This window comes from Hibiscus syriacus, unplaced genomic scaffold, assembly GCF_006381635.1.
Source record: "Hibiscus syriacus cultivar Baekdansim isolate YM2019G1 unplaced genomic scaffold, ASM638163v2 tig00111427_pilon, whole genome shotgun sequence".
In the NCBI taxonomy this organism is placed as follows: Eukaryota; Viridiplantae; Streptophyta; class Magnoliopsida; order Malvales; family Malvaceae; genus Hibiscus; species Hibiscus syriacus.
The window spans coordinates 3,623,068-3,767,246 of NW_024063088.1; the positions used below are offsets into that span (position 1 = coordinate 3,623,068).

General features: G+C 34.5%; 3 protein-coding genes and 2 long non-coding RNA genes across 7 annotated transcripts; 2 read left to right on the plus strand and 3 right to left on the minus strand.

Annotated features, from left to right (window-relative positions):
• Nucleotides 1–4,312: 4,312 nt before the first annotated feature.
• LOC120162975 (baculoviral IAP repeat-containing protein 8-like) lies at nucleotides 4,313–5,314 on the plus strand. Its single transcript, XM_039173009.1, has 4 exons — nucleotides 4,313–4,432; nucleotides 4,663–4,743; nucleotides 4,892–4,971; nucleotides 5,072–5,314. The coding sequence occupies exons 1-4, from the start codon at nucleotides 4,406–4,408 to the stop codon at nucleotides 5,148–5,150; spliced, it is 267 nt and encodes an 88-aa protein (XP_039028940.1). The 5' UTR covers nucleotides 4,313–4,405; the 3' UTR covers nucleotides 5,151–5,314.
• Nucleotides 5,315–16,890: 11,576 nt separating this feature from the next.
• On the plus strand, nucleotides 16,891–19,101 carry LOC120163045. Its single transcript, XR_005519612.1, has 3 exons — nucleotides 16,891–17,038; nucleotides 17,503–17,567; nucleotides 19,006–19,101. It is a non-coding gene; the product is annotated as an uncharacterized LOC120163045 (long non-coding RNA).
• Nucleotides 19,102–31,040: 11,939 nt separating this feature from the next.
• Nucleotides 31,041–41,000, minus strand: LOC120163058 (protein CASP-like). Of its 3 annotated transcripts, XR_005519616.1 has the most exons (7): nucleotides 40,884–41,000; nucleotides 40,539–40,619; nucleotides 39,760–39,867; nucleotides 33,361–33,504; nucleotides 31,859–31,936; nucleotides 31,305–31,397; nucleotides 31,041–31,230 (listed from the first exon to the last, which is right to left on the minus strand). XR_005519616.1 is itself a non-coding variant. In XM_039173083.1 (4 exons), exons 1-4 carry the CDS (start codon nucleotides 32,605–32,607, stop codon nucleotides 31,170–31,172), a joined length of 273 nt encoding a protein of 90 aa, XP_039029014.1. In that variant the 5' UTR covers nucleotides 32,608–32,613; the 3' UTR covers nucleotides 31,041–31,169. The 3 variants fall into 3 exon arrangements, 2 of the variants coding, with proteins under 2 accessions (XP_039029014.1, XP_039029013.1); XM_039173083.1 differs by lacking the exons at nucleotides 33,361–33,504; nucleotides 39,760–39,867; nucleotides 40,539–40,619; nucleotides 40,884–41,000 and adding an exon at nucleotides 32,567–32,613; XM_039173082.1 differs by lacking the exons at nucleotides 31,859–31,936; nucleotides 33,361–33,504; nucleotides 39,760–39,867; nucleotides 40,539–40,619; nucleotides 40,884–41,000 and adding an exon at nucleotides 31,648–31,787.
• A 285-nt stretch (nucleotides 41,001–41,285) lies between these two features.
• LOC120163059 lies at nucleotides 41,286–68,125 on the minus strand. The gene is made up of 7 exons (XR_005519617.1): nucleotides 67,890–68,125; nucleotides 67,033–67,143; nucleotides 59,247–59,307; nucleotides 58,615–58,724; nucleotides 58,368–58,462; nucleotides 43,248–43,340; nucleotides 41,286–41,382 (listed from the first exon to the last, which is right to left on the minus strand). It is a non-coding gene; the product is annotated as an uncharacterized LOC120163059 (long non-coding RNA).
• Nucleotides 68,126–113,310: 45,185 nt separating this feature from the next.
• On the minus strand, nucleotides 113,311–114,992 carry LOC120162976 (zinc finger protein CONSTANS-LIKE 16-like). The gene is made up of 2 exons (XM_039173010.1): nucleotides 114,012–114,992; nucleotides 113,311–113,629 (listed from the first exon to the last, which is right to left on the minus strand). Exons 1-2 carry the CDS (start codon nucleotides 114,960–114,962, stop codon nucleotides 113,384–113,386), a joined length of 1,197 nt encoding a protein of 398 aa, XP_039028941.1. The 5' UTR covers nucleotides 114,963–114,992; the 3' UTR covers nucleotides 113,311–113,383.
• Nucleotides 114,993–144,179: the final 29,187 nt, after the last annotated feature.

The following is a 144,179-nucleotide window of genomic DNA, read 5'->3' on the forward strand; positions in this document are numbered from 1 at the left end:
TCAGGTTAGCTTCTCCTTTCCAAAGATCAGATCAGAAAAGTATTTGAATAATATGTATTTTGTTATATGGAATGTAGTTGGCATGTAACTAAAAGATTTGAATTGTATACGCTCTGATAAGTTTTGTAAACTCTTTAGTAGAAATTGTATAAATGATGCACTTTTATTTAATAAAAGATGCAATTTTCACAATTTTGTAAATGTAAATATTTTGAAAAGTTAATGTGACACATTAGATTCGTATCCGGGTCTGGTACGGGTTGGAGGTGGTACAGGGTAAGGCTTTAGTCAGGTGAAGGCTTTTTATCGATTCATATCCAAATTATTTGTGTCTACATAAAGGGTTTATCCATTTATAAGCTCATTTTAACAAAGGTGAAATAATATATGGGTTGGACTTTGGGTGTATTTATTTGGTTCAGTTAGAGATTTTGTACATACTGAAAAACTGAAAAGCATATAGAAAAGAGTAACAGATTAGATGTACTGAACTTCATTCAAATAATGGATTTGGGTCTTCTGTTTTTGTTTTGATAATTTTTGGGCAGTTCAGGTTCAGTGAGTTTTGCACCTTGATTGAGAACAACAACAACAACAACAACAAAACCCAATTCCCATATGTATGGGGTAAGGGGGAGGTAGGGTAGTAGGCTGCTCCCAACGCCAGGTTGAGAGTAGCTTCCGTGGAATGACCTCCGGCAGTCAGAAAATTAAAAATATAGATAAAATGCAGTGCATATATAAAAAATACATAGCTAAACAATATTCATATGCAGTCATTAAAATCATATGTGCGTCTGTAACGGGAATTAATCCCTGCATAATAATCCCTGCGAAAGAATCTCTGCATATAGACAGAAACATAAGACCCGGCTAAATTTAAAAGAGGAAACATTAAGAGAATGATACACAGAAGTCAACGATAGCAAGCGCAGTTCTAATCCTTCATAAATACCAATAACAGAAACATATAAAAAGTAGAAGTCATGGAAAATACTACAAAGACATTAAAAGAAGACAGAGATGATACACCCTATAGATGTGACCCACACTACTCGACTACCCTAGTCTTTAGCCTCCATAATTTCCTATCAGAGGTCATGTCTTCGGTAAGGGCTAAATCCCTCAAATCAGATCTCAAGCAGTCATCCCACTTCCGCCTTGGTCGTCATTTCCTTCTGGCACCGTCGACTGTAATCGATTCTACCCTCCTGACCGCATCCGACGGTAGTCGTCTAAGGACATGCCCAAACCACCGTAGTCTTCCCTCCCTCAATTTTTCGGAAACAGACACCACCCCCAAGGACATCCTAATAGCCGAGTTAGTCGTCATATCCCATAGAGTCCTACCACATGTCCATCGAAGCATCCTTATTTCTGCGGCCTCAATCCTCCTTACGTGATCCTTCTTGGTTGCCCAACATTCTGATCCATACAACAGTGCTGGTCTTATTGCCATTCTATAAAATTTTCCCTTAAGTTTTAGAGGCACCTTCTTGTCACACAGAACTCCAGTAGCGGCCCTCCACTTTAGCCATCTCGCCTTTATACGGTGTGTAACGTCATCATCTACACCCCCATCTTTATGTATCATAGACCCTAGATACTTGAAACAATCCTTTGAGGGGAGAACGTGTCCTTCTATGTATACTTCTACATCTTCATCGTTTTGGTTCCCATTGAAGTTTGAACATAAATACTCTGTCTTTTCAATATTGATCCTTAAACCTTTTTCTTCCAAAGCAGCCTTCCAGGTAGCCAGTCTACTATTCAACTCAGATTTTGTTTCAGCAACTAGGACAATGTCGTCAGCGAAAAGCATACACCAAGGTACACCGTCTGGTGTCGCACAGTAGATGTCGTCCATAATCAAGGTGAAGATGTAAGGGCTAAGAGCCGACCCCTGGTGGAGTCCGATTTCCACCGGGAATGCCTCGGAGTCACCAACTGTAGTCCTGACGTAAGTAGTAGATCTACAGTACATATCACGAATCGCCCGGATATAAGCAGTTGGGATCCGTCTCGTTTCTAAAGTCTTCCAGATCGTATCGCGGGGTACACTATCATAAGCCTTCTCAAGGTCAATGAACGCCATGTGAAGATCTCTAGACTTTTCCCTATATTTCTCCATAAGCCGTCGAAGTAGATGAATCGCCTCCGTGGTAGACCTTCCTGGCATAAAGCCAAATTGGTTTTCCGAAACCCTAGTAACTTGTCTCAACCTAGTCTCTATCACCCTTTCCCATAGCTTCATGGTATGACTGAGTAGTTTAATACTTCTGTAGTTACCACAACGTTGGGGATCTCCTTTATTTTTATAGATTGGTATCACCGTAGACTCTCTCCACTCCTCTGGCATCTTGGCAGTCTCTAAAATAATATTAAAGAGGTTGGTCAACCACTTAACTCCCTCTTCTCCTAGGGCCAACCACACAGTGATAGGAATTTGATCATGACCGACAGCTTTGTCCATTCCCATCTTTCTAAGGGCAATTTTGACTTCCTCAAACCCAATCCTACTTGTAGGGCAGTCATTGGTCGTAGTATGATAGTCGGCTAACCCATCAACGATACTATCTCTACATGGAGAGGCACCGTCATTAAATAAGCCAAAGAAGTAACTACCCCAAACCCTCTTAATATCGTGATCTTTCGCTAAAAGAACACCATTGTTGTCCTTAATAAACCTAATGTTACCTAGATCCTTTTTCCTAATCTCCCTAGATTTTGCAAGTCTGAAGATGCCATTTTGTCCTTCCTTGGTGTCTAATCTCTTGTACATTTCCTCGTATGCCTTATCCTTTGCTTTAGCTACCATTTTCCTGGCTTCCCGTTTTGCCTCCTGGTATCTTTGTTTAGCTCTCGACCTTTCTTCCTCATCATTGCATTGTAGAAACTCCTTGAAGCAAGTTTGTTTTGTCTTCACCTTAGTTTGGACTTCGTCGTTCCACCACCACGATTCTTTATGTTCCTTGGCCTTCCCCGTCGACAACCCAATGGTGTTTTTGCCAACCTCTCTGATGGAATTTGCCATATTTTTCCATAACATATCTGCATTATTTGAGTTTGTAGTTTTAAAACTTGTATTAGACAAAACCTTACTCCTAAAGTCATCAGATGTCGCTCCATGTAAGTTCTTCCAGAGGATCCTAGGTTTACCAAGTTTAGCCCTCCTATGAGTGCTCCGCCCGTGGGGTGCGTGGAACACCAGAACCAACAATTTGTTGTGGTGCACATGCCTCTTCAGGGAAGACCTTACAGTCAATGCAAGCCCATCGTTCCCGATTTCTAATCAAGATGTAGTCGATTTGGGTACAATGTCCCCCGCTATGAAACGTAATCGAGTTCGCATCTCTCTTATTAAAGAATGAGTTAGTGATCACCAAATCGTGAGCAGTAGCAAAATCAAGCAACGTACGCCCCTCATCGTTCCTGCTACCATAACCGAAACCCCCATGAACACCGTCATACTCGTCGGTTGCACTGCCTATATGGCCATTGAAGTCTCCCCCTATGAAAACTCTTTGGTCCTCCGGAATGCTCCTAAGTATATCATCTAACTGATCCCAAAAGCAACGTTTCTCCCCCTCCCCTAGGCCAACGTGTGGGGCGTACACTGAAAGTACATTCACTACTTCCTCTTCTATAATAACCTTAATCATCATGATCCTATCCCGGTATCTGCAAACTTCAACTACATTTTCCTTGAGCCTAGAGGATGCCAAGATACCCACCCCATTTCTAGCGTTATCTACGCCTGAATACCACAACTTGTACCCATTACACTCTTTGGCGCGGGACCCTTTCCACCTAGTCTCCTGGATACATGCAAAATCTATTTTTCTATTATTAAGTACGTCGGTCAGCTCCAGTAGCCTAGCATTTAATGTGCATTTGAGGGTTTTTTTTTGAAGGGGGGATGGGGTGTATGTTGGCTGCAAAACACTCTTATGGTTTAAAGAAACTGAAACGTAAGAGATGTTAATTCCTGTTGCGGGTTTGAGTAAGTTTTGTGCCTTGATTGGGGAATCAAATGTGATGCAAGGAACAGTTCATTGTGTTAAAAGTTTTGATAATTTATTTTCGGTGGTGGAGGTTGCAAAAAACACTTATGGTTTCGAAAATCTAAAACTCTAGAACATAGTGTAAGAGAAAAGTTTGGGTGAGTTAATTTTATGATGTAGCAAAATTTTCTATTACTGGTGTTCATGGATGTTATTTCCCTCTTCCCATTTTTAACTGATCATGTATTCTGGTTACTTCCTTGAGTTTACTCTTTTAGATAATCAGGCTGTTGGATTAGTCTTCACACTCTTGCCCTACCTTTTTTTCCTAACTTTTTAATTTGACTGCTTCATGCAGGTATAGCACCTTCTCCTGTTATCCACCTGAGATAGTTAAGAAAATGCCTAAAAAGGATCTAGCTGAGGAGGTGATTTTGGTCCTTTTAACATTCCTTCCTGTTTTTTTATTTGGTTACTGCATCTCTTTTCTTGTACTTTGTAGTTGTATCACTCTTTCTTACATGTTTTTTTCTCTTGCCTTCCATGTTATGGTTTTGCTTTTGGCATTGTCTCCGTGCGATATATTTGTGATTCTAAGAATTTTAATGACCCTGAGCCTCTGCATGTACACATAATTAAATGTTTTCTTTCATCTCAGGTTTGGAGGCTTCAGGCAGCTCTAGGCGAGCAATCAGAAATCACCAAATACAGTCAGCAGGAGTTTGAGAGACTTCAAAACGTAAGTTTTCAACTTTAACAATGTGTCTTTGTAGTGTGAAATAGTAGATTTTCAAACTCTGCATTAAGAGACTAAGGAAGCTGGAATGAGATACATTCTTGTGTGCACTCTGCTGACATGCACGTGTTCTTGACGTAATAATGTACAGGAGAAAGTGTTATGTAGGGTTTGCTTCGAGAGAGGGATTAGCGTGGTTTTTCTCCCTTGTAGGCATCGTATTCGTTGCAGGTACATTAGTCATTCTTTTGATTCGATTGCATCTCAGATGTATCCAAATGAAGTTCCATCCTCTTTGCTGTTATGCTCATCGGTTCCTTTCAATTTGCAGTATCTGCTGCGAGAAGTGTAGAAAATGCCCAATCTGTCGTGTTTCCATCGAGGAACGCTTACCTGTATACGATGTTTAATTTCTAACTTACAAGTTCGTAACATGAGAGTGCAAAGCAAACATCAAATAACTTGACAGGTCGGATGTTACTATAAAGTTCACATTAGAGAGTGTTGCTTCTTTGAATTGACACATGCTAGTATAAAGATATAGAGTACACATGCTATAATTACAAAAAAAAAAACTTATTTTATGTTTTGATAATCATAGGAAATGTAAATGTAGTTTCTTTATAGGAATGATTTTCTGACATGGGATTGTAAGGTTTTGATTGCTTGTTTACTCGATACAAGTAGTGCATCAGATATGTTTCAGTCCTTTTTTGTTTATTTTGTAAAATGTGTAATTAGTACCACTCCCCTTGGAATATAATGTAAGCTGTTTTCGTTGTACAAAGAAATGTTAAAGTCAAGGATGCACGCACCGAATATACATAATTTTAATGGGTTGGCACCGAATGTGCATAATTTCAATGGGTCGTCAATTGTTTATTAAAATAAAAATAGGGTTAATTACAATATTAGTCTCTAAGCTTCAACTATAAATACCCTAGCTCATTTAGTTTAAAATCATCCCAAAATCAATTTTCTTTCTTCCAATACTAGAGAGCTTTCTTGTGAGTAGTGAGCGTTTTGTAAACACCTGTAAATTTTCTCTCTTAATAAAAGATCTACAGCAGTCCGGAGACGTAAGCAAAATTGGTTGAACTCCGTTATCAATTTCGGGTATTATTTTTCCGTTTTTATTTCGCATTCTCACTAATCTGGTTATAGGGAAATTACTTGTACTCGGGCTTATTTCCCAACAACTGGTATCAGAGCTTTTGGTTGTAAATTTTGTCAATTTTTTGCGAGGTTACTATTCATTACTATTCACATAAATAGTGAATTTCGTGAATAGTGAAATTTTGTCGGCAATACAAATTTGTCGACGGAGGTGTTCTAATACATGGTGGTTCGCAAGAATTATTAGAAACGATCCAAACAAATCCAGATTCGAGTGGGAGCGATGGTTGCAGACGAAGGGAATGTGAAAATTGAAAAGTTCGATGGTGCGGACTTTGGCTTTTGGAAGATGCAAATTGAAGATTTTATGTACCAGAAAAATCTATATCAACCTCTATCAGGAAAGCAACCAGAGGGCATGAAGAATAAAGACTGGGCCCTTCTCGACAGACAAGCCCTCGGAGTTATCCGACTGACGTTGTCCCGAAATGTTGCTTTCAACATAGCAAAGGAAAAGACCACGACGGGTCTTATGGCGGCTCTCTCCAGTATGTATGAAAAGCCATCGACCTCAAACAAAGTTCATTTGATGAAGTAATTATTCAATTTGCGGATGACAGAAGGGGCATCAGTGGCTCAACACCTAAATGAGCTCAACACAATCACAACTCAGTTGAGTTCCGTGGAAATTGAATTTGATGATGAAGTTCGAGCTTTAATACTCTTATCATCTCTACCAGACAGTTGGAATGCTACTGTTACAGCAGTTAGCAGCTCATCGGGAAACAACAAATTAAAATTCGACGATGTTCGGGATCTGATACTGAGTGAAGAAATCGACGGAGAAAATCAGGTGAAGCATCAACCTCCTCAGCCTTGCACACGGAGTCTAGAAGGGGAAAATCAAGAACAGGAAAGAAAGATTATACCTGTTATAATTGCGGAAAGAAGGGTCACTTTAAAAGAGATTGTCGAGCACCGAAGAAAAATACCGACGCACAGGAATCTGCCAACGTGACAGAGGAGGCAGGTGATGCCATGATTCTAAGCATCAACAGTCCGATTGAATCATGAATCTTGGATTCAAGGGCATCTTTCCACTCCACCCCATGCCGAGAAATCATGGAGAACTATGTTAGTGGTGATTTTGGGAAGGTTCATCTAGCTGATGATGAAACCTTGAAGATCGTCGGAAAGGGAGACATTCGATTAAAGCTGCCAAACCAGACCACCTGGACGCTGAAAGGTGTGAGACATATTCCTGATCTTAAAAAAAATTTGATTTCTGTAGGACAGCTTGATGGAGAAGGATATAGTACAACCTTTTCAGGCTGTGAATGAAAGATTACCAAAGGAGCATTCGTCATTGCTCGTGATAAGAAGACTGGTACTCTCTATGTAACCTCAAATTTAGAAAATATCATTACAATAGCAGATGCTGATGGAAAATCAAACCTATGGCACCAAAGGCTTGGCCATATGAGCGAGAAAGGGATGAAGACACTTTTGTCAAAAGGGAAGTTGCCAGATCTAAAGAATGTAGATGTCGGACTATGCGAGGATTGCATCTTTGGTAAACAAAAGAAAGTCAGCTTTGCAAAGATTGGTAAGACACCCAAGGCTGAAAAGTTAGAGTTGGTTCATACTGATGTATGGGGACCATCTCCAATTCCATCTCTTGCAGGCTCATTATATTATGTCACATTCATCAATGATTCAACAATGAAAGTGTGGGTTTATTTTCTGAAGAAGAAATCAGAAGTCTTTGATATCTTCATAAAATGGAAGGTCATGCTGGAAAATGAGATTGGTTTGAAAGCCAAGCGGCTGAGGTTTGATAACGGAGGAGAGTACAAAAACAGAAGATTCAGAGATTTTTGCGCAAATAATGGGATCAAGATGGAGACAACAGTTCCCATGACACCACAGCAAAATGGCGTAGCAGAGCGCATGAACAGAACTTTGAATGAACGTGCCAAAAACATGAGGATACATGCCGGACTGCCCAAATTTCTATGGGCTGATGCTATCAACACTGCAGCTTACCTGATCAACTGTGGTCCCTCAGTTCCTTTGGATGGTAGAATACCAGAGGAAGTTTAGAGCAAGAAAGAAATAAACCTTTCACACTTAAGAGTGTTTGGTTGTATTTCTTATTTACACATAGATTCTGCTGAAAGAAGTAAACTTGATGCCAAGTCCAACAAATGCTTCTTTGTTGGTTATGGTGGTGATGAGTTCAGTTACCGGTTTTGGGACTACGAAAATCGAAAGATCATCAGAAGCAAAGATGTCATTTTTAATGAGAATGTGATGTACAAAGACAAATCAACTGTAGAATCAAGTAGCTCCAATACCGAAGCTGAAACAAAGGAATTTGCTGAGTTCGAGGAGATTTCTAGAAATAATGTTCAGATCAATCCTGAAACAGTTCAAGAAGAACCAGGCACACCAGAACTGAGACGCTCCTCCATAATTCCTAAACCAACCCAACGGTATTCTCTTTCTTTGCACTACTTGTTGCTGACCGATAATGGTGAATCAGAGTGCTATGATGAAGCAATGCAAATGGAGGATTCAGTCAAGTGGGAGTCTTCTATGAAAGATGAGATGAACTCGCTTATGTCAAATCAGACATGGGAATTAGTTGAATTACCACCAGGCAAGAAAACGCTCCACAACAAGTGAATTTACAGGATCAAGGAAGAGCACGATGGGAGCAAACGCTACAAAGCGAGATTGGTTGTCAAAGGTTTTAAGCAAAAAGAAGGTATTGACTACAATGAAATTTTCTCTTCAGTCGTGAAACTGTCTACAATCAGACTGGTGTTGAAAATTGTAGCTGTAGAAAATCTACATCTTGAGCAGTTAGATGTAAAGACATCTTTCATTCATGGTGATTTGAAGGAAGAAATATATATGAGGCAGCCAAAAGGCTTCATATAGGCAGACAAGAAAAACCTGGTATGCAGGTTGAAGAAGAGCTTGTATGGTTTAAAACAAGCTCCTAGACATTGGTACAAAAAGTTCGATAACTTCATGAGTAGCAGTGGTTTTACCAGATGCCAAGCAGATCATTGTTGCTACATCAAGAGGTTCGACAATAGCTTCATTATTTTATTGTTGTATGTTGATGACATGCTCGTTGCAGGCTCAGACATGCAAGAGATTATAAACTTGAAGCAAAAATTGTCGAAGCCGTTTTCTATAAAAGATCTGGGCGCTGCAAAGCAGATTCTTGGGATGAGGATCAAGAGAGACATAAAGTTGAGGACTTTGATGTTATCACATGCTGAGTACATCAACAAAGTACTCTCCAGGTTCAACATACAAGATGCTAAACCATTAAGTACACCTTTAGGTGTTCATTTTAGACTTTCCAAATAACAGTCACCAAAGACGGAGGAAGAACGTGCACACATGGTGAAGGTGTCGTATGCCTCAGCAATTGGAAGTCTGATGTATGCCGTGGTTTGTACCAGACCAGATATTGCTCATGCAGTGGGAGCTGTTAGAAGGTACATGAATAATCCGGGCAAGGTACACTGGGAACAGTCAAATGGATCCTCAGATATCTGTGAGGTACCACAAACAAAACACTTTGTTTCAAAGGTGGAGATACGTTACTGACAGGCTATGTAGATGCTGACTTAGCCGGAAATGTTGACATCAGAAGAAGCACTACAGGGTATATACTCTAGGAGGAACTGCAGTGAGTTGGGTTTCTCAACTATATAAGATAGTTGCTCTCTCCACAACTGAAGCAGAATATGTCGCTGTTACGGAAGCCAACAAGGAGATGGTTTGGCTCCAAAGTTTCTTGGAAGAGTTAGGCAAGAAACAAGAAAACAATGTCTTGTATTGCGACAGTCAAAGTGCTATTCATATGTCAAAGAATCCGTCTTTTCATTCCAGGACGAAGCACATACAATTGCGATATCATTTTATCCGGTCTCTTCTGGAAGATGGGATTTTGAAACTTGAAAAGATTAGTGGAGCTCAAAATCCGGCAGACATGTTAACAAAGACGGTGACTACAGACAAACTGAAGTTGTGTTCAGCTTCAGTTGGCATGCTAGAGTAACAAGACTAGAAAAGCTGCTGCATTGATCGAGGTGTGAAGACATATTAAAATCAGTCTTTAAGTGGGAGATTGTTAAAGTCAAGGATGCACGCACCGAATATGCATAATTTCAATGGGTTGGCACTGAATGTGCATAATTTCAATGGGTTGGCAATTGTTTATTAAAATAGAAATAGGGTTAATTACAATATTAGTCCCTAAGCTTCAACTATAAATACCCTAGCTCATTTAGTGTAAAATCATCCCAAAATCAATTTTTTTTCTTCCAATACTAGAGAGCTTTCTTGTGAGTAGTGAGTGTTTTGTAAACACCTGTAAATTTTCTCTCTTAGTAAAAGATCTGCAGCAGTTCGGAGACGTAAACAAAATTGGTTGAACTTCGTTATCAATTTCGGATATTATTTTTCTGTTTTTATTTCGCATTCTCACTAATCTGGTTATAGGGAAATTACTTGTACTCGGGTTTATTTCCCAACAAGAAAGAGAAAAATGGAGTAGTACTTGAATGACTTGTATCACAAATAAGTACCCAATATATATTAGCTTCTTCATTCAAGTATCTAAAGTATTTTTTGATCAATGTAAATACCTAAATTTATCATTTTAGTCAAAATAAATATCTAAAGTATTTTTTTGGTTAAATTAGGTACTTAAAGTATATGATCGTTTTCATTTAAATATCTAAAATATACTTTAATTAATGTCACATGTCAACTTTTTAGAATTTAGATGAATACATTGAATATTTTAGGTACCTATTTTGATTAAAAAGTACTTTAGGTGCTATTCTTATATAAGAACTTACTTATTTTGATCAAAAAATACTTTTAAGTATGTGATCAAAATGATAATTTTAGGTATTTATTTTGATTAAAAAATACTTTAGATACTTAAATAAAAAGAGGATATATTGTAAGTACTTATTTGTAATATAAGCCTATTTAAATTGATAAAATGAAATTTTAATGTCATTTACCTGAAGAACCAAAAGTTTGGGTGGTTAGGAAAAGACAGAGAAGAGGCAAAAGGTAACAAGTTTTTCCCGGTGAAATCATTGTTAATATGAGCTTAGGTTCTCATGTGAAGTGGCAGGATTTGACTTCTCTCTTTTAGTTAACTGGAGTCAACAGCCAAGGCCATCCTTTCTATTGAAACCTTAAAGCTGATATTGGCTCCCGTCTAGTGATTTGGCCCTACATATGATTTTAGTATTAAAAAGAGTCAGAGGCACCGAAGTGTAAAAGGTTTCTGGAACTTAGACGCAAAGCTAATGTATATACTTCTGATAGAAAAGACATACTTTTATGCTAAAAAATATATAAATAAATTTCATAGTATATTCACATCCTACTCATTCATTTCTAAAACATTTAATCTCCTCTTTATCCTTTTTTGATACTTTGATCTTTCATTATTGTTTGTCTCATCCTTAAACTCCAAGACTCATTTCTACAATTATATGATTGTGTGATTTTGATGGCCCTCGGACGAATAAAAAATTAGTCCCTTAATCAAGGATTTAAATTGCAGTTTAAATTTGTCTTCGGTCGCGTTGTGTTTATCACTATTACGAATATAACTGTTGATATTGCAGTCACTACAAGTATCGTGGTTGTGAATTTTTTAATAACACATGCTATTGTGGAAATAGCGATTTTAGATAATTTCGTTTTCACAACATAATGGTCGCTATTATTGTTACATACTGTTATTTAAGTAATTGTTCCTGATAATAAGTGCTGGAAAAAATTCTAAGGGTAATAACAAGTATTGAAAAAAATTGAGTCCCTAATAACAAATATTTAAAAAAAAAGTAAATCTTAAAGAGTATGCTCATAATAACAAATATTGAAAAAAAAATTAGACTTCTAATAAAGGTACTTAAAAAATTGGACTCGTAATAACAAATAAATATTAAAGAAGAAATTAAAATTTAAAAGTATGCCCTAATAAAAATATTGAAAAATTAGGGCCATGATAATAAAGTATTGAAAAATTTGGGTCCTTAATAACAAATGTCAAAAAAATATGGGCAAGAAATTATACACTTATAAAAATATTAGAAAAAAATAAATTATAAGAATATGTCTCTAATAATAAATATTATAAAAAAATAATTTCACAATAATAAATATTGAGAAAATATTAAACCTTAATAATTATTATTAAAAATAAATAATTAGACAATGTAATTAATTATAAACTATTTTTTATAAATATAATATATTATAAAAATTCCGGACCTTAGACAGGTGTCTCTCAGGCAGACCCTGTACGGCTTTGGTCACATGGAACAATAATTTCTCTGTATAATTTAAAAAAAGAAAAATAAAAAACAACGAGGGACACTTATCCCTTGATAAAAGTCGCATGACCTTAATGCCTCACTCTCTGTCCCATTCATTAACATCTATCACGTATTGATTTATATTTAATTAATTTAATATTTATAATTACTATTTTTATTTATTTTTATTGATAAAAATTATTTTTATAGTCAATTTAAAATTTTCACATAACTCTAAATTATTATAAAAAACTTTATATTCAATAAAATTTATTAAATAAATATTATTTAATTGAATGTTTTACTATGTTTTTAAAACTTGAAATTATCATTATTATTAAGAGAAAATAACCTCATTGACCAAAAATGTCTTATAATATACGATTTTAACCAATTTTTTTTGGATTTGCCAAAATGACCAACTAAATCGCAATGCGATCGATAATTCGCAACGCGATCTCCGGTATCGCAAATCAGTTTCCAGATTCGCAACGCGAACTTCGACTATCGCAATGCGAATATGTAAATAATATTACTATTTAAGGTTCAATCCCACATAGTATTGGGAACAAGTGTTGGTAATGCTCAATCCCACATAGTATTGGAAATACTATTGGGAATGGTATTTAAGGCTTGGCTTTCCTACTTCCTTGTTGAGTGATAGAGAACAAGGGGGACTCTCGCGCGCCGCCGTCCGTCTCGTCTCGGTTCTTGGTCGTGGTCGTAGTAATACGTGTCTTCGACACGTCCGCGCGAATACTATCTTTTTAGAGAAAATTCTTAAGAAACGAATTTGGAATAAATCGCAACGCGAACTTCGACTATCGCAATGCGAATATGTAAATCGCAATGCGATAGTCGACTATCGCAATGCGAACTTCGACTATCGCAACGCGAACTTCGAATATCGCATTGCGATTTACATATTCGCATTGTGATAGTCCAAGTTCACATTGCGATAGTCCAAGTTCGCATTGCGATAGTCGAAGTTCGCGTTGCGATAGTCGACTATCACATTGCGATTTACATATTCGCATTGCGATAGTCCAAGTTCGCATTGCGATAGTCGAAGTTCGAGTTGCGAATCTGGAAACTGATTTGCGATACCAGAGATCGCGTTGCGAATTATCGTTCGCATTACGATTTAGATGGTAATTTTGGCAAATCCAAAAAAAGTTGATTAAAATCGTATATTATAAGGCATTTTTAGTCAAAGAAATTATTTTCTCTATTATTAATTGAAAAGAAAATAAAAAAATGTTAGCTGGGCATCACTCCTAGGAATGGTTGTCTGGGACTTAAAAACAAATATGTAGTGCTTTTGAGAACTAAGCATATGATGACATCTGCCTTGTCCTAATTTGAAGTTAGATTTACATATTTAAATCTATAATCCGCATATAAATAATACATATTTCGATAATGGATATTGGAGTGTGTGTCTATATTCATTCTAATAATTTTAACATCTAAATCTATAATATTCAAATTCATAAAAATATATCTAATGTCCAAATTTGTAATTTGAACTATTTTCCCTAATTATATACACTATAAAGGCAAATATAAATATATTTCTAAATATACATTTATTGTCGCCAATTAGTGTTGACAAAGTAATTAAGATTCATGAATTTGAGTTTGTAATACAAAGTCTGAATTATACTACCGTTACTTTTTGTAGGCAATCTGTAATTTTCTATGTAAATCCCAATTGAATCTTAAGTATATCCTAGCCCTGGACTAGAAGAGCCACCCTTAACCTAAATTTTTCTTAATCAATATATATATATATATACACACGCACACACATTTATTGTCAATGTTTTTATGTAGTACTAAATGAGTGAAATAAAATATTATTTTAAAAGTTTGTCAAAGAATGAGTAAAGGCAAGTGATGAAAGGATTAATATATAAAATATGTTTGATATGGATTCGATCTTTAAATAAATAATTTTTTGGCAATATGATACACTTATGAGGATAAAGTACACTAAAGCATTATTATTTTTATTAATCTGGGACGATTATAAGATAGTATTTATCTGAAAAATTCTTAATTATTTAACAATGAATGCTTTAACACCCTGTAAAATTCGTATGAAACTAGGACCTCTAACGATAATGATCATCATTTTGATTACCGAGATTACTTGATTCTTACACCAAAATATTATTTTATTCAATTGTAAAATCATGTTCGTGTTATAGCATAACCTAAGAGATAAAGTAAATTATAAAGATCAAGCACGAACTAAACGATTTTAGTTTTTAAGGAATTGTTGTTATTTCTTAAAGTCTTGGGTTCGAACACCACATATGCAAGGGTGTATGAGCGTTCAATGTCAAATGATTAAGAGTTTATGAATAGATAGTAGACACTATCTTATATCATCATAGACTAATAAAAAAACTATAAACATCAAACAAATCTCATTTTTTTGAACGAATTTCTATATTTGTTTTTTTGTATATATAAATTTTTAAAATTATTAAATAAAATAATATATTTTTTAAAATTATTTATCGAAAGACATCTATTTGTGTCATGTAGGATATACTTATCAACTATACCTTTTGGATATGTAACTAATAAGGATTGTAACCATGAATGATAATGAAAACGCGTTGATCATTATATTTTGTTATATGTTAGAAGGATAATGAGGGCAAAAGTGTTTGAATAATGCAATGGAAAACAAAAATTCTTCACATAGTGCAATAGAACAATTATTTGCTTAAGTAGGGTGATTGCTACAGTAACCACCATAGGTCTCCAGGAGCACACGGCGACCTATGGAGCATTTGGCGACCTATGGAGTTGCAATAGCGAGGGAAAAGAGAAGAGTTGCTGCAACATAGAAGGCTTTGTCGCAAGGAGCACTTGGCGACCTATAGAGCACTTGGCGACCAATGAGATCACTGTAACAAACACCCCAGTTCAAAAAATAATTTGGGTAGAGTCCTATATGGGGAATTTTTTTTTCCAACGCCCTACATGGGCGAGAAAGCCGGATAATGAGAGTATAACTAATGTGAAATATGAATAATTTTATTAAAGTTTTATAATTTGTAAAATATTTTTTTTAAATTACAATTTTAAAAAATATTTCTAAATTTTTAAAATAAATTATGATATTTTATATTTTCAAAGATTTATAAAAATATTTTTTTTACTTTTTTAAATTATTATTAGAAATATTATAAAAATAAAATTTCAGTTATAATTAAAGGACAAAATAAGATATCATCCATTAATTTAATATATCATGTCATCCTTTATTAATAATTAATAATAACTAACAACACAATATTATATTATAATAATATAAAAATTTAATATCAATATTATAACTTTTTAAAATTCAAGTACTAAAAAATAATTTAAAGTATTTTAATGGTTTTTTTAACACACAAATATTATAGTGGAAAAATGCCTTATATAAGATGAAGTAGAAATTATCTTTGAACTAAGGATTTTGCTATAGTGGTTCGAAGTTGTCAAGATTACTTGGTAGAAGTCGTTAGGATTACATGGCGGCTTCTTACCATCTAAAACCATATTTCTCTTCGTCATGCAGTTCTGACGACCTTCCTAAGTCGTCGTAACGAATTTCAGATAGTTCTCCAACAAAGACCCTATTTCACAAAATAATTTTCACTACACCATATATAAACTATTTTTTTCTCGCTCCATTATTCAAACAATTTTACCTATTGATTTGCTGTTGTAGAGTTGTGAAAAAAAATATTTGTTGAAATAAGGTATAACTGAAATTATTTTTTGATCTAGTGTGAATGTTACAGTAAGTCGTCGGGAGGACTTGGCGACCTATGGAGGTTTCGACTAAAAGCCTAATTACCGATATAGGTAATCACTGTTACTTATGGGAAATAAAGGAAACCAATGCTTGAACATTTCGAGGACTTGGCGACCTATGGAGGTTTCGACTAAAATCCTAATTACCGATTTAGGTAATAACTGTTATTTATGAGAAATCTAGGAAACCAATGCTTGAACGTTTGGAGGACTTGGCAACCTATGGAGGTCGCCTAGAGTACCTGGTGACCTACCCTCGAACTGTAGCAAATACCCTAAATGAGCAAATAATTATTGGGTTGCATTATTTGAAGAATTTTTTTATTTCAACTCATTATCTGAAGAATTTTGCCTTTTTTTTCTAGATTGTCTTGTCGATATATTTTATATTTTAACTTAAATTTTAAGAAGATTTTCAGGGAAGACTTTCATGCTGTTGTTCTTTCCCTCGAGAAGCTTCAATATGATGGTAAACAGCTTGCAAAAGGGAGCTCTAATACGATGAACAAAGAATTGTTATAAATCCGACTCTTACAAATTGCATGGACGGGCTTGTACTTCTCCATGAAATGCATCTTAATTAATAGTTTCAAACTTCCAAAACTTGCACGAACCAAGTTATCTTAGTAGTTAAAGGAATTGTTGTTGTTTCTAGAAGTCATGAGTTCGAGCATCAGCGACAGTAAGAGTGATTGAGCGTTTATTGTCAAGATTGAGATTACTTAGAGCAAATATTACTTTGTAATCACCTTAGCTTAATAAAAAAAACTTTCAAAACTTTCCAGAATGACTTTGTTACTGCTTTATGTTTTCGATTTTTACGATATGCTACACTTTTCGCTATATGAGGTTCGAAGAACTTGCTTGATTCACTTTCTGTCAAAATCTGAGATAGCAAGATTCTAAATGACTAATTATTTTTTGTTTGCTAGGTACCTTCTTAAAGCATCGTTGGTTTCTGCACTTCCACCACTTGCCTTGAAACCAAAGTAAGGAAAAATCATTATCTTAATTCACTTTGTCAAAATATGAGGTATCAAGATTCTCAATGACTTTCTAATTGTTACGTGCTTTCTTGATTGGCATAATGCTAAAATTAGTCCCCAACATTTACTAAAATGATCATTTTAGTCCATGTCTTTTGGAGTATTTTGGCCCCCAACCGTTTCATTTTGGGGCAAAAAGCCCCCTCTATAGTCGGAAACCTTTTGTTAACACCCCATTAATGCTCCAAAATAGGAGGTTTTCTATCCTAAAATGAAACGTTTGGTGCCAAAATGCTCCAGAAAAAAGGTATAAGGGTTAAAGTGACTATTCTTTCAATTGTTAGGGTTTTCCCTCTAAAATGAAACGTTAGGGGCCGAAATACTCCAGAAAAACTAATAGGGGCCAAAACGACCATTTCAATAAACCTTGGGTACTAATTTTGACATTATTCCTTCTTGATTTGCAGTTCTAGTGATGTAGGTGCATTTCACCAACTTTTGGTTGATCAACCCAATTTACCAAACGAGGAAGGTACATTCTGAGAAAACTTAGCTAGATTTGTTGTGTGTGTGTGTGTTTTTAGCTTTAGATACCTTCTTGATCAACACAATATGATAAACAAGGAAGACAAAGTTAGCCATTTTTATTTTGCATAAGTTTAGCTTTTGTTACATTGATTTATTAGTGAGTAGTAAATGATTATCAGGTGGAGACTGCTTTTCTTACCTATGAGATGTCCTGGGTTTTCGAGTTAACTTCCTGTAAATGCATTAGTCGAGAATGAATTGTTATCAGGCATTTAACCCTGTGAAGCAAGCATTTTCACAAAAATACTTTTCATTTCGTATTAAAGTAACTTCTCTCAACTGAAATTCGTAAAGGTATGGTTAAAGTTATTAGACCGTGTCCCTACCAACTCAGTTATTTCCTTTGTATATAATGGTTGGTCTACTTTGGAGATATTACAGCAGTTTTCAATAAAAGTAAAAAGTACCGACTCTCGTTCTGCCATTCTTCATTCACCGACGCTGGTTCAAAGATTACGACACTTTAGAAAGACCGGAATCAACAAGAAATAGATCAAAGTGTATTTTCTTGCAAAGAATATGCTTTGAATTTGGTAGGAGCTACACCTTCTGTTTGCATCCCTCGTAGAATTCCTAATCTCCATTGCATTGAGAATCAGAGCCTGGTCAAGCTATCCTTCGTCCTGGTGTAACCGTGCTCATTGAGAGCAGCAATTAGTTCTTTCTATAAATATATAAGATAATGGATATTAATATACTCTATGCTTGAAATAGAAGATACCTTAATACATTCATGTTTTTGAATTGGATAAATTTCTGTTTAGCCTTGTATGGAAGTATATACAGAATGGTGTTACAGTAGCTTCAACTTATAAGATTATATTAGCGAATAGCAACGAATGTGACTCTTAGCAATGACTGTAATTTGTTTGCTATAGGATATTTGACCTTTTCTTTTCCTTTATTGAATTCTTTTACACCATAGTGATATTAATTATTGGCATAATGACAAAAATTGCCCCCAATGTTTTTTCAAATGGTCACTTTGACCCCTATTCTTTTTTTTATAGCATTTTAGCCTATAATGTTTAAATTTTTTTTTGTCAAAATAGCCCATGTTAGATGGAAATTGTTTGTTGACTATAGTCAATGCATGTTGCTTGCATGACATTTTACATATACTTAATTGGTGACGTGGCACATGCCACATCATCACTTTGGGTGATGAGGCACATGACGCACATGACGCATCATCATTTTGGATGATGTGAAAAGATCCGTCAGTAACATGTCTTAATTATTTTCAATTTGTTTGCTAGGAGTCATAACTTGATATTCTCCTTTGTCAATTTCTTTTTAATTTTTCTCTTATTGCAGTTAGATCATATTGTATTTGTGCATAATAGGTTCTAACTTCTGTTTGTCATACACTCCCTTTGCAGTACAGTACAACTTCGGCATCATATTAGCGGAAGAGATATGTTGATTTCTATAAACAAATTTTGCTTCCCTTTTTCTGTTGAATTAGTGCCAAAGACTGAAAATTTTTAGATCAGGAAGTTCTGAAGCATTCCATTGTCATATGAGGCGTGCAAATTGGAAGCTTTCCGATAAAGACGATAATCGTAACCCTTACTGCTTGATCATGGATCATCCTGTCTAGTTATTTTCTACTCGGAAACTATTTAATGCATTAGTTCGAACATCTTCACTTTTGATTGTATATAACTATTTAGCAACTCTTGCAAAAGAATTGCTTCTAAATTTCACCATTTTTTTTTATGTTTGATGTTTTGAGTTTTCTTATATTTTGCTTATCATAGTAGTGCATGCACATGTTTTGCTGTCTTCTCTTTCAATTTGGTCTCCATTTCTGAGAATTTATATAGGTTAACTGTAAATTTTGGTGGTACCTTCTCAGCTTATCTAATTTTATAACAAACTTTACATATTTTAATTGTAAATTTTTTAAACTCTTATAAGAATATAACATATTTAGTTATTATATACTTCAATTTTATGCTTGTTATTTTTATAGTATTGTATTTCTTGCCATAATTTCTATAGTAATACAGCATGTACTTTATTTAATCTTGTAGAAATAATAGAATATAAAAATTGAAGGTAATATTTCGCGATAGGTCATGTGATTTTTCTTTTAGGGTAATCTATGTCAAATACCACTCACCTTTAGGCTCGTGCTCGTTTATGCCAGCAATATTTCAATTTTACCAATTTTAACACTGACGTTTAAGTTTAACTGCAATTATGCCACTCTGCCGTTAATGGCGTAACGACACGATGACATGGCACCTCCGCGTCGTGACGTGGCTCACTGACCAAAACGACGTCGTTTTGGCATGACTGTGTTGGTGCTAAAAACCCTCAAAACGACGTAGTTTTGTTTGAGAAAAATTAGTAAATAATATATATGAAGGAATTTGAACCCGTAACCTTTTGAAATAAAAGTTAATTCTTAACCACTATGCCAATTTAGATTTTTTAATATAATTCTATAAACATAATATACATAACATGAGTCAGTATTCGAAAAGTTATTTTCTAAAAAACCCATGAAATTATTAAAATTCCCAAAAAAAAACCTTAAATTCCAGAAAATCTAAAAAACTCCTAAAATCCTAAAAATCCCAAAATATCATAAAGTTTACATAATAATCTGGAACTTTCAGTAAACTAATATAATTAAACTTAAAAATCATTCTGCAAATTTCCAAAATAAAAGGAGCAGAAATTATACGTCATTTTAAACAATTTCAGTTCATGGACTAAATTGAACATTTTGTAAAACTGGGCAGAAAACAAATTCCAAACAACACATATTACGGGTGAAAGTGCTTGTCAAGTTGTTCTATTATATGGTTTATATCAATTTGATCCCTTTATTATTAAATTCTACTTCATTTCTTATAGAGACAGATTTAAATTGTTCTCCCTATTATTAAATATATCAATTTAATCATTACATACGAAGATTTAATACCTATTTTGACTCTCGCAATGTAATGGAATTTTCATTTGACCCTTTTATCAATTTGCTCCCTGAGCATTCATTATGTTACCACGTTACCCCTTCAACATTTATATTTGGAAAAAATTGATGTGGTCTAATGACATTTCATTTAGGGATGATTATGGGGTGTGGTCTAATATTTTTAGGGTAAATTATGTATTTAGTACCTAAACTATCAATTTTGGTCCGTTTTAGTACCTAAACTTTCAATATTTTTAAAATCATACTCGACGTTTAGTTTTTGTTTCATTTTAATACCCATGTTAAAAATTTGAAAACTTAGATACTAAAACGGATCAAAACTGATAATTTAGGTACTAAACGTGTTAAATTTTTAATGACGAGTATTAAAATGAAACAAAAACTAAATTTTAGGTATGATTTTTAAAAAAAATTAATAGTTTATTTACTAAAACAAACCAAAACTGATAGTTTAAAAGTTACACTGTTTTTTTATTTATATTTAGAGAAAATAACCTCAGTGACAAAAAATGTTTTATAATATACGATTTTAACCAACTTTTTTTGGATTTGCCAAAATGACCAACTAAATCGCAATGCGATCGATAATTCGCAACGCGATCTCCGGTATCGCAAATCAGTTTCCAGATTCGCAACGCGATTCTGACTATCGCATTGCGATCTTCCAAATTCGCGTTGCGATTTTCCTAATTCGCAATGCGAATACGTAAATCGCAATGCGAATACGTAAATCGCAATACGAATACGTAAATTGTAATTCGAATCTGACTATTGCAACGAAATTCTGACTATCGCAACGAGATTCTGACTATCGCAACACGATTATGACTATTGCAATACTGAATTTTAAATTCGCAACTCGATTTTTGAATTCGCAACAGGTTTTAGTTTCGCAACAGAAATGTTTTGGGTATATAACTACGCAGCAGCAGCAACTCATAACCTAAATCCCTAAATCGCAACTCATTCCATCTCCATCTATCACTCTTTCCGGCGACATCCGTTCCTATATCCAATGACATCCTTCCCCATCCGGCAACAGGTTTTAGTTTCGCAGCTCGTTTGTTTAGTAAATTAATTTACAATAATGAAATCATATAATGTTGATCATGTTTGGATAGATTTGTGTTTTGGAGGGTCATGGGAGAATATTCATGGTGTTTTACAATATATGCCTTTACCCATGAATCTTCAACTAAAACTGTCATTAAAAAAGTTAACTTATGAAACTCTAATGTTACGTGTTGCAAATAAATTGAATTTAGAGCCCCTAAGTGGATTTAGGCTATCTTATCAGAGAAATGGTAAAGTTTATTTGTTAACCGACAATGAAGATGTTGAACGATTCATTGCTTATATTAGTGTTTCAAGTGATGATGTTACATTGTATGTTGTTGAACCTTGAAGTAGTGAAGTTGGGTCAGTAGCGGGTAGTAATCAACTAAGTTTTTCAACCCCAGTTTATGGTGCTCAAAATTTAATGGTTCCACCACAATTTCATCACCAAGCAAATATTGTTTCACCACATTTCCAAAACACAATCTCAAAACCCACAACCTTTCCCTAATCCAAATCCCAATCAACTTTCAGCACCAAATTCCGGTTTTCGTATTGACCAGTTAGACGATGATGAGCCAACAGAAAAAATTGTGAGTACTAGTCAGTATTCGAAATTTGATCTCGGTCAATACCCGAACTTTGATCTTGGTCAATACCCGAATTTTGATGATGAAACAGCCGTTGCCGAGGAAGATGTTGTTGATGATAATGAGGAGGAAGTTACGACTGTAAATGAACATGTTGAACATCCATTCTGTAATTCATATAACCCTGAAGAAGAAGAAGAAGAAGAAATCCCCAAAGAAAAGTCCCCGGAGAAAATGCCACGGGAGTATAACTGGAATATGCCAGAATTACTTCAGATATCGGAAGAAGAGTTGGTAAAGATAGCAGTTGATTGTTACACAAAAATTATTCGTATCAAGAAAGATGATTGTTTTGATACAAAGGAAGACTTGAAGATAGCTTTGTATACGAAATGTGTGGAAGATTGCTATCAACTAAAAGTTAACAAATCAAGCAAAGATCGTTTCGAAACAAGGTGTATGATTGACAAAAACTGTACGTGGCGTATGATTGCAAAGAGGATAAAAGATTGCGAAATGTTTCAAGTTAGGACTTTTATTGATAAACATACATGTTCAAGAACCCAAATTTTTCCTCACCATAGACAGACAAACAAAAAGGTGTTGGGTGGTTTTCTGGCTGAGTTGATGTTTTTGAATGGTAGGGTATATCGGGGACATGAAATTATGACTGACATGAATGCTCGGTTCAAGATTAGTATCTCATATTCTCAAGCTTGGAGAGCCAAATGTTATGCCTTGGAATTATTGAGGGGGTCGTCAGAAGCATCGTTTGCCCAACTGCCGGCTTATTGTCACAATTTAAAGCTGAAAAATCCTGGGTCGGTAACTCATATAAAAACATATAGAGATGGACGCTTTGAGTTGCCGTTTATCGCCATTGGTGCTGCGGTTAGTAAATCAATATAATTTTGTTGACTCATTTTGTTAGTTACATGCATTTCACATTTAAATGATTATATTTCTTGTGTATATGATTTTGTAGATTCGTTCGTTTATTACTTGCATGTGCCCAGTTATTATAGTTGACAGAGCACATTTAAAAGGTCGATACCATGAAGTAAACTTATTAGCAGTAGCCATGGATGCTAACAATGGGATACTACCAATAGCTTACGGGGTTGGAAAATCTGAAACCTCTGATTCATGGACATGGTTTATGGGGCATCTTAGGGATTGCATAGGTCCTATTAGCAATCTGACAATCATATCCGATAGGGCAAACTCAATTGACAACACTGTTATAAGGTGTTTCCCAGATACTTTTCATGGACTTTGTGGTGTTCATTTGTATAGAAATCTAAAATCAAGGTCTGCTGGTATAAAAAATCACAAATGGATATACTGGAAATCTGTAAAAGCTTATCGGGAAGTGGATTTTAATAAGCATATAAACTGTTTAAGACGTGTTTTGTCTAAGTGTGCTCAAACACTAGAAGATGTCGGGTTTGAAAGATGGTCAAGAGTACATCAACTTGGAGCAAGATATGGTTTCATGACGTCTAATAGTGCAGAATCAATCAACGCTCTAAGTCGTCATTCCCGTAAATTACCCATTACTATGTTAATGGAGTTTTTTCGAGCCTCTATTCAACAGTGGTACTACAAGAAAAGAAACCATGCATGTATTATTTCTTTAAATTCGTAACTTATCATTTATTTTACTAAGTATTATTTATTTAAATTTACAGGAACATTGGAACATCGTGTTACACCATGGACTGAAAAAAAGATAACGAAACGTGTTGTGAAGTCAACGTCATGGAGAGTTGAACCATGTTCAAACACTTTGTTTGAAGTACTGGATAATAACTTAAATGGGCTTGTCGATCTAAATGCAAAGACGTGTAGTTGTATGAAATGGCAAACATCTGGTTATCCGTGTGGCCATGTTATAAAAGTTGCTCTTCATCTAAACCAAGATGATTCAAGCGCATACGCTATGGATTGCTACACTACAGAAGTATATCGACAGAATTATGTCGAGATTGTCTACCCTATTCCACATCCTTCTGAGTGGGACATACCAGATGACTTACAAACAGTTTTGCCACCAGCCATGGACATAAGGCTACCTGGCTGACCAAAAAGTCACGATCGTATACCGTCTAAGGGTGAAGAGAAGAAGAGATCGACATGTAGTCGGTGCAAGGAAAGTGATCATACAAGGTTGATATGTGGATCACCAGTGCCATCACAATCATCTTTTGCTCTACCAAAATATGGATCCTCATCAAAATCCCAATCACAACCGGCTTCACCTTTTGGGACTGTTAACTTAGGTGATTTTTAAATGCAAACGTTGTATTATGTGTATATTATGTGTGCACTTTTAACATTTTCAGTTAGGCATGTATTAGTAACTTGAGTTTGAACATTGCTATGATATGTTCAGTTGTTATCACTTATTAGACATTCATTTGACTATCGCAACGCGAATATGACTATCGCAACACGGAAATGACTATCACAACGTGGAAATGACTATCGCAACGCGGAAATGACTATCGCAACGAGAGAATCGCAATGCAAAATGAAAATCGCAACGCGAAATTAGTTTCGCGTTGCGGTTTTCATTTTCGCATTGCGATTCTCTCGTTGCGATAGTCATTTCCGCGTTGCGATAGTCTGTTTTGCATTCAACATAATGCATATTGAAATCAACAAATCAACTATTACATTTCAATCAATTAAACAAGCACAAATAATAATTATGTACACATCAATTAAACAAATCAACATTTACAAATCAACATTTACAAATCATCTTTTACAAATCAATTAAACAATCAAAAAATAATAATAAGAATTATTTCCTCATCAATTATTGAATCAACTTTTGCACCCATACATCCATTTCACGCAGCTCACTTCAGGATTAACCTGCAGAAACCAAACATTGAATCAACAACACTTTCTACACATCTAAAACCTACAAACAACAAATTATTGAATTCTAGCTACTTAACCAAACATTTTCAAACCAAAAAGAGTATATATGTTTAACAACACTTACATTTGACTTACAAATTGTTTATGGACACTTTCATAACGCGGATGCAGGTAGGCAGCGTCTCGCATATATCGCTCTAGCCATAAAATACCGAAACCACAAGCCTACTGCACCTCTATCTCTATCGGTGGGAGGTAGAAACTATGTACTTCCTGTCGTCAAACGCTCCAAGCACATGCATACGAGAGGACCACAATCCTCTCTGGCTTCTTTCGTTTGTTGTGGCGCGGTCTCGTCTCTGATAACTGTAACATTGAACTTCTTTGGCTTCTTGTTTCCAGAATTAGTCCAATAATTAATTGCATCCAAGAATTTAGCCAAATGAGAGCTCCATCCCTTAATAATATCTCTCAAATCAGACAATGATATGTAATTTATCATGTTGTCATATACTATTGTCTTTAGGGATGGGAGCTGAAGCTCGACGAGAAGCCAATGAGTACGTTCCAAAACAGGGATAAACACCTGCATCGAAATGTAATAATTCAAATTGCGCACTTATTTATGAACACCTTTAAAATATTTAAACAAATAAATACTAACCTTATCGACCTCCCACCATGCAGGATAAAGTTTAGCTTGTCCATTAGCCAACACATATGATTCATGTCGTTGATTCTTCAAGTGAACTGCGTGAAAAGACGTCGGCATAATTGTATATCGTGTTTTTTTTATATTTTTCTTCAATTTCCTTACAATTAGAAGATGTGTCACCCATGCATCAATATGTTGTTTTACAAAAAAGACATATATTAGTGAATTACATAAATTTAAAAAAAAATTAATCAAACTAAAATATAAGAAGAAATATAAGACTTACCCCTCATCGAAATAGCCGTTGTCTTCAACCCCTAATAATACACTCCACCAAGACCGTTCAATCAACAAATGCATATCATCGTTGAGTTTGTATATGTCAGCGTAACACCCTTGGCTCCGCTCATGTAGATAAAAATCAACTGCGGTCTTAGCCCAAAGGGTATTATCCAGAATTGTTTCTGGTAGTTGTTTCCTCTCCACTTCATCTGCCGGAATGGTACTGGTCAGTAACTTATACGAAAGCCAACAATCATCCATCATGTCCGGCACGTGAGGGGGCTTCTCAATAATTCGATATATTACGCCGTATGAATCGGGCTATAAAATGTTGGGAGGGACCTCTTCAACGACGACAGTGGCCTCTTGAACGGTGGGAGGGGACTCTTGATGGATGATAGGGGCCTCTTGAACGATAGGGGAGGCCTCTTGAACGATGACAGGTGAGTCGGGCTTTTTTTTACGGATTCTTTGCACTATTGGGGTGAACGGAGACGTAATGGCACGTGCACGTCGTCTGATACGTGAACTTCGTCTTGCAAGAAAAACCCGACGTAGAGCATCCACCTTAGCGGGCCGCTAAAAATAAATTAATACATAAATCAGTAAATAAACAGACATGATATTAAACAATGAAAACAAAGACAAATATATTTCAAACTTGCACGGTATTCTCCCAAGTCATTATTATATCATTGTTCACAAAATGCATCAGATAACATTCCAGAAGTAAGCACTTATATAAACATTTAAAAGGATAACATATAGGTTTAGTGCAGGTTCAATGACAACATAAAGAGTAGTAGTTTATTCTTGAAACTTAAATTTTCAACACTGTGAAGTTAGTATTTGTCTTTTGGTTGAAGTAATGCAATTCATTCAAGTTTCAATTTGCAGAAGAAGAATAGAATCTGAAACTTAAAATCGCAACGCGAAAATGACTATCGCAACACGGAAATGACTATTGCAATGCGAATTTGACAATCGCAACGAGAGAATCGCAATGCGCGAAAATGACTATCGCAACGCGAAAATGACTATCGCAATGCGAATTTGACTATCGCAACGAGAGAATCGCAATGCGATTTTCATTTCGCATTACGATAGTCAAATTCGCATTGCGATAGTCATTTTCGCATTGCGATAGTCATTTTCGCGTTGCGATTTTGTTGTTGTGATTTTCTCGTTGCGATTTTCTCGTTGCGATAGTAAACTATTCTTCTTCTGCAAATTGAAACTTGAATGGATTGCATTAGTTCAACCAAAAGACAACCAAAAACAAATACTAACTTCACAGGGTTAAAGAATAAACAGTTAAACAGTATTGACAGCAACCGAATGAATTTACTAAGCAATCTAAGTGAAATTACGAGTAAATTTATCATCAAGTTAAATATGAAAAATATTAAACTTTTCTCGTTGCGTAGAGTATGAACCTCGTTCTACAACGATGCTACAATCTCACGTAGAGCTGCTACCTCACCACGTAAAGTAGACACCTCAACACGCCATGCACCATTGTCATCGCGTAAAGTACCGACCTCCTCACGCAAGGCACTGACCTCATTACGTAACTCCCCTAACTCATCCCGTGGAGGTGGAGGTAGAGAACAGGGAGATAAACGTCGTGGCATATTTGCCGGTCGCCTATCATGAGGTGATGGTGGAGAAGAGGCTCGATGATGTGACAGAATAGGTGATGACTCTCGTTGTGGAGGTGTATATTCGGGTCGATCAGGTGATGGCTCTGGGTGAGGTGATGGCTCTCGAAGTGGTGGCTGCTCATCATCCGTGCCATCAAAAAAATGCTTACTAGCTTGCCACCAATCAGTGGCAAGCTCAGCTTCTGTGGGTGTCAGCCTCTATAATAAAGTGTTGGCCTCCTAACAATATAAAAGCTCAAACAAAGTTAAACGTGTACTAGTAATAACTTGTTTATAAACATATGGTAGTATTTGTGTTAACTTACATTATTTATTGTAGTATACGGTAGTAAATCTTCCCATTACTGCAAGGACCGTTTCCTCTTCCAGGAAATAGCCCTAGGAATATCATTAGAAGTTTTTAATGCATATGTCTGCATAGCGAGAAAGGCCTCAAATATCCAAATCTACAAACAATATAATAACAAACATTAGTAATTGTTAAAGAATTAATTATAATTTTGGAAACATTATATAAAAATTATTACCTTAAAGGCCCAAATAAAGGCTGACAAAGTGTATTTGGAATCATCGCCACGCAAACTTTTTCGATCATCAAAGGCAGACGACAACTTATTCCATGTAGCTTTCCATAGATACGAACCCCACAGAAACAGGTTCCATGCATTTAGGTCCTCTACCAATTTAATTAGATCATTAGGAATAGGTTATCGGGCCTCTCTGCCTAAAAAGCCGGCTTGCAAAAGTATTAGAAGGCATACTCGGACAACATCGACGTCATCCATCCGAGTAAAACCATATTTCTTATTCTATAATCTCGTCAAGTCTTCCACGTGTAAATTCGACAGCTCAGGAAAAACCCGGGAAAACCATGATAGGCGGGTAATATGTCTAGTGTAACGATCTACATCATCGTGTCCGAAGCGTAGACCGGTGATTAAGCAAAACTCCTCCCGCCCAAAACACATATACGCCGGTGAAAAATCAAACCATATCTCTTCATCACGACGTTGTATAGTCTCTGGTAGATCGCTAGTCATGGTTTGAAGAAACAGATGGGTCAACATAGCATCTCCACCCAGATGTTGTACTTTCAGCCATGGCCCGAAGCAAGTATCCTCAAATATTTTTCTTTGTGCAGGTGAAAGCTTCGACGCAATTATTTTGGCCAGGCTTACTTTATTTCTTAAGGTCAATTGAGCCGAATAAAAGTTCTGGAAAAACAATAAACATACCAAGTTAGATATACCAAAAACTATACTATGAAGATATAACAAGAACAATAAACATAAAGAGTAGTAGTTTATTCTTCAAACTTAAATTTGCAACACTGTGAATTTAGTATTTGTCTTTGTTTTTTGGTTGAAGTAATGCAATTCATTCAAGTTTCAATTTGCAGAAGAAGAATAGTTTCTGAAACTTAAAATCGCAACACGAAAATGAAAATCGCAACACGAAAATGACTATCGCAACACGAAAATGACTATCGCAACGCGAATTTGACTATCGCAACGCAAGAATCGCAACGCGAAATGAAAATCGCAACACGAAAATGACTATCGCAACGCGAATTTGACTATTGCAACGCGAAATGAAAATCGCAACGACAGAATCGCATTGCGATAGTCATTCTCGGTTTCAAATTCTAAAATTGAAAGAAACTTGAATGGATTGCATTACTTCAACCAAAAGACAAATCAAAGACAAATACTAACTTCACAGGGTTAAAGACTAAACAGTTTAGCAGTATTGGCAACAATCGAATGAATTTAATAAGCAATCTAAGTGAAATGGTTAATCTATTATTGAAAACACCAGTAAACTTTTCATCAATTTCAATATGAAAAACCTAATAATAATGCAAAAATTTCAAAATAAAAATAATTAAAAAAACTAACCCTCGGTGGTTGATTTGGTTGATTTTCCATTTCTAACCGTGAATGATTTCGCCGGAGATGAAGCCTGATATCGTCGGAGATGGGGACTGATTTCGTCGGAGATGGGGACGGATGTCGCCTTAGAGAGTGAGAGATGGAGATGAGACTAAGTTGTGATTTAGGGTTTTAGGTTATGAGTTGCGATTACGGGATATACTGTGGACGGTTCAGTGTTCCGATATATTAATATATTCGTGTTTGGAATTTGAAAAAAAATACGCGTTGGATACGAATGGCGCTATGTAAATCGCATTGCGATAGTCAGATTCACATTGCGATTTACATATTTGCATTGCGATTTACGTATTCGCATTACGAATTAGGAAAATCGCAATGTGATAGTCAAAATCGCGTTGCGAATCTGGAAACTGATTTGCGATACCGGAGATCGCGTTGCGAATTATCGATCGCATTACGATTTAGCTGGTCATTTTGGCAAATCCAAAAAAATTTGGTTACAATCGTATATTATAAGACATTTTTGGTCACTGAGGTTATTTTCTCTTATATTTAATACATATAAAAAATTATTTTTAAAACCATTCTCAATGAGTGAAGTATTAAATATATAAAAAAAATTATTCTGTTCGATTTTACTAATACAAGGAAAAATAAATTCGTTTAATAGTGAAAGTACTAAATTGATCTGTTCAAATATATTATGTTATTGACTCCCTAAATTGTTTTTGAAATTTTTAGGAATTTAGGAGTTTTTTGAAATTTTATGAAATTTAAGGTGTTTTTTAGAATTTTAATAATTTCATGAGCTTTTTAGAAAATAACTTTTCAAATGATGACTTATGTATATTATGTTTATAGAATTATATAAAAAATTCTAAGTTGGCATAGTGGTCAAGTATTAACCTTTATTTCAAAAAGTTATGAGTTCAAATCCCTTCAAATGCATTATTTAATAATTTTTCTCAAACAAAACTACGTCATTTCGAGAATTTTTAGCACCAACACAATCATGCCAAAACGACGTCGTTTTGGTGAGAGAACCATGTCAACAACATCACGACACGAAAGTGCCATGTCATCGTGCCGTTACACCATTAACGACGGAGTGACATAATTACAGTTAAACTTAAATGTTAGTGTTAAAATTGACAAAATTAAAATATTACTGACATAAACGAGCCTGAGCCTAAAGATGAATGGTATTTGACATAGATTACCCTTTCTTTTAATATATAATGTATTTTATTTAATCTGGTAAAAGTAAAAAGCACAAAAGCTTATATAATATATGGAGACGAGTGGGATATTTTTTCGTTTCCGAGATCGATTCAGGTGTTAAAAATTTAAATGAAATAAAGTTTCAGATTGGAAGTACAAAAAAGGGATTTTGAAAACAAAGAAACAATGGAACCCTTCATTCTGGACGACGACTATCAACTATTTGATTTGGACCATAACACCATTCTGTTACATGTACAGTTTATTAAGTATGTCAATGCCGTATTCTTCTCACAATAACAAAAGTATAAATGCAGAAATGGCAACGGTTGACCACGCTAATGTCTGCGCGGGAGGTTCAGGTTTTTTTCGACAACGAGGGGTTCCTCAGAGCCATGGCTGCATTTGCCAAAAATGTCGATTCAGATAATTTCAAAGGTAAAGTTATCGTAAAGATTAGGGGACATCATCACCTGAGGTAACTTAGAGCCGACACTCGGTATAGGCAGGTAAAGACTAGTATATGCAAACCAATTGTGTAGAAAAATGCAAATGTTCGAGCATACCTGCAATTCAAAGGCGACATTTCATTAGCAAATCAACAAACTATCTAAGTAATTAAGTACGGATACATCCTCACGTGGAGAGGGAATCGCTTCGGACTCCCTTGTAGGATGGTGACCACATTAATGTCATATGGTACTACTATATCTTGTTTGATGTAACACACAAAATACATGTATATATATATCAACACATTCTTGTTTACTAAATTTAACCTGTACTAATCTTTCGAACAAAGCCAATGAACCTTACACAATCTTGCTGCCTGAAATGACCAATCCACTTAGAGTGACTATCATCAAACAAGCCTTGGTCAGAATGCAAGAAAGTTCAAATCTACCGGCCTGACGACCACCTTTACATATATGCATACACATGATAGAACATGCAAGAAAGGGAGCAAAAGATCATTCCAGTAAAGAATATGCTGTATAAGCAATTAGAAGATGAAACAAACCCATACTTGTTTCCCAGAAGAAAACGTCCGCTGCCGAGTGTGAATGTCTCTGAAGCCCAACTCCTTGTATCTTTGATCCCTCTCCTATATAATAAACAAAACCAATTATTACATAATATCCAACAAACAGCATAAATAGAAACATGACAAGAAATCAAAGATTCCATGGATGTACATGCTAACTGGGATTATTATGATATTCTCATGTGAGTTGGCATGGATGGTAGAGAACAGCGAGTATGCATTTCTTGGATGTTCAACTTTGTTCCCAATTAAAATAAGCTTTACAAATCTTATCAAAAAAAAAAAAAAAAGCTTTACAAGGACGATTCTACATTATATTTGCCTGATAAACATAATTCCCATAGCAATCTAGAAGGGTAAATATGAAATCTTATCTCGAATCTATCTTGAAATTTACATGGGGAAAGAAGACTTGAGCATTGTTCCAAAGACCCTAGAGCCATCTAATCATTCATGGCAGGTATGATGGAACACGTGGCAAGAACTTGAAGTTGAAGAAATGTGATCAAGAAAATTTAACCTCATCGAAATCATTTAAATGCAAACAAACTGTCTGTGTAACACCTACTGAATCTTCTCTACTAAAACATTTTAAATTTCTTATTTAAATAAGAAAAAGATTTTAAATCTTCTCTACTGAATCTGATATATGTGAATCTGACAGCTATATATTCATGAATGGGGTTCAACCTTTTCGGAGAAAGCTGCAAAGGGATTAATATCATCCTCATATATCTTCTTGAAGAAATGTTGATGGGGCAATGGCTAAGGGATGGGATAAAGGAGGAATAGGCGGATTGATTAGGGATGCCAGGGGATTGCAACTTGGTTCATTCTCTGAAAAAATTGGAGGTGGTCCTCCTATACTTGCAGAGCTATTGGCGATCAAAAGAGGTTTGACTCTTATTGAAGAAGTAGGATCGTTTCCAAGTCAGAGAATTATCTTGGAATCGGACTCTACCACGGCTCTGAAGTGGATTAAAAATCCAGATATATGTACCTCTTTATTTCAGTCCTTGGTAAGAGGTGTAGCTACTTTTGTGGAAGGAAAGGGTATTATTTCAAGACATATTTTGAGAGCTGCTAATTGGGAAGCGGATGAGTTAGCAAAAACTGGTATAGGTTGATTTAGAGGTTATGTGTTGTGGTTATTAAGATGTGTTTAGTCAGCTTTTTTAAGGCTTCTGGTTATAGTGATGCAGTATGTGTTATGCTGTTAAGTGTTATGGTGTTGTAAGCAGTCTGTGGTTAGGGATTGGCTGTATGTTATGATTCAGATTAATAAAAATCAGAGGCACTCTTTTCCTCCTTCTTATGTCCTTCATGTTACTAATAACATGTAGGATATGAAGGGGTTTTTTAATGAGGCCTATCTTCTATAAAAAAAAAGATCCTTGGTGTACTGAAAAATCAACAAGAACTCGGCTTCAAGATACTATAGGCACTTGGTGAGAATTATGGTATGTACTAAAAACAACATATACCTTCTTTGATCCTCTAGAAATTACTTTCTCATGGTTATAATCCTGAACATAGCGAATCTTTCCATAAAGTTTAACATTATCAGCTTTTGTTTTCTCCAGTTCTGTTGTTAGCTCCCCTATCTTCTCCTTTAAGTGCCATATTTCCTATAAGATATGGAACATTCAGAAACGTTATTTTTGCAGAAACCAAAAATAGCATATAATAAAATTCCATTGAATGGAAAATGAAAACAAATGCAAATGGTAGACAGCAGGTTGATCTGGAGAAACCGAGTAGTTTGAGAGATGGCAGATCATATAAGGCGGTTATGAATGTGGCTAACAGTAGGAGTTTGGACCAACAACGAAGGGTGAATAGGGGAGGTCAAAAGAAAGCAAATGGTGTAAGAAATGTATGGGATATGCACATCCCATCAGAAGATTTTTGCTGGGTGAAAAATTCTTTAACAGGGGTTTTTAAAGATACCTTTCAGCCTGATATGGTGATGCGAGCTTTGGCAAAGGAGGGTTTCCAGGTCAAGATAGTAAGGTGTGGATATGTTAGGAACGCTTGCATTATTATGTTCAATTCAAATGAAGAGTTTTTAAAGGCGTGGTCGAGTCTTAGAGAGAAACTTTACTGTTGGTTTGATTGGGTAGATCCATTGTGTGAAGATGGAGTTCCTTTGGCTTATTGTTTGGTCGAGTTGGTTGGTTTACCGCTTCTTAGCTGGAGTGTACCTTTTCTGGAGAAGCTTGGAAGTAAGTGGGGAAAGGTTGTTAGTATCCTGGAGGAAACAAGAAACAGAGATGATCTCTCTTCGACTAGAATGTTGTTAAGGGTGGCAAGCCCTTTTGATGTACAAGAATCTGTTTTAGTAGGATCTTATGGCAGATCGTTTAAGGTTAAAATTAATGTGGGATCCAGTTCTAATTCTATCTCTGAAGTCCATGGAGTCGCGAGGCAGCATTTGTCATGTGGCAGCTGCAGTGACGATGTGTCAAAGGGGGACGATGGTAGAAACAAAGAGAAGGAAGAAGACAGTAGGGTGAACTCAGCAGAGGGATTCTGGTCAAAGGTTAACACGTGGCTTCAGAACAGTCAAAATAGGGAGATGTCAGAAGAAGGTGGGGAACATTATTTGAAAAAGAAGTCCGACACTCTGCCCAATAATACTGGGGTGTCAGACAAGTTTGAATTTGAATTAAATCCCAGGGGGAATATGCGGGCCTTGGGCTGAGAGAGGTTGAGGACCAGAGTCCTTCAGCCCATTCGGATTCTAATTGGGAGTCTTATTCTCCTGTTACTAAAATTATACCAGTTGGCCCTGCTGTGAAGTTGAATCGGGCCAGGCCAGTGAATAAAAAAAGGGTGCAGAATCTGTCTGAATTAATTGAAGAAATAAGTGTATCAATAGAAGAAGGAAAAAAGGGGGGTCAGGAAGATGACATTATTGTTCTTGGTAAAATTAATCCAGCTATTCTAGTGGATACTGAGGTTAAAGGTCTTGCGGTTTGTTCGGTTAATCCTAAAGAGGGGCAGTTTCTTGCGTTACAATCTGTTGCACATGCTGGAAAAAGGATTTCGAGGGGAAGATCGCTCTTTTGAGCTAATTCTCCATCTACTTCAAAGAGTGTGTCGTTGGATAGGAGAAGATCTGCTTCTTATAATAGGGTGTATAAAAGATCTAGGGAGAGAAGACATTGGTTCGGGAATGAGCCTTTTGTTTTTTCTAGAGCAGAGGAGGCTCTAGATAGGATTAAGGGAAAGGAATTGGTTCATAATTCAGCTATTCCTGTCAGTGTTCCTGCAGAATTTAATTTGGATGGTGGTGTGGAGTCTTCTGTGGAGAGGCTTTCTGATGACATTGGTTTGGCTTACTTGGGTGAAGGGTGGCTTTCAGAAGGTGATGACTATGACTTCAATTCCGAGAAATTTTTTAACAGAGTCAAAAGAGTTTTGACAAGGGAGGCCTTGGATCAAGCTAGCATTGCTACTGTTTCTTCTCTAGCTTTTTTGATCCTTTTGGAGGAAGCTTTAGCTACTTGTAAAATTAGTAAGCTATTGGGGGTGTCCTTCAAGGTCGGGAAGTAAACCTTTTTGGAAAAAATTCTTAAGTTGGAGGAGGATTTGAGGAGGGCATAATTTTCTGTTTTCTTCGGTTGTTGGTTTTCTTATTATTATGATTAATATTTGTTTAGCTATTATTTCTTGGAACGTTAGGGGGTTGGGAAGAAAGGAAAAACACAGAGCAGTTCAAAAGTTAGTTTTAAGTAAACGCCCTATTTTTCTTTTGCTGCAAGAAACGAAAATGGAGAAGATTCATAGTCATTTTCTGAGAAGAAGTGGTTTGAATTCCTTACAAGGGTTTGCAGAATCTCCAGCAGTGGGTTCTTCTGGAGGTTTATTGAGTTGTTGGGATGAGTCTTTGTTTGAAATGGAAAATCAAGTTATAACAAAAGGTTCATTGCTATTTTTGGAACCTTTCGCCCTTCACAATTTAGGTGTGGTTTTATTAATGTTTATGGTCCTTCTATTGAAGAAGAAAAAGCTACTTTCTTTGAAGAGCTAGCTGTTTTTATTTGTGGTCTAAGTATCCCTCTATGTGTGGGAGGTGATTTTAATGTATACCTTTCTGAAGAAGAGAAGGTTGGGAGAGCCCAAAATTACAATTCTTTGAGGATTTTTAGTCACTTTCTTCATCAGACAGGTTTGATAGACTTACCTCTTCATGGGGGGAGGTTCACATGGTGTAACAATCAGGAAATTCCCACTTTTGTTAGACTTGACAGGTTCCTACTTGATGGATGATAAAGGGTTCAACAATTTAGTTGGTTCTGCTGTCCAGGACAGCAAGAATAAAAATAACAGAGTTGGTATTTTTTCAATTCTGAGGAAAACGAAAATGGCAATTAAGGAATGGGCGGGGATTAGACATCAATTTCCAGCTGTGGAAATTGCTGATTTGGAATCAAATATTCACTTAGCAGAGGTTAATTTACAGTTAATGCAGGATTCGAATGGTACTGTTATTCCAGCAGACTTGAAAGCTATGAGATTAGAATTATGGAGGCTTTACAAAATCGAAGAACAGATATGGCTTCAAAACTCGAGATCTAAGTGGGTGGTAGAAGGAGATCGTAATACAAGATATTTTCACGCTTGTGCTTCAGTTAGGAGGAAGCGGAATTTCATGAGTGCACTCAATGTTAATGGTGAGATTATTCAAAATCCGACTATTATCAAAGCTACTGTCAAGGACCACTTTTTTGGACTTTTTAACACTAGCTCGACATTGGAAGTTGAAGATTTGAAATTGAATTCTTCCAGAATTTCAATGGAACAAAGTATGTTTCTGGAAAAAGAATTTTCTGAGGAAGAAATTTGGGAGACCTTACAATCTTGTGATAGCAACAAAGCTCCCGGTCCCGATGGTTTAAATATGGGCTTCTTTAAGAGATTTTGGATTGTTCCTAAGGTCGATATTCTGAAAATTTTCCATAATTTTTATTCGGAGAAAGATTGGGAGCATGGAGTAAATCATACTTTCATTACTCTTATTCCCAAGGTGTCTAATATTGGTGGTTTGGATGACTTTAGACCAATAAGCCTTGTTGGAGGACTGTACAAGATCCTATCTAAATGTCTGTCGAGAAGGTTAAGGAATTGTATTTCTGATTTGATAAGTCCTACGCAATTTGCTTTCATTCCAGGACGTCAAATTCTGGATTGCTCTCTTATAGCTAATGAGGGAGTTGACTTTTGGAGGAAAAACGGACTTAAAGGCTGTGTGTTCAAAGTTGATTTTAGAAAGGCTTATGATACTGTGGATTGGTCTATTTTATTTATAGTTATGGAGAAAATGGGCTTCGGCAGAAAATGGAGGAACTGGATTAGACAGTGTGTTACAACAGCTTCAATTTCAATTTTGGTTAATGGGGTCCCTACTCAAGAATTTCCTATGGCAAGGCAAGAGGTCTCCGACAGGGCTGTTCTTTGTCTCCTCTTCTATTCAACATAGTTGGGGAACTCCTAAATTTACTGCTTCTTAAAGCAGTCTCTGAGGGTCTGTTTTGTGGACTGCAGATTGGGAGGGATGAGAATGTATTTAATTTATCTCATCTGCAATTTGCAGATGACCTAATTATTTTTTGTGGGGCTTCCGAAACTCAGATTTCTAAAGTCAAAAGGGTCCTAAGGGTGTTTGAAGTCATGGCCGGGTTGCAATTGAATCTTAAGAAAAGCAAGTTATTTGGTGTTAATACGGTTATGGAGGAAGTTGAGGAGTGGGCGTCGTCAATTGGTTGTGCAATGGGGAAATTTCCTTCTGAATATTTAGGATTACCTCTTGGTGCAACTCGGAATTCTATCTCTTTGGGATCCGGTAGTCTTAAATTTTAGAAAGAAACTTGCAGGTTGGAAAGCTACCACTCTTTCATTGGCAGGGAGGTTAGTCTTGATTAAATCGGTTCTATGTTCACTTCCAACTTACTTCTTGTCTCTTTTCAAAATTCCCGCCTCGGTTATTTCTAATCTCAACTCTATTATGTCGAACTTCTTATGGGGAGGTGGTACAGAGAAAAATAAGATTCATTGGGTTAGTTGGCCTAATGTGTGCAAATCTAAGGATGAGGGAGGTTTGGGTGTGATTAATTTTAGTTATATGAACAGAGCCCTTTTGGGGAAGTGGTCGTGGAGGTTTGCAAATGATAAGAATGCTGTTTGGAGGAGGTTGATATGCTCTAAATATAATCCGGATCCTTTTTCACTATTGTTTAATAGCAAAATTCCAACTCAAGCTTCTTGGATTTGGAGGTCAGTGGTGAATTCGCATTTTAAAGAAGATTCATTCGGCTCTAAGTTTCACAGCATGTGTAGATTTCACGTTGGGAATGGCCAGTTTATTCGGTTTTGGCAGGACAATTGGGCTTTGGACTGCCCGCTTAAGACCTCTTTTCCGAGGCTGTTTGCTATTTCTTCAAATAAGAGTGGCAAACTAATTTAATTTGGCGAATTTAGTTCATCGGGATGGATTTGGAATATCTAGTTGAGAAGGAGTTTGGCAGATTGGGAATTTGAACAGTGGGCTAATATGATGAATATTGTTTCTAATTTCTGTTTGTCCACATAATCTATTGATGGTCTGATTTGCAAAGGAGACGGGGGTGGTGTCTATACTGTTAATTCTTGTGTGAAGTTTTGTAGCTCGACTTCCCAAGAGAGTTCCTTTTGGAAGAAAAACTTGTGGAAAGGATTGGTGCCCCCAAGAGTTGAGTTTTTTATGTGGCAAGTAGTTCTACAAAAGCTGCCAGTGAGGACTGAACTGGTTAAAAGAGGGGTTACGGGTATTGCAGATTTGTCTTGTCCTCTTTGTCATTTGGTTGATGAATCTTCTTCTCATTTATTTTTCTCTTGTGCTGTGGTTTGGTCAGTTTGGAATAAATTTGTGCAATATTGGAGTCTTAGTTTGGTTCTTCATGAGAATGCGCAGAAATTCCTCCAAGCTTGGGAAGAACTAAATCCTAACTCTGCTATTTGGAAGCTAATTCCTGCTGTTGTTATTTGGACTGTTTGGAAAGCTAGAAATGATATTGTGTTCAAAAGAGGGATTTTTTACCAGACAAACCTATTCTTTATAGCAAGAGTTAGGCTTGCATCTTGGTTCTTAGCTAAGTTTGCTGACACGATTATTTCTATGGATTCTCTTATAAGTGACCCTTCCCTTGGGGACTCTTGTTTCCCACTCAACAAGTCGATTGTCACTTCCATCCCTTGGTTACTCCCTCCTAAGGGTTGTGTTAAATTGAATGTGGATGCAGCTACAAGTTCGGATTGGAAGAGTAGTGGAGTTGCGGGGATTCTAAGAGATGAGGAAGTTCTTCTTTTAGGCTCTTTTATGGAAGCTACTGGCCCGGGACCGCCTATTTTGATGGAGTTAAAGGCTGTTCAGAAGGGATTGCATTTCTTTGATGCAGTGAGACGAGGCATTAAGGGTCGGTTGATTATAGAAACTGATTGTAAATTGGCAGTGGAGTGGGTTAAAGATGGGACTTTGTGTCCCCAACTTTTTGTCTTTATTGTTAGGGATATACCAGTCAAGATTAAAGAAGTGGAGGGTGTTATTAGATGGGTTGCAAGGACAGCCAATATTGAGGCTGATGGGTTAGCTAAGTCTGCTATTGGTTAATTACAGTGTGTGTAGGGGTATTTTATTTTGGGTTTTAACGCTTGTTTGTAAAGGTCTTTTATTGTTGTTGTAATCTTATGTTTCTTATTAATGAAGTATAAGACACTCTTTTCCTCCTGATAAAAGAACTCATTTTGAGTTCCTTAAATCATGAAGGGAGTTTTTAATAAGGCCTTCAATTCCTATAAAAAAAAAACAAATGCAACTATGTGCAGAAAGGTAAACACCATACTTCCTCAGTTTCCCGCAACCGTGCCCTAAATCAATCACGCTGATTGCATATCACCTTCAGCATTGAGCTTTGCTCTTGATCTGAGGAAACTTGTTTGTGATCTGTGTTCTGTTCCACAATAAGATTTGAATTAACAAATCATAACTCACTGAAAATTGAATTATTTCACTTGCAAAACATATCCTGTATTTACATCCATAATATCAAGAATAACTTAACATCACTAGTGAGGATCATGATTGTTTCAACAGCATTACTTACATGTGTGTCCCTGCAGTCTCGAGACGTAAATCAATGCTGCACTGAATGAGTATGTGGGACATAGGACACTAACTTTTTTCCTAACATAACATTTAAGTGAAGAAACTCAGCAAATATTGCTGACAGATGCATCACACGCATCTAATTTTTCAGTTAAAAATTAGGTAATCTGACATCTTGACGGATGGCGATTCATCTCAGTAACTATCCCTTGTTCCCACACACGAATATATATATATAGGTAAAAGATAAAGACATGGAATAAGGAAGAAAAGGATTAAGAACAAGTTTGATAAAACCCCATAAACAACATACACTTTTGAGGAATCAAGTTCCCTCGTAATTATAAGTTAAGCTTAAATAGCAAATATGACTATAAGTACAATGCACATGTAGAAAATACAAAGACCAAATTGTTATGTTAATTCCTATTTTCTTCGATATAATTAAATTCTCTTTTAGAGGTTATACATTCTGGTAATTTATACACGTAGAGTGACAAACAAGAGCCAGTATACCTCAGAAATTTCATTCCCTCCACTCTTAGAAAGATCCCAATCATCAAAGAGAGTCCCTTTCCTTTCTTTGGAACTATACCCCTGCATTAAAGAAAGAAAGATCGAGATGAAAATGAATGGCTGCAGTATGCGGGACTTTCATCATCAAGGAATTGTTAAGTCCAACATCATTAAATGGAAGGAGAAACATAGATAAATTAATAGTTTCAATCTTTCAGTGTAAGATACTCCACATATATGCGGCAGCCAGTAAATCATCTAACTGATCTAAGGAAAATGCTGTAAGAAATAATGAAACTGGTCAAAACTGCCATTTTCAGAATCTCTGAAGAAACTAGTCCAAACCTTCAATATATCATCTTCTAATTTCTGTATCAGCTTTTGTTGTTCATGAACCTTTTTCATGAGTTCTACTATTTTTCCTTCAGCTGTTTCCAGCAAAGATGTTTTCTAAGAAAGTTTGACCTGAAAACCAGTGAAAGATACATGAACAAAGCTAGTACATGTTAATTAAAACACATCAAAAGCATTGAAATCTAACATCCAAAATTTTCTGCAAGTATGAATAAAGTATTATAACTGCAATTATCCGCAAGATATTGACTTCTGTATGGTTTCATCTGGACAAGATCTAAATACTATTCACATGTACTATTGTTGGAGAATATAGGGAAAAAGAAATATAGGAAGCAAAGCACCAAAAAACAGTTCATGCCTTCAGCTGTGTGAGTTCATGTTCCATTTTCCTATTTTTATCGAGAAGAAGAGACTCCATTTTACTCATCTCTTCTCCAGTGGTAGCTGCTTCCCAATCTTCATCCTCAATTGAATTATAACCCACTGCCTATACATGCAACTACGAGAGATATATTGGGAAGCTATCAAGCGTGAAGAAAAAAAAAATACTTGCATAAAATCAGTCGCAGAATAGCAACAATGTAAACTTCAACGACCAGGGAGCAACACAGACAAAATAATTCTTTTTTTTCCTTTTTGTTTTCCATGTAAACATTTAGAACATAATTAACAGACTTTGGCTTGAAATCAAAAGGCATAGAACATGAATTAAGCACCGACTAATCCTCCACATGCTTATTGATCCTTAATTTGCATTATATACCCTCTTTAACCACAGGATACAAAAAAGGGCTAGTCACCACAAAAAAGGTTGCTTAGATGAAACATTCACTATTCCCACATGCTAAAAACCATATACTCTTTAATGAGTCAATTGAATATGGTTCTGACAGAAGCCACTTCCTTCTTGCTTCCAGAAGTTTCTGTAAAGCAAAAGGGAGGAGTAAAAATGCAACACCATATTAACTTAAAAAGGAAAAAGTTAATGGCTACAAATTACAGAAGTTAATGTATATAAAAGTGGAACAGTACATTTTGTTATTAAGAAGATTTACTTCAACCTAACGACCACGCAGAGAGAGAGAAGCTCCTCCTTCTCTCTAAAAATCAGGTGTTTTAGATAAATTTTTCTGTTTTATTCCTTTTCATTTCTCTTGATGGCGAGTAAGGTGAGAGTTCCTGTTAGGAAAAATTGTGTCACAGTAATCATTTTCAACATTCCTGAGAGTTTTCATTACCAAGGTATTTGGTTATTTTTTGATAAATATGGCGAGGTGGTTGATTATTTCATTCCTAATAAAAGAAGCAAGGGAGGAAGTAGGTTTGGTTTTGTTTGTTTCACTAGACTGGAGGACGCGAGGAAGGCTATCAACTGTGTTGATAGTTCTTGGATTCAAGGTATCAACTATGGTGGGGGAAAGAGTAGAAGTTTCAGGTGATTTGCATCACGCTTATTGTTTTGGAGCTGGAAGTTCGGATGGTTCAAGTCCCACGGTGGGCAATTCATAAATTCTGACTGCCGGAGGTCTTTCACGGAAGCTGCTCTTAACCTGGCGTTGGGGGCAGCCTACTACCTTACCTCCCCCTCACCCCATTACATATAGGAATATAGTCAACTACTTTTTATCATGAGAAAGCTAAGTGGCTTTAGAGTTAGAAGTTGGCTTCTATGGTTTTAGTCAGTTGTTACCCTTGGCTTTTATTATGATTGTTTTGTTTTGTTTGAGTGCCTATCAGGCCAAATTTAGGCTTTGAGTTTGACTAGTATGTTTTTTAGGTTGTTGTTGTTGCTTTGTTGGATTAGGCTGGTTCTAGAAGAATTGTTTGAGGTTGTTTTTGGTGTTTTGTTTATATTGGGGGTGGCTCTCTGGTTGTATCGTGTATTTTCTATGGTTAATGAAATCTTAAGACACTCTTTTCCTCCTCCTGCTGATTAAGGAGTTTCTATATAAGTTCCTTTAATCATGAAAGAGGTTTTTAACAAGGCCTTCAATTCCTATAAAAAAAAAGATTTACTTCAACTTAATCTTCAAAAATCATAATGCTTTACGTCAAGAAATTAAAGCTAATCTTCCGAATTTTGTTTTAAAAACAAAAAGCGAGCTAGCAAAAGCAACAACCAAAGGAGTTTCTTCTAATTTTTATATCATTGGAAGTTACTATCATCAGTCACAGTACAATCATAACAAGCAAGAGAATTAGTTAGCTAACATAATTGGTAAGTTCCAAGTATGCAAGAATCATCTTTCAGAAAACTTGATCGCATTAAAGTCTTAAATTTGGCAGCTAACGAAAAGTAATTAGCCAATGGAGATCTATATAATAAAGAAACCCTTTAAAGGATGATTGTACCTGCAAAATTTTCACTTTCTTGCGCAAATCATCAACCATTTTTTCTGTGGGCCTTGTTTGTAGTTCTTTCTTCAACTCCTCAAGAGGATCTTCCTAATTTGCATATAAGAGGGAAAGGAAATATAAGGGGAAAATCCATTCTTACAAACAAAAATAAATGATTTCAACAAATATAAAACCAAAACAGAGACAAAAAGGAGTGACACAAGAATATCAATACAAAAATTCATTGAATAAAGCACCATGGAAGAGCTTTACAGGCTCATTGGAAGTTGATGTAATCAAACAATTATGGTTTGATTAAAGCATAATAATAAGTAACATGTTAAGTACGAAATCATAAAAATCATTTTTTTTATAAGAATTGAAGGCCTCGTTAAAAACCCCCTTCTTGATCAATGGAGCTTGTAAGTAAGCTCCTTAATCAGAAGGATGAAAAGAGTGCCTTAGGATTTCATTCAACATATGAAATAACATAAGATACATCCAGATAGAACACCCCCATCAAAAACAGAAAACCAAAAAACACCCGTAAACAACCATATACAACAAACTAACTTAGCCTAATCCAACTTAGCTAAGGCAACAACCTCTATTTGGTTGACCTGTTTACCACCCTAACAACACCATTACAAGCTTTAAGCTTATACAAAGCCCGAAGAAGAACACAAAACATTTAAACAATATGCCTGTAATAATCAGCCAATCCCCTCCTTAGCTAGCATGTCGGCCTCCATATTACAACTCCTAGGAATCAATCTAAGAAAGGTATCCTTATCAGAAATTGATGCCCCAATTTCCTCCACCAGAGCACTGAAGAATGTAGGGGCAGAGTGCGGCTTTGAAATCCATTCCACTGCATTTTTACAATCAGTCTCTATAATAAGTCTTTCCTTTTTAGCCCATACAGAGGAATAGAAAAGATCAATTCCTTCCTTAATAGCTTTCAATTCTGCCAAAGTAAGAGGACCATACCCTACAGCATTAGAGAAAGTGGCTAAAGTATAACAGTTTGAATCTTTTAAAATACCTCCAATTCCACCTTGCAACCCATCTCTTACTGCCCCATCAACATTGAATTTAAACACATCCGGTGGAGGTGGAATCCAACAATTAACCTTCTTTGTGAAAGAAGAATTATGAAACTTATCTGCCAGCGAAGGATCCTCTACTAGTAAATCTGTCTGAATACGAACAGTAGGGTATTTAGCTAAATATCATTTAGCCAGCCAAAATATGGCGATGAAGTATAGAGCATAACTGTCAAAATTCCCGTTCTCAAACACTACCAAATTCCTAGCCTTCCAAATTTACCAGAAAACAACAGCCGAGATAAAACTCCAAATAGGAGAATTCTGCCTTAGATACGACCAAGAACAAAGAAGGGAAATTGGGTCTTGAGGCAAAACAGTAGAAATATCCCATAACCTTAGAAATTTATTCAAAATCTCTCCTGCAACAGAACAAGAGAAGAACAGGTGTCCTATTGATTCTTCATGAATATGGCATAAAGGACAAAGCACATCATCCAAAGGAATCCCTCTTTTCTTCAACTCTCATCTAACTGCCAATTTACGATGACAAATCTGCCAAATAAATGTTTCAACTCTTGGAGGAGCCAATCCAGACCATACCCACTTATCCCACTCGAAACTTCCTTCAAAACCGCAAGATAACATCAATCTACAAGACTTGATCGAGAACAGTCCATCCCCCTTTCCCGACCAAGCAAGAAAGTCATCCACTGAATCAGACAGAACTATATTATCAATCAAGGGCATTAAGGCAATCCACTGATCCAATTCCCAGTCGCATAAATTTCTTTTTAACTGAATATTCCAAACCCATACATTATTTTCAAAACCACCAAACTCAACTACTTTCCCCCATTTATTAGTCGATAGAGCAAAAATTCTGGGGAATTGAGTTTTTAAGGTCAAATTATTAACCCAAACATCATTCCAGAATGCTATCGACCTACCATTCCCCAATTGGAACTTTGAATTAGCTCTCAAACAGTCTCCAATCTGATCCTTTTTCACATAATTGTTCAGAATACCTCTCCATATCCATGAATCTAGTGGTGAAACAACTTTGTTATTGAAAGAGACAAGTTGCTAACGTTATTTTTACAGCATATCTTTTTCCACTGACTGTTTTTTTCATTTGTGAATTTCCAAACCCATTTCCCAAACAAGACTCTATTCATCAAACTCAGGTCTAAGATTCCCAACCCACCCTCTTCAAATGGTTGACAAACTGATTTCCAATTCACCCAGTGAATTCGTTTCTTAGCTTGATCTTCTCCCCAAAGAAATTTAGCCATCAGATAATTCAACTTTTGAGTCACCTTGTATGGAATTTTGAAAATAGAGAGGTAAAACATCGGCAAGGAGGATAACACTCATTTAAGCAACACAAGTCTTCCAGCCATCGACAAAGAATTAGCTTTCCATCCTGCTAATCTTTTATTAAAATTCTGGATTACTGGTTCCTACATAACCTCTGAATTCTTCTTTGAACCAAGTGGTAAACCAAGATATGTCATAGGAAAAGACCCCACTCCACAGCCCTCTTCCTTTGCCCAATCTTTTAGCATGTCATCTTCCATATTAACACCATACAAAGTGCTCTTAGACATATTTAAATGCAGCCCTGACATTAAGCTGAAAACCCTCAAAACTCTTCTAATATTTAAGATATGCGTTGGAGAATCTCTGCAGAATAAGATTAGATGATATGCAAACTGTAAATGTGTCAAATGGAAGGTATTTTCAGACCTACCAATACTGAACCCTTGAAAAAGACCCAAATTAGCAGCCTTGATCAGCATTAAATTTAAAAGTTCTCCAACTATATTAAACAAAAGAGGGGACAGATTGCAGCCTTGTCTCAACCCTTTACTAATGTGGAATTCCCCTGTTGGAGATCCATTCACTAACATCGAAATTGAGGCTGAAGAAATACAACATTCAATCCATGAAATCCATTTATCACCAAAACCCATAACCTTCATTAATCTCAATAAAATTGGCCATTCAACCGAATCATAAGCCCTACGGAAATCAACTTTGAATACAACTTCATACCTCCCTTGTTTCCTCCAATAGTTTATGCCTTCATTTGCCAAAAAAACACAGTCAAGCAACTGTCGACCAGGAATACTATGCCTTTAATAACTGAAACAAGCCTTTTCGAAAGCACTTTGGAAATTATTTTGTATAGGCTGCCAACAAGGCTTATAGGTCTGAAGTCTTCAATGCCCTCCAGATTCAGTTTCTTGGGGATTAGAGTTATAAAGGAGTGATTAACCATTTCCTTCCTCTGTGAAAATCTCGAACAAAATTCATAATATGATCCTTCATTATAGGCCAGAATTTTTTAAAAAAACCCATAGTATATCCATCCGGACCAGGTGCCTTGACACTGTCCGAATAGAAAATTGATTCCCACACTTCCTGTTCAGAAAATTCGACCTCTAAACCATCCTATTGCTCATTTGTCAATTTAGCGAAATTCAGATTAATTTCGTCCACCTCCAATGTTGCTTTTACATTATAATTGACCTTGAAATAATCTGAGAAAACGGCTCTAATCTGAATCGGATTAGCAATTACTTCACCAGCCACTTTCAATGTCGAAATGGTGTTTACCATGTTTCTATTAAGAGTACATAAATGAAAGAATATGGTATTTCTGTCCCCATCCTTTATCCACTTCATTCTTGACTTCTGAAGCCATATACTTTCCTCCTTTCTATGCAATTTCCACAATTCATTCCTCAAAACCAGTAGCTGACCCCAATCTTGTGCAGAAATCCCCCCAGCTTGTGAGTTCAGTTCCCAATCATTTATCCTTGTTTCCAATTCTGAAATCTGTTCGGAAATCCCCATTCGGTTTCTATTTGGCCACTGTTTAATCACTATCTTTGTTCCTTGAAGTATGCTAAACAAAACCCTTCGACCATTATCCTTCTTCAAATTATAAACAGAATTCTGAACCACCCCAGCAAACCCATCTTCCTCTAACAAGTAGTTGAAAAATCGAAAAGGTTTAGGTCCCCAGTTTTTGAATTCTTCTTCTAGCAACACTGGATTATGATCGGATAGGGATTTTGGTAGCAATTTTTGATTTACTTTTGGAAAACAATGAAGGAAACTACCACTTATTAAAAACCGATCTAGTCTTATCCAAGTGGAAGACTCTCTATTATTGCACCAAGTAAATCTCCCTCCAACTAATGGTAGATTCATAAGATTTAGATTTTGGACAAAGTAGGAAAATAAGTCCATTGAATGTCAATTCTGAGCTACTCCAATTTTCTCCTCAGGATCTAGATAGGCGTTGAAATCCCCCCTAGGCATACTGGCAAGTCTAAACTTTGCACAAAACACATCAACTCTCTAAAAAGCTCCTTCTCAGCCTCTACAGACGGACCATACACATTAATAATAACACAGTCAAAATTTACCACCTTAAACTTCCCTAATATTGCAATGAATCTACTGTGTTTATATTCCCTACTGACTTCAAAAAAAAATTCATTCCACAAATAGATTAAGCCACTTGCAGATCCAACAGTTGGCTGAAAGCTTCTACCTTTCAATAAAATGCCCCCTAACTTCCTCAATATTCCATTTTGGCAATTATTCAATTTAGTTTCCTGTAAAAGCATAATGATCGGTTTTACTCTGCTAACTAGTCTTGCTACTACTCGAATTTTTTCTTTTTTCCCAAGCCTCTTAACATTCCAGGAAAACATTTTGAGTTGTGACATTTAAACTGAATATCAGAAAACCCTTATCAACCAGATAACACTCAGGTTCCCCTTAAAGTCCCATTCAACTCCATCTTCATAATCTCTTTTTCCAGTACATGTTCCCCCCTTTAAAAGAAATCATCAACATATCACAAACCTCCCTAGTAGCAGCAGCTTCATTTCTTGCCTTAACAGATGGGTGTGAATACTCAAAAGTTGCACTTTCTTAATCCAAAAATTCTTTGGCCAAACCTCTATCCACCCTTCTATAAATTCTATCGTGAAAACTAATAGATACTTCACCCTCCGAGCAAACATTACCAGAACGACTTGGAGCAATCCTTAATTTCCTGTGATTAACAAGACCTCTTGAGCAAGAAAGAAATTGTACCGAGTTTTTAAAACAAATCCCTTTTTTTCCCTCTGTTTTACGCTTTTAGTCCATTAGTAACATTGAACTGGTCCCACCTTGATTCACAATTGTATCTCTTTCACTCGAACTCAAAAAGTTGCTGGCATTAAGGTTCAACTAATGATCATCCTCTACCAGCTTCATCTTCTTTGAATCAGCCTTTAGTTCAGCAGTTCCTTTCCCCCTCTCTTGGATTCCAGTAATTTTTTAATTGAAAACATGATCCCCATCACCCATTCTCAACCCTACAGACTGCAACTGGTTCGTTTCATCATCCGGTTCAGATTGAATCTCATCATTCTGCCCCCTATACAATTTCCCAACCTAACTGCCTCACCTTCAGCAGTTTCCAATGGATTAGCTGGAATGTTGTTGGGTTGTGGAATAACTCTACCATTATAATTCTCGTCCCCAACCCGCTTTAGATTAACACCAGGCCCAGTAGGGATTATTTTCCTAAATGGAGAAAAGGCAACTCCATTGTCAACAGAATGTGCACTATCATTCGAGTAGTTTGTTTCCCTCAATCCCAAACCCACATGATTCCCATTTTTTTTACTTACTTTCACAGAAAACTGGTCGCCCACTTACTTATAACTTACCCATTTTAATATTTAACCCATTATCTTGGTCAACATTTTCATGCCCTAAGGTGACATCCCCCATGCTCAAACTCCTTTCTCTCCCATCAATAAAGACCCCCGACACTTTCTGCTGACCTGGAACTCTACAAAGTATTGTCTCCTCAGAACATAAATTAACAGTCCCAAATTTATTTAATACTACTTTCCCTTTCACACTCCCATTGACAAGCGTGCCTCCCCCATGTGGAATATCTCAGACCCATGCTTCTACCCTGATCTGAGAGTCTAACATCGCCTGGTTACCCTGCTGCCCATCTTGGCCTTTGGCATCAGCCCCTTGTACCCAGTCTGACAAGTTTTCCTCCCTCGGATCCACTGTTTCGTCCTCTTCAACCACATCTAACACCGGAAAAAATCTTCACTTCCTTCCACCTTAATCTTAATAATAAACGACCTTCCATACGTATTAATAGTGACATGGGAAGGTATATCAAACGGCCACCTCTGTAAATCCCCACTGTCCTGAGAAACTACCCTATACCCGCCTTAGCCAAGCTGTCAGCCCCCCAATTCACGGACCTTTTAACAAACCTTAAAATGACATTATGCTCAATAACATTGACAATATCCTTTACTAGTTGTGAAAAAACACTGAATGGCACAATTCTGGGTTCTTAATCCAATTAACTATTCACTGAATAGGACTCAACAATTAGCCTGCCCTTGCCACGCCACTCTGAAGCCTCAAACAAAGCTAAACCAGCTTGGATGGCCTTCAATTCAACTAAAACCAGGGGGCCTGAACCAGCTAAAGCCAAAAAGGAGCCCAAGACCTCGCCCTCTTCATCTCGTAGTAAACCCCCAATACCACTGCTTTCCCAATCTCTTTGAACTGCCCCATCCACATTAACTTTAATGAAACCCATGGGAAGGGACTCCACAAGACCGGTGATGGAGTAGTTTTCATGGACGGGTTAATCAAATCGACCAACTTTGGGTCGCTGACTAGGCAATCAAATAGAACTGGACAATTAGGATATTTTGTCGAAAATCACGCTGCCACTCTATATCTTGATAAAAAGAACAAATGATTAAAATCACAGATTCCCCTCTCAAAATCAATTGATTCCTGAACTTCCAAACAGACCATAAAAAGGCTCCCGGAATAAAATTCCAATTATAGACTTTGGAGAAAGATTTCCCAAGACGATAAAAAGACGTTGGGATGCTCTAGAAGGACCAAAGATAAATTCCACAATCTTAAGAAACACCCCCAAAGACCCCACGCAATTGAGCACAAAAAGAATAGAGATATCGTCTCTTGATGCACACCACATAACGGGCATAAAGTGTTCTCTATCCCACTAACACCACGCTTTATAAGTTCCGATTTGACAGCCACTTTTTGATGCACAACCTACCACATAAAACCCTCCACTCTTGGAGAAATAAAACATGTCCAAACCAGTTTCGACCATATCGGATCTTCAACAGACCCTTCTGTCAATAACCTAACACATGATTTAACCGAATAAACGCCTTCCCCATTTCCCGTCCAAACACATTGATCATCCGCATCAACCAGAATACTAGCATTACCTAGTAACGATATTAGTTCCATCCGCTAATCTACCTCCCAATCCAATAAATTTCTTCAAAACTCTATGTCCCAGCACCAAACTCGGATATTTTCCCTTTCTTATTCACGGATAGATAGAACAATCTCGGAAATTTCATTCTAAGCGATACATTGGAAATCCACCTACCATACCAAAATAAAAAATCATTCCCCTTTCCAACTCTTAAAAGAATATGATTTCTGAAACATTGGCCGAAAGCATCATTCTTCCCAGAATTATTAACCACTCCTCTCCAAATCCAAGATGACTTATAGGAGACCCTATTGTCCATCAAACTTATTTTGTTATCCAAATTATATTTACAACAAACCACTTTCTTCCACCAGGACTCTTTTTCCGTTTCAAACTTCCATGCCCATTTCCCCAAGAGAGCCCTATTCATAGAGTTTAGATCAATTATACCCATACCCCCTTGATCTTTGGATTTATACACAGTCTGCCAATTCACCCAATGGATCCTGTTCTTTTGAGATGAGCCACCCCATAAAAAGTTTGCCATAAAGGAATTTAGTTTCTTCAGGATCTTATTTGGCATTCTGAACAACTACATAAAATAAATTGATAGTGCTTACGACCGGCTTTACCAACACAGCCCTCCCTGCCAAAGAAAGAGTATTAGCTTTCCAACCTGTCAATTTCTTTTAACATCTCTGAATTATTGTTCCCACAACGAAATCGAGTTTTTCAGTGCACCTAGAGAAAGACCAAGGTACTCCGTTGGGAAGCTTCCAACCGAACACCCAATCGAATCTGCCCACACTTTGATACAAGAATCCTCCACATTAATACCAAAAATTCTGCTCTTTGACAAATTTAGTTGAAGCCTCGAACACAATTCAAATATAGTCAAAACTCTCTTCATCGGCTAAATGCAAATGAGACAGCATAAAGGCTATATCCGTGCTTTCTATCTAAACCCCACTGAAAAGACCCATCTTCATTGCCTTGGATAACATCAAACTTAGCATTTCACCCATAAGGTTAAACAACAAAGGTATTAATGAACACCCTTGCCTAAACCCCCTTGACATCTTAAATTTTTCAATCAGGGAGCCGTTAACCAAGACAAATATCGAAGATGAAAATAAACACTTATGGATCCAAGAACGCCACCGCTACCCAAATCCCAAGTATTCCATAACCCGCAGCAAGATCGACCAATCTGTTGAGTCATAAGCTCTCCTAAAGTCCACTTTAAAGGCTACACCTCTCGAACTTTTTCTTCTCCAAAAATAGATCCCTTCATTTTCTGCAAATGAATAGTCCAGAATCTGCCTCTCTGGTACAAATGCAAACTGAGTCGGGCCTATAAGAGAATCTATGCAAGACCTTAGTCTTCTCGAAAGGACCTTCGATAGAATTTTGTAGATACCACCTACTAAAAATAATGGGTCGATAGTTATCCAAACACTCCGGATTCAATTTTTTGGCCAAATGTCTGCATATGTAAACAAGACAAGAAAAAAAGAGACATCATATCTATGGCACATGCGGTTAGATCACGTTAGCTATTCCAAGCTTTGAGATGGTGAAGAAGTCGATGCTTAAAGGGCTTCCTCGACTAGGGATGGCAAAAAAACCCGAACCCGACGGGGAAAACCGAAAACCGAATTAAACGGGTCGGGTTCGGGGATGATAAACGGGGACGGGGACATGGACAGGGACGGTAATCCCCGCCTCGATACCGGTTAATTTAAATTAAAATATATATATGTAATATTTATATATTTAATTTAAATATATATACTCGGCCCGATACCCGTTTAAATGACTGTTTATGCTAAACAGGGATACCCGTTTCCCCGCGTTTTCCCCCGATTACCCGATGGGATCCTCGTGTTTTTTTAAGCAGGGACGAGTACGGATTTTTTAAACGGGGGCGGGGACGGGGGACCAATACCCGACCCGTTTCCATCCCTATCCTCAACTAGACATGAGAACAAACAGTCTGTGCAATATACACCATACAAATATTAAATTGAGAAATAATCCTAGCCATACATTATTACCGCATTCTACACAACTGGCAGCAGAAGATGCCAATGACAACTTGCGAAAGTGGAAAATTAAAACAGACAAAGTGATGTTTGCTTTAAAGACCATAATTGAAGAAAATATGCTGGAGCACATTCGGGATGCTAAAAATACCGAAAAAACATGGGACACTTTTGTTACACTCTTTTCAAAGAAGAATGATACAAGATTGTAACTTCTCGAGAACGAGCTATTACCCATGGCGCAACGCGACATTACGATTGCACAATACTTTCATAAGGTGAAATCGATATGCCGCGAAATTTAAAGTTAGATCCGACAACTCCTATTGGGGAAACCAGGATAAAGAGAATAATCATCCATGATTTGAGACCCGATTATCGAGGGTTCGTTGCCGCTGTACAAGAATGGCCGACACAACTATCGGTTGTTGAGTTCGAAAATTTCCTTGCATATCAAGAGGCCATGGCCAAGCAAATGGGAGGAGTCTCACTAAAGGGTGAAGAGGAAGCGCTCTACATCAGCTAAAGCAGAGGCACTTTCAAGCAGTATACTGATAGTGGATCTAAAAAGGATGGTGATAAGATGAAAAGTTATCAAGGAAATGGAAACTCTCGTTCAGGGGGAGCTTCCAAGAATCGCGATAATAGTAGGAAATTCGATAGCGAGTGTTATAACTACGGGAAGATTGACGACATGGCAAAAGACTGTTGGACCAAGAAAAAGTCTATTAAAAGTAATACTGCTACTTTCAGCTCGAAGGAGAATAGTGAAGATGGTTGGGATGCTGAAGTGTTATTCACTACGGAGGAAGAAGAATTAGCTCTCACGGTAACAACACCAGAACAGATTGACTACAAAAATGATTGGATCATAGATTCGGGCTATTCAAATCATATAACGGGTTACAAACAAAAGTTGCAAAGCCTGTATGAGTACAAGGGAGGTCGTGTGATGGTAACAGCTGACAACTGAAGGTTACCAAGATCATCCTGAATATGTGTAAGCTGCAAAAAACATTATACGAATTGAAATAAGAACTTAAGGCGTGATATGGTAAGATTGTTGAATTTCTAAAGTAAAGTAGTTATTCAGTAACACCTGCCGATTCAAACTTGTTTGTCAAAGCCAATGAAAGTAAGCTAGCTATCGTGCTAGTGTACGTGGATACTTAATCATAACCGGTGATGATGAGGCAGAAATTCTTCGGACGAAGGAGAATTTATCAGTTTGTTTCCAGTTGTTGATCTCCTGATGTCATGATCTCCCGCATAGTCGGCATCACAATAACCAACTAACTTGTAGTCTTCACCTTTATTGTACAAAAGATCATAGTCAATTGTACTCTTCACATATCTCAGTATTCGTCGAATTGCTTCCAAATGAGGCTTCTTTGAATTTTGCATATATCGAATCATCACACCAACTGCATAAGAAATGTCAGGTCAAGTCAAGGTTAAGTAGATCAGACTACCTGTCAATTGTCGATAAATTGTCGCATCTTCCAAATCTTTTCATTCATGTGCACACATTTTGGTATTCGGTTCCATTGGCGTCGAAATCGATTTACATTCGAGCATTTCAAACCTTTTCAACAAACCTTTGGCATATTTATGTTGAAACATAAATATTCCTTCTTGTGTGCGATCAATCTCTAGACCAAGGAAGTGCTTGAGTTGTCCAAGTTCCTTCATATGGAAACGAACTGATAAATTCTCCTTCGTCCGAAGAATGTTTGCCCTATCATCATCGGTTATGATTAAGTTATCTACGTACATTAGCATGATAGCTAGCTTACCTTCATTGGCTTTGACAAACAAGTTAGAATCTGCAGGTATTACTGAATAACCACTTTGCGTTAGAAATTCAGTACACTTACCATACCACGCCTTAAGTGTTTGTTTCAATCCATAGAGTGCTTTTCGCAGCTTACACACATATTTAAGATGATCTTGGCTCTGAAAAACCATTGGTTGAATCATGTAGATCTTCCGATCTAGCTCTCCATGAAAAAAAACATTCTTCACATCCATCTGCCACAAATTCCAGTCTTTGTTGGCTGTAAGTGCAAGTAGGACTCGTACGGTTATAAGTTTCGCCACTGGATTAAAAGTTTCGTCATAGTTTATTACATATTATTGAGATAAACCACGAGCTACCAATCGTGCCTTGTACCTCTTGATTGACCCATCTGGACGGCGTTTTATCTTGTAAACTCATTTACAATTTACAAGATATGAGTTTCACATCTTTTGTCTTTGACACAAGATCTCAAGTTTGATTTTGCTTAAGTACATCGATCTCTTCTTTCATAGTTGTCATCCACTTAGAACTCTGCGATGCTTCTTCGAACGTTTCAGGCTCTATTGCTTCTTCAATTATGGTTGCATTGGCATATTTGATATTTGACCTTCGTATTCTTATTGATCTTCGGAGTTGAGATTGTGGAATTGATTCTTCTGTTTCACTAGGCCCACCTTTGTTTGGTTGTTAATACACGCCAGTTTGCCAAGGATTCTGAGTTACTCTTTATTCGACATTATCGCCATTTGGATCTCCTGATTCATCTGAACTTGTTAAGAGTTAAACAAAATGCTCCCCCATCTTTTGTTGCAGCTTGTCTCCAAATTCTCTCGAGTCTAGCAATATCTCTTCTCTGAGGACCACCAAGAAGATGTTTCATCAAATACCACATCTCGTGACGTGTAGCATCTTCCACTCATTGGATCCCAACATTTCCACCCCTTTCTCTAGCTATCGTATCCCACAAAGATACATCTAACAGTTTTCTTGTCGAACTTGTTCCGTAAATGGTCAGGAACAAACACTTAACATACACAGTCAAATACTCGAACGTAGCTAACTGTAGGTTTCATGTTCCATAGTTTCTCAAAGGGTAAAACAAATCCTAACCTTGGTTGAGGAAGTTTGTTGATCACAAAGGTTGCAGTCCTCATTGCTTCAGCCCAAAACTTTCCCGGTATGTTCTTTGCATGTAGCATACTTCGACAAATTTCTAAAAGATGCCGATTTTTTCTTTCCGCTACATCATTCTGTTGTGGAGTGTTGGCACAAGTGTACTGTGACGTATTCGACATTCCCTTAGGTATTGAGAGAACTCGTTTGAGCTATATTCTCCTCTGTTGTCTGTGCACAAGCAACATACCTTCTTTCCCACTTCTCCTTCAGCTGACTCTCTGAACTCTTTAAACTTTGAAAATGTGTCAAATTTTTCTTTCATAAAGAAAAACCACACATACTTGGAGAAGTCATCAATTAATGTTACCATGTACTGCATACCGCTAATTGATTGTTACTTAACCAGTCCGAACACATCAGACTGAACTAACTGTAACGGTTCTTTTGCTTTAAACTTTAACTCATCGTATGGTAATTGGTGTGCTTTACCATACTGGCATCCCGCACAGACCGTGTCTATTCTCACGTCTAGTTGAGGAAACCCTTTAAGCATCGACTTTTTCACCATCACACTTAGCTCAGAATAGTTAACGTGACCTAACCGCATGTGTCATAGATCTGATGTCTCATTTTTTCTTGTTCTATTTACATATACAGACCCTGCGGACATCACGTAAACTGACTCCAAACGTCGCCCCTCCATTGTCGGTGTTTCTGAGATTTTGAGGTCACGATAAACCTTCACATCTTGGGGACCAAATAAGACATAATGGTCTGATGATGTCAATTGAGCCACATATAGCAAATTTTTCTTCATTCCTAAGACATGTTAAACATCTTGAAAAGGCACCTGGTTAGAATTATATCGAAGCGTAACTATCGCCTTATCGATGTGAGTTATCGGTAACCTTGAGTTATCAACTGTCACCACCACACGACCTCCCTTGTACTTAGACAGGTTTTGCAACTTCTGTTTGTCACCCGTCATATGATTTGAGCAGTCTGAATCTACGATCCAATCATTCCTGTAGTCAATCCGTTATGGTGTTGTTACCGTGAGAGTTAATACTTCCTCCGTAGCGAATAACACTTCAGCATCCCAATCATCTTCACTATTCTCCTTCGAACTGGAAGTAGCGGTATTACTTTCAACATGCTTTTCTTGGTCCAACAGTCTTTTGCCATATGGCCTATCTTCCCACAGTTGTAGCACTCGCCATCGAACTTTCTATTATTACTGCGATTCTTGGAAGCTCCCCCAGAACGAGAGCCTTCCTTTCCTTGGTAACTTTTCTCCTTGTCACCATCCTTTTTAGATCAACTATCAGTTTGCCGCTTGAAAGTGCCTCTGCTTTTGCTAGTGTAGAGCGCTTCTTATTCACCCTTCAGCGATACTCCTCCAATTTGCTTGGCCATGCCCTCTTGATCTGCAAGCAAATTTTTGAACTCAACAAGCGATGGTTGTGTCGGCCATCCCTGTACAGCGGCAATGAACCCTCGATATTCGGGTCTCAAACCATGGATAATCACTCTTTATCCTGGTTACCCCAATAGGAGCTGTCAGATCTAACTCTGAAATTTCAAGACATATCGACTTCACCTTGTGAAAGTATTAAGCAATCGTCGTGTCGCGTTGTGCCATCGATAGTAGCTCGTTATCGAGAAGTTGCAATCTTGTATCATTTTTCTTTGAAAAGAGTGTAACAAAAGTGTCTCATGCTTCATTCGGTGTTTTAGCATCCCAGATGTGCTCCAACATTTCTTCTTCAATTGTGGTCTTTAAAGCAAATATCGCTTTGCCTGCTTTAATTTTCCACTTTCGCAAAATGCCATTGGCATCTTTTGCCGTTGGTTGTGTAACTTCACCACCACTGACAACCTCCCAAAGGTCCTGATCTTGTAAGTAGAACTCCATACATGTTGCCCACGTGTTGTAGTTTTTGTTGTTGAGCTTCTTGATTCCTCCAACTCTTGTTAGACCCAAACAAGTAAACAAATTACTTGTATTATATCCACAAAAAAAACACTACAACAATTTCCAAAGACCACTCACAATTTGAAGAAAAATAAACATTCAATAGAAAGCTCACAACTTATACTCAAGACACTACACTCAAATTTTTGGAGTATACCTATCCCAAATGCAAGGGAGGGTATTTATAGTCCTCACCATGCAATCTACACCCTACAAATATTAAATTGAAAAATAATCCTAGCCATACATTATTACCACATTCTATACACTTCTCCCAAAAAATCTACTTTCTATTTCATTCTACAATTTTCTCTTAAAAATATCTTCCTTCTACATTTGTTGAGAAGCTTCCATTGTCTTGCCTTTAGATAAAATGGATTGGGCTTTTATTTACCTTGAGCTTCAAATAGGTTGGGCTTTGTAATGGGATGGAGTTGATTTTCAACATCCAAACCATGGAAAAAAAGTCAACTTACCCTACTTTCCTTTCCTCTCCCTTACTTCCCCTCAACCCAAACATAGAACTAATATGCTGCAATTACTATGTCAACAGAATTAGCTACAGTGAATACCAGAATAATAACTGCAAGCATGATCTGGTTGACATATTTATAAGTAGCACAAAGCAGAAATTGAAGCATTTAGTTGAGTAATAATTAAAGAGATTGATTGACAGCCACAGCTCCAAGTTGGAGAAAGGCATTTACAACTAAGTCAGTGTTGATAGGTCTATATAACTACGCTCCCCTCGGCTCTCATATAGGCAAATCAAGATCTTAAAAAGATGACATGTTCATTGCATCAAAAAAAGCTAAATTATCATATTTTCAATTTACCTTCTCCCTCTCTAGAGTGAAAAGCCGCGTTTGGGTTCGCTCTACTTCATCCATCAAAAGGTTGACCTTAGACTGTTTTGCTTCCCTATCTTCCTCTGTGTTGTCAAAGACAAATGTATGACAGAAGAAAAGGCGGATGGATAAGGGAAAACATAACCAAAAAAGGAGAAAAATATTCTTTGATAATTAATTGAGTCAGATAACAGAATTGACATTGTAGAACAAAACAGTCAGGTCAGCCTATCACCTGACTGAGCACAAAGTTCAAACAACTGACTTTATGCAAGTTCATGCAGTTTTTGCATATTTGATACGCTTTCCATAGCCTTCCGTAATTGATCTTGCAAAGATTGCTCCCTGCATGAAGTAGATAAATTATACATCAGGGAACATAATAGCAGAAGTCAAAAAACAAGTTCATTAAGAGAGTTTTTTCTTTGGTACTCGTACTTACCGGCACCGTGTGTTTCGGTGTATCGTTTTGGTTTTATCGTTATCTTCTAAATAATTTCCATATACAATATATATAATGTAAATATACCTTAATTACAAACATAAAAATATATTTATATTAAAAGTTAAAATCTTAAAATTATTAAGTGAGTTCAATAAGTTAATGATTATATTTTAAAAATGTCATTATGCAAAAAATAAAAATTGGTTTAATATATAAAAATTAGATTTTAAGTAACATGTTATCAGAATGCATACTTTCATTTTAGAAATATAAAATTCTTCACAGTTAAATTTTTTTTTAAATATCTCAAAATCAGATAAAATGTTGTTTTTTAGTGTCATGCTCCTAACATTTTTCTCATTTAATTCAGCTTGAGTTTTTGTAGGCCAATTGCTAGAAGCTGAGCCCGGCAAGGTTTTTACCTAAATTAAACTCAATCTCAAAAGACAACAGTTGAGTTCATAAGAAGCAGAATACCTGTTGCTGCAGCATAAACATGAGAAATGGAAACCATAAACACTGTTGTTAGATGTAACACAAGTGAAATGGCTACTGACTCATGCATATCAAGGCTAACATTTTTTTTTTGATAAGAATGGAAGGCCTCGTTAAAAACCCCCTTCTTAATTAATGGAGCTTTAGATCAAGCTCCTTAATCAGCGGAAGGAGGAAAAGAGTGCCTTAGAACTTTTATTAATAATGAAAAATTACATAAGATTTAACAATTACACTAAATTTCAGTACATAAAACTTAAACACTCCTACAACCATAAAAACCTTCTCACTGGACCAGAAAAACCACAGTTGAACCCTTACAGTCAACCTATCCCTTTCTTTGCTAAACTGTCTGCCTCTCCATTGCACGCCCTTGGAATGAACCTCACTGAATGAACCTTTCCCGTGATAAGAGTAGAAATCTGATAAACTAGAGGCGATAAAAAAATTGGAGCCAAAACCGAGGATTGAATCCATTCCACTGCAGACGAACAATCATTCTCAACGATCAACCTACCAATAGATTCCCAACGTGATGAGAAAAAAATTTCAATGCCTCTTTTTATAGCTTTTAATTCAGCAAGTGGAGGAGTTCCTTGACCAACATTCTCTGAAAAAGTCAAAAGGGTATAACAATTCCAATCTCTTAATATACCTCCAATTCCTCCACCCGAACCATCAAGCCTAACAGCTCCATCGACATTCATCTTTAGAATTGTTTACCATTAAAATTAAGGAGGAAGGGAGTGATGATTTTTTTCCGGTCTTGGAGGATATGGTAGAAGAAGACGGAACAGTGGATCCTTGGGAGGAGAATTCATCGGACTAGAGCCAGCGGGATATTCAGGAAGGACAGGAAGAGCAGTTGGGGCAGCAGTCCTTGTCAGATTCACAGGACAGGCTTGAAGCATGGGTTCGGGGGCTCAACAAGGAGATGATACGCTTATCGATGGAAATTTGAAAGGAAAAGTAGGCGCTAATAAAATGTTGGTTGTTGACTTTTGTTCTGAGGAGACAGCAGTAGGTGGTGTTCCCAGTCAACAGGGAGTGTCAGAGGATTTTAATGAAGGGAGAGAAAAGGAGAGGAACATTGGAGATATCATATTGGGCCAGGACACGGTTGCACTAGAAAATGGGCTTAGTAACAGCATGGATAGGAGTCTAACAAACGGGCCTGTTCAAGAGAATTTAAGATCAAATATTGCTGCCATTAATTCTGTAGAAGTTACTAATGTTGAAGGAGATGTATTAAAGTTGCAGAATGGGCATGTCTCACCGGTGATGAGTCGTCATTATGGGAAATGTGCGTCAGTAAGTAAAATTGAGAGAGGTTTTTATAAGAATGTATATTCCAGGAGGTGGGAAGTTAAGAGTTGTAATGGTAAGGAGCTTGAATCCTTTGCAGTGAATGAGAGAGAGGGGGCGGCAGAGGCTTTGGAATGTTGGAATGTTTCAAAGTTATTGGGTGTGAAGTTCAAAGGAGGACAGAAAGCTTTTATGGACAAAATGGTTCCTATGGTTAATGAAAGGAACTCAAAAGAGGGAAGGTAGTTGTTATTGGGAAGCAAGGTTATTGTATGTTATTGATGGTTGAGTGGTCGATGTTGTCTTGGAATGTTAGAGGGTTAGGTAGAAGGGTGAAAGCTCGAGCAATTAGGAGATTTGTTGATGAGAAGAAACCTACAATTGTATTTTTGCAAGAGTTAAAATTGGAGGTTGTTAGTCATATGTTGGTGAGGAAAATGGGGGTAAAATACTTATTGGTTCGGCAATATCTCCTGCTGTAGGCTCTGCTGGTGGTCTAATAACCTTGTGGAATCAGAAGGAGTTTGTGGTGAAGGATGTAGTCATTAATAGTAGATTTGTAGTAACTAAAGGGATTTTGGAAGGATTACCAGGAAGTTGTTTTATTAATGTGTATGGCCCTAGTGTGGATGCAGATAAAGAGATGTTTTTCAGAGAATTATTATCATTTTTGGATAATGTTGACTGTCCATTATGCTTAGGAGGTGATTTCAATGCAGTGTTGTCACAGGAAGAGAAAAGAGGGGCTGTGAATTCGGTAACAATGAATATGTTTAGAGATTTTGTGAGTAAGGCCAATTTGTTTGATTTGCCTTTGTCTGGAGGTCGTTTTACATGGTGCAATAATAGGAAAGCTCTCACTTTTGAGAGGTTGGATCGGTTTTTGGTTGATCAGAGATTACTAGCTTGTTTTCCAAAGATAAGCCAGTCATTGCAGCCAAAGTCTGTTTCAGACCACAAAATTATTTAGTTAGAGAACAAAGTATGTAATTGGGGGCAGAAACCGTTCAGACTGTTTAATTATGTAATGGAGGAGGATGGGTTTAGTCAGATGATGGAGAAGGAGCTAGTTAAATTTTGTAAAGAGGAAAAAGGGAAACCCATGTCTAAGGTGCTGAAGAGGGTGAAGGGTGTGGTAAAGAATTGGTCTGGGAGGGGTTATTTAGAGTTACCGGGAAAAATCAGATTATTGGAGAAAGAAATTCAGGATTTGAAATTGGAAATGCAACAAGGTCTTCCTTCGGTGTCAATGAAATCAATAATTGAAGCAAAAAAAGAACTATGGGAGCTACAAAAGAAAGAAGAATCGATATGGTTGCAAAAATCAAGACTGAAATGGAGAATGGATGGTGATAAGAACACTAGATTTTTTCATCATAGTGCTGCAGTTAGAGGAAGGAAAAATGGCATTAAGTCCCTCAAGGTGGGTAATGAAGTAGTAGAAGATCCTATCCTAATTAGAGCTTCAGTGGTGGAGTTTTTTAATGGTCTGTTTAGTCAAAATAATTCTTTGGAGGCTGAGGAATTAGATCTGGATTTTCTAAAATTATCGATAGGACAGAGTTTAGCACTTGAGAAGCCATTTTCAGAGGAGGAAGTTTGGGAAGCAATTGTCAACTCGGACAGTAATAAAGCTCCCCGGTTGGATGGTCTGAATTTAGGTTTTTTTAAGAAATTCTGGTCTTCTTTGAAGGAGGATATTATGCTGTTTTTTAAGGAATTTTATGTGGGGGAAGGAATGGGACTTGGAGGTGAATCATTCATTTATTTCCCTTATACCTAAGAAGGATAATCCGGAGGGGATGAAGGACTTTAGGCCTATTAGCCTTGTGGGAGGTTTATATAAAATCTTGTCAAAGGTCCTAGCTAGAAGATTCAGTTTGTGCATTAATGAGATAATTAGTCCATCTCAATTTGCGTTTATTCAAGGGAGGAATATTTTGGACTGTTCGTTTATAGCAAATGAAGGAATTGATTATTGGAGGAAGAGAGGGTTGGAGGGGGTAGTCTTTAAGGTGGATTTCAAGAGAGCCTATGATTCGGTAGATTGGTTGGTTTTCTTGAAAACAATGGGTAAAATGGGGTTTGGTGAAAAATGGTGCTCTTGGATGTATCAGTGTATGTCAACTGCTTCTATTTCAGTTTTACTAAATGGTACTCCTACAGACAGAATTCGCACTGAAAAAGGACTTAGACAGGGTTGCTCGTTATCCCCCTTGTTATTCAATTTGGGTGGTGAATTGCTTCATTTGTTGTTAACTAAAGCAGTGGATATGGGATTGTTTTCGGGCTTTGAGTTAGGGGTTCAAGAAAGTTCTTTCAAGCTATCGCATTTGCAGTTTGCGGATGACCTTATTATTTTTTCCAAAGCTTCAATCCGGGATTTGAAGAATATTAGAAGGGTTTTACTGATCTATGAGTTATTGGTGGGACTGGAGATTAATTTAGTAAAGAGCATAATTTTTGGAATAAATGTCGAGGAGGTGCTAGCTGGTTGGTCTAATGAAATTGGCTGTTCAGTGGGTAATTTTCCAGCAGAGTATCTAGGATTTCCTTTGGGGTCCAAGAGAAACTCTGTTGCAATGTGGGAGCCAATAGTACAAAGGTTTCATAATAAGTTGACTGGTTGGAAGGTAAACTCTTTAGCATTAGCAGGTAGGGTGGTGTTTTTTTTTTATAAGATTTGAAATGCCTCATTAAAAACCACCTTCTTGATTAATGGAGTTAATGTGTAAACTCCTTAATCATCTGAAGATGGAAAAGAGTGCCTTATAACTTTATTGAATAAAGTAGGAATTACAGCCTATAGGGAGAAAACCCTAACCCTTACAAATAATCACTCGAGAACAAAATACATAAAATTCAGCCTATACCAGCTTTTGCTAAGGCATCAGCCTCCATGTTAGCTGTTCTTGTAACCCATCTAACAAATCCCCCACAAAACCTAAGTTTAACGACTATATCTTTAACAATATAAGCATACACAGCTGGACAAGAATCAGCTTTAATAATCCAGTCCACAGCTACCCTGCTGTCACTCTCAACAATCAAACGGAATTTTTCCCTCCCTTGGATAGATGAGACGAAAACAAGTCCCCTTTGAATAGCTTTAAGTTCCTTCAAAGTTGGAGGACCCGGACCTTCTGACTCCTGAAAAGATCCTAATATTGCACCAAGATGATCCCTTAAAATGCCTCCCAACCCACTTTTCTTCCAATCACTACTAGTGGCAGCATCCACATTCAGTTTAATGAAGCCTATAGGAGGAGGACACCAGGGAACATTAGAAGACTTCAGGAACTTGTAGGACGAATGGGAATCCCCTATTGAAGGGTCCGAAATCAACGAGTCTTTAGGAATAGAGATATCCTTATACTTAGTTAGGAACCAAGATGCCAGCCTGACTCTTTATAAAATGTTGTGCTCCCTTCCCACTTATTTCCTTTCTATTTTTAGAATTCCAAAAGCTGTGTTGCAGAAATTAAATTCAATCATGGCTGCATTTTTATGGGGGGTTCGACAAATAGAAGAAACATACATTGGGTGAACTGGAAATTGGTCAGTAAACCGAGAAGGTTGGGGGGTCTAGGGATTCCGAATTTAGCTATTCTGACAGAGCACTGATGGAAGTGGGTTTGGAAGTTTGTCTCTCTGAAAAGGATTCTTGGTGGAAGAGGGTGGTTTGGTGTGTGAACAATTTGGACCTGAATTCCAAAATGTTGGGGAATACTTCGATAGCTCGAGCCTCTTGGATTTGGAGAGGTGTGATTAATAACTTCTTTTCTGGTGATGAGTTTGGAGATTGCATTAGGAGAAACTTGCGTTTGAAAGCTAGAAATGGGCATTCTGTGGAGTTTTGGCATGATATTTGGTTGGGAGAAGTCCCTCTTAAAGACTTGTTCCCTAGATTGTATGCACTTTCGAATAATAAAATGGGTAAAGTGGTGGAGTTTAGGGTGAACAATGCAGCAGGCTAGGTGTGGGACATTCAAATGAGAAGAAATCTAGTGGATTGGGAGATTGAACAATGGTTGCAGCTAATTTCTATATTGAATAACATCTCACTTTCTCTTGAGGAGGACGATTACTGGATTTGGTTAGGGAATGGAGAGGGTTGTTTTTCAACTAAGTCTTATATTAATCATTTTTTTTTACGCGGCTGGTAATCAGGGGATTCAGGCTAAGTGGGATAAACATATTTGGGTCGGGATAGCTCCTCCTCGGGTTGAAACTTTCATATGGCAAGTTGTTCATCAAAGAGTGGGTTAAAGAGGAATTGTTGAAGCGAGGAGTGGTTGGGATTGAAGAACCTTTATGTTCGTTGTGTGGCAGGTTGGTGGAATCTGTTTCTCATCTTTTTCTGCACTGTGAGGTAGTTTGGGGTTTGTGGGCTAGATTTACAAATTTGTGGAATGTTTCTTTGGTGATCCCTAATAACATCTTAGACTTTATTATTATGTGGGATGAGCTACAACAGTATTCCAGTATTTGGAAATTTATCTTAAGGGCAGTGTTGTGGACTATATGGAAATGTAGGAATGAGGTTATCTTTATGAAAGGAAAGCTGGATGTGGTGAGGATGTTCTTTATTGCTCGATTTCGAACAGTATCTTGGTTTGCTGCTAGTTTTGACGCTGTGCGAATTCCTTTTGACTCCCTAGTGGGTGACTTAACTCTTGCTGATTCGATTGGTAGACAGGAAAAAAGGGGATCCAAACCTACTTGTTGGGTTCCTCCTCCAGACGGGTTCATAAAGATTAATGTTGATGGGGCGATGGAGAGTGGTTGGACTCATAAGGGACAGCAGAGGTGTGTTGATTCACTGGTTTTCTAATAAGGTTGGGGGGGACCTCCGATTATGGCAGAATTGTTGGCGATAAAGAGGGGGTTGTACATGTTGTTTGATTCAGGAGTTGGTCTGAATAAGAGGATTATTTTAGAATCGGATTCAAGTAATGCTTTGAAGTGGATCAAGAACCCGGAACTAAGCTCCCCTATGTTTCTATCCTTGGTGAAAGAGATTGTTTCTATAATGGAAGGGAAGGATATTATGTTAAGGCAAATCTTGAGAGTTGCTAACTGGGAAGCGGACAGACTTGCTAAGGATGGTATAGGATGATCATTAGGCTATGTTTTGGTGTGTTAGGGTGTTAGATTCCCTTACATCGCTGCAGGGATTTTGTTTTCTGTCTTATGTAATTAGTGTTAAAGTTTCTGCAGGAAGAAGTTTTTAAGTCTTATGTAATTAGGATTAAGGCTTTTAAAGTTTGATGTAAGGGATGGCAGTGTATTATTCTCCTGCTTAATAAAAGTATTAGGCACTCTTTTCCCTCTTCGTTTGTTCTTCATATTACTATTGTAATATGGAGTGCAACTAGAGGGTTTTTAATGAGGCCTAATTTTCTATAAAAAAAAAAGGCTAACATTAGATACACTAATTTAAGATTTTGCATCAGGAAAAAGTCATTACAGTAACTCATTTAAAAAATTCTACTCTTCCCCTCTAATGAAACAATATTTTTTATGTAAAAAACCACATGTCATTTGAGACCATTTGCTTACAGTTGCATAATTAATATCACCAAAAAATACTCCAATATTACTTTATTTGAATCATTAGTCAACGTCAAAGAAGTCTAATAAATTTAAAACAGAATTCAGGCAGGCATACAACTAGTAGAACGCAAAATTTAGTGGAATCTCATTCTCAAAAGTACGACGTATCAGAGCTAATAATTACAGAAATCGAAGGAAGAGCAGGATAAGGATCAGGAGCCTCATAAAGCTTTTGGTAGATGTTCAGAAAAGCATTCTCACCAAATTTTGCTCTCTTAGTAAGATTAACAACTTCTTGATAACCCTTAAGTAACGAATTAAATAAACATAATTTTTCCTCAGGTGAAGCTTTCTTGAAATCTGTTAAAGATGAGAAACGATGACTTTGACTGAGGCATTTCTCTAGACAGAGTAAACTGTTAAATAAAAGGAAATATAAGAGCGCATACTTTTCAACTAGTCTAATTCTCATAGTTATACACAACCAAAATTAGGTTTTTCTGGTTTTTTCCCTACAGATTATTAGATAGCATTATTCCCTCAACCTTCCATTCTTACTTTGCTCCTCAGAAGGTGAACCAAAAATATGGGAAAATATTAGCAGTTTTGCCTTTGATAGGGATTTCTTCAATAAAAGAAAAAAACAAGATTAAACACTTGAGGTTCTGCCACTCATGTCTAGTTTTGACTATATATACCTAGAAAATAGGATGTCAACAGCCAACTCATATGGTATTTGATATTGGAAAACATAGCATCATGAGGCTACCCTACATCCTTGTAAAGAAAACTGCACAGAGTGTTTATGATTACTGTACACAAATGCCGTACAAGTATGAGAGAAAAAAATACCTCTTGTACTCTCAGCAAGCTTCCATCTGTTTTTCTTGCTGTTTTCCTGACTTTCAGCTATTTTGAGTTCTTGTTCATCAAGCACACTTTTCTCCTTTTCCAAATCAAATTCTGCCAAAGAGATAAAAACAGAAGGGAAATTGATACACATCCCAGGAATAATTAGTTTCCTGCTTGATTATACTAGCACAATGTCATGCATATTGCACATGAATTAGTGTTATTACTAATATATTTGTTAGATTACACTCTTTAATTTATAAATGATTTAATAGAACAATAAAAAAAAGTAAAGTGAAACTAAAAAATACCATAAATTATAGAATTCACTAATAATTCAAATCTCATAAATCACTAATTAGATATTTTTCTATTTATATTTATTAAAATTATTGCGCAAGGGAAATTAGTAATATAAAACAATCCAAACCAATCAAAATTATTTTCATAAACATCTTCTTTGGAGTCACCCCTATCATGAAAATTTTGCATTACATCACTACCATCTTCCACACTTTCTCCCTTCCAAAACCATCCAAGTTTCGGGAAGATTGGTTCTGTGTGTAAGTGTGTGTGTGAATAGGGAAAGAAATGGCAACCTCTCCTAATTTCTTTTATCTCATTTCTTCTCTCTCAGCAAATGAGAAACATATTAAACTAAAACCAGCAAATATTTTCAGCAAAAGATGCTGTCCTTGTTCCTTATCATCTAAATATCAGTCCAACGGAACTTATTGAACTGAAAAATTGATCTAAAGCGAGTTCATAAACCAAAAACTAGCTCGAGAGAACAAATTAACACTTGAGAAAAAGAAATTAAAAACCAAAGGTTTCAGTGAAAACAAAATTGATGATACCTTTCCAAAAATTGGAGACGACGGAGACAGGAGAAGATGAAGGACTGGATTTGTCGCCGTCGGATCCACCTTGCGAGCATCCATTATGCGGAATTCGGATCTCGCCGAATGCTAGGGTTTTAGTAGATTGGAAATGTATTCTTAGGATTTGAATTAGTTTCTATATTCCCAGAAGCGATTAGGATAGTAATAAGATCAAGAATTTTGGATGATCTGCGAAAACCATGAACTGAAATACTGAACCGAATCCTTAAAGTTTCTTCCAAAATTAAAATAAAATAAATAAAACAATTATCTTTCTCATTTGGCTTCAAGCTCGCTAGATTTGGGTAAAGCCTTGGTCAAGCCTAGTCTGTTTTTTTTTCTGTCCATTGATAAACTCCACGAAGGAGCACAAAAGCAAAACAAGAAGGCATCAACCCAAAAAGATCGATACGCAGGCTAGCCCACATGCATCAGCCACAAAAGGGCCCCAAGAAACGAAGAAACAAAAACTATAAAATAAAAGAAAAGGCAACATCGTAAGCGAAAAATTAACCAGAACGGTTTTAACGCAAAACAAGATAGACGTAAAGGACAAAATTTAACGCGTTTTAATTTTACATATTTTCATGGAGGAGAAGAAAAATAATTTAATATAAATATAAATATATAAATATATCATATCTTATGTATCTTAAAATATGAAATATATATAAAAATTTAAAATATCTCAAATCACTCTTCTAATATTTTTGAGAACTTTTTTTTTGTAACATAAACTCGAAAGTTACATAAAATACAAAATAATTAATCTATACAAAATAATTTTCTCTTAAAACTTTAAAAGTTAAGACATACTTCATATTTATCGAGTCAAATGCTAGATCATCAAGAAACTTAATTCAATAAGATTTTTTTATCTAAAATAAGTATTTACTTATTAAATAAAATTAATTATCAAATAATCTTCAACCACTGTAATTATAATTAGTAATTATTTGAGTCAATATCTAACTATCTCCTCATTGATACAAGTTTTATCAGTGCATTGTTCTTCAAGCCTTCCACAACTTCAGTTTTTATGCAAGCTATAAAATTTGTTGAAACACTACCGTCAAGTCTTTAATAATTTCAATTCTTATGTAATATCTTTGAAGCATCATTAGATCAAATGATACTTACTCCCCCATATAGTGGAATTGTTTTTGGTAAACTATTCAGATGGTCTTTTATGTTCTCAGTCTGACTGATTTTGGTCAACGGTTCAAAAAGAAAGAGTGATTTTGGTCCCTTATGTTATCAGTCCATTAGATTTTAGTCTCCTCAATCACTAACTCTTAATAACCCCTTAACGGAAGTATTACGCAACAATTAAAATATTAAAAATTGTATCTTATTCTTCTTCTTTTTCTTTCTTTTCTTTTTCTTTTTCTTCTATGTAAATATAAGATGTCATCATCATCCAAAAATAAAGTTTCTTATTTGAATAGAATTTCCCAGGATTTAGAAACCCTAATCATCCAAATCCCCAATAAAAGTTCAATCTTATTTTCAGTGAACTGTTTCAGTCTTAATAGAAAAAAGGTTCCACTGGTTTATTGGCTACCATGAACAACTACTTGCGAAGAGAGTGGTGCTCGGTTGGTTCCATTGACAAGCAGCATTTTCATTTAAAAAGAGTTAGAATAAGAAAATGTTTGATATTTGGTGGTGATTTTTCAGGAGTGCTTTACTGGTTGCTTGAACAGAATTTTGGTTAAGAATGCATTTCTCCTATAAACCCATAGTTATCCCTCGTCAACTTCGGCATAGCTTCTTTTCTGTAAATTCGATGCAACCTGATATAAGTGCACCAGGAGTGGATATCTTGGTTGCATTTTCACCAGTTGCTCCACCTTCATCAACTGCAACAGATGAAAGGCGTGTTAGTATACTATCAGAAACCTCTATCTTGCCCTCAAGTTAATATTGTGGCTGCATATGTTAAAACATTTCACTCTGATTGATCTCCCTCAGCCATCAAATCTGATCTCATTACTACCGGTAAGGTTGTAACCTTTGGTCCAACAAGTGTCAACTTTTATTAGCTTCTTTTGATCTTACCATTGCTTGTTTTCGATAGCATCCCGATGGATCCGACAAGAAATTCTGACGGGTCCGGACATGTCAACCCCGTACAAGCCATAAATCTTGGACTTGCATAAGAAAATGTTGAAGGCGACAACATAAGGTTCTTGTTTAGTATCAGATACAATGAAGATTATATCAGAAAGATATCAGGAACCGACACCACTTGCCCTAAAAACTCTACTAAAACACTGTCGAAAAACTTCAATTGTCCTACACTTGCTGCTCAAGTTAAACCAGGTGGTTCATTTATAGTCAATTTCAAAAAGAACAGTCACAAATGTTGGCGTGGCAATATCTACTTACAATGCAACAATCATTTTCAACTCCAAACTCGACATCAAAGTGATTTCTCAAGTTTTATCTTTCAAGTCTTTGAAGGAAGAGAAGTCATTCAATGTGACTGTTAAGAGAAAAGCTCGGTTTAATCGTCAATGGTGTCTACATCGTTGACATGGTCAGATGACATTCATAAGGTTAGAAGTCCAATTTTTATTCATACATATAAGAGTTTGTGTTAGCTTTATCGATCAACCGAAATACGCCAAGAGAGGATGAATTGGCTTTTCAAAGAATTTGGTGGAAGCAATCGAAAAATGAAATTTTTGTACAGCGATTTAAAGTGGTTCGACTTATCAACCAAGTCTACCTCCACTACCTTAGTTTCCACACTAAGGATTTCTCAAACCCACTAGATTTGCTTACCTTTAAGGACAAGGTGTAGCCTTACAAACACTTCAAGGTTTATACACCAAAACCTTGAATACACACTCTCCCAAAGAGTAATTACAAATTTAGCAAACAAAAAAAACCTCACAAGGAAAATGTGTTTGTAAATAATAAGCTATCACTAAAATCACACTTGAGCAAATTAAACAATAAAGCTCATTAAATAGTTCAATGATTTATTGCAAATATATAATGAAGGTTATTTAGTAATTATGGAATGAATTAAAGGGTAAAATGGTCAATTGACAAGTAAGATTTTTATTCTTCCTTTATAAGAAAAGGGAACCACGTGGAAAGAGAGAGATTTCTCCAGAGTTCTCTTCTTCTCCTTTCTTCTTCTTCACGTGGAAGCCAAGAGCAAAGGTAAGTTTGATTTCGCTGTTGATTTCTTGAATTTTTAAGTTGGATTTGAGTCTTTGGGGGTTATATAAGCTTAAGGAAAGCTTATATAAGTTTAAAACACCAAGAAGAGAGAATTAGAAAGGAATTTTGTTAAGAGTTTATAAATGAACTTTTATGATAAAAAGGTTTTTTTAAAGTTCTAATGATGAATTTGACTTGTTAAGGGTCTAATTAAGAAGTTAGAAGCAATAGAATTGAATTTGGAACATGATGAAAATTTAGTGTAATTCTTGAATTACATATGGAGAATAGGATTTTGATGTTAAAGAGGTGATTAATGAATAGAAATGAGTTTGAATATGAGTATGTAAGTTAAGAATAAGAAAAGGGATGATATATGAAGTTATTAAGCTGAAAAGAGTGGATTTTCGGGTATAAAAATGAATTATGGGCTATGTGCATCGATGCACATTCAATGTGTACCGATGCATCAAGGGTATTTCCAGAAATTATTCAGTGTGTATCGATGCACAGGAAGTGCATCGATGCACCCATTAAAAATGGAAACATCGAATGCAATTAGTGCATCGATGCATAAGGAGTGCATCGATGCACCCCCTTAAAATGAAAACATCGAAGGTGATTTGTGTATTGATGCATGGGTAGTGCATCGATGCACATGTTAAAGAATGCATTGATGCACTGTAGAATGTATCGATGCACTTCAAGGGGAAATAGAAATAGACATTTCTTTTGATTTAAGAAATGATAAATTAGAGTATATCAATGGGATACTGATATTTTATATATGATGTTTAATGGGAAATAAGACTTGCGACAAGTCTATTTTCTATAGTATTGTGCATGAAGAATGAACATGAACATGTGTTTGTTATGATTGTCTGAGTTATATGTTATGGTATGTGTGGACATGTTATTGTATATGTATTTCATGGTTGATGTGAATATATGCTATGTTATGATGATATAAACTATATGATATGATAAGAAATTATATGAATATAAAAGAGAAGTTATGTGATAAGATCTTTGAGATATATAGAAATGGAATATAAGACTACGTGAATACATGATATGGGATACATTAGGTAATAATATGAGAATATGGTAAAAAACGAGTTTAGAAGAAATAATATGAATGAAGTAATCAAATGTAAAGTTATATAAACAATAAGAATGTGAGTTGGGAAAGTACATAGTAGTATGATCATTTATGTGAAATAGTAAAATAGAATTATATCATTGAATGAGAATTGAAACAAGATAGATAATATTGACCTATATGATGATATGAGAATATTATATCAAATAGGAGACTTGAACATAAGTGATAATAGGAACATATAAGATTAGCTAAATGGGAAATATACATATACTTAAATAAAATTATGATATATGGGTTGTATGATAGAAATCTACGGAGTCATATTAAAAAGTTATAGGTACTATATGAATTGAATTAGGTAAATAGATTAGATTAGTATATTAATGAAATAATAGAAGTGATATATGTTTATAAGTATGACAGAGGTGATATGATCTAGGTGAATATCATAGAAGGAGGTATAAGCTATATGATATGATATAAGTTATTTTATACATTTATGATATAAGTTATTAATCAGGACATATGAGATTATAAGAAGGAGAATATAAATGATGTGAATACAAGTATAGGAAAGATGATATATATATATATATAGGAAGATGAATTATATGAATATACATTTAGGTGATGAAATGATGGATTATATGAACATGTGAATATCTATATATGTATGTATATATATATATGATAAGACATAAAAATAAGATATAAACAATGTGACAAGAAATGTGAAATAGCATGAAAAGTTGATATGAGCTACGTGATATGTGAAAGTGATCTACGTGATTATACGTATATGTGATTCAACTTATGTGACATAATCTACGTGCTATGTGAAAGTGAACTACGTGTTTATGTGAAAATGTGAAATGACATAAATGATAACGCCCATGTTATGTGTCATGAGAGCTAGGGTATAGTTGGCATGCCAAGAGTCGAGGGTCTACGCGGTCCTTCGAGACATATATGTATTCTTTGGAACATGTGTGAGGTCTTTTGAGACACATACTTAATCATTGGCATATGTATATGATTCTTAAGGATTTTTCTACGTGGTCCTTAGGGACAACCTTATATGGCACTTTGGTGCATTTCTACGCGGCACTACGGTGTAATTCTACGTTGCACTTCGGTGCATTTATACGAGCTGTGGTGACAACATTACTGCACAACCTCTATAGACTCACATATCTATAGTTCTCACATGTGTACATGGGCTAATAAAGAAATAACAACAAACATATAATACATGTGACTTGTATGCTTTTGTGCTATGAATGATATTATATGATTTATATGATGATATATGGATTGTATGATTAAATGAGTCAAATGTTGGTTAAAAGGCTAGGTATAAGAGGATATGTATTAAGTGATATAAACGATAATAATATTGATAACGAAATAAGGCTAACGATAGAAATGATGGGTGATGAGTATATGTTCTTACATGTAATGATATATTGCATAGATGTTATAGGGATTTGTTATATGAATAAGGGTATGAGTGATAGCAGTAATTGTTCATGCATGATTACAAGCTATAGTTTATATTATATGCTTATTTGCCTCACTAAGTCATAGACTTAGCGTGTGATTGTTTCACACGTAGGTTACATAAGTGAGAAGAGTAAAGAGCAAAGTGGAGCAAGACAGGTCAGTTACTTCTTACCGAAGATCAGATCAGAAAAGATGTTTTGAATTAGATGTATTATGTACATTGAAAATAGTTGACATGTAATTAATGTTTTGAATTGTATATGCTCTGATCGGTTTTGCAAAAACATTTAAGCTCTGAATAGTTCTGGAAATCTTTTGAATAAGTTACATGTATAAAAATTTTAAATTACTCATTATTTTATACAAGTAAATGTTTTGAAAAGTCAATGTGACACCTCGGACTCGAATCTGGGTCGGGTACGGGTTGGGGGTGTTACAATTATAGTCATTACCTACAACAAAAAATAACATTTAATGTACAAGGAATCAATCCTTTTTCAAATAATTCGACTGTTGCAAGAAATGGATTGATCATTTTCATCGAGGGATCGATCCTTTTCCTCAAGGGATCGATCCTTGTCATCGAGGGATCGATCCTTTTGTGAAATGATTGACCCCAAACTTTCTAAAATCCAAGGGATCAATCCTTTTACCAAGTGATCGATCCTTTAAACCAAAAAAACTTGAAAACACAACTTTAAAGCACGAAAATGATCGAGTATATTTTTGAGAAGGTTCGATTAAGTTGGAAAACATTTAAAACATATTTTTCAAGTTAATTTGGACTTTGAATTATTTTTGATAATTTTTTAAAAAATTCAATTAAGTCCGAAATCAATCTTACAATTTAATGTTATATCAAAATACATATTCAATAGTTTCCCTAAGGGAAAATCTCATGACTGAACCTGCATCTTATGTTAATTGCACTATAGCAAACCAAGTTTTTAGCGGCATTTTTTCAATCATATAGCGGCGTTTTTAAGCTCCACTAAAAATCTTTGTGGCGCAAAAACAAACGCCGCTAAAGGTAGCGGCGTTTGTTTGCTAAAGATTATGTTTTTAGAGGCTTTTTTTTATAAACGCCGCTAAAGGTAATTATATTTAGCGGCATTTTTTCCAAACACCTCTATTTATCTTTTCTTTTGTGGTGTTTTGTCCCAAAAATGTCGCTAAATTTTCTAACATATAGTGGTGTTTGTTCCAAAAACGCCGCTAAATGTTATGTCATATAGTGGCGTTTGTGAATGTAAAATGCCGTTATTTACTACGTATATAATGGCATTTTCTGTAGAAACGCCGCAAAAGATCTAGAACTTTAGTGGCATTTTTCAAAAACACATGTATTGACTATGTATTTAGTGTTTTTTTATATAAACGCCGCGAATTAAAATTAATTTTGCAAATGCTGCTTTCTGGAATCCAAACTTTCTAGAATCCAAGGGATCGATCTTTTGAACCAAAAAAGCTTGAGAACACAACTTTAAAGCGTAAAACCGGTCGAGTATATTTTTGAAAAGGTTCGATTAAGTTGGAAAACATTTAAAACATATTTTTCAAGTTAATTTGAACTTTGAATTATTTTTGATAAATTTTTGACAAATTCAATTAAATCCAAAATCAATTTTACAATTTAATGTTATATCAAAATACATATTCAACAGTTTGCCTAAGGGAAAATCTCATGACTGAACCTACAACTTATGTTAGTTTCTTTCACTTTATGTTATATATCTTTAGCCAATTTCTAAGTCAATTTAATAATTGTTACGTAACACTTCCATTAAAGTGTTAACGAGAATTAATGATTGAAGGATTAAAATTGAATGGAGTGATAACATAAAAGACCAAAACCACTCTTTTTTTATCGGTGACCAAAATCGATCAAATAAGGGACATCCCGTATAGTTTACCCTTTAATTTATTATAGGAAATTAAGAAAATTTAAATTTTGGAATCAAACCTCAAAATTTAAAATGTCTAATAAACTTATGTATATCAATGTACATGGTTAAAATTAGACCTGGCAAATTTGATTCGTACCTGATTACTCAAATTGATTTACCCGATCCGAGACTCAAATATTATGACTCAAAATTGCTCCGAAACCCAAAATAAATCTAATCAAACTAAAACTAACCTGAATTTTAATTGAATCAGAAGCAACCCAAACCGAAAGCAACTCGAACCAAAAGCAACCTGGATCGAAATAATTTGAATCGAAAGTAACCCAAACCGAAATCAAACCAAACCGAAAGCAACCCGAACAAAACAACAGGAACCAAAATCAACCCGAATTTATTTAACCCATTTCTGATCTGAACCGAACTTCGACCCGATTTTAACCTAATAATTGAGTCTAAGTAAATGAATAATTTATTATTATCATCATCATCATCATCTATTTATAATAATTTGATAAATATTAAAATGATGTATATTTTATTCCCATTTTGTATTATACTACTAGTTAACCATCAATCTATCATATTTAGTAATAGTTCAATGGTTCAATATAACATTTCCTCATTTAAAAGATCTTCTCTGCATCTGATCCAATAACTTTTAAATTATTTAAAAATTATTTATATCAATATTCATTCAAATATAACTATTATATTTTTTTTAAAATTCAATAAATATTATATTTATAATTAGACATCAAACATCTAATTAAAAGTTTAATTGAGAATAAAATTTATAATTTAAAATTTAATTATTCACCAAATAGATTGACACCACAAACTTTTCAGATTAGATCAATATGAAATTCGAGTCACAAAATCTAATATGTCTTATATGTTCTGGTCATATTGTCGTCCATAAATGATAGTGTAATTTGAAACATTGACTGTTTGAAAGTTGAACTTGAACCTTGTAATCACCATTTTTCAAATCTACCCCTATATTATTATTATTATATTTTTATTATAAATATTTTTATTAAACAAACTACCCAATAAATATATTATAAACCCAAAAAAAAAGAAAAAACGGGCCTATTTACAAAATAAAACAAAAACACCCAAACAGAACCCGACCCGAGACCCAAACCAAACCCAACCCGAACCAAAATTGGAGCCTAACCTGAACCTAGACCTAACCCTACTGTAGCCTCCCCTAATCCCCTATCAAATACTGTCGGTATCTGCACCAACCAAAGGAGGGCCACACCAAGCTCCACTCCACGCCATTGCATCAGAAACAACAAGCAAGCACAAAATTGTAATGATTCTGATTTTCCCATGTAATGGGTATAAAACCCGAACAAAAATCACAATGTAACTCTCTCGGTTCTTGATAGACACAAAAGCAATAAACAAAGCAAAAAAAATTATTTTTCCCTTTTTTATTTCGAGCAGTAAATTCCTTTTTGTTTTTTTGGTTAAGTTTTGAATATCAGTTGAGAAGAATGTTTTTTAGTTTTCGAATAATAATAAAAAAGAACCTTTTTAGTCTTTGAAAAACACAAAAACGCACCAAAATTCTTATTTAGTTTCGAAACAAGTAAAATCTTTCCTTTTTTTCGAGTAACATTAAACAAAAAAAATATTTTTTAGTTTTTGAAACAATAACAACAACCAAAGTCATTCTACAGTAAAAAAAAACAAAATATAATAAAGGAGTAATGGATCTGCGCTTACATGGGTCATCGGAGGCGTCGCCAGAGTCCGGGGAAGCTGAAGGGTTTTGGTCGATTTCGGGTAGTTTAGAGGGGTTTTCGGTGTTTTTACCCCTAAAAGGATCCTAGGTGGGTAGATCTAAGATTTTGGATATTTTTTGGGTCATTTTGGATTTTTCGATTGCCGTGTGCGGCGGTCGGACGGTAGCTGGAGGGGGTTCGAGACGGTCAACCATAGGCCAATCGAGAAGATAAGGGAGAGTGTTGAACTATGTTTTGATATAACAATTTAAGGCAAAATGGTTTTTGGACTTGAATTGAATTTACAAAATGGTTTTTGGACTTAATTAAATTTATTCAAAGTTTTAAAAGGTTTCAAAAAGAATTCAAAGTCCATTAAATTCGGATTTGAGCCAAAATGCTAAAGGGTGTCAAAGTGCATCCATACACCCCTGCAGTGCTTCCATGCACCCCTACAGTGCATCCATGCACCTGCACTAGTGCATCGATGCATCATGCAGTGTATCCATACACTCAAACACCGAAAGCAATTAGTGCATCGATGCATCCTTCTGTGCATCGATGCATCAAGGCTGTGCATCGATGCATCCTGTTGTGCATCTATGCACGAAGGCTGCAACGGTTAGTAACGGCTAGTTTATTTGAATTTAATGAAGGGATATCGATGCACCATGATAGTGCACCGATGCGCCATGTTATGGGCAGCCTTTTTGAGTAGAAAAATCATCCCCAGATAGCTCCAAAACATCTCCAAAGACTATATACAACATCAAACACATTCCAAGCTATAAATACAAGCTAAGGACACTTGAAGAAGTAAGAGAACAACTATCCAAGCAATCAAACACAAGAGAAGAGTTTTTCATTCTTATTTCAACTTTCTCTTGTAAATATTTTATTCTTGTGAGCTCAATCTTGTAAACACCTACCTTAGAGAGGTTTTCTTGTTTACTTATTTTATCCTTTTGTAAATGGGAAAGGTTCTAGCTTATCCCGTGTAAAATCTAGGGAAAGGTTCTAGTTTAGCCCAGAAAAACTAGGGAGTTGTAAGGTTATCTCTTTGTCCTCAAAAGAAAGAACAAATTAGTGAATTTGTTGGAAAATGCTTGGTGAGGAGCTAAGGTAGTGGACGTAGACTTTGGTTTAGAAAGTCGAACCACTCTAAATCACTATGCAATTTTCTATCTTTCAATCTCCTTACTCCCTAAACTCAAAAACCGTTCCGACCCCTCTTTGCATACCATTCGGTTATCGAAACGAGCTTTCGAAAATCCCAACAATTGGCATCAGAGCCTAACTCGTTAAGAAGGTTTAACCACCTTGAGACGATCCTCGAAGAAGCTCTACCAATTTCTGACGCAACCAACAAAGAAATGACTTTTTCCTCCGGTGCATATTATCTTGAAGAATATCCTATTATGGATTCACAACTGGTCAACAAGCCACCCTTCTTCAATGGAGGAAATTATGCACATTGGAAGAATAAGATGATGTACTTTATTCAATCCTACAATCTAGAAGCTTGGAACTCAATCATGGACGGTTACTCCTCTCCACCCTGCAAGTACAACGATTGGAGTAGAGAAGAGAAGAAAAAATTTTAACTTAATTCTAAGGCTATACATATTCTATTATGTGCTTTAGGCCCAAATGAATATGGAAGAATCTCATCTTGTTCTAGTGCCAAAGAGATTTGGGATAAGCTCCAAGTCACTCATGAAGGAACTGATGAAGTAAGGGAATCAAAGAAAAGTCTTCTCAACCATAGCTACGAGAACTTCAAGATGAAACCCGATGAAGACATCAAAACTATGACAGATAGATTTTCCGTGATTGTCAACGGTCTCAAGGGATATGGAGAAGTAATCTCAAATGATAAGCTTGTGAGAAAGATGATATACTCTCTTCCAAAGGAGTGGCAATCAAAGAAGATGGCCATTATCGAAGTAAGAAACCTAAAGTATCTCACTCTTGACGAGCTATTTGGTTCCCTTATCACTCATGAGATGATGGTGAAGGAAGATGAAGAAAGGTAAGAGAAGAAAAACAAGAAAAAGAAAAAGAAGGAGGTAGGCATTGCCTTCAAATCCACCAATGAAAGCTATCAAGATTCAAGTGATGAGGTGGATGAAGATGATGATGAACAAGTATAAGAGATGGTCAAGCTCTTGAAGGAACTCAAGAGATTCATGATTTTCAAAGAATTGAAACATGAATCAACTAAGAAGAAGAGTCCCCTGATATGTTTCAATTGTCAAAGAAAGGGGCATGTCAAGTATGAATGTCCTCTTCTAAAAAAAAGGGGAAAAAGGCATTTGTTGCATCTTGGAGTGATGAAGATGATTCCAATGATGAAGATGAAGTAGTCAACCTATGCCTCATGGCCACTCAAGAAGAATTTGAGGTATCTTTTAACTCAAATGAATTTAATTCATTTACTTTTGATGAGTTACAAGATGCTTATAATAGGTTGTATTTGGGATTTGAGACCATGAATTCAAAATATACAAAATTAATTTCAAAACTCAAAAATAAAGATAATTTGATTTTGAAAGCAAAAGTTGATTTTGAAAATCAAAATAAAATTTTTAAAAATGATTTAGAGCTTTCAAAAATAAAAAAAAATGATTTAGAAAAGAAAAATTTTGAGTTAGAAGTTAGCTTGAAGGCTTAACAAAAGAAAAAGAATTAATTTCTAAAAATAACCTATTATGTTTAAAAATGGCAAAATGCTCACATTGTCATTTTTATGGTCATTTGGAACATACTTGTCCTTTAAAGAAAGGAAAACATTTTAAAATTAGACAAGTATGGGTTCCTAAGGGAACAAGGGGCATTGAAACTAACGTCCAAGGATCCAAAGCAATTTGGATACCAAAAATGAAATGAATGTCTCTTGTAGGTGTGTGGGAGCAATGGTGATGAAGATGATGATATTCAAGATGCTCTAGCCACACATGAAAAAGGAATGGGTAACCTCTAAGCTTAATGATTTTAATTTTGGTTATTTGGTTGCTCATTTAATTTTAAGCATGCATGAGTTTTGATTTTAAATAATTATGTATTATTTTTAATCTCATGTATGTTAAAAGGAAATTATGATGAACATTTTAATGTCTTAATAATTTTTCAGAATTTTTAGTTCATCATAATGAATTTTGGTCAAAATTGGTTTTAAATGCAAATGATATCTCTTTAACAATTGATATTAACTTTTCAAATGTTTTGAATTTACAAATTTTAAATTTTTGACCTAAATTTAAATGATTATGCATATGGTTTAAATGAAAATGATATCTCTCTAACAATTGATATCAAAATTTTCAAAATGCATAACATTTTTGGGAACTTTATGCAAATGCACTTAATTTTAAAAAATTGGTATTAATATCAAATTTCAACAATTGGTATTGCATAAAGTATGTTAGACTTGGATATATTGAATTTCATGTACTACTAACATGTTTGTTATTCTTTGTTGAAATTCAATTTTTTAAGTGTCAAGTTCTTAAGCTAAATTTTGATTAGAATGCATTTATTGAGGGGGAGCTTTGATTTTTCAAATGATTTTTAAATGTCAAATTTACCACTTACTCTCCAAAGTTATTTTGAACTTCAAATATCGAATTATTTTTGATATAACAAAAAGGGGGAGAAGTTTGGTTTGAAAAATTCAATTTCTTAATGAAAAAGGGGAGCTTAACATTTTCATATATTTTCCAACAATTGTTAACAATTAATATCTTTTTCATTAAACAATTTATTAAGGGGGAGTTTTGCCAAAAACAATTTTTCAAATGTTTTGTTATATCAAAAAGGGGGAGATTGTTGAACTATGTTTTGATATAACAATTTAAGGCAAAATGGTTTTTGGACTTGAATTGAATTTACAAAATGGTTTTTGGACTTAATTGAATTTATTCAAAGTTTTAAAAGGTTTCAAAAATAACTCAAAGTCCATTAAATTCGGATTTGAGCCAAAATGCTAAAGGGTGTCAAAGTGCATCCATGCACCCCTGCAGTGTATCCATGCATCCATGCAGTGCATCCATGCATCCATGCAGTGCATCCATGCACCTGTAATAGTGAATCGATGCATCATGCAGTGCATCCATGCACTCAAACACCAAATGCAATAAGCGCATCGATGCATCTTGCTGTGCATCCATGCACGAAGGCTGCAACGGCTAGTAACGGCTAGTTTATTTGAATTTAATGAAGGGGTATCGATGCACCATGATAGTGCACCGATGCACCATGTTATGGGCAGCCTTTTTGAGTAGAAAAATCATCCCCAAACAGCTCCAAAACATCTCCAATGGCTATATACAACATCAAACACATTCCAAGCTATAAATACAAGCTAAGGACACTTGAAGAAGTAAGAGAACAACTATCCAAGCAATCAAACACAAGAGAAGAGTTTTTCATTCTTATTTCAACTTTCTCTTGTAAATATTTTGTTCTTGTGAGCTCAATCTTGTAAACACCTACCTTAGAGAGGTTTTCTTGTTTACTTATTTTATCCTTTTGTAAAGGGGAAATGTTCTAGCTTATCCCGTGTAAAAGCTAGGGAAATGTTATAGTTTAGCCCAAAAAAAATTAGGGAGTTGTAAAGTTATCTCTTTGTCCTCAAAAGAAAGAACAAATTAGTGAATTTGTTGGAAAATCCTTGGTGAGGAGCTAAGATAGTGGACGTAGACTTTGGTTTAGAAAGTCGAACCACTCTAAATCGTTGTGCAATTTTCTATCTTTCAATCTCCTTACTCCCTAAACTCAAAAACCGTTCTGACCCCTCTTTGCAAACCGTTCCGGTTGTCAAATCAAGCTTCTGAAAATCCCAACAGAGAGCATTATACCTTTTTTTTGTGTTTGGTCGAAAATGAATTAATAAAAAAATGTTGTTATTTATAGAAATAATTTGGGAGGAAATCACGTTGAGGTCCCCCCACTTTTAGCGTGTTTTTGCAGTTTGGTCACCTGTAGGAGTCAAAACTGTTATTTTTCCTTTTCTGTGTGTGCTTTAATTTGTTTGGGTTATTCACATTTTAATCCCTATAACTTTAGCGTGTTTTTACGTTTTAGTCACCTGTAGGGTTTAAAATTCTAATTTTCCCTTTTCCCTGCATGTTATATATTTTTTGGTAAAATTAATTTTTGGTCCCTGTAAGTTAGGCGTGTTTTTACACTTTAGTCATGTGTAGTGACCTTTTAATTTTATTTTAATTCGTGTGGACTGCTTTTTTATTTTTTATTTTTAGTTTAACAGGTTATTTTAAGCTTAAAATAATGCGGATAATTAGTGTTTAGGCATCCTAACTTTTATTTTCTTGCAACGTTATATTTTTAATTCCTTTTTGTTTCATTATTTAATTTTCTGTAATTTTATATGTGTGCATCTTACTTTATGTTTTATTTTATTTTAGTTCAGAATTTCAACACTTTACTTTTTTTGTATTTATTATTCTAGCCTTTTAATTTCTTACCTTTTAATTTTTAATCTATATTTTTGTTTACTTATTTAATATAATTATGATCATTTTTTTTTAGTAATTTAGTCAATGTTACTATTTTGTTCCTATATTCAGATTTTGTGTATTTAAGTTCTACATTCATTTTAGTTTCCTTTATTTACATGTAATTACCAAATAAGCTTACTTTCCATCCATTTTAGAATCATGTTAGCATTTATATTCATTTCCTTTAATATTAGCCCATTAAAATTTATTCTCCATATTTACGTTGGCATTTACTTCATGGTAATAGGTAAACATTAATTATGTATATATATATATATATATATATATATATATATATATATATATATATATATATATATATATATATATATATATATATATGTATATGTATATTATTTGCATAGGATTAAAAGTTATTCCCTCATATTCACGTGTATATATATATATTTAAAATTTTCTTTTAGTTTTGTAATATATATCATTAAATGTGGTGATTATGTATAGATGTTACTACTATATTCACATTATATTTTATATTTATTAAATATATCATATATTATTTACTTGTACTATGTATATATTACATGTTTTTATTTATGAATATATCGAACACATTTTATTAGTTTATAATAATATCTTACATTGAGAGTATATGATAATATAATTACTTTTTTTTAGACTTTACCTTAACATTAATTTTAATTTAGTCCCTCAACTCCTTAATTATTCGATTCGTAATTAATTTTTAAATTTAGGTGAATTCTTAATTTGGTTCTCGCTTTTTATCGAGGTTCTGAATTAATTATTCGAATCACACAAATAATTAAAATTGAATAGGTTAATATTTTAGAGCCTTTATTGCAAACTTAGTCCTTTAATTTGGGAATTAATCTGAGTTGGCCCTCACATAAATGCTCAAGGGACCATCTCGATTATTAGATTCAATAATTGATTTAAAATCAAATAAGGTTAATATTAGAACCTACATTTTAGGCTTGAGCTTCTAGGTTCCCTAATTTTCATAATTTGACATTTTAAGCTAGAAAAAGCCTTAATTCACCCTTAATTAGGATGAATAAAAATTTGCTTGATTGCATTTTATTTTTAAACCTAAGGCAATATTCACTTATTTAGGCGAATTCTTAATTTGGTTCTCACTTTTGACCGAGGTTCCGAATTAATTATTCAAATCACACAAATAATTAAAATTGAATATGTTAATATTTTAGAGCCTTTATTTCAAGCTTAATTTCAAACTTAGTCCTTTAATTTGTGAATTAATCTGAGTTGGCCCTCACATAAATGCTCAAGGGACCATCTCGATTATTCGATTCAATAATTGATTTAAAATCAAATAAGGTTAATATTAGAACCTACATTTTAGGCTTGAGCTTCTAGGTTCCCTAATTTTCATAATTTGACATTTTAAGCTAGAAAAAGCCTTAATTCACCCTTAATTAGGATGAATAAAAATTTGCTTGATTGCATTTTATTTTTAAACCTAAGGCAATGTTCACTTATTTAGGCAAATTCTTAATTTGGTTCTCGCTTTTGGTCGAAGTTCCGAATTAATTATTCGAATCACACAAATAATTAAAATTGAATAGGTTCATATTTTAGAGCCTTTATTTCAAGCTTAATTTCAAACTTAGTCCTTTAATTTGGGAATTAATCTGAGTTGGCCCTCACATAAATGCTCAAATGATCATCTCGATTATTAGATTCAATAATTGATTTAAAATCAAATAAGGTTAATATTAGAACCTACATTTTAGGCTTGAGCTTCTAGGTTCCCTAATTTTCATAATTTGACATTTTAAGCTAGAAAAAGCCTTAATTCACCCTTAATTAGGATGAATAAAACTTTGCTTGATTGCATTTTATTTTTAAACCTAAGGCAATGTTCACTTATTAAGGAATTAATGGTGTATCTCCCGCAAGTATGCTCAAGGGGTGACTACTGGTGATTTCCGAAATAGGTCGACATCCTCTTCAAAGACCATATCATGATTTCTAAAATCGAGGCAATATTCGGTTATCGAGCACAATAGTTGATCTCTAACGTTTATGCTAGGGGGTGAATGATATCGACTTTAATAAACGAATACCCTTTTCAACTTTGCATCCGTAATGATTTTCAAATTAAATAAAAACCGAACTCGAAATTTCTGATTTTAAATATAGGGTAATCAACTAGGTACCAATTTTTAGGCGCTTGTAGGGGTGCTAATCCCCCACGCGTAACTGACTCCCGAACCTGATTTCTGAACATTTTATTTGATAAAAATAAAACATTTTATTAAAATCGCCCGGTTTTTATGGTGTTCCAATCGCACCTTAAATGATTGGTGGCGACTCCTCACATTTCAAATTCCTTTCCAAAGAAAAACCCCCAAGTCGGTACTGGTTTTTTTCCCGCCCAGGCAAAAAACGGTGTCGACAAACCTAAATGATAAGAGTGACAAACAAAAATTTATTTTTTATAATAATATATCAATAATTATATATATATATATATGATTGGACTCATACTTAACTCAACCTGAATTGGCCCAAAAATCTAAGGATTGACCCATACCGAAATTGATCAATCTGATATTGACCTGACCTAAAAATCGATCGATCTGGCATTGACCCAACTCGACTTACCATTAACCCGAATTAAAATCAAACCTGAAATGACCCAATCCGTATCAAACCGACATGAATCAAGTCTCAACCCAAAATGACCCAACCCGAACTCCATTCAAATGACCCGTTTGCTACCTCTAATTAAAATGTAATACAATTAATTAGCATACCCCTACCATGCACAATTGCACATATTAGTTATATGTATAATTAAAAATTAATATATAAAAATATAAGTTTAATGTAAAAATAAATACTCAAATTATATTATAAGTTAACTTTAAGTGTCTAAAGAATTTTTCGTTAAAAATAGTTTCCCAATGTTTTCTCCGTTATACTTTTAGGTGCCTAACGTTTTTTACGTTACACTTTTAGGTGTCTAACGTTTTTTACGTTACACTTTTAGGTGTCTAACGTTTTTTACATTACACTTTTAGGTGTCTATACAGTAACAACCATTAAAATAAAAGTTAAGTAACACGTGTTATGTTTATATTTTGGCTTAATGCAAAAATTAGTGTCCAAATTATACCCTAAGTTAACTTTAGGTGTCTAAAGATTTTTTCGCTAAGAATAAATGTCTAACATTTTCAACATTATACTTTTAGACGCCTAGGTTGTAACGAACGTTAAATCCGATCGTTATCCGACACGTATCACATTTATATATTTTAAAAAAAATTATTATAATTTTTTTTTAAAAAAATTAAGTAAAGAATCCCCTCCCGCCTGAACAACCCTTTTGTCCGCGCAAAAGATTTTTCCCCTCCCCAGTTGCATTCAAAATCCCTCCATCATCTCCATAAATCCCTAAAATTAATTTAGAGTGAGAATGATAAATTTAGGATTATGGTTAGAATTTGGGTATTAAGTTTAGGAATTTAAGTTTGGATTTATGGACTTAAGGAGATTGAGATGACAAGAGGTCGATGATGTGTGAGTGGTTGTTCGACGATAGTGAAGACGAGCGGTGGTGGCCGAAGACAGTTAGTAATAAGGTTGAAAGGAGAGGTTTTAGGGTAGTAGGATTTTTTTTATAATTTTAGAAAAAATAGTTTTTAAAATAATATTATTATTAAATTAAAAAAATTTAAAAATATATAAGCATAACACATGTTAATTAATGGTTCTTTTAATAATCGTTACAACCTATGCACCTAAAAGTGTAAATGCCAGAAACGTTAGACACCTATTCTTAGCGAAAAATTCGTTAGGCACTTAAAGTTAATTAGGGTATAGTTCGGGCACTTTTTTTTACATTAAGCCAAAATATAAACATGACATGTATCACTTAACGGTTTTTAATGGTCGTTATTGCGTAGATACCTAAAAGTGTATCAGAGAAAATGTTAGACACTTATTTTTAACGAAAACTTCTTTAGGCATCTAAAGTTAATACAAGGCATAGTTTGAACACTTATTTTTGTACTAAGCCAAAAATAAATAATAAATAATATTAATTGCAAATGATTTATGTATAAAATTCCAAAATAGTATCATGAATATTATTTATTAAATCTAATGCTAAAATTAAGATAAATGTTTTACTTTTATATGTATGAAGATAAAATCAAAGAGATAATTGCCAACGATTGACAGTTGAGAGTTGAAACTTTGTACACCATAAATAAGTTTTATAAACCAAAATGAGTAGGACCCTTCTATTTACAAGTTGATAGAAAATTCAATATAAATCATTATCCATAAATATCTTATCTCATCTTTTGTTTTCATATAAACATATGCAATCAATAAATTCGATATTAAAAAATCTGTTGATTTAAGAGGTAAAATGAGTTTTTGAGAATAATTCATGAATATTCATAATGATTCAATCGAAATTCAAATGGTTAAAAAGATCTAAGGTATGTTTTGAATAAATTATATATATATATATATTAGGCAAAACGTTAATCCGAGAAATAGAACAGTTAAATAATGACAATAAATTGATATTATTATTGTATCGAACGAAGTAAAATAAATTAAAAATTAAAAATAGAAGGACGGAATTGTTTACTCGTATGTGAATTTAGAATCAAATGAGTAGAGTCGAATAAACAGAAGAACAATTTTGTTGAGGCATGTATAAACAATTTCCTTAAGATAGATTTGTCATCTCCTCAATGCTTTGAGTAATATTGGAGGTAGATCTCTCAGGATATAACAACAAACGATCACAACAGTAAGCACAACAATAGTGATCAAACAAACATAATCTTATCTTTCTCTATCACCGAAAAGAATGAATTTGGAAGAATTTTCTAAGTGTTTTTCCTATTCCAAAATTCTAAATTATAACATATGTCTAATTCTATCTAAACTAACCTATTTATAGCATAGAGGAAAAGAATTGAAAGGTTAAGAACTTTTGATGAAGAGTTAAGACCATTTGATGAAGGTATTTGTTGAAAAATAAGTATAATTGGATGTATGCAACTTTGAACCAAAAAATATGTCTATACATCAAGTGACATGACTTATTATTAATAAGTTTATTCATCAAGTAACATGACTTATTATAAATAACATCAATTTTATTCGATCAATATATTATTTTCCAACAATAAATTCTTTTATATTTTTCTTATTTGTAAGATGAGATTACAAAATTTTGATTAATTATTTAATTTATTAATTTAATTATTTGTGTTTATGATTGAATAATGTAAATAACTAGTGATTGAATAAGCATGCTATGTGTGTTTGATAATATGTCACTTGAACTATGGAATGATGCCTATATGTATTCATACATGGGTACATAATTTCTTTTATTGTATGAAAGAGAAAGAAAGACTAAAGCATAATAAGTTTAAAAATATTCATTTATTCATAACATCTAAAGATAAGGACAAGAAAAGAAAAGAAAAAATAAAATGAAGTTGCTAAGGGTCTAACTCCAAAGAAACAATAATGTGTTACATAGAGTTGTTTCTTTTGTAAGAAGTAAGGGCACATCACAATAAATTAGACTATAAAATAATAAGCATATACTTTGTCGTAACTGGTTTTCGCCCGGGCACAAAATTTTTAACTTGGCAGGAAAAATAACACGAATAAATAAATGATTTTGTTTTAAAAAATATTTTGGGAGTTGCCATTGACCTTTTGGGTCAGGTAGGTCAAATACTTAAAAACAATCTTTTAAAATAGTTTTGAATAAAACATAAATTAAAAGATAAAACTGATCTGCATATAACCAAAAAAATTTAATAAAAAAGGATTTGTGGTCGATTACGTTTAGGGAAGGATTAACACCCCTATAACGCCCAAATTTTGGTACTCATTAATTATAATTTGTCTCTATTATTATAAATTTAAATATTCAAAAATATTTAATCTATAATTATGCCATTTCAAATTTACTGGTATAATTATAAGAAAATTTATCAATTTTTATATAAATAAGATATTTATTTATTTAGAAATATCAGAAAAGAACTTCTAGGTGCTTTAAGACAACTCTTTTCTTCGATATATAAATAAATATAAATATTTCTTAAAAATAATATATATTTTATAGGGTAAAAATATCAGAAAATGAACTTCTAGGTGCTTTAAGACAATCATTTTCTTTAATATTATTAAAATAGGATTATTATTATTATTTTATATAAAAAATAATTCATATAAAGAGTTTAATAAAAAGAAAAATAAAATAAATAATTATTTATTATATATATATGTAATAATAACTAATAATAATAATAATATATTACAAATAAACATATAAAATTAAATCAACAACTAAAATAAATGAATTAAAACTATATAAAAATGATTAATAATTTAAAACTAATGACAAAATTAGAATATATTAAAATTTAATAACCTAATTTGTAATTAATTATTTAATATTACAGGGTCTAAACATGCTATTTTACTTTTTTATTAATTTAGTAACTAAATTAAAATTATATCAAATTTGAAAATCAAATTAAAATAAATTAAAACATGTTGTTCATGATTAAAATATAAATTACTAAAATTATAATACCTAAATAAGTTATTTTACCTATAATTAAATTAGTGATCAAATTATAAAGAAATTAAAATTCATGTGTCGAATTAAAGGGATTTAAAATTTGATTTAGTGACCAAAATATAAAGTTACAAAGTTATAATGGCTGCGGAAAGGGTTTTACCCTTATCAAATTACACACAGGCCCTCCCTTAAACGACGCCGTTTAAGAGAGGGTATAAATACCCTATTATGGTTGGCTCGAAGGGCCATCTTCTCATTTCTCTCTTTTCTCTTCTCTCTCTAACTAAGAGAGATTAGAAACTCTCTGCCCTCTTTCTAGGATTCCCTCGCCGGAGGGAATCTGGTCGTCGGCCGACCACCCTATACCACCGTCAAACTCGTCGCCGGCCACCGTTATCGGTGGTCAGAAAATTCTAAAATCTCTCAAAACATAGATCGGGACGATCTAAAACCGAATCCGACTTTCCCACAAAGCATTTCCTATTTACATAGATCTACAAAAAAACCTTCGGTATTTTGCTTCTACTACGGCCTATGAGCTCCGGTGACGTCGCAGCTTATTCGGTAAGGCTTCTCTCAATTTTTGTTTCAATCTTTTGATGGTTTGGTTGATGTGTTCTCTGGCTTGCTTCGTATATCCTCTTTGTAGGGGACTCGGTCGATGGTTTTATAACCATCACCGGAGCTTATCTTGGACCGTGTAAAAGAGTGGTAGTTTGGTGAGTCACCAGACTTGTGGTGACTCACTGAGGAATGGCGACGCGTGTACAGCTAGAGTAGCTCTTCTGGAAGCTTTCGACGGGACGTGGCAGTGGTGGAGCGACGTGGATATTGTGGAAGCAACAGCGACGACCGCGTGTTCCCTAGGGTATCATAACCCTAGGGTTTCTTGCTGGAGCGTCTAGGGACCGTTGGATCTTGCCAGATCCAACGGTTGATGATGCGGCAGCTAGGGCACAGGAATGATAGAAAACCTTAAATGGATTTAGGGTTTGTTATTGTTAGATCGATCTGGTTGGTCTCTTGTAACTGGGTCGATCCAGTTTTGGGTTTGTAATAATAACTTAATTAATAATAATAAATAATAATAATAATATAATAGTAAAATAAAATAATATTAATAATAATATAATAATATTATTATTTATAATAAAAAACAAATGTATATAAAAAAATTAGTATCTTCAGCTGCCCCTCTTTGTTCATTCTTATTTTAACAAGAATAAAGCAAAGATGAAAAGATAATAAATTATTTTTTATATACATTTGACTTCACTTGATTATGATGGAAATGTTGAACAATTTCTTCTTATTATGAACTCTTCTATTTTTCCACTGGGGATGATAATCTGTGATGTAATTCAGCAAAAGGTTGAATAAGTTCTTCTCCTTTTTTAGATGAGTTCTTCTCATTATGAACATCTCTGGAAATGTTGATGTTGATCTACCTCCTTCATCTATATCTTTCTGTGGTAGAATCAATCAAAAGGTTGAACAATCTCTTCTCATTATGAACTTCTTTTTCCTCTTCAGATAAGTTCTTCTCATTATGAACTTTCTCTGGAAAAATTGATGTTGATCTATCTCCTTTTATGATAGAGTCATGCAAAGGTTGAACAAGCTCTTCTCATTATGAACTTCTTCTTCCTCTTCAGATAAGTTCTTCTCATTATGAATTTTCTCTGGAAAAGTTGATGTTGATCTATCTCCTTCTGTGATAGAGTAATGCAAAAGGTTGAACAAGCTCTTCTCATTATGAACTTCTTCTTCCTTCTTCAGATGAGTTCTTCTCATTATGAACTTTTCTGGAAAAGTTGATCCATCGAATGATGAATTCAAATAAAAGGTTTGAACAAATTCTTCTCATTATGAATTTTCTTCTTCCTTCTTCATATGAGTTCTTCTCATTATGAACTCTCTGGAAATGCTGATCCATCAAGTGATGAATTTGAGCAAAAAGGTTGAACAAGTTCTTCTCATTATGAACTTCTTCTTCCTTCTTCAGATAAATTCTTCTCATTATGAACTTTCTCTGGCAATGGTAATCCATTGGGTGATGGATTCAAATCTTTGCTAAAATCTTTGAAGTTCCTGTCAAATATTCAACATGGATAAAATGAATGAAAATGCCCCTATTTACAAATGTCTAGATATGATGCATGAATGTTAAGTTCATTTCAAAGTGGTGAACTGAGTATTTCTTCAATTGTGTAGAAATTCCATAAAGCTTTCTCATTTGAAAAGAGAATCTATCATCTTTGGAGAATGTAGATGTAGATATGCCTGAATGATGTTACAAAACCACTTAGAGAACCAAAACTCAATGGTATAGGCTCTTGAAAAGTCTGCACTCATGTAGCATGTTGATTCTGATAACTGCTCATCTGATTATGAAGCGATATTTCAGGGTGATTTCACATATATTGATGGTTCTTCTTATACCGAGGAAATCCTGAATTCTGATTTTGACGAGGAGAGTAAACTGTTATACTTGACAAAAATGGGATACTCAGATACTAAGTCTTCAATAGTCGTAGAGATGTGGTCCTGATTCATCAATTGCAGAATTGACAGATTTTATATGTGTTGTTCAAATGGCTAAGGATGCTAACGCACTTCTTCCAGTAAAAGATAAGAAGCCATTATGCAATGATCCCAATTACAAGAAAAGGCGAAACTTGGGCTATGATTTTCTTAGAAAAAGAAGAAGTAGCTTGAAAAGAAGCTTCTTAATGAAGACGATCATGCAGTTCATCTTCCTAATCCAATGATTGGTTTTGGAATTCCTACTGAACCATATCAGATAACTCAAAGAACACTTGCAGAAGATGCTATTGGGCCTCCTTATTTATACTACGAGAATGTAGCATTTACTCCAATTGTATTTGGGCTGAAATGTCACGGTACTTATATGATGTAGAGCCAGAATTTGTTGATTCGAAGCATTTTTGTACTGCGGTATGAAAAAGGGCTATATTCATAATCTGCCAATTGAGAACAGATTTCTTCTTGTTCTGCTTCCAAATGACTCTATGATGGACATAACTTGTTTGCTTTTCAACAGTGATTGCAAACGTTGATAAAACTTACTTTGTATTCCATGCACTTAAAAGTATTAACATAAAGTGATATTCAGAAATCTTTAGCTTATTTCAAAATTATATTAATCCATTTACAAAATAAAAGAATAAATTGAATTTCAAAAATAAATTAAATCTCAAAAAATAAATTGAATTTAGAGAAAATAAACTTAGAATTTATTAATAAATAGATAGAATTATATTCAAAGTTATGGCAAGCATATGAATGATAAAAATTCAAATAACTCAACAAATTATTAACATAAGTATTTCTAAATTAATCAAATTGATATAATTTAGAGCACTGATGTAAGCTAATATCTGGAAGATCTCAAACGTTGCCAGAATGCTTGTAGATGTAAAGTTCCTCCCAAAATATCAAACTCTTAAGAGGGTTCAATTGCCAGATGCCTAATATCAACATGCATTTGAGCCGCCCTTTTAGGTTTTCAACTCAAATCCTTCATTTGGTTGCAAGACGCCCTTTGTGGGTTTTCATCTTGACCCTTCTTTTTATTTTCTTCTTTTTTTCTTTTTCTCCTTTTTTTCTTTTTTTCTTTTTTTTCTTTTTTTCTTTTTTTTCTATTTCATTTTTTTCTTCAAGCATAATATTTCTTGACAGAATCTGAGTTTATTGGGTTTCTCATAACTTTTCCATCTATTTCTTTCAAGATCAACGCTCCTCCGGAAGAGGCCTTTTTTACAACATATGGCCCTTCCCAATTAGGCATCCATTTCCCACGGAAATCTTTATGTATAGGCAAGATCTTTTTCAACACTAGATCACCCTCTTGGAATTCTCTTGGATGTACTTTCTTGTCATGAGACTTCATCATCCGTTTCTGATACATCTATCCATGTCAAATAGCTTTCAATCTTTTCTCCTCAATAAGGTTCAATTGATCAAATCGAGCTTGGATCCATTCAGACTCATCCAATTTTACCTCTGTCATGATTCGTAATGATGGAATCTCAACTTCAATTGGTAAGACTGCTTCCATCCCATAGACTAAAAAAAAGGCGTTGTACCAGTAGATGTTCGCACAGTAGTTTGGTATGCATAAAAAGCAAAATGTAACTTCTCGTGCCAATCTTTGTAAGTTTCAATAGTCTTTGTAATGATTCTCTTGATGTTCTTATTTGTCGCTTCAACTGCCCCATTCATCTTTGGACGATATGCCACTGAGTTTGTATGTTTGATCTTAAACTGTGCACAAAGTTCGGTCATCATTTTGTTGTTCAGGTTCAGAGCATTATCTGTAATGATCCTTTTTGGTAGCCCATACCGGCAAATTATTTCTTTCTTTATGAATTTATAGACTGTAGACCTCTTAATATTGGCATATGAAGCAGCTTCAACCCACTTGGTAAAATAGTCAATTGCCACAAGGATGAAACAATGTCCATCCGATGCTTTTGGTGTGATTGCCTCAATGACGTCTATTCCCCACATAGAAAATGGCCAGGGTGCTGTCATTACATGTAAAGGAGATGGGGGTACATGAATCTTATCTGCATATACCTGGCATTTATGACATTTTCTTGCATAATCAATGCAATCTGTGTGCATGGTAGCCCAATAATATCCATATCTCATTATTTTTCTAGCCATGAAAAGACCATTTGCATGTGTTCCACAAATCCCACTATGGACTTCCTCAATGATGCTTCTGGCTTCGCTGGTATTTAAACATCTCAATAGCATTTGATCATTGCTTTTTCTATACAAAGTCTCGCCATCAAGAAAGTATCCAGCAACCATTCTTCTCAAGGTTCTTTTATCAATTTCATATGCATTTTGTGGATAGCTTTGATATTTGATATATTACAGGATATCATAATACCATGGTTTGCCATCTGCCTCTTCTTCCACACTGTAACAATGTGCAGGAATTTCATATACTTGCATTTTGATTGGCATCATATCAACTTTCTTAGTTGCCTGAAACATGGCAGCTAATGTAGCCAAAGCATCTGCCAGTTGATTTTCCTCTAAAGGGAGATAATTGAAGGTGACTCTCTCAAATTCTTTCACTAATTCGAGGGTAAAAATTTGGTATTCCAACAATTTGGGATCTTTTGTTTCCCATTCACCTCGTAATTGATACACCACTAACGATGAATCTCCATATATCTTGAGACATTTAATTTTTCTTTCTATGGCTGCTTTTAATCCCATGACACAAGCTTCATATTCCGCCATGTTATTGGTGCAAAAGAACTCCAGTCTGCTTGTTAAAGGACAATAAATATTTTCTAGAGAAATTAACACTGCCCCAATTCCTCGTCCCAAGGCGTTGGATGCTCCATCAAAGTAAAGCTTCCAAGATTCATCATTTATTCTGACTTCTTCATTCATGGATATGCACAACAAATCTTCATCTGGAAAATTAAAACTTAAAGGCTGATAATGATCTGATACACGACTGGCCAGAAAATCAGCTATGACACTTCCTTTTATCACTTTTTGGTTGACATATACAATATCAAACTCGGATAATAACATCTGCCATCTAGTCATTCTGCCTGTCAAAGCTGGTGATTCCATTAAGAATTTCAAAGGATCAAGTTTGGATATCAACCAAGTAGTATGATATAACATGTATTGTTTGAGTCTTCGAGTAGCCCACACCAAGGCACAATATAATTTTTGTATTGGTGGGTATCGAATTTCACAATCAGTAAATTTCTTGCTCAGATAATAAATGGCTTTTTCCTTTCTTCCAGATTCATCATGTTGTCCCAGTACACATCCCATAGAATTTTCAAAGACTGTCAAGTATATAATTAACGGTCTATCAAGCATTGGTGATACTAAAATGGGGGCATTGGATAAATATTTCTTAATAATATCCAAAGTTTTTTTATATTCATCATTCCAGACTTCAGGATTGTTCTTTCAGAGTAATTTGAATACTGGATCATATTTGTCAGTTAATTGAGAAATGAACCGAGATATATAATTTAATCTTCCCAAAAAGCCTCGAACTTCTTTTTTTGTATTGGGTGGTGGATGATCTTGAATTGCTTTTACTTTATCTGGATCAATCTCTATTCCTTTTTTGCTGACTACAAATCCCAAAAGCTTCCCGGAAATTACCCCAAAAGTGCATTTAGCGGGGTTGAGCTTTAATTGATACTTCCTCAATCTCTGGAAAAGCATTCTCAAATTTTGAATATGTTCTTTTTCGGTTCGGGATTTGGCAATCATTTCATCCACATATACTTTAATCTCTTTGTGCATCATGTCATGAAACAGAGTTACCATGGCTCTTTGATACGTTGCCCCTGCATTTTTCAATCCAAATGACATTACTTTATAGCAGAATGTGCCCCACATGGTTACAAATATTTTTTTACATGTCTTCAGGATTCATTTTTATCTGATTATATCCTGAAAAGCCATCCATGAATGAAAACCATGCATGTCCTGCAGTATTGTCCACCAAGGTGTCTATGTGGGGTAATGGAAAGCTATCTTTCGGACTAGCTTTGTTGAGATCTCTGTAATCCACACACATTCGAACTTTCCCATTTTTCTTTGGTATTGGAACAATGTTGGCTACCCATTCTGGGAATTTGGCTGCCTATAGGAAACCTGCATTAATCTGCTTCATCACTTCCTCTTTGATCTGTAACAACATTTCTGGCCTCATTCGCCTGAGCTTTTATTGAACCGGTTTATATTCTGGACTGATTGGAAGTTTGTGCATCACTATATCTGTACTCAAACCAGGCATATCTTGATAAGACCAGGCGAAGATATCTTTGAACTCTTGAAGGAGATTTATCAATTCTTGTTTTATCTGGATTGTCAGAGTAGTACCAATTTTCACCTCTTTCATTTCTTCATCTGTTCCCAGATTTACAGTCTCAATCTCTTCTTTGTGAGGTAAAATTTGTTTATCTTCTTTTTCTACTAGTCTTAATAATTCAGTAGGAACATCACATTCTAGTTCATCCTCACACTCATTGATTTCCTCCAGACATATGGGTTGCTCTAAATTTATCTCTCGATTAAATTTAGGAATAAGCATGCTATTAACATTGTGACACCTGCAAATTTAAGTCGGACATATTTTCGAAAGGATATAGTAAATTTATGAAATAAATGAAAAATAATGAATGTAAAAAAATGTAAAGAATGATTTCCATTTGAAAATTTTAAAGAAAATTTCTTATATTTGATATTAGGTGAACTTAACATAATTTCCTTTACAAGATAACAAAAAGTTTTCATATTCTTGGGCTAAACATAAAGATTAGTTCTGAATATTACTCTGTGTTAATATTAAAAACTACAAGGAGGTCTTCAGCAGTCCAATTGTTGAGTGTTTCTCCAGGAAAACAAGGGCAAATCTTAGCCAAGTATTTGCCAGTCTTGTTGTCATTCATGATCATGTTGATAAATAATCCTTCCATAGCTTCTTCAATTATGCTTTGATCTTTTGTCAATTTTTCTTCTTTAAAGACCTCAACAAGCTGTTGTTCTACATTAACCGTTCCTCCTGATCTGAATGTGGTCTTTAACTGCGGGAAAAACATGTGTTTCTCCTTTCAACCTTGCCTTTCTATCTTCGCATCTTCTTTTCATCTCTTTGTTCTTTTGCTGAAAATTGGGCTTAAATCCAAGCCTAAAACGATCTTTCTTTATCTTAATACTTACAAGAACTGAACTCCCTTGAAGATTCTTTCCCAAACCTTTCCTAGTTTTAGCTCCGATGCCTAAAGTCTGTCGTACAGTCATCTTGGTGCAATCAGACAATCTGGGATGTGGAATTTTGCTTCCCTCTACAATAAAGGTTGCATTGACAAATTCAAAAGCTCGGAAAAAGCATTCGAGAGCATCATCATTGGTTTCAATATACTGAACATCACTTGTTATAGACGCAATTATTTCTTTCTCAGCTCATACGCATATTAGTTGTCCATCAACAACGAATTTCAATTTCTGATGTAATGAAGAAGGAACAACTCCTGCAGAATGAATCCATGGCCTCCCTAATAAACAATTATATGTAGGGTGGATATACATCACCATAAATTCAATATTCTACACAACTGGTCCGATCAACAACGGTATTTCCATTTTCCCAAGCACCTCTTTTTGAGTGCCATCAAAAGCTCGCACTACATTCTGGTAACTTTTCATGTGCGATTTATCCACCGGTATTCTTTGAAGTGTGACCAGAGGCATCAAGTTAAGAGCGGATCCATTGTCAATCAATACTCCTGGCAAAACATGACCATGACAATGTGTGGTAATATTCAAAGCTTTTACTGACCCCATTCCGCCTTCAGTTATTTCATCATCCGTGAACGTTATGTAATTGTCAGCGGCTATATGTCCCACAATTCTGTCAAGCTTGTTGAGGGATATATCTTCAGGGATAAAGGTTTGATTAAGCATTTTCATCAAGGCATTTATGTGTGCTTCTGAATTCATTAATAGATCAAGAATAGAAATCCGCGCTTGCTGTTTATGTAGCTGTTCAACCACACTATATTCACTATGTTTCAGGAATTTCAAAAATTCTTGCGCTTATTTTTCTGTTACAGGCTCATTGAATGTTGGAGGGGATTCATCATCAAATACCTTTTGGGGTATTACCATGGCTTTTCCTTTAGCTTTCACCTGTTCTGATGCATTTGATGTTTCGGGAGAGTAACATCTCCCACTTCTTGTAAAGAATCCGACTTCACTCACTGCTTCAGACATAGAATCCACACTCTGTATTTTCTCTTTTGTTTTTTCTAGAGAAACAGATCCTCCTACCATTGAAACATTGGTAGTATAATTCCAAGGTACCCTGCGGGTGTCTTTATATGGAAATGGCAAAGGAGTTATGATAACTACTTTCGGCTTTGTTGGTGTAGGATTCACTGTAGATGATTTTACATTAATAATCATGGGATCACTTGTTCTCTGATTAGGTTTAGAATCTTCTGATGAGCAAACGTCATCTTCTCTTTTCTCTGGTTCTTCTTCAAAGAATTCTATCTCTTTGTTATTCATCAATTTTTGCACCAAATCCCTAAATTCAGGACATAGTTGAATTTCGTGTCCCTTCTCTTGATGATATTCACAATAATTATTGCCTTCATTATGCTTTGGCCTGAATTCTTGTGGAATCATACCGGATAAGGAAATTTGTTGAAATATCCAACCAAAAGGAGATTTAATCTCAAAAACGTCAGTTTTTGCTTTCTTTCTATTCTCTTCCTGAATTGCGTTCACGTTTTTATCTCCATGATTTGGCAGCGGATGATTTGATGTAGCTGGTGAATTGAATTCCAACTTTCCAGTGTTGATCAAATTTTGAACCACCCTTTTGAATGCCAAACTATTTTCAATAGAATGACCCGTAATTCCTTCATGGTAAACACAGTGCGCTTTTACATCATACCATGGAGGGAATGGTGGTTTCATGAGAACCAACGGATAGGGCCGTATGATATCTGCTTTTAACAGCGAATCATAGATCTCAACATAGGGTACTGGTAAAGGTGTAAAAGACAACCTTTCACTTTCCCTTCGAGATCCTCTGGACTCTACTCGATTAGTGTTTGTTTCTTCTTTCTTAACCCTTGGCTGGGTTATTGTAACACTTTTCGAAGTATCCTTGTTGTAAGAGTTTGCATTATTGACTTCGTTCTCTTTTTTCCGGTACATAGTTCTTTTGGAACTAGTCCCCTCGTTTGATTCAATTTTGCCACTTTTCAAGACATTTTGAATGAGTTCTCCAGAAATGACCAAATCTGCAAAATTTCTGGTTGCATTCCCCATTAGATGACTTAAATAAAGAGCCTTTAAAGTATAAACAAACATTACTGTGGCCTCTTTTTCTGATAGAGGTGGCTGAACTTGGGCTGATGTGTCACGCCATCTCTGAGCATACTGTCTGAATGTTTCGTTATTCTTTTTCTCCAAATTTTGAAGAGTCCATCTATCAGGGACCATATCTGTCACGTGGCGGTACTGCTCTAGGAATGCCTTTGCCAAATCCTTCCAGGATCTAATGTTGGCTTTTAAGGCTGGTCCTGTCAAACTATCTTGAAAGCAGTGAATTAACAATTTCTCGTCTTTCACATGTCCTGCCATTCTGCGACAAAACATAGTAATGTGGGATGAAGGGCATGTAGTACCATCATATCTCTTAAATTCAGGAACTTTGAATTTGATTGGGAGGATTAGGTCTGGAACCAAACTTAACTCACTAGCGTCAAACCCATAGAATGACTCAGTTATTTCTACGGATTTCATTCGTTCTTCTAAGCTCCTGATCTGCCTGGTCAATTCTTTATTTACTTTTTCTTTCTCATTCAGCTCATTCAAATCTGGGATTAGATGCTCAGCATTAAAATCCCCTATTTTCACATCTGATATTAGTGGATTTTTGCTTGAAGATGCAGGATCCACTTGTTGATTTTCATGTGGTTTGGCTTCTTGAAGTGCTGATGTGCGGGCATGGATTTGTATAGGTGTAGTACCAGAGTGATAAATTTGTTCCGGTAGGAAACCTAGAGGATACATAGGTTCTTGGTCAAAAGATACAGGATTTTCATGAATTTTCCCAATGGTAGCCTGCTTTTTAAACATGTCTTCTATTTTCTGCATCATGCTGTCTTGTGAGTTTTCAATATTGGCTTCAATTTTCTCTAGCTTCATTCTCATCTCTACTTGTTCTTTGTTATGATGTTCCTCAATACGTTGTATTTTATCCTCCATAATTTTCTTAGTAGCTTGTCTAGTACCGTAGTGATGTTGTATTTCTCGTTTGGCCAGAATAACTGCGATTGAAAATTCTTTTGATATTATTTTTTCAAATTTTAATTAATGAATGTTATCTTAATAAAAATTATACATAAAGAAAATAATGCAATGAATAATGAATGTATGCATGTATGCAAAAGGTATTGATCCCAAAAAGTTAACTGTCATAGAACAACTTCTATCGGCATACAAAAGTTTCTTTATAATAGTTCATAATTACAGATACGACGTAGCTTTCCTATTAAGCTCTATAATTTCTTTTATCAACCAGGTCATCTTCTTTCCATACTTGGAAACTGGATCAACGTGATGCTCAATTATTTTTGCTTCAACAGCTAGCTCCCCAACATATCTGGCAACTTCGCTCATTTGTACCATGGCCTCGAATACCGTATTGCTTCTTTCTTCACTTCTTTCTACATAGAAATCAGTCGATTTTTGCCATTATTCATTAGTTCCCTCGAGAATTTGCTCTAACTCAGTGATTCTGACTTGACAATTGTGCAGAGTTTTTTCAAGATCTCTAATGCGTCTTCGCAGTGAAGCACTCTCCTCATTACTTTCTTTAAGATCACTAGGTCCTAGACGAACCTTTTCTTGAAATAATGACTCTTCAAGTTGCAAAATGTAAGCATTAAACTCTGAGTTTTTGTTTCTAGACTGATCCAGATCTTCTTCAAGTTTTGTTTGTGCTTCTTGCATCCTTTGACTAAGCTTCTGGATTTGAACATTCTTGTTTCTGTATCTTTGCATCCAATTGCTAGCTACTTCTTGCTCTACCTCAAGTCTGGTGTTGAAATTCCTCATTTCCAGCTCCCATTTTTCTTTTTCAACATCGAACTCTTCAATCCTTTGGCCCCTGACTTCAAGTTCGGCAATCAGATTGTTCATTTCAGATTCAAATCCCTTGAACATGGTATTTTTCTCACCTTCAAATTTCTCAAGCATGTCGTTCTTTATCTCTTCTAAATCTTTGGCTCTATCCCTTTCTATCTGCATTTCATTCATGATCTCGCGACGTTCAACTTTGTGCTTTATAATTCGCTCCCTTCTGTCAACCTCAAAATCTTCCATTTTCTACTTTCCTTTCTCAAGGCTTTTAAGCAAACGGCTATTCTTTTCTTTCAAATCTTCAACTCAGACTTTCTCAATATTCAATTCTTTGGTCATCTGTGCTGTTGCTTTGCTTGATCCTGATGCTCTCCGGGATTTGTATAGCTCATGGTAATTTTTCTTTAACGTTCTGAACTCACCATCAACTTTTTCTTTGTTTTCTCTCAGTATTACACATTGTGCTGAATGAAAGTCAACGTCAACACCCAACATAGGTTTATCTCGTCTCATTTGCTCTAATTCTTTCGACAAACCTTCTCTTTCTGCTTCAAACTCAACTCTTAGGATTTCAATCTCTGATGGAACCACCTTAATGCGATCTTCCATAGAGATATCCTCATTTTGGTCTGGTAGAGGAATATTTTCATTTTTCCTGATAGATCTCCATTCCTCATAATCGGGAGTTAACATTTCTTTTACTGCTTTAGCTCGGATACAAAAAGTTATTTTCCAAGCTGTAAAGGCCTCCATGATATTTCTTTTATAATTTTTGCTGTGGAATGCAAACTCAGACGAATGTAATCCAGCAGTGACAGGAACAAATTGACGACCTTCATACTGCCTCATGACCAGAAGTGGTGCATATCCGATTCCTCCCCACAATCCGAGCAACATCACCCAGTTGTAATCACCACGTTTGTAAAAGAATTCCCTTTGGATTTGCCACGGGGTTCGCCAAACAATGTCATCGCTTTGCAGATTTCGAAAGGCATTAATACACATATCTTTCGTAATTTCTTTCGGCCATTCTTGCTCCAAAAATTCTTTCAATGGTGAGTAGTCTGTATTAAAGCGCCGGTATGAAACCTTTTTTGTCCTCTAAAAATGGCTACGGATCCAAACATATAACAATTGGGCACATCCTGAGAATCGTCCACCTCCTACCTTTCTACAAGCGTTTAACGATCTAAAAGTCTCTGCTAAAATTACAGAAGTAGGATTAACCCTTTTTGGTAGCTGCTCAAACAAATCTACTACTGCAGCTTCAATATATCCCAATACTTTCGAGAAGATGACCATACCATACATACCCAGAGCAAAGAGATCGAATCGTACTTTATCATCTGGATGACTCTGAATAAGTTCTTTAATGTTGGTCCAAGCAATGCCTTCGCTTTCGCCCTTTTGTTTTGTACGGGATACCACCCATTCCTCTCGTACTCCGACAATCTTTGCTAATTTAACTCGAAAAGGTTGAGTTTTAATTGACCTTGAATAAATTCGATTCTCCAAAGCCCCTTCTATATGTAGCAAAGTTGTGTACTCTTCAATAGTAGGAACCAAGTCCTCCTTATTGATAGTGAAGCAATTATACCCTGGATTCCAGAATTGAATTAGGGCTCGAAGTAAGTCATCATCAACTTCTACATAGAGCAAATATGGGATGTCCCCGTAAGTCTGATAAAACTGCAACTTTTTGTTTGAGTCCCAACTCTCCCAAATGCCTCGCAAATCTTGCAGATCATTTCTTTTTAGCGAAACTGGAGCATAACTGACTAACTCAGATACATAGTCATCTTGCAGACTGTCTCCCCCTTGTCTTTGTAAGTCCTCAGCCCACTGTCTTATTTCTGAGTTTGGAACTATTTGATTTGAACACTTTTTATCCATAGATGAAGGTTTTCCAATAAGACGATTAACATGAAGATCAATATATTTAATCATGTATGATGCTATGCAAACAGAAGAAATAAAGAACACACAAAAAGAAATGAATTAGTTCACATAATAAAGGAAAAAAATTAATTTAATAATAATGTTTACCTAAATATCTTTATTTAAACATGCTTTCTTCATACTTTAAATAATTTAAATTCACATGTAATTTTTTCAGTAAGAAAATAAATAAATAAATAAATCAAAAAGGAAAAAATAGAATTCATTTCTCCTGTGTGTACATCTATTTTGGATAAAATTTCGGCATGGCTTCAGATCGGAAGAGTTTCTAGGGTTTATTATATGCAGGGTTTCAGATCTAAGAATAAAAGGTACCCGAATTGTCCTTGTTAGTGCCCCCTTGGGCTGTTAACCCTCAATCCTAGTCCATCACAGACTAAAGTGGATCGAGTTCAATTCGAGGGGATACACTTCTCTATGCCTGACACGGAGAATAAATTCCCACGAAGACATAGAGCATATGAACCCCGAAAGCTACTTGCTAGGTCTGACACGGAGAATAAATTCTCACGAAGACATCGCTTTCACTCCCACTTAAAAGGGACAAGCTTGATTAAAAAGCTTATGTTATGCAATGCATGTGTTTGTGTGTGAGGAGAAATGTTCAAACCTCTGACAGACAATAAATAATAAATTTAATACTTGAAAAATAAAATAAAACATTAATAAAATAATATAAATTTTATGAAAATAATAAAATATATATAAAAAATTTAAATAAAAAATTAAATATATGAATTTTTAATTTCTAATTAATAGAGACAATTTATAATTGATTTTAAAAGCTTGACCAGTCCCCAGTGGAGTCGCCAAGCTGTCGTAACCGATTTTCGCCCGGGCACGAAATTTTTAACTTGGCGGGAAAAATAACACGAATAAATAAATGATTTTGTTTTAAAAAATATTTTGGGAGTCGCCATTGACCTTTTGGGTCAGGTAGGTCAAATACCTAAAACAATCTTTTAAAATAGAACATAATTTAAAAGATAAAACTGATCTGCATATAACCAAAAAATTTTAATAAAAAAGGATTCGTGGTCGATTACGTTTAGGGAAGGATTAGCACCCCTATAACGCCCAAAATTTGGTGCTCATTAATTATAATTTGTCTCTATTATTATAAATTTAAATATTCAAAAATATATTTAATCTATAATTATGTCATTTCAAATTTACTGGTATAATTATAAGAAAATTTATCAATTTTTATATAAATAAGATATTTATTTATTTAGAAATATCAGAAAAGAACTTCTAGGTGCTTTAAGACAGCTCTTTTCTTCGATATATAAATAAATATAAATATTTCTTAAAAATAATATATATTTTATAGGGTAAAAATATCAGAAAACGAACTTCTAGGTGCTTTAAGATAGTCATTTTCTTTAATATTATTAAAATAGGATTATTATTATTATTTTATATAAAAAATAATTCATATAAAGATTTTAATAAAAAGAAAAATAAAATAAATAATTATTTATTATATATATACATGTAAATAATAATACTAATAATAATAATAATATATTACAAATAAACATATAAAATTAAATCAACAACTAAAATAAATGAAATTAAAACTATATAAAAATGATTAATAATTTAAAACTAATGACTTAATTAGAATATGTTAAAATTTAATAACCTAATTCGTAATTAATTATTTAATATTACAGGGTCTAAACATGCTATTTTACTTATTTATTAATTTAGTAACTAAATTAAAATTATATCAAATTTGAATATCAAATTAAAATAAATTAAAACATGATGTTCATGATTAAAATATAAATTACTAAAATTATAATAACTAAATAAGTTATTTTACCTATAATTAAATTAGTGATCAAATTATAAAGAAATTAAAATTCATGTGCCGAATTAAAGAGATTTAAAATTTGATTTAGTGACCAAAATATAAAGTTGCAAAGTTATAATGGTTGCGGAAAGGGTTTTACCCTTGTCAAATTACACACAGGCCCTCCCTTAAACGACGCCGTTTAAGAGAGGGTATAAATACCCTATTATGGCTGGCCCGAAGGGCCATCTTCTCATTTTTCTCTTTTCTCTTCTCTCTCTAACTGAGAGAGATTAGAAACTCTCTGCCCTCTCTCTAGGATTCCCTCGCTAGAGGGAATTCGGTCATCGACCGACCACCCTATACCGCCGTCAAACTCGCCGCCGGCCACCGTTATCGGTGGTCAAAAAATTCTAAAATCTCTCAAAATATAGATCGGGACGATCTAAAACCGAATCCGACCCCCTTTCCCACAAAGCATCTCCTATTTACATAGATCTACAAAAAATACCTTCGATATTTTACTTCTACGGCGGCCTATGAACTCCGGTGACGTCGCAGCTTATTCGATAAGGCTTCTCTCAATTTTTGTTTCGATCTTTTGATGGTTTGGTTGCTGTGTTCTCTGGCTTGCTTCGTATCTCCTCTTTGTAGGGGACTCGGTCGATGGTTTTATAACCATCACTGGAGCTTATCTTGGACCGTGTAAAAGAGTCGTAGTTTGGTGAGTCACCGGACTTGTGGTGACTCACCGAGGAATGGCGACGCGTGTGCGGCTGGAGTAGCTCTTCTAGTAGCTTTCGACGGGACGTTGCAGCGTCGGAGCGATGTGGATATTGTGGAAGCAACAGCGGCGGCCGCGTGTTCCCTAGGGTATCATAACCCTAGGGTTTCTTGCTGAAGCATCTAGGGACCGTTGGATCTTGCCAGATCCAACGGTTGATGATGCGGCGGCTAGGGCACAGAGATGATAGAAAACCCTAAATGGGTTTAAGGTTTATTGTTGTTGGACCGGTCTGGGTTGGTCTCTTGTAACTGGGCCGGTCCAATTTTGTGTCTGTAATAATAACTTAATTAATAATAATAATAAAAATAATAATAATATAATAGTAAAATAAAATAATATTAATAATAATATAATATTATTATTATTTATAATAAAAAACAAATGTATATAAAAAAATTAGTATCTTCATACTTTATTGAGTATTTTGGGTGATTTATGTGCTATAAGTTTTATTATCTCATAATTAAAAATATTTTTTAGATTAGAAATTTAATTTTTTTTGGGATATTGAGTTTAATGATATAAAAAATGTTAGAGACTTTCTTTTGAGGAGGAATTAGATTCAAACTTGGTTCTAATTATCACTTTCGATGATGGTCAGGTTCTCATGTCTATAATTGATCAATGGGTGAATCTAAAACTTTAATAAGACAATGTGAACAATTCTCTACTCATGATGAGATAATTGTTTCAAAAGAACAAACTCAACAACCTCAAGAATAAGTTTCATTAAGGAGGTCTAAAGGAGAGGAGAATGATATTCAAGATGATTATGTTGTATTTCTCTAAGAAAGTGAGGATGACAATGGAATGATGGAAGAAGAGTGAAAATTTTTAACTCAAGTATATTAATGTCACTCAAGAAGAGTATCAATATATGTATGACAATAAAATTTGAGAACTTATCTCATTATCTAAATACTTAAAACTAATTGGTTGTAAAAAACATTTAAACTAAGATGAATGCAGATGGCAGTATGGAGGGACTTCAGATGTGCCTTGTAGCTAAAAACTACACTAAAAAAGAATGCATTGATTTTGTAAACTTTTCTTCAATTTCATTAAAAAACATTTTAGGGACAATCATGATATTTATTGCTCATTTTAATATTTACTTACACTAGATGTATGTTAAAATTACGTTTCTCAATATAACATTAAGGAAATAATTTATATAATATAATCAGAAAAATTTACATCTAATGATTCAAAGTCAATGATATGCGAATTATGAAAATGCATCTATAAGCTTAAATAGACCTGTCATCAATGATATTATAAATGTCACCAAGTTATTATTTCCTTTGATTTTGAGATAAATTTGGTTGATGATTATATATTCTTTAAGTTCAGTGAAAGTAACCAAATAATACGTTTGTTGCTAAATGAGACAAGTTTAATCTTGATCAGTACCTTAAAAATGATTTTAAAACTAAAAAAATGTAAAAAGTTTCTTGTTCTTTAGTAGCGAGGAGTTTAATGTATGGTCATATTTATACACATTTAGATATATCATATGATTTTAGAATATCAGACAAATACACAAGCAATTCAATCGAATATGAATGGTTGGATAGCAACTAAGCGATTCATTCAATATCTTTAGCAATAAAATATTATATATTCACATGTCAAATAATATCATATAAGTCAGAGATCATCATGTACACGGGCTTTGATTTCTATTGGAATATGAATACAAAATTTTATCAAATGGTGTTGCTAATTATGGATGAAATATTATGACAATGAATTTGTAATTTTTTATTCCAATAAAAACAATAACACATCAACGCCGAAGCACATAGATATCAAGATTTTGATTTAAAAAAAAATCAGAGTGATTAGTTCTTTATAGAGCATATTAATACAAACTTTATGACTAAAAATTTAAGGGGAACTATCACCCTAGCTCTTTTATGAGCATACTACTTATGTGAATATAATATTATTTAAAGGATATTTAGTTTTAGTGAAAGCTTGTAATTTTAGAATATTCATCTATTATAGATACAATTTTGATTATTTTAGTTTAACGATATATTAATTTTTTTACAAATAAAATTTCTTTTTATTTATTTATAATTTAATTTGATCTCACTAAGATTACAGATATGTTATGATCACATTGAATTAATTTCTACGTCCATAATTTATATTATTTAGTTATGTTAATATACATTGTAAAGGATAATTTAACTACAACAGATATAGTAAAAGTCATATTTGGTTGTGATAATAAACTTTTGAGCTTTTAAGGTTATAACACATTTGTAGAGTTAATTGGATCATATGTCCTCAAATATGATCTTTATTTTAAATAAGTCCTTAAACTTTTGAACATTTCAATTTCATCCTCAAACTATGACCCTCACTCTAAATTGGTCCCAAACTTTTAAATCTTCCAATTTCATCCCCAAAATCATCCAAATATGTAATTAGTTTTGACCATGGTTTAACCTAAAATTTAATTTTTTTCAAACATATAATAACATAGTTTGCTCTAACAAATTTATTTACATGGAACGTGATTAGTTTAGAATGAAGGATATAGTTTAGGGATGGAACTAAAATGTTACAAAAATTTAAGGGAAAATTTAGAATGATTTCATAATTTAGGGATGAAATTAGAATATTTAAAAGTCTAGGGACTAATTTAGAAATAAAATCATAGTTTGAGGACGTACAATGAAATTAAGTCTATATTTATATCTAAGTGGGAGATAGTTAGATTATACAGACATAACAAATATAATAAATAAATTATTGTGTTATTTATTATTATAAAATATACTTCATATTAAAGTGATCTAATACTTTAAAGTTGATTGGATTTTATTAATTAAATAAGGTATGTGTTACATATATGTGTAGATATACAAATAATTAATTTCTAATTGATGATAAATTAATTAAAAATTAAATTTAATATGCACGAACCAAGCAATTAGGAGTGTAAACAAATCGAGTCGAGTTCAAATATTGCCGAGCTCGACTCGAACTCAAAAACTTTAAATGTAAACTCGACTCGACTTAAAAACTCACGAGCCTAAAATTTTCAAACTCGACTCAAACTCAAAAAATAATATTAAAACTCGACTTAAACTCGAAAAGACTCAAATTCAAAAAAAAATCAAAAATTCAACTAAAATTCAAGACTCGAGCTCAATTCAAACTTGATTCAAACTTAATTCAAACTCGATTCATTACCACGCAGCTCCATAAGTTAAACTAATGAGTTTGAACTTTAATTTATAAGATCACTTATGAAGCAATTACTTCTATCTTAAAAATGTGGGATATCAAGACTTCACTTCAAATTACTATCGCTTTCTTCTAATCCAATCGCCACTTTTCTCTCGTCAAATTATCATACCGATGGCTCGTACCAAGCAAACTACCAGGAAATCAAACGCGCCGGAGAGGGTTTTCTCCATCTCTCATTCTATTACTCAGGTTCCCTTTCTTACTTTTTTTTTGCTTTCATTTCTACTTTTTTTTACTGATTAAACTCATCTGTTTGTATGCATAAATGCTTCTTATATGAATTCTCTTTTCCTTGTGTCCTTCTTCGTCTTTCTCTGATTAGAATTATCGGATTATATATATCGAATTTGGATTTTCTTGTTCTAGGCTTGGCCTTTGTCCCCTGGATCTCTCATATTTCGCTGGGATAGTTTGAGACGAACAAGGATTTTTTTTAGTGTTTTTTACGGATGGAACACTTATACCCATTTTATGTGTTTCGATGCTCCTCTGCACTAGATTTTACGGATGGAACACTTATAGCTTGCTTTCCTCTTACTCTATTCTCTAGCTCATTTGATTCTGGTTGGGCTTCTGGGATCTCAGCCACAGTTATCCAAGGATTGTTGGATATGTTGGTGGAGGGGGTGCAGACAATGTTAACCAGTGTTTCCTTGAAGTCTCTCGGTTTGGCAGTACAGAACTTGTTCGCATTTTATTGCAGGTGGGTATTTTTTCTTTGGAGTGGAATTTGAACTTTTGCTTATTTATTGCCAACATTTACAACCAACATTTTCAAGATGCTTATTTGCAATTTATTCATTATTTGTTGAAAATGCATCGACATTGACCAAGGTTCGGTTCTGTGAGAGGTTGGGTGAAAAAATAGTGCTACTATGTGCATCCTGTACACAGAGCATTGATATGTTAGGAAATTACCACTCCAGCCTTTGAAGTGAATAAAATCTCATTATATTTGGTGATTGATTCTCACAATTTATCTTATCCTTGGACAGTACAAGTTTCTTGCTTCTTTTTTAATAAAATCTCACTCTACACACTTTAGATATGGTTATATGTAGTCATGAAATTATTCAGGGTTCTTGCATGTAAACTAATTTCAGCTTAGAGATATCAGAGGTATTGAAATGGCAATCTAAATCCCTTAAATATAGTCTGATCCATTTATGTCATAGTCATAGCATTCCATTTTATTCTTATACTGTGTAAGATTTGTTATTCCCTCCCTCTCTCTCTCTTAAATGTGATGAAGGATTTAGATTGAAAAACATGCAAGTGAATGGGAATGCTCCTGTGTTAAATTGTACCGGTTTTTTTCTTGTTCAGATACAAATGAGCCGACAGATTCCATGGAAAACTTAAATTGAGAGCCAAAGAATCACACCATAATGTGGTTTTTACTTTTTCTCGTAACCATGGAAATTCACGTGTGCTTTCTCTTATTTTGCTATAAGAAAAGTTTTTTCCCTTTTTTTAATAGGAGAAAATATTATTATTGTCATTATTATTACTATTATTTTTGTACTGTAGTATGATATTTCCTTAATTATCTTTGTTGGATTATGTGGTATTTGTCTGGCCTAGATCGCCCAACGGAATAGCTTGGATGTTGATGTTGATCTTGCCTTGGGTTTTGCCTTACATTATTGCAAGATTGGAACAATGGAGTGTCTAGTAGAAGAGGGCAATGCCATGGCGTTTTTGGGACCTTTAATGAGGGCAGCTGAAAGAGGCTGCATGCAGGTTGTCCAGTGGTTTGTTAAAAGCAATGTTTTTAAAATCGGACCGGACATTGAACCGGTGAAGGTATTGGTTCACTGGTTCAACTGGATTCAATCACGGTTGAATCGGATTTTATATAAAATAATTTTTTTTAATTTTACATAATGTTCAAAGCAGTATTAATATATATGTAACACTTTTTTTAAGTTTACAATATTAAAAGGTATAAAAATATCACAAGTCATAACATATATAAATTAAAAACCATAAAATTAAGTGAAACAAAATGATTCAAATCAACTACAACATAATATTTAAGGTAAAACATATTAAACAATAAATATAATTACATAACTATAATCAAAAAAATAAAATTGGGGCTTAAAAAATCATAACAAATGTCATTTGGTTTAATTTATTTTTTAAAAAAAACAATCCCACATGGCTAAGAAACATAGAAGAGCATCTCAAAAGTTTAAAGAGTAAAAATATGAGAATAAAACAATCTCACATGGCTAAGAAACATAGAAGAGCATCCAAACTTCTATAAATAATAGAGGTAATTTGACATTCAAAATCATGGAGCCTTTTGGTGAGCACAGAGCGAACTATTCTTTCGCTTCAATTGAGCGTAAATTTTAGGCTTCAATCGAACTTCTAAATTTTTTTTGAGTTTGAGCTTTTTCGAGTTCAAGTTTTAATATTATATTTCGAGTTCGAGTTGAACTTGATAATTTTTAGCTTGTGAGTTTTTGAGTCGAGTTGAGCTTACTTTTAAAATTTTCGAGTTCGAGTCGAGCTCAGCAATACTCGAATTTGACTTGGCTCGTTGAACAAACGACGTCATTTGGTTTAATTTTTTTTAAATAAAAAAAGTAAACCGGTTGTTCAAACTGGTTTTTAGCCGGTTTGCCCCGGTTTTACCAGTTTTCAGTTGATTCATTGTCAGATCGGTTTTGTGAGGTAACCGGACCGAACATGCCACTGGTTCACGGTTCAACCGGTTGAACCTGCCTGTCTGGTCCGGTCCGATTTTGATAACCATGGTTAAAAGAGGTTGTCGAGACATTGAGCTCTGTCTGGCCCTAACTGCTGCTACTTCCAGCAGCCAAATTGGTGTAGCTGCATATCTTCTACCCCATGTTCCTAAGCATGTCCTAACGGCACTAAGCATTGAAATTCTCAAGGCTGCGGGTGAAAGAAGTGGCGGATCTCACGATGTAATTTTTCTATGTAATGTGTTTATTATGTATATAATTCGTCTTAATGTCGATCAAATTTTAAGAAATAAAATATTATATGAAATGTATTTCAAGTATATTTTTTAAAATATTAATAATTTTGTAATAAAAGGAAATGTTATTCTCCATAAAGGTTTTGAGTTTAAATAAATGTATCTGTAGGATGTGTGAGCATTGTTAATTGATTAAAAAAAATTAAACATATATTACTTTATAACTATCCCAAATTTTACTTCCATTCTAAAACGCTTTAATTGTTTATAATTATATATATCATAATCCTATCATGTATTTACCTTAACTATTCATATGATTCAAACTCGTCATTTTTCATTAAAAAATTGGTGATTGTATGATATTGATGTTAACTTGTTAACTATGGTATAATAAAATATGATCCCATTGTTTTAGTTGTATTTGTACATCAAATCTCCATTTACATTATGTCGTCGAGTCAGTTCTTGAAATATTATGTTGGTGAGTCAGTGCTTGAAAGCAACGACGGTGTCGATAGTCATCATTAAGACATGATAAAATCATGTCTCAATAAGCAAGTTGTGTATATTTATTTTGTATGTTGATATGTTTATGTATAAGTATGCGAATGATTTATTTAGGAGTCATATAACATCATTTTGCATAATTTGTATGTTACCTTCATGTGCATAATTTAATCCTTATCATATAATTGAGTTTAGAGTTTAGGGTTTAAGATTTAAGGTTTAGGGTTTATGGTTCATGATTCAAGATTAAGGGTTTAGGGTTTAGATTTTAGGGTTTAGGCCTTAGGATTCATTACAAATACATTAATTACCGATTTAAGAGGTAAGTACAATATAATATCTTGATATTAAATGCATTACAATATGGTTTAGTTGTATTATAGAATTTTTAATATATTTTTAAAATTTTATAATTATCAATAATGTATTTTTAATATATTCTTAATAATGTAATTTTAAAAAATCTAAAATTACAATATAATATTTTTTTCGAGTTGCTCATGAGCTTTTCGAGTCGAATATCAAATAGGTCGTTTCGGCTCGTTAAGAGCTCGAGTCGAGTCCATTCGATCCCAATATTTATCGAGCCTTTATCGAGTCGATCTCGAATAGCTCGCGATCTGTCTCGTCTCATTTACAGCCCTGCAAGCCATAGTTAACATGGTGATTGCTATCTTTAAAAGTTTTAGGTTCTAACACCATAGATTGCAATGATGTTTGAACTTTCATTCTTATTCTTTAAGATAATGTTCGAATGTTTGTGAATGAAGTAAATTAAGTTAGGAGGATCATCCTTGCCTTTGTAATACTCCATCTAGATTAATGGATTAATAAATCGGATATGGATGATTATAAAATAAAATAATTATTCATTTATACTTGAGCTTAGCCAATATAATCTGGGTATTGGCTACTGCTCCTGCCAATTCTTGCAAAGAAACAAATATCAAGATTTGGCAGCTTTGTTTATCCATGAATTTAACTGGTACAGTATGAAAAGCAATCCCGACCGATAAAGGAAGCTCTCTTAACGAACCTGCCTTTGATTCTAGGCCTTTTCTCCGCATTCAACTTCCTCACTTGGTACCTTATCTTCTTCGAAAACAGTCTCCTACTTCGTTTCTCTCTGTACCTTGATACCCTTGCCTCTCTTTCACCGTCTGTAATATTTCTTTTTCCAAGCCTGCATATTCCTCCTGTGCTCTCTTTGGTATTCTTCGACCCCTGGATTTCCCACATATTCACAATAATTAGCTAGAGATTAATCATGGTTTCCATTATCAACAGTTTTCCTGCATTGAATTTGCTATATTGTAGTAGCTTTAGGATCAGTTTGAACTGTTCCTCCTTCTGCAACTATACGTGTATATAGAAGTGAACCCATTGAGCCACCTCTGTGTAAAAGAGAGTAGAAGTCTGGGGTTCGATCAACTACGTTTAGGTATATGTATATTGTTAATGACTAAGAAAGATTATAAACATATATTACCTTCTAATCATCAATATCTATATATATATATATATATATATATGTTTACTGGGTGTGTGTAGGAGAGAACCAAAGAAGAAAAGCAGGAGAGGGATATATATATATATATATAATTACCATGAAATCATCAAGGTTGAATTGGGGTGTGCTTCCTGATGTCCAGGGAGAGCCTTGGCTGGCCCATGCAGTGATGACAGACTCATAATTCAGACTCAGTAGCATGTTCCTCTTCATTTCTGTCTTACTTTCACCATCTGTTAGCGGTGTCTCCGCCGCTGGAACCACCTTCTCTTCCTCGTGGTGGTCAACGGTCGTCGGTGACTCGTAACCGAAGCTCCAGTCTAGCGATGCTCTTGTTACATCAAAATCTGAATCAAAGCAACAAGCTGCTTTAATACCCTTTTCTTCTTTAACTTCCATTTTTCTGCTTTCATGGAAAAAATTACTTTCATCTTCCTCTTTGCAGTCTAACAATTCAACTCCTAGTAAGCTCTCAACATCAGCAGGAAACTGGTCAAGATCCAAATCTGATGGTATAAATCCATCATCCAACTCGCACTTTCGTTCATCTTGATAACCATGAACCATTAAATTCCCATTTTCATACACCATATCAGACAATTCTGCAGAAAAAGGATCGAACACAGGCACTCTACAAATCAGCTGCTCTTCTTCGTTCTCATCGGCCGACTCATCTTCACAACCAACATCAGGAACAAGAGGATCAATAGGGTTCAAATTCAACAGTTTTCCCTCCCCTTTCTCCAAAATGGACTTGTTTTGCCTTGGGGTTCTTGCCTTTCGAGTGAAACCTTGGTACCATGCTGGTGCATCATCATCTTGATTAGCAGTAACCGAAGCAGTGAACTTAGAAGTTGAAGTTTCAAGCCTAACCCTTGTATGTCTACAGGCTAACTGATTAGCGGAGTGGACTGAAGTATCACAGCCTTGGCAAAGGAAGGCATCATCGTCTGAACAGTACCAACGAGCTCGCTTTAGCAAACAGCCATCGCAGGCTCTGGCCGTCTTGCCTCCCATGGCATTCGCTGCTCTCTTATCGGAGATCATCGGCTTAGCTAACGTTTAGGAATGAGCAGTGCTGAACAAAGGAAACAAGCTCATAAAGCGAAGTGCCTTTAACTAGCAATCTATTTATTTTGTGTAGACCATGGTTCAATAATTGGGTTTTGAGAGTTATGTTTTTTACTTGTGGTCGGTCCCCTCTTGTTTTTTACTTGTGGTCCCTATGGTTTTTCTCCGAGACATTATTATGGGTGTAAATGAACTAAATGTTTGGTGTAAAGTTGGTGAATCATTCTTATAATATTTATTTATGTTCGTTTGTTAAGTTAAATGAATGAGTATGAACAAAAAAAATTATATTCATTTAATAAATGAACGAATACGAACAAATGTATGTTTTGTTTGTTTATTTCACGGACACGCTCGTTTATGGGCTCTTCTACCGATTCGTTCATTTATGTTCATGAAAAAACTTGTTTACCTCATTATCCTTTTCCTTTTATTTCTTTTTTACATTTTAAATATTAGTGAAGGTAGGGACTAAATTAAACACATGATAAAAATTAAAATTTAAACTATGAATTTTAAAAAGTTTAAACACTATTGGCATAATTTTACTATTTTAGCTTTGCAAATGAAATGGTAAAACTAAAAATTGAACATATAAACGAATGTTAAACGAACATGTTCGTGAATGCTAAATGAACACATTCGTGAATGCATAAACGAACACGTTTGTGAATACATAAACGAACACGTTTGTGAATACATAAACGAATACATTCACGAACAATAAATAAATGAACACGAACCGAACATGAATATGAACACCTTCAAAAATAAATAAACACAAACATAATCTTATTCATTTAAGCTCGATTCATTTACACTCGTAGTGGAAAAACACATTGGAAAAGAAAAGTATACGAATCATATTAGCGGTTATATAACAGAAGAGTTCATGAAGAACAATCAACTTTTAGACCGTTCCTTGTTTACCCAAAAGATCAAGCTTGGCAATCATTATACTTACTTTGATTATAAATGATATTGATATTTTATTTAAAATTTAGAGATTAAATTAATATTTCATCTAGAGTTTAAGGAATAAATAAAAAATAACCTATTTTATTATTGTTCCATGTCACCAACGATAATTAATCTCGATGAATAAAATGTAACAAATTGATAATATAAATGATTAAAATGTAAATTTCTAAAAGTCAATAGTTAAAAGTGAACAAAATTTGAACTAAAATGATTATTCTCATAATTTACCCAAATAAATAATACATATTCATTTTCTTTATGTAAACTAAGTCACGTAGATAATTAAAAATTTATCATACAAAATTAACTAATTATTAACCCATAAATTAAAACATAAAAATAATAGTAACATGTAGTATAAAAATTATTGGGTAAAGTACACAAATAGTCCCCTAACTATAAGAGATTACTTTGCTAAGTCCCTTGACTATTAAAAATTACAAAATGATCCCTTGACTATATGACACTATTTTTTGAGTCCTCCAACTATTAAAATTTACAAAATAGTCCCCAACTATTTATATGTTCCAAACTCGTCATTTTCTGTTTAAAGATTGACAACCATTTGAACTGAACGTTCACCTGTTGACTAGAATATGGTAAAATCTGATCCCAAAATCGTTTGAGTTGTATTTTTTAGATTGACTATTTGTTTACATTATGTCGTCGAGCCAATGCTTGAAAATTATGTCGTCGAGCTAGTCCTTAGAAGCAACGATGGTGCCAGTAGACATCATTGAAATATGACTTCATCATATTTTAGTCAATAAGTTAACATCCAGCTCAGACAGTCAACAATTTTTTTAACAAAAAGGACGGGTTTTGAACATATGAATAATCAGGTGTCATTTGTAATTTTTAATAGTTAGAGGACTTAATAAAATAACACCTTGTAGTTGATGGATCATTTTATAACTTTTAATAGTTGAGTGACTTAATAAAATATCAAAGTAACATTTGTGCTCTCTAGCCAAAATTAATTTTAGTGCAATTAAAATAATAAAAGTCTTACAGTGTGTGCTTTTGCGGGGCTTATCTCAGTGAACGTTTATTGGCGGAGACATTGAAGTTCATCCCAATCCTTGAATTCTCATTGGCTATTTGTCAATTCCAAAGGATTTCTCCTCCTTGACGATGACTGTTGTCTTCTCAAAGTAAAAGTGTCAAGCGGTCCCGGTGACGGACGTACATGTATTTCATTTTAGGACGAGCATATGTTCACTCTAGGATCTCAATTTTTTTTTTATGTTTAGTTGTTTATTTTATTATTAGTGTCTATTATGAAATTTTATTTATGCATATCTTATACAAAAAAATTTCTATTATTAATACATATCTGTTCACTTAAAAAAATATTTTTGATTCTACCACAGAGCGGTCCATTCGTCGGAGTTGCTTTCGGTGAAGGGCTACCATCAATTTCTGTGGAGGTTGATGTGTGGAAGACGATGGGCAAAGCAAATCCATGGACACCTGAAACTTATGTTGGGGCCACTGTAAGTGCACAGAATTATAAGGAAGAAACTTGGCCATATACACACACGTATAACAACAAACAAATCTGCTTCATCTTTTTTATTCAGTGATGGATGGGCTTAAGAAAACCATATCATATATGTTATTCTTCATAGGTGTAGCTATCGAGCAATGATAGATCCTTTTCACTGCAAATAACATTGCAAATAAATTCAATATTCCTCTTAAACAAAGAAATTTAGTGAGATATTGTATTTTATATTAGCATGAGATGATTACGAGATATTATCTAATTAGAATTTTTTTAATCATTGACAATGTACATACTTTGCCGCTTAATTTTAAAAGGTGTTAGGCACACCGAGATACAAAGGATCTCTAAAACATAGGTGCAAGACGAAGACGAGCGCCTTTCATAAGAGACGAACGTTTTATGCTAAAAAATATATAAATTAATATCTTATACTCACACTCAATACCCACTAATCATTCCTAAATGACTTAATGTTCTCTTCCTCTAAACTATTATAAAAAATGAACTTTTATATTCAATAAAATTTATTAAATAAATATTATTTAATTTAATGTTTTATTTTTTAAAAAAAGATGTAACTATTATTATAATTAATAAAAGAAAAATAAAAAGTGTCAACTCGGATCTATTCCTAACGATAGTTATGTCTAGGACTTCAAATAAATGCAGTGCATTTTTTGGAAAATTAAAACTGTCATTATGATTAATAAAAGAAAATAAAGAGTGCTAGCTGGGCATCAGTCCCAACAACGAGTCAGATGTCTAGGACTTAAAATAAATGCAGTGTACAATATAAAATATGAAGGAGAGAAAAAGCATCAGAAATTGATAGTTGAAACAATAATTACCTTTGTATCATAATTCATAATATGATGAGTGTCCTAACGTCCTTTTTTTTTAAAGTTTTTTATGCTTTTAAAGAAAGTTTATTTATGATTTATTATATGAAATTACTTAATTTGATTTGAAGTCGTCATCGATCTTTAAGTTAAGTAGATCGAATATTTAAAAACGTCTTTTAAAACATTAAAAAATATTTAAAGGACGTAAATCGGTGTACGTTTACCAAAAACTCAATTTAAAGGGTTTGAGAGTCAGTTACTCGTGGGGAAGAAAAATCACCACCACGATGCTCAAAATTGGTACCTAATCGCTTATACGTTGTCATAGAAATAAAATTATGAATTCGAGTGGAAAATTAGAACACAATCCATTTGTTGAAGTTGAATTTATTTGCTTCAAATTAATTATAAGGGAAAACCATTTTATTTTGAAAATGAATCTTAGGATTCGCACATCCTCCAACGGGAAGGCTACCCCATTTATTTATCTTTATAAAATAACATTACCTCCTCATTTTATCAAAAATTAATAATCGAATAAAATAAATAAAAAAATTATACCAGTAACTACATAAGATAATTTACTATTTAGAGAAACAGATGTTGCGAATGTTTAAGATTAAATAAAAAAAGAAATAATTATTATTACTTTTAATTAAAAAAGCAAACTCAATTTATTTCGGTTACACTTTTCGTTCGAATGTCACCTTGGATCACACTACTTCTATCAAGTTGTGATTTCCACGAATATTCTACGATAGATGTTCTCGAAAATACACGAGTAAAAGACAAACAATATTAAATAATAGGAACATTTTACAATTTCTTGAAAATATTGATTCTAAAAAAGTTAATGCGTATATATAAATATATATAATGGTATTTTACAACTTTGAAAGTAGTCATCTTTAAAGAACACGAGTTTAACTAACTAACTTTAAAAAGATAATAATAACAATAAAACAGAGCTTTAATATTTAAGCAAAGTGAAATAAAATAAACAATAAACTACAACCAATGATCACAAACCAAGATTACGGTTAAATCAACATAGTGGAGGAACTACAGGGGGTAACATGCAATAATTCATATTATTTCAAGCAAGAAACAAATTAGAGTAGTGACCAAAATGAACACAAAGCTAAATCTAAGGACCCGAAGAATAAGTCAAGCATATTCTAACATATGATAGATATAAAGGACTAAAATAACATAAATCACAAATTGACAGGCAAATCCAGAAATTTAGCCAAAATGCATCAAGAACAAATAATGATTGGAATGTATGCGCATATAAATTCGAGTCTCGAAACATAAAGAGAAAAACTTTCAATTGATGATCAAAATGAAACATTACATACGACGGATGACCTAAAGCGCTAATATCCTAGGCGCTAAAACGCACTCCCTCTGCCTTCTAAAACGACGTCGTTTGGTGAGGGGTACGTATACAAAAAAACAAGGCCAAAAATGGCCTTAAGCTTTCAATTGCCCTATTTTTTTTTGTTTTTTTGAAAAAGATGAGCCTCAAAGGCTCTCATTCTCTCATTCTTCCCCTCACCGAGGAAACAAACCGCCCTCACCTCTCTGACCGACCACCGTAGATCGGTGGCACTGGCTATGGAAACAACCCTAAAAGTATCATCTCTAAACCCTAAACATCTTAAAACAACCCAAAAAACCTTCATTCACCTAAAAAGGTATCATAAACTCTAAAAAAGCTCAATCCAAGCCTAATTATAAGACGAAAAAAGTACATTCGGCTGATGGAAAGAGTTCCCTAGATTCGATGAAGTACCCGAAGCTTTCCAAGGAAGAAAATGTAAGGTTTTTTTTAATTTGTTTTATTTTTTTTGTATCTTTTTTGTTCAAAAAGGCTATTGATTTTTGGTTGTCGAAGATGGAGATTCATCCTCTTCGAATATGTTGCAGATCCCCTTTTTAATTTTTTCTTTCTTTTACACGCACGAGATGCAATTATTGTAGGTACACGTATGGTGAGGGAGCCATCTCCCTATTGTGACAGAGGGAGGGAGGCTTGTCCTCTACCTTGACAATGACAAAGGACAAGCACGAGGTATGGCATTGGTTTTGATTAACAGGCTTAGGTGGTGTGGGATAGGCTTGCGTGTTGACCTCTAGCGGCAACGACGCATAATGTTAGGAGAAACTCTAATTTGCATCACATATCTGGACCGTTAGATGGGTCCAGATCATGTTGTTGGGAAAGAGCGACGGTGAAGGGTTTACCATAACCCTAACTATTGATGCATGTGGGTCGTTGGATCTCTCACAGATCCAACGGGTGATGGCGAGTGACATCAGATGCAAAGGGTGAAAACCCTAACTGGTTTTGGGCTAAGAAGGGGCTTTCTTCTGGGCTTGTTGTTCTAATGGGTTATGCATGTGGTCATGTTTCCTTTTGGGCCCAAACCAAACAAGCTGCTTCAACTTGTATATTTGATCTATAAAATCATAAAAGAGTTTTTTATTAATGTATTAATTATGCATTTAGCATTTAGCTAAACTGAAACTTAAAATAAATACATATGCATGCACATATAATAATTATAACCCTTAATTGTTAATAATATTCACCATACCTTATTCATTGCAATAAAACCCCAATCTAATATTAATTTTGATTAATAATGATGGTGAAATTAACTATAACTTGCTTAAATATAATAACAACGATGAACAAAATAACAATAAGAGAGAATAAAAATGAATGAAAATATTTTGGACAAAATTCAGTGTCTACAGCTGCCACTCTTTTACCATTGTCGTATTATGAGAATGGGAAAAAGAAAAACACACTAATTTCGTCCTGCCATGGAAACCAGGTCGTTTTGGAGATTGAATTCAGCGTATGAGGATGAAAAAGTTGAACATGACATTGTTCCTTTGCGCTGAGGACATCTTGGTCATATCTTAATAGTTCATTCTCTTGGGAAAACTTAAAACAATGTTGTTCTAGTCTTATTTTGACGGTTCAATTTGACGTGGTTCCTTATTGGTAAGGAAAACTAGTCGTTCTTGAAGGGTTGTGAATATGAAGACAATGTTTTTCCTTTTTCCTAAGGAAGTCTAATTGTATAAAGATAGTTTGACTTTGAAAACGACATTTCTCCTTAATGTTTATGAGAGCTAATCGTTGCTTGGTGTCAAATCTAATGATGACATTGCTCCCTGAAATTGAATTTATCATATGAGGAGTAAAATCTGAAAATGAAACTGTTCCTTCATGTCGAGGACGTCTTGGTCATATCTTAATAATTCTTTCTCTCATTTAAGAAATATAAAAATGACACTGTTCCTTCATGTTGAGGACATCTAGTCGTATTTTTATGGTTCTATTCGACATGGTTCCTTTTTGATGAAGACGACTAGTCGTTCTTAAAAAATGTGAATCTGAAGACAACATTGTTCCTTCTTGCCGAGGAAGTCTAATTGTCTAAAGATGATTTGATGTTGAAAAAGACATTACTCATTCACATTCAAGAGATCTGGCCGCTTTCGGGTAAATTATTTGTTGAAGATGACATTGTTCCTTTTCATTGAGAAAGTTGGGTCACTCTGGAGATAATTTGGTGTTTAAGACGACACTGCTCATCTACGTTGAAGAGATATGGCCGCTTTCGAGTGAATTGAAGATAGCCCTATTCTTTTTCTCTGAGGATGTCGGGTCAATCTTGGTAACGACATTGTTCATCCGTATTGAAGAGATCTGGTCGCTTTCGGATGATGACATTATTCTTTCTCTCTGAGGACGTCGGGTCAATATGGAGATGACACTACTCATTCGCATTGAAGAGATATTGCCGTCAAATTTTCCAGAAAGCCTTGTACAAAGATATACATGTATGAATGCAAATATCTTAAGTGTTCTCATGTTTGTCAATATGAAACTTTTTTATTTGGAGTTCTTTGGAAATGAGTTTTTGAAAATTTTCTTATAAGATGAAAAGATGATCTCATGAAAATCAAATTTTTAATAAAATTTTGAAACATAATCGGATGAGGGAAATCAAAATTTATCATGTTTGTATAAAATGATGAATGTATGATGCAGAGATGCAAATTCATGTAACATGTAAGAATGCATGTTTTCTTGATCTATGATGGGTATGGTTGCATGAGCAGTCTTCATTCTATCCTTGATTCTCTTGTCTTCACTCTTTGTTTGCCCCAGCATGCATCATTGCAATTCTTAACTCATGTCAGTTTCTTCTTGCGCCAGCAAAAAAAAAAATTATTTCTGATAAATTTGGCTTCCCATGTATGAACTTGTGTAGAAATCCAATAGAGGTTTCATAATTTATTTGAAAATAGAATCCATCATTTCAAGTTTTAGAGACTATGTATGTGATGCTATCTTAATGACGAAAAATCAATAGCCACTATCTAGAGCTAGCCACCACAGTAATCGATGGAACACCCACTCCCCTGACAAGCCCTACGACATATTCATGCCAAGGATGGTAGTTGGAGCCATAGAGGCAATCAAAATCAAAATTGAAGGTGTTTTCTCAATTACTAACATCGAATTCAATACACCATACAACCATGCCAAAGTGTGCAGGGTTCTTAACTCTTGAATAAAGTGTCCATCTGAATTGAATCTTGATGAGGCTATTTGTATCACATCGTGTTGAGAAGTTAATGACAACTCATTGTTTAATTAGCTTAACTAGTTTCCTTCTATTAAAATTTCGTTGCCCATTCTATGGCAATAAAACTTCACCGCTTTGAATCTTAGCACAGATAGAACACGATCTGCCACTTGAGTGAAATTGGAATTTATAAACCCCATATGATTGAGTCATTGGTTCAACACCATAATTACTGGTAAATGATCCATTCATCATTTCTTGTGGATTCTATCATAATTAATGCACGTTAAATCACTAGAATAATGCAACTTTATGTTGTGATGATAGACAAAACAATTATTTATAGTAAGCTCCACTATCTCTGCTTCATTATTTTCGACCTTAACGCCTTTTTATCTCATTGAAAATAAATATTTGCTCAATTCACTGATCTTGCACTCCTGGATGGATGAACTGACATTAGTCTCGGGCTTCTCAAGTACACTATTGGCCTAAATCTTGTCATCCTTACATGATATTTGTAACATCCTCCATACTGGGTTAGTGATTAAATTATGAGATTTAAAAATTCAGTGATCAAATGGGATAAATTGAAAAGTTCAAAGAATTTATTTAAATGTTTGGTGTAGGATCAATTAGCAAAGAAGGTGGAATTAAAAGGGAAAATGAGTCTTTTGACAAGGAAACAATTAAATATTAGTTGATGAGATTTTATAAACCACGTGGAAGTTAGTAGAGAAGTCAAAAGTTTCCAGATTTCTCTTCTTCTTCTTTCTTCTTCTTCACCGTGAAGACAAAGCTAAAGGTGAGTTTCTTGTTAATCAAATTCTGGATGAATTTAAGGTTTCTTATTGATCATTAGATGATAACTAAGCTTAAGGAAAACTTAGGTTATCTTAAAACCATAAGATGATGGGGTTAGGAATGATTAAATAAAGGAAGTAGAAAAGTAAAATATTGGATTAGAGTTCATAATAAGAATTAGAAGTGGGATTTGACTTGTCATCAAGCTAATTAAAGGATATGAAGTGTCAGAATTCGATTTAGAACATGTTGGAAATTGAGTGAAATTCTTAAATTTTATATGGATAATTGGATTTCTATGTTTTAAAGGTATCGAATGGATAATAATTAGTTTAAGAAAGTGTATGCAAGTTAGGGATATAAAAGGAGGTGAAATATAAAGTGTAGAGAAGATTATAAAGAGATTTTCGTGCTTAAAATGACATTTCTAGGATATGTACATCGATGCACATTCAATGTGCACCGATGCATCAAGGATAAATCCCAGAAATTTTTCAAGATGTATCGATGCACATGAAGTGCATCGATGCACTCTTTTAAAATACAAACATCGAATGCCATTAATGCATCGATGCACCCCCTTAAATATAAACATCGAATAGGATTTATACATCGATGCATGGTGTGTTGCATCGATGCATACCTTCATTAAAAGATGAAAATGGATTTTCTTTTAGCCCAAGAAATGATAGTTTAGAATACATTAATTAGTATATTGATTAGTATCAATGAATAACTCTATAGATACAGAGCCTAAACAAGTTCCAGAACAATTGCCTTGTAAGATCGATCGAGGAAAAAGCAAGGAAATATAGGTGAGTGCATATGCATAGCATGAATATGTATTCTATTCAGTTATAGACTTGTGATAAGTCTAGATTCAATATTTTGATACATGATCGCATTTCATATTATGATACATGACATGAATTCATATTATATGCATTAAGTGACATGAATATGCAGGAAAGATTATATAAGCTATGTGATACAATGATGGAACATGATATGTTTATGTGATAAAGGTATGTAAATTATATTTCTATACAATATAAATTATGGGAATGGTGGAAGCCCATGTTATGTAGATAAGAACTATAGGTATAGTTGGCATGCCAAGAGTAGAGGGTCTACGCGGTCCTTTGGGACATATATGTATTCTTTGGAACATGTGTGAGGTCTTTTAAGAGACATACTTGATCCTTGGCATATGTATATGATTCTTAAGGAAATTTTCTATGTGATCCTTAGGGACAATCTTATATGGCACTACGGTGCAATTCTACGCGACACTTCGGTGCAATTATACGTGGCAATTCAGTGCATTTATACAAGCTGTGGTAACAACATAGTGCACAACCTCACAGTACTCACATACCTTAGGTTCTCAGTATGGTATCATCGCCAATAATTTTATTAATATGAATTCATGAATGTTAATATATTATGCTTACAGGTAAAGAACATGGTGAAATAAATTGCATGGTTAAGCATTTGATTTTGTCTCATTCCATTTAATTATGGCATTTCCATTACATTTCTTTTTTATCATTATTATTATATTACCTCACTAAGTCGATGACTTAGCATGTGAGTGTTTCACACGTAGGATCCGAGAAAGTAGACGATCAATGTTAAGTAGCTGGACAACATTACTCCTACAACTATCAGATCAGAGGCAACTTGAGCAGTAGGTCCTTTTGTTATATGAATGTTGGTATGTAATTAAAGTGTCAAGTGGTGTATGCTTTGATTATTTTGATAAATTGTATTAACATATGTATATTATTGTATTTTAATAATATAAGTTCAAATGTTTTATCAGTTTTTTGTACTGTTTTGTTTAGTCAATGTGACATCCTGAACTCGTATCCGAGTCGGGTACGGGTTGAGGGTGTTACATTTAATGGTATCAGAGCTATGGTTTAGTCGATTCTAGGCATAAACCAGAGTCTATAGAGTCTTTAAATGGAATACACGCCAACAAATAGTGAGAACTTCTGATATGGTATAGTATGTGTATGTTGTTTTGCTAATAGAACAATGTGTTTATTTTATTAGATGTCCGGATATAGTAGCTCCCGAAGTGAAGGGGGATAAGATAGGCCTGCTGAAAGCAGTAATTCACCTGCCCTGGCTAGGCAAGGTGAATGACAGGCATCTCAGGGAGTGCCTGTACAAGATCAAGACACTTTCTTCAGGACGTTGGACGTTATTCTGACGCGTCTTCAACCTCCTGCCCCACCAACTCAAGGAATGAATGTAGCAAAAGAGTTGAGAGGTTTAGGATCTCCCGAATTTAAGGGAGAAGCCGAGGAAGGGCCGATTGCGGTGGATCTTTGGCTAAATGACTTGAAAATCATGTTGGATGGTCTCTACTGCTCTGAAGTAGAGAAGTTAGATGGAGATGTCTCTTTACTGAGGGGTCAGACGAGGATATGGTGGACGAACATCATCATGAGGATGTCAAGTAACCAATTGACTTGGTCTTTGTTCTTAGATGAATTTAAAAACAAGTATATTGGAGATCAATTTATTCGGCAGATGAAGCAGGAGTTTATGAACTTGAAATAGATGAACCGCTCTGTATATGAGTATGAATGCGAGTTCAACAAGCTGAGTAGGTTTGCATCTGAGCTGGTGCCTACTGAAAAAGAGGCTTGTGAATGGTTTGTGGAGGGCTTACACCTTAGATTGAAAGAGATGCTGATAGTATTGAATTTGTCCTCGTTCCAAGAGATGATCAATCGTGCCAAGGCTCTTGAAAGAGCTCAAAATGAGAGATTTGGGGACTCAAAAGTTCAGACATCAAAGAGGACGGGTGCTTCTTCTAGCTCAGTACCACTAAAAAGACGAAGAGACTCCGGATTTCGATCACAAGCTAGATCAAAATCAGTTGCATCATCTGTTAGGGGAGCAAGTCAGGCAAGACCTAGAAAAACACAGTCAGTGGGATCGGGTGCTGGGAGATCTAATCAGGGTCAAGCAAGACAGTGTTAGCATTGTGGGAAAAACCATTTTGGGGCTTGTCGGATGGCTGTTGGGACTTGTTTTCGATGCGGAGATGTCAGACATTTTATCTGGGATTATCAGTTGATGGTTGGTGAGCCTGCACCATCTGAAAGAGTTGGTTCTGCCTCACAGAGAGGACGAGGAAGAGGCAGAGGAAGGAACCAGTCTGAATCCTCTGCTCAACCTGAAGTTCGGTCAACCGAACGGGTGTACAATTTAAAGACAAGTGAAGATCGTGATGACCCTGATATAATAGCAGGTACTTTTCAGCTGTACGATAAATTAGTATTGGTACTAATTGATCCCATATCTAATTATTCTTACATTACGAGTAAGTTAGTAAAGGAATTGAGGATTCCCTTAGAAGCTATGAGTAATGAGATTATAGTAACTAATCCTTTAGGTCATAGTGCTCGGGTGAACAAAGTCTATAAGGGTATCCCATAAAGATTTAGGGAATTGAATTTTATGCTAATCTGATGGAATTACCCTTTGACGAGTTTGAAGTGATTCTGGGAATGGATTCGTTGTTCCGTTACTATGGAGATGTTAATTACAGATAAAAAAAGGTAACCCTGAAAAGTCCAAGAGGAACAAAAATAAGTGTGATCAGTGAAAGATTTAACCCTTTAGCAAATGTAATATCAGTAATGTCTGCTAAGAAGCTATTGTTACAAGGATGTCGGGGTTTTCTTGCAAATGTCATAGATACCAGAACTAAAGAGAAATGATTGAATGAGATTTTAATAGTTCGGGAATTCCCTGATATTTTCCCTATTGATTTGCTAGGATTACCTCCAGATAGATAGGTAGAATTTCAAATTGAAGTAATGTCAGGAATAGATCTGATTGCAATGACATCTTATTGGATGGCTCCAAAAGAATTGTAAGAGTTAAAGAATCAATTGCAAGAGTTGTTAGACAAGAGATTTATTCGACCATGTGTGTCGTCTTGGGGAGCTCCGGTGTTATTTATTAAGAAGAATGATGGATCAATGCGTCTTTGTATTGATTATCGACAGCTTAATAAGGTGACCATCAAGAATAAGTATCCCCTTCCGCGCATTGATGACTTGTTTGATCAGCTAAAAGGAGCTTCGGTATTTTTGAAGATCGATCTACGTTCGGGTTATCATCAATTGAAGATTCAGGAGAAAGATATTCTGAAGACGGCTTTCAGAACGAGATATGGTCATTATGAATTCATTATAATGCCATTTAGAGTAACGAATGCACCTGCTGCTTTCATAGATCTCATGAACAAGATTTTTCAGCCCTATTTGGACCAGTTTGTTGTTGTCTTTATTGATGACATACTGGTGTATTCGAAATCCATTGAAGAGCACAACACACATCTGAGGATAGTTTTGCAAATTCTCAGGGATATGAAGCTTTATGCGAAATGTCCAAATGTGAATTTTAGCTAAATGAAGTAATTTTCTTGGGGCATGTGATCTCGGCAGATGGGATTAGAGTGGACCCTCAAAAGGTTAAAGCTATAATGGACTGGGAAGTTCCCAAGAATATATCTGAAGTTCGAAGTTTCATTGGACTTGTAGGTTATTATCGAATATTTGTTAAGAATTTTTCGATGATAGTGATGGCTTTAACGAAGCTGATGAGAAAGAATGTACCATTTGTTTGGACTTCTGAATGTCAAGAAAGTTTTAAAGTTTTAAAGAGGATTCTGACAGAAACTCCTGTATTGGTTCAACCGAAATATGGCAAGAATTTTATCGTATACAATGACGCGTCCCATAATGGGTTGGGGTGTGTATTAATGCAAGAAGGGAAGGTGGTAGCGTATGCATCGAGGTAGTTGAAACCACACAAAAAGAATTACCCCACCCATGATTTAGAAATGGCTACATTGGTGTTCGCCCTCAAGATTTGGCGTCATTATCTGTATGGAGAACGATGTTATTTGTATACGGATCATAAGATCTTGAAATACCTGATGACTCAAAAAGAGCTTAATTTGAGACAAAGGAGATGAGTGGAGTTTTTGAGAGATTATGATATAATAATTGACTATTATCCCAGAAAGACTAACATGGTAACAAATGCTTTGAGTATAAAGACGTTTGCAGCTTTACGAGCTATGGATGCAAGATTATCTTTGACTGGAGACTGTGGTCTATGTGCAGAGTTAAATCTTAAACCAACATGGTTGGAACGAATAAGAGAATGGCAAAGTAAAGATGAAAGGTGTTTGAAAAGAATTGATCAAGTAAAGAGAAAAGAGATTAAAGACTTTGAGGTTAAGTCGGATGGAAATTTATATTATAAAGGAAGAATTATGATACCAGATTATGAAGAGTTGAAGAAATATTTATTGACAGAGGCTCATTGCAGTCCATTGACGATGCACCTAGGTGGAACTAAGATGTATATGGATTTAAAAGATCGGTATTGGTGGCCAGGGTTGAAACGAAGCATTACTGAATTTGTGTCCAAGTGCTTAACATGTCAACAAGTCAAAGCCGAACATCAAGTACCGTCTGGATTGTTACAACCACTTTACATTCCACAATAGAAGTGGGAAAATGTAATAATGGACTTTGTTTTGGGGTTACCCCTGACTCCAAACAAAAGAGATTCAATTTGGGTAAATGTTGACCGATTGACCAAGTCAGCACATTTTCTTCTTGTCAGAACATATTTCTCTATGGGAAAGTATTTGGAGCTGTATATTAGAGAAATTATTAGATTACATAAAGTACCTGTTTCTGTAGTTTCTGATCGAGATCCTCGATTCACCTCGAGATTTTAGAAATCCTTACATGGATCGTTGGGGACTCGTTTAAATTTTAGCACAGCTTTTCACCCTCAGACAGACAGACAATCAGAAAGAACAATTCAAATATTGGAAGATATGTTGCGAGCATGTGTCATTGAGTTTAAAGGGTCGTGGGAGAAATACTTACCACTGACATAGTTCACTTACAACAATAGTTATCAGTCCAGTATTAAAATGACACCCTATGAGGCGTTATATGGGAGGAAGTGTCATACGCCATTAAACTGGTATGAGTTCAAAGATCGAAGTGTACTTGGTCCAGATTTGATTTAAAATATGGAAGAGAAAGTTCAGGAAATTCAGCATAACCTAAAAGTGGCATTTGATCGGCAAAAGTCCTATTCGGACCTTAAAAGAAAGGAGATTGAATTTGAAGTTGGGGATAAAGTATTTCTGATGGTATCTCCATGGAAAAAGGTATTACGATTTGGTCGGAAAGGAAAGCTAAGTCCTAGATTTATCGGGCCATATGAAGTTGTTAAAAGAATAGGACCAGTAGCATATCAGTTATCTTTGCCACCAGAAATGGAGAAAATCCATAATGTTTTCCATGTATCCATGTTACAAAGATACCGGTCCGATCTTTCTCATGTTGTTGCACCAGAACAAGTAGAAGTTCAACCTGATTTGACCTATAAAGAGGAACCAATACAAATTTTGGCTCACGAAGTTAAACAATTGAGAAATAAATCGGTTCCGTTGGTCTAAGTTCTTTGGAGGAATCACAAAGTAGAGGAAGCCACATGGGAACATGAAGAAGATATGCGATTTCAATATCCTCATCTGTTCGTGCAATGAAAATTTGAGGATGAATTTTCTTAAGGGATGGAGATTTGTAACATCCTCAATACCGGGTTAGTGATTAAATTATGAGATTTAAAAATTCAGTGATCAAATGGGATAAATTGAAAAGCTCAAAGAATTTATTTAAATGTTTGGTGTAGGATCAATTAGCAAAGAATGTGGAATTAAAGGGGCAAATGAATCTTTTGACAAGGAAACAATTAAATATTAGTTGATGAGATTTTATAAACCACGTGGAAGTTAGTAGAGAAGTTAAAAGTTTCCAGATTTCTTTCTTCTTCTTTCTTCTTCTTCAACGTGAAGACCAAGCTAAAGGTGAGTTTCTTGTTAATCAAATTCTGGATGAATTTAAGGTTGCTTATTGATCATTAGATGATAACTAAGCTTAAGGAAAGCTTAGGTTATCTTAAAACCATAAGATGATGGGGTTAGGAAGGATTAAATAAAGGAAGTAGAAAAGTAAAATCTTGGATTAGAGTTCATAATAAGAATTAGAAGTGGGATTTGACTTGTCATCAAGCTAATTAAAGGATATGAAGTGTCAGAATTCGATTTAGAACATGTTGGAAATTGAGTGAAATTCTTAAATTTTATATGGAGAATTGGATTTATGAGTTTTAAAGGTATCAAGTGGATAATAATTAGTTTAAGTAAGTGTATGCAAGTTAGGGATATAAAAGGAGGTGAAATATAAATTGTAGAGAAGATTATAAAGAGATTTTCGCGCTTAAAATGACATTTCTGGGCTATGTGCATCGATGCATCAAGGATAAATCCCAGAACTTTTTCAAGATGTATCGATGCACTCTTTTAAAATACAAACATCGAATGCCATCAATGCATCAATGCATAAGGAGTGCATCGATGCAACCCCTTAAATATAAACATCGAATAGGATTTATACATCGATGCATGGTGTGGTGTATCGATGCATACCTTTATTAAAAGATAAAAATGGCTTTTCTTTTAGCCAAAGAAATGATAGTTTAGAATACATTAATTAGTATATTGATTAGTATCAATGAATTACTCTGTAGATACCGAGCCTAAACAAGTTCCAGAACAATTGCCTCGTAAGATCGATCGAGGAAAAAGCAAGGTAATATAGGTGAGTGCATATGCATAACATGAATATGTATTCTATTCAGTTCTAGACTTGTGATAAGTCTATATTCAATATTTTGATACATGATCGCATTTCATATTATGATACATGATATGAATTGATATTATATGCATTAAGTGACATGAATATGCAGGAAAGATTATATAAGCTATGTGATACAATGATGGAACATGATATGTTTATGTGATAAAGGTATGGAAATTATATGTCTATACAATATAAATCATGGGAATGGTGGAAGCCCATGTTATGTAGATGAGAACTATAAGTATAGTTGGCATGCCAAGAGTAGAGGGTCTACGCGATCCTTCGGGACATATATGTATTCTTTGGAACATGTGTGAGGTCTTTTAGCGTATGTATATGATTCTTAAGGAAATTTTCTACATGGTCCTTAGGAACAATCTTATCTGTCACTACGGTACAATTCTATGCGGCACTTCGGTGTAATTCTACGTGGCACTTCGGTGAATTTATACGAGCTGTTGTGACAGCATAGTGCACAACCTCACAGTACTCACATACCTTAGGCTCTCAGTATGGTATCATGGGCCCTATAATCTTATTAATATGAATTCATGAATGTTAATATATTATGCTTACAGGTAAAGAACATGGTGATATAAACTGCATGGTTAAGCATTTTATTTTGTCTCATTCCATTTAATTATGGCATTTTCATTACATTTCTTTTTTATCATTATTATTATATTGCTTCACTAAGTCGATGACTTAGCGTGTGAGTGTTTCACACATAGGATCCGAGAAAGTAAACGATCAAGGTTAAGCAGCTGGACAACATTACTCATGTAACTATCAGATCAGAGGCAACTTGAGCAGTAGGTCCTTTTGTTATATGAATGTTGGCATGTAATTAAAGTGTCAAGTCGTGTATGCTCTAATTATTTTGATAAAATTGTATTAACATATGTATATTATTGTATTTTAATAATATAAGTTCAAATGTTTTATCGGTTTTTTTGTACTATTTTGTTTAGTCAATGTGACATCCTGAACTCGTATCCGGGTTGGGTACAGGTTGAAGGTGTTACAATATTGGTCTTCCATAATGCCCTAAAATTTATCATTTCTTGCTTTGATTGAGATCAAGAGCTTCTACATCTGAGAGTCACTTGCCAATTTCTAAGATTTGTTCCCTAGAGAGAGACTGTCTTGTTTGAAAATGTTTTTCTACCTCTTTCTGTTTTTCAAAAGGTTTGATGTAGAAATTTTGAAAAATGAAACCTCTTACTTTGGGTTCACAATTGAGACAAAATTTAAATCAAGATTTCATTTGATATCAAATAATTAATTACATTTTTAATCCTTCAAAAATTATAGCTATTTGACAAGTGTCAAGATCAATGCTAACTTTAAGGTAGGGTTAAGTGTAAAGATAAGGTTCTCGGGTTGACCTCTTTGGTTCAATTCTAGCATCTTCACTTCTATGATGTTCACTGATCTAATATAGTAACTTCTGTGCTCATCTTCTAGAAGTGCTCTCTGGGTCTCATCTCTCATGAGCGCATTCGGGTTATATGTTGCCTTATTGAGATTTACAAGATCATCTTATATACAGCAGTTACATAATCTACATATTTGAGTTGCCCTTTTCAGTTTTCAACTCGAATCCTCCTTTAATTTCAAGACTTTATTCTAGATTTTACGTCTTGAACCCCATTTATTATTTTTCTCTATCATGCATTATAGATTTTAGAAAACCTTTTGCAAATAAAATATTAATCTTGAGAGGTGGAATGAAATCTAAAGATAATATCTCCTACTTAGAAATTCATGTATGATTAGAAGGGAATTTTTAGGCACGTAATGTAGGCCACGGCTCACGGCTATGAAAGAAAGTGATAAATAGGCCTAAACAAGTGTTTAGGGGTAATCGAACCAATGATCAATTCATTATGATGTCTTCAATCTTAACTTGCTCGATTTGAATCTGCTTGCAATGTGTCTTTTATTCTTTCTTTTTATGGATCCCTCTAGATTAACCATTTATGGGTTTTCACCATAGAGTTCATTTCCTCTTTGATCTTCTAGTAAATTGATTCGAGATCACTGAACGAGTTATACTTGATCAATGTTATGGTTTGAAGCTCGATGCGTCATTTGACTAGAGAGACTCTTTGGTTGTGTTTCTTGTCTTCTTTAAGACTCCAATTGATTTGAATGTCTTCTTGTCAGATTTATTTCTTATATTTGGAACTTCCTTTGTTGTTCTAGACTGGATTTGGTCTTTGAACACACTGTATTTGCTCCACCTTGTAGTATCTTGTTATTTCTCATTTTATTTCACAAAGACATAAACCAATTCCTTTCACTTCTGCGAGTAGATTTCCTTTACCTACCCCTCACTGTGGAGGGTGATCCTTGGTTAGGGTTGAATCAAAAGAAAAATAATTCAAGATCAAATGAGGAAAACAATGGATATATATTTTATCCTTTTGCGAAGGGATAATGAAAGAAGGTTATTCATCATTGCATACACGAAAGTCCTTGCCAAAGAGGTATCCCAAGGGGGATAGATTTTCAGGATTAACTTGTATTCATATGGAAAAAAATGTTGACACATGATAATTATTTCAAACAATCTTTTTTTCCTTTTTTTTTTTTTGCTTCAAGCATGTCCCAATTGATTCAGACTCATCTTCAAAACTTGATCCAGGATACCCCACCTCGTTTCCTATGGCAGGAAAGGCCACGAACAAATGGACATCTTGCACTTAATGCCTTCAAGTTTTATTGGTAGAAAAATGTCAGTTTTGTGTATAAGAAGACGAGGGTGTGAATTTATTGTCTCAACGAAAGGTAAAGGTAGTATTTCAAAGTTTCAAAGAGAGATAATGTTAAAATTTGGTCCTTTCATATGGACCAAGAATTATTCCAGGTAAAAAATCGAGTGATCATATTTTTGGCTTTGGATGGGATAAGAAAGGTCTAATCTTGTCATATGTCAAAAATCTATAATTCTTGAAGAATTAAAAAAATTTGTAATTTACTCGATATTCAAAGAACTACAAGATTAAAACTTGCTTCATTGTTCAAAAGCCTTAGAAGGTAGCATAAGTTCAATCATCAAACAAATTTACAAAATATTTAAGCAAATATTAAAGAAATAACAAAAAATGAGTTTAAACAAAACAATGCTCTTAAGGCAAGTGCAAGAAAGTTTCATAGTAGATGTAATGACTTCTCGATTCCATATCAGAATGCCTTATCATTCTTTGAATGTCCATGCCCCTGAATCAATCAATTTTAGACCTTATGCTTCAGTGCCCTACGGTTCTCAGTAGAATGTCCTGAACTTCCTAAGTGATAGTTTCATATGGTATCAACATCATATCCCTTAGGGTATGAGGCCTCTTTTGGCTTAGACTGAACTGGAGTCACGAGATTCTTCTCAACCAGCATTGGAAGTAATTCCTCATATGTCATTGGAATTTGATCAAATTGACTTTTTTCTCGTATTATCCTATGAGGCTTGGTCTTGTTGCTAGCTAAATAGGATCACATCGTACTAATTTTAGCTTATTCCTCAGTGTTAGTGCTGCTTGCGCTCCTCAGCTTACCATTCTTGATCACCCTTTCAATCATCTCTCCACACATGATGACATCAGAGAATTTATTTATTGCAATCCCTAGTATATGGTTGATATAGGGAGGTTTTAGTGTGTCGATAAACATAGTGATAAACTCCCTTTCAGTCATTGAAAGATGCACCTGGGATGTGACGTCTCTCAATCGTTGTGCATACTGTCGAAAACTCTCATTATACTTTATTTCCATGCTTTACAATATTGTTCGATCAGGGGATATATCCTTCATGTGCTTGTATTTATCTGAAAAGCATGGGTCATATCCTTCCATGAGAGAATTTGAGCTCGACTTAGCTGGTTGTACAACTTAGAAGCGAGTCTGATCAAACTATATTAAAAATAATGGATTTGTTGGTGTATTCAGTCATCATTCAAATAAACATCGTGAGATGGGAAGAAGGGCAACTAGTTCCATTGTATTTTTTAAAATTGGGCATTTTGAATTTAGGTGGGAGCACCAAGTCAGGAACAAAAGATAACTCACTTGCATCAATTTCATCTCGATATCTTTGTCCGCTCATTCCTTTGAGGTAGTCTTTGCACTCGCCTTTTAAGTTCTCTGGTATTTTATTCTCACCTTTCTGATTGTTCGGAAGCTTCTAAGTTGAAATAGTTAGTTGTGGAGCATGTACTATCACATGTTCAGAGGTTTCCACAAATGAAAAAGCATGTTCTTTGCAATCTGGTCAACCATGCTGGACTGGTTTTGCAAGATACAATCCATGGTGGCCTTTTGTGATTGCTCTAATTTAGTTTCCAAGTCTTGTTGCATTCTCTGTAAATTCTTTTGCAGTTCTTCCTTTAATTGTTCGAATCTTGCTTTTATTCTTAATGTGGTGTCACGTGATTAGGACCGCTGTCATCGAATCCTCCATGAATTAATTCTGTGTTTTTATGAATGATACATGTGAAAACTCTTAAATAAATGCAGTGCATAATGTAAATATGCAAATGCATATGCAAAAGTGTTGATCCCAACTATGAATATCATAGAATAATTTTCATTAGAGATAAAAAAAGTATTCACATTACAAGATAGTCCATTTTATAGACATACTTTTGCTTAGACGCTCGGTGCTTCATCTTAGAGTTTCGTCCTTGAAAATTATGCCCCTCAAGCGCTCTATAACCTATCTCGGTTAATGTCCCTGTAGTGCTAGAATCTTGTAGCACGCCTTGATAATTAATGGTGGAATAGTTGTGAGCGAAATCTCTATCATTACTTTACCTTATCGAATCAAGGGATCATCTTTCGATTCTTTGAGGTTGTTCATCAGTTAACTCTAGTGCATAATCTTCAAGCGATTTTCTTCCTCGTTAGCAAGCAGTGCATGTTTGTGTATGAGGCTGCTTGATTGAAAACATTTTTCTCTACTAATGAAAATTTTCACATAAATATTCCCTTACGGATCAAATTTTTTGCATTATGTTATGATGATGCAATGCAAAAAAGATGAAAGTTACACAAAGAATTAGAAAAATGAGTTAGTACAGGTAAGATAATCGATACAGATAAAGTGTTATTCAGAGATTAATATAACACCTATCATATCATGGTATCCACCCAAGCATGCTTTTATTAAATAACACTCCTACACAGACATGCTTTCTAACCGACATGCTTTATTTTCAAGAAATTGATCCTAACCGCATGGTATCTAGTTCGTACGCTTTTATTAAAAAAAATTATTCTTTGAATTTAAAGTAAAATGTGAAGGTTCAAGGTCGTTCCACCCTTGTGTACACTTATTCTGGTACTTATTGACAGAAAGAGGTTCAACATGACTTTACCTAGGGTAACCATTCTATGGTTCACTACATGCATGGTCTTGGCTCTAATAAGGAAAAGGTACCCTAATTGCCCTTTCTGTCGGTGCCCCCTTGAGCTCTCAAACCCTAAATCCTAACTCATTATATGCATAAACATATCGAGTTCAATTCGAAGGTATAAGGTGTGTGTACCCAATGGGTTATTTGCTAAAACTCATGCGAAGAATAAATTCTTACGAGAGTAAAGCGTTCACCCCTACTTACTTGGGACAAGGCTCGGGTATAGAGCCCATGTCATGTGAATGCACGTGAAGTGTGTGAGGAGAAACATACAAACCTTTGACCCAAAAAAAAACTCTCGACAGAAACTTTGACAAAGTTTAAAACATAAATTAAAAGATTAGTATAACAATTGAAAAATAAAGAAATTAGAAAAAACTTTAATAAATGGACCATAAGATATTTAAATACTCGAACTCTTAATTTTCACAACTACAACAATGTATAAGCTATTGACGACTTGACTCTCTAAAAAGTATCCCCAGTGGAGTCGCCAAGCTGTCATAACGTCATTTTTATTTTAAAAGTTTTTTATGCTTTTAAAGAAAGTTCATTTACGACTTATTATCTGAAATTATTTAATTTGCTTTGGAGTCACCATCGACCTTTAGGTTAGGTAGGTTGAATACCTAAAAACAACTTTTAAAACATTAAAAAATATTTAAAGGACGTATTACCAAAAAACTCAATTTAAAGGGTTCGACAGTCGGTTACGCGTGGGGAAGAAAAATCACCACTACGGTATCCAAAATTGGTACCAAATCGCTTATATGTTGTCGTAGAAATAAAATTATGAATTCGAATGGAAAATTAGAACATGATCCATTTGTTGAAGTTGAATTTATTTGCTTCAAATTAATTGTCAGGGAAAATCCTTTTATTTTGAAAATAAATCTTAGGATTCACACATCCTCCAACAGAAAGGCTACCCCATTTATTTCTCGTTTATAAAAGTACATTCTCTCCTCAATTTATCAAAAATCAATAATCGAATAAAATAAATAAAAAATTATACTAGTAACTACATGAGATAATTTACTATTTATAGAAACAGATGTTGCGAATGTTTAAGATAAAATAAAAAAGAAAATAATTATTATTACTTTTATTTATAAAAAACAAACTCAATTTATTTCGGGTTCACCTTTTGTCCGAATGTCGCCTTGGATCGCACTACTTCTATCAAGTTGTGCTTTCTACGACTATTCTACTATAGATGTTCTCGAAAATAGAAGAGTAAAAGACATAAACAATATTAACAAATAAAAGGAACATTTTACAATTTCTCGAAAATATTGATTCTAAAAAAATTAATGCGTATATATAATATATAATGGTATTTTACAACTTTAATAAGTAATGATCTTTAAAGAACACGAGTTTAACTAACTAAATAACTTTAAAAAGATAATAATAACACTAAAACAAAGCTTTAATATTTAAGCAAAGTGAAATAAAATAAATAATAAACTACAACCAATGATCCACAAACCAACGTTACAGTTAAATCAACATAGTGGAGGAACTACAGGGCGTAACATGCAATAATCCGTATTATTTCAAGCAATAATAAAATTAGAGTAGTGACCAAAATGAACACAAAGCTAAATCTAAGGACCCAAAGAATAAATCAAGCATCTTCTAACATATGATAGATATAAAGGACTAAAATAAAATAAATCACAAATTGACAGGCAAAGCCAGAAATTTAGCCAAAATGCATCAAAAACAAATAACGATTGGAATGTATGCACATATAAATTCAAGTCTCGAAACATAAAGATGAAACCTTCTAATTGATGACCAAAAATGAAACATTACATACAGCGAATGACCTAAAGTGCTAATATCTAGGGCACTAAACGCACTCCCTCCGCCTTCTAGAATGGCATCGTTTGGCGAGGGGTACATATACCCAAAAACAAGGCAAAAAATGGCCCTAAGCTTTCAATTGCTCATTTCTTTTTATTTTTATTTAAAAAAAATGAGCCTAAATGGCACTCATTCTCTTCTTTTTCCCCTCACCGAGGAAACAAACCGCCCTCCCCTCTCCGGTTGACCACTGTAGATCGATGGCACCGACTATGGAAATAACCTCAAAAGCCTCCTCTCCAAACCCTAAACACCTTAAAACAACCCAAAAAAACCTTCTTTCACCTAAAAAGGTCTCATAAACTTAAAAAAAAAACCTCACTCCAAGCCTAAATCTAAGACGAAAAGGTACATTCGGTTGTTGAAAAGAGTTCCCCAGCTCCGATGAAGTACCCGAAGCTTTTCAAGGAAGAAAAGGTAAGTTTTTTTAATGGGTTTTCTTTTTTGTATTTTTTTGTTCGAAAAGGCTCTCGGTTTTTGGTTGTCGAAGATGTAGATCTTTCCTCTTCGAATATGTTGTTGATCCCCTTTTCAATTTTTTCTTTCTTTTGCGTGCACGAGACGCACTTGTTGCAGGTACCCATACGGTGAGGGAGCCATCTCCTTGTTGTGACAGAGGGATAGAGGCTTGTCCTCTGCCTTGATAGTGGCAGAGTAAAAGCACGAGGTGTGGCGTTGGTTTGATTTATCGGCTTAGGTGGCGTGGGATAGGCTTGCGTGTTGAGCTCTAGAGGCGACGACACATAATGTTAAGGGAAACCCTAATTTGCATCGCATATCTGGACCGTTGGATGGTCCAGATCATGCGACTGAGGACGAGTGACGGTGAAGGGTTTACCATAAGCCTAGCTGTTGACGCTTGTGGGCCGTTGGATCTCCCACATATCTAACGAGTGATAGTGAGCAGCGCCAGATGCCAAGGGTGAAAACCCTAGCCGGGTTTGGGCTCACAAGCGGGCTTCCTTTTGGGCCTGTTGTTCTTATGGGTTATGTATGTGGGCCTATTTCTTTCTGGGCCCAAACCAAACAGGTTGCTTCAACTTGTATATTTGATCTTTAAAATAATTAAAGAATATTTTATTAATGCATTAATTATGCGTTTAACATTTAGCCAAACTGAAACTTAAAATAAATACATATGTATGCACATATAATAATTGTAACCCTTAATTGTTAATAATATTCATTGCAACAAAACCCCAATCTAATATTAATTTTGATTAATAATGATGGTGAAATTAACTATAACTTGCTTAATTATAATAATGACAATCAACAAAATAACAGTAAGAGTGAAATAAAAGTGAATGAAATATTCTTGACAAAATTTAGTGTCTACAATGAGATCATAACAATTCATAATATCACAATGGTTATAGTACGGGTAGTATTTCTTTGGCGATTCAATGATGTTTCAATATACATTGCATAATAATAGAAGTTGTTGAATATTTGAATACCGATGTTAATGTGTAGATAAAATTTGTGTCAAGATAAATATTTAATAGAATTATATTTTTTGATGATCAAGTATTTTGATTATATAAGTACGAAATATGTATTAATCTTTTAGAATCTGTGAGAGAAAATTATTTATAGAGATGAGTTTTGTAAGGATATTAAGATAGTATTTTAAGATACTTCATGTTTTGGTATAGATATTGAATTTTAGGATACATGATATATGGTGTATTTGTATCTTCAGTGGTCTATACATTTATATTGTATTATTGTTTTTCTCATCCATGGAAGTAGACAAAGTTGAACCACATAAATTATTTTCTTTTGTGAATGTCTTATTTTACATTGATATCACTTTAATTAATTTTCAACTTACAAATTCCTAACAAATGATATCACATCCATGGTTTGAGTTTTTAGGTTTACAAAACAATTTATTGTTGCAGATTTTTTGTTATGATTTTTGAGACATGCAAGAGGAATTTTGATGAAAAAAATTTATGTAAATTATACGAATAGTCTCTTATGTTTTGGTCTGATCGATTTAGGTCGCCGATTAAAAAAAACGCGGTTAACCCAATAACAAAAAACTGACTTGCGGACATCCATTTGTCGCCATTACATTTTCATAAATGGGTTGTTAGCTTGCGGTAACAATTTTCTTTTCCCTTTGGCTACAATGACAACGTACAATGATTGTGCTGGATAAGGTTGAAAGATCTATTTCCTTTTTACTTGGTCAACAGTTCTATGTTGTCAGAGAATATTTCTTCCTCCTTTTCTGCATTATATCATGTTGGATAACATTAGATCTTTATGCGATACTCTTTCAGAATTATACGTTGTTCGATCCATTTATATATTGGCATGGCTGAAACATACGACAGTCACATAAATATTCGCTTTGATGTTATTAACATGTCGTACGAGGTAAAAAGGATTGAAACTTTAACGTTCTATCACTTAACATAAGATCAAAGGAGCAAAACATTAGTGTTATGATTTTGTGGAATCACTCGCATAAAGCATCATGACAATGATACATACATATTTGAAATTATATTTGTGACATTGTTAACAAGCTTTAAGAATGTAAATAGTTCATTATTTCTGGGAATTTAATTTACAACAGAGTTTGCACATTAGTAGTTGACAATCCGTGAACTTCCCATATCCATGCATGAATTGCACCCCAAATCTATGAATGAATTGCCGTAAATCATTCCGACCAAAAATAAAAGAGACTATCAGTATAATTTATCCTAAATTAAAGGATTAATGAAAATTAATGGTGCATGGATTAAAATCAAACGGATCAATAACGTAAGAGATCAAAACCACTTTATTTTAACCGGTGACCAAAATCAGTTCGACCAAAAACAAAACGACTATCCGTATAGTTTACCTTAAATTAAATTGGACCGTTAATGCTAAAGGAGTTCAGAATGATTAAATTTGGTAAATTTGATTCAAACTTGATTATTTAAATTGATTTATTTAATTCAATACTCAATATGGATTTGAGTACAACGAATTAAACTTTATTCAAAACTCAAAATAAATTGAATTGAATCAAAATTGACTCGAGTTTTAGTTGGACCGATATGGACCCATACCCGATTTGACCTAAATAAAAAGTAACCTAAATTGAAATTAACCTAAAACGAAAACAATTCAATATGAAAGCAACCCAAATCGAAAATAATCCAAACTAAAAGTAAGTTGAACCAAAAGCAACGTAAATTAAATTTACTCAAATATGATTTGAACTTAACACTGACTCAATTTTAACTTGATAATTGAGTCAAAGTGAATTAATAATTTAATTTTATTATTATATATTTTAATAATATGATAATAAAATTATATACATTTTATTCTTCTTTTATATTTTACTACTAATAAATCTCCATCTTTAGTAGTTTAATGGTTTAATATATCATTCTTCATTTATATGATAAATAACTTATTTTATCAGATAAAAAAATAATTTTATTTATGATTTAAAATTAAAACTTTATCATGACATAATATCATTTTAATCGAAAATAAATATTTTAATTTTTTTTTAAAAAATTAATAAATATACTATATTTATAATTAAACATTAAATGTTTACTTGAAAATTTTAATTGAAAATAAAATTTATAATTAAAAATTTTATTTCTTCATCAAATAGGTCATACTTCAAACTTTTCAAGTTGGATCAGATTCGACTCAAATTGTCATCCCTAAGTAATGGTTCAAATTGAACCATTGAAGATAAAATTAACAAACAAAAAGACCTAACTTTTATAAGAATATATCAATAGTTCTATGTATACTCGATTGAACTCATATTCAACTCAGTCCAAATTGATTCTAAGATCCAGAAGTTGACCTGAAGTGAAAATTGATCGATCAGATATTTACTTGACCCAAAAATGGATCAATCATATATTAATTTGACCTGAAAATCGATCTATCTGGTATTGACTCAAATAAAAAATCATATGGCTCATTATTGACCCGAGCATACAATTAACTGATATGATATTAATTCGAATCGATACCCAATTTATCATAGACGTGAACCAAATTCAAACTAGATTTGAACCAAATTGAATCTAAATTAAATATTTGCAACCGAAATGATCCAACCTGAACCTAATCCTAATTACTCGATTGCCACCTATAAGATGATCAAATTCATTTACCATATGTTGCCCTCTTTACTGAATGGTAAAAAAAACAGTCACAATATCAAAAGGACTGAATCCAAATTTTTGGATCAAGTTGAGAAATTTATTTAAGCTCATAACCAATGAATATAAAAAAGGATCAGAATTAAATTAAAAATATATATATCAAATTTAAGGTCTAAATGTTACTGGTTATATTGAATACACCAAAGAAGTGTTAGAATATGGTTGATTGTTTACTATATAAATTTTATGCAAATACAATTGTCGTAATCGTCCTTCGTGTGGCCACAGAATCGGGTTTTGACTTGAATTAATGTGATGGAGCCGCCACCGATAATTTTGAATTAGGTTGATCGGATAACTTACCATTTATTTGATCTACGATTTACCAGAAATTAATCGGATTTGGGAGTCGATTACAGTCAAGGAAGGATTAGCACCATTGCACTGCCCTTTCGGTACCAATTTGATTTCTCGGTCGTTTTAATTGTGAAAATTGAAGTTTAAATTAAAATTTTAAAAACTCAATCCGAATTACTCACCTTTGACCAATTTAAAATTGCCTAAAGTAAGAATAATGTTAAACAATTTAAATAAAATAAAATAAAATAAAAGATCATGATATTAAATTTTTTAAAAAACACAAATATTAAAGATGATTAAATTAGAAATAATTTAAAATTAGAGGTCAAATTGATGCTAAATGAAAGTTGCAAAAAAAAAGAGGTTAGCGGATAAAATTGATAAATATAGAAAATATAAATGGGGATTAAATTGAATCAATTCAAAATTCAAGGGAAAATGTACAATAGGTGACCAAAATGAATCACGCATCAAATTTGCAGGGACTGCAACTATTTGGAAATTACACAAAGGCTCTCCCTATAAATAGCCCCTAAAACACAAAAATCATTCATTTCACTCATATCTCAAAATCAAACCTCCCCCCTTTTCAAAACTCTCTCAATTCTCCCCCACCTAGAAGGCGCCTAAAGCCACATTCAACCGTCGTTCCGGCCACAACCAGTGGTGGTTGGAAAACTCAAACTTACCCAAAAATATTCCTCCCGATGTCTCGAACCCAAAACCGACCCATAAACGTCCAAACAATGCCCCTATCGAAGTAGATGTAAGCCTAAAGTTTTGATTTTTTTACCTTTTAAGGCGAACCCTTTTCAACTTCCAGTGGTTGTTTCCCTCCCGAGCCGAGAACGACGCTGCTTTTATGTTTTCTTTTGCTTGC

What these genes read in the sequence shown, in the direction of transcription:
- LOC120162975 (XM_039173009.1), top strand. Translation starts at nt 4,406, where the DNA reads ATGCCTAAAAAGGATCTAGCTGAGGAG. An exon ending in AAAAGGATCTAGCTGAGGAG is followed by an intron (nt 4,433 to 4,662) that starts GTGATTTTGGTC and finishes CTTTCATCTCAG; the next exon opens with GTTTGGAGGCTTCAGGCAGC. An exon ending in AGGCATCGTATTCGTTGCAG is followed by an intron (nt 4,972 to 5,071) that starts GTACATTAGTCA and finishes TTCAATTTGCAG; the next exon opens with TATCTGCTGCGAGAAGTGTA.
- LOC120163058 (XM_039173082.1), bottom strand. Translation starts at nt 31,772, where the DNA reads ATGTGTATGCATATATGTAAAGGTGGTCGTCAGGCCGGTAGATTTGAA. An exon ending in ATTTCAGGCAGCAAGATTGT is followed by an intron (nt 31,398 to 31,647) that starts GTAAGGTTCATT and finishes TTTGAATTGCAG; the next exon opens with GTATGCTCGAACATTTGCAT. An exon ending in TCGGCTCTAAGTTACCTCAG is followed by an intron (nt 31,231 to 31,304) that starts GTGATGATGTCC and finishes TGGCAAATGCAG; the next exon opens with CCATGGCTCTGAGGAACCCC.
- LOC120162976 (XM_039173010.1), bottom strand. Translation starts at nt 114,962, where the DNA reads ATGATCTCCGATAAGAGAGCAGCGAATGCCATGGGAGGCAAGACGGCC. An exon ending in TCAACCTTGATGATTTCATG is followed by an intron (nt 113,630 to 114,011) that starts GTAATTATATAT and finishes TGGGAAATCCAG; the next exon opens with GGGTCGAAGAATACCAAAGA.